This window comes from Onthophagus taurus, chromosome 6 (genome assembly GCF_036711975.1).
Source record: "Onthophagus taurus isolate NC chromosome 6, IU_Otau_3.0, whole genome shotgun sequence".
Classification (NCBI taxonomy): domain Eukaryota; kingdom Metazoa; phylum Arthropoda; class Insecta; order Coleoptera; family Scarabaeidae; genus Onthophagus; species Onthophagus taurus.
Window position 1 is genome coordinate 19,245,063 of NC_091971.1, and position 122,967 is coordinate 19,368,029.

At 33.1% G+C, this 122,967-nt stretch overlaps 9 protein-coding genes and 1 long non-coding RNA gene across 16 annotated transcripts; 6 read left to right on the forward strand and 4 right to left on the reverse strand.

The window, feature by feature from the left end:
- Positions 1–33,763: 33,763 nt before the first annotated feature.
- LOC111417203 (uncharacterized) lies at positions 33,764–39,225 on the reverse strand. Its single transcript, XR_002706666.2, has 3 exons — positions 39,127–39,225; positions 34,090–34,708; positions 33,764–34,007 (listed from the first exon to the last, which is right to left on the reverse strand). It is a non-coding gene; the product is annotated as an uncharacterized lncRNA (long non-coding RNA).
- On the forward strand, positions 38,110–39,106 carry LOC111417202 (transcription factor HES-2-like). Its single transcript, XM_023049423.2, has one exon. It carries the CDS (start codon positions 38,152–38,154, stop codon positions 38,926–38,928), a length of 777 nt encoding a protein of 258 aa, XP_022905191.1. The 5' UTR covers positions 38,110–38,151; the 3' UTR covers positions 38,929–39,106.
- Positions 39,226–39,723: 498 nt separating the features above from the next.
- LOC111417201 (10 kDa heat shock protein, mitochondrial) lies at positions 39,724–40,712 on the forward strand. Of its 2 annotated transcripts, none has more exons than XM_023049422.2 (2): positions 39,724–39,887; positions 40,146–40,712. In XM_023049422.2, exons 1-2 carry the CDS (start codon positions 39,885–39,887, stop codon positions 40,452–40,454), a joined length of 312 nt encoding a protein of 103 aa, XP_022905190.1. In that variant the 5' UTR covers positions 39,724–39,884; the 3' UTR covers positions 40,455–40,712. The 2 variants fall into 2 exon arrangements, with proteins under 2 accessions (XP_022905190.1, XP_022905189.1); XM_023049421.2 differs by lacking the exon at positions 39,724–39,887 and adding an exon at positions 39,942–40,049.
- Positions 40,700–41,407, reverse strand: LOC111417200 (mitochondrial ribosomal protein L20). Its single transcript, XM_023049420.2, has 3 exons — positions 41,236–41,407; positions 41,071–41,181; positions 40,700–41,013 (listed from the first exon to the last, which is right to left on the reverse strand). Exons 1-3 carry the CDS (start codon positions 41,320–41,322, stop codon positions 40,765–40,767), a joined length of 447 nt encoding a protein of 148 aa, XP_022905188.1. The 5' UTR covers positions 41,323–41,407; the 3' UTR covers positions 40,700–40,764.
- Positions 41,408–41,585: 178 nt separating this feature from the next.
- Positions 41,586–71,325, forward strand: LOC111417197 (activated Cdc42 kinase-like). Of its 6 annotated transcripts, none has more exons than XM_023049413.2 (9): positions 41,593–41,849; positions 45,084–45,171; positions 45,239–45,599; positions 45,697–46,505; positions 53,208–54,024; positions 65,494–65,568; positions 65,629–65,773; positions 65,826–66,385; positions 66,462–71,325. In XM_023049413.2, exons 1-9 carry the CDS (start codon positions 41,846–41,848, stop codon positions 66,660–66,662), a joined length of 3,060 nt encoding a protein of 1,019 aa, XP_022905181.1. In that variant the 5' UTR covers positions 41,593–41,845; the 3' UTR covers positions 66,663–71,325. The 6 variants fall into 6 exon arrangements, with proteins under 6 accessions (XP_022905182.1, XP_022905181.1, XP_022905180.1 ...); XM_023049412.2 differs by having other exon boundaries at positions 41,593–41,752; XM_023049417.2 differs by having other exon boundaries at positions 41,593–41,752; positions 66,450–66,530.
- LOC111421772 (uncharacterized) lies at positions 57,646–58,569 on the reverse strand. Its single transcript, XM_071196704.1, has 3 exons — positions 57,936–58,569; positions 57,810–57,875; positions 57,646–57,752 (listed from the first exon to the last, which is right to left on the reverse strand). Exons 1-3 carry the CDS (start codon positions 58,567–58,569, stop codon positions 57,646–57,648), a joined length of 807 nt encoding a protein of 268 aa, XP_071052805.1.
- Positions 71,012–82,133, reverse strand: LOC111415465 (PHD finger protein MBD-R2). The gene is made up of 6 exons (XM_071196703.1): positions 81,232–82,133; positions 80,162–80,435; positions 79,878–80,045; positions 73,353–73,573; positions 72,175–73,279; positions 71,012–72,113 (listed from the first exon to the last, which is right to left on the reverse strand). The coding sequence occupies exons 1-6, from the start codon at positions 82,040–82,042 to the stop codon at positions 71,633–71,635; spliced, it is 3,060 nt and encodes a 1,019-aa protein (XP_071052804.1). The 5' UTR covers positions 82,043–82,133; the 3' UTR covers positions 71,012–71,632.
- Positions 82,134–82,329: 196 nt separating this feature from the next.
- On the forward strand, positions 82,330–83,020 carry LOC111415454 (Ribosomal protein LP1). The gene is made up of 2 exons (XM_023047150.2): positions 82,330–82,542; positions 82,691–83,020. Exons 1-2 carry the CDS (start codon positions 82,471–82,473, stop codon positions 82,952–82,954), a joined length of 336 nt encoding a protein of 111 aa, XP_022902918.1. The 5' UTR covers positions 82,330–82,470; the 3' UTR covers positions 82,955–83,020.
- Positions 83,021–83,714: 694 nt separating this feature from the next.
- LOC111415456 (kinesin associated protein 3) lies at positions 83,715–94,368 on the forward strand. Its single transcript, XM_023047153.2, has 9 exons — positions 83,715–83,983; positions 84,040–84,157; positions 84,211–84,696; positions 84,775–85,474; positions 85,530–85,630; positions 92,920–93,529; positions 93,590–93,856; positions 93,906–93,993; positions 94,057–94,368. The coding sequence occupies exons 1-9, from the start codon at positions 83,856–83,858 to the stop codon at positions 94,088–94,090; spliced, it is 2,532 nt and encodes an 843-aa protein (XP_022902921.2). The 5' UTR covers positions 83,715–83,855; the 3' UTR covers positions 94,091–94,368.
- A 2,649-nt stretch (positions 94,369–97,017) lies between these two features.
- Positions 97,018–119,460, forward strand: LOC111415453 (Suppressor of deltex). The gene is made up of 7 exons (XM_023047149.2): positions 97,018–97,544; positions 97,608–98,357; positions 106,394–106,550; positions 106,606–106,913; positions 112,757–113,024; positions 113,089–113,923; positions 118,913–119,460. The coding sequence occupies exons 1-7, from the start codon at positions 97,496–97,498 to the stop codon at positions 119,180–119,182; spliced, it is 2,637 nt and encodes an 878-aa protein (XP_022902917.1). The 5' UTR covers positions 97,018–97,495; the 3' UTR covers positions 119,183–119,460.
- The last annotated feature ends 3,507 nt before the right edge of the window (positions 119,461–122,967 follow it).

Sequence of the window (122,967 nt, forward strand, 5' to 3'; positions counted from 1 at the left end):
TTTTGATTTTTAATTGTTTAAAAAGTAAGTGTTGAAAACGAAGGGGACATTTTATAAATAATCATCACCGCGTACCGGAAGGGCGAGCTAGATCTATTTTTTGACATTTATAATTTCGTAGCCGACGTCGCGAGCTCCAAGTCTAAATAATCCAGCAGGCGACGGCGGCGTCCGGGTCGTGCAAAAATAACCAAGCGCTCGGTGGCCATCCAACGCCACTTCGATCCACAACTTTTGGCAACATTTCCTTTTTCCACTTCCAGCTTCAACCCTTATGAATCATGCATATTATGCAATTTTCTTGAGAAAAAAATTACATCATCAAAATTATTACAATTACAATTCGAAAATCGTTCAAAAAGTAATAAACCAATTCTAACCTACAAAATTAATTCAAAGATGATTTTGATAATGTCTAAATTGTTGTTGTATTTTGGTTTATTATAGTACATGTTTTATTGATTGGGGGGGGGAGAACTAAATGTTTTAAGTTGTGACTAAATTGATATATTCTTTCAGTTTTTGAGTAGGCAAAAGAAAAATGGATTCAAAACTTGAAATAGTTGATACAGTGAACGTAGTGTAAGAGGCGGCAGGTCGACCCCAGAGTCGTGGCGTAGCCGAGCATCCCTGTTCTCTAGGGTGGGGGGTTATCACCCTAACACCCACAGGCGCCCCCGGCGTCGAAAGCGCGCTCGCCGCTGCCGTTACCGACCCATACCACCCCTTCCGACGAGGACGACGACGGTCTGATTACCGCCTCGCGCGCGCCCCTTTCAACCCTCGCACCCCAACCGACACTCGCCGTCCGGCGCTAATGCCGACCGCGTCCGCTATAATAGCCTGCGGACGACGCCGACGACGCCGCCACCACCCTAACGGATTTCTTCATCTGAACCGGGAGCTAAAAGACTCCCGATGACGAAAGACATACTTCGACCGTGACTTGTGTTTAAGGGGCGTTCACATATGTTTACATCTGTTAAAAAAAATTCTCAAACTTATATCGTTACTTTTGCATCGATCGTATAGGTCACGTGGTTAAAATTGGGGTCATTTGGTCTGTACGTGCTCACACGCGGTTACCCATGAATTATGCAGGTACGTGAAAATGTTCGGGACTGTGAGATTGTTAATAATAGATGTCGTGCGGTGTTAGAAATTACAGAAAATATATCCCAAAAACCTTGACTAACAAACGAAAAACGTTATGTTTATTTTATTATTTTATTTTCGGTCCCATTCGAATTGAGAAACCTCAAAATTTATCCGAAAAACTTCTCAAAACCAGAAAACTTGAACTGAATGACAGCGCAAAATTAAGTTTTCATAGAAAAGTTTTTATTGAACAAACTACTCAATAGCGTATGTTCAATAAAACCAGCACTTCAAAATCTTGTTTTTCAAAGTACCTTTATAAGAAAATAAAAGCGGATGCCCTAATTCATTGAATGAAATTTTTCTATGGATATACAAAAATTTGTTATGTTTGTGATAAAACCTCGATATAACGGATTAATACGAGGAGGGAGTGTCCGTTATACCCAAAAGTCCGTTATATGAATAATTTTAATTCACACTAATTAGGTGATTTCTTTATTTAACCCTTTGTGTCCCGACGGTACTTTAAAGTACCGGTAGTTTTAAACTGTAGTCATCTATTCGGCGCATTTAGAGCTGTCGGTACTTTCTACTATACAAGAAAGAATCTGTATAAAAAATGACACAATCCGCACTGTAGGGTTTTTAGGTATATTTAAACTTATTCGTCTAGATGTGAGGTTAGAAGTTTAGTGAAAAGTAATCTTGTTGAATTTTGTTGTTCAAAAAGATATCTCTTTGATAAATGGTTATTAGGTGTGATTATTACAGATCATTTTAAAAAGAAATCATTGAGCTTTAATTTAAAATAAGTCTCATTCCTTAATTTCAATAAAGGCGGCTTCCAGTAATTTTTAAATTAGCATCTTTTTTGATAGTTTTAGGTTATACGAAAATGTAAGTTTTGTTTCAACATTTTTTTTTCTCAATATTTTTCCAATCCAACCCAACAATTATTATACATCATTGTAAAGAGAAAGCTTTGAGCTTTAATTTAGAATAAGCCTCATTCCTTAATTTCAATAAATACGGCTTCCACGAATTTTTAAATTAGCATCTTTTTTGATACTTTTAGGTTATACGAAAATGTAAGTTTTGTTTCAACATTTTTTCTCAATATTTTTCCAATCCAACCCAACAATTATTATACATCCTTGTAAAGAGAAAGCTTTAAGCTTTAATTTAAAATAAGCCTCACTCCTTAATTTCAATAAATACGGCTTCCACGAATTTTTAAATTAGCATCTTTTTTGACACTTTTAGGTTATAAGAAAATGTAAGTTTTGTTTCAACATTTTTTTTCTCAATATTTTTCCAATCCAACCCAACAATTATTATACATCACTGTAAAGAGAAAGCTTTGAGCTTTAATTTAGAATAAGCCTCATTCCTTAATTTCAATAAATACGGCTTCCACGAATTTTTAAATTAGCATCTTTTTTGATACTTTTAGGTTATCCGAAAATGTAAGTTTTGTTTCAACATTTTTTTCTTAATATTTTTCCAATCCAACCCAACAATTATTATACATCATTGTAAAGAGAAAGCTTTGAGCTTTAATTTAGAATAAGCCTCATTCCTTAATTTCAATAAATACGGCTTCCACGAATTTTTAAATTAGCATCTTTTTTGATACTTTTAGGTTATCCGAAAATGTAAGTTTTGTTTCAACATTTTTTTCTTAATATTTTTCCAATCCAACCCAACAATTATAATACATCATTGTAAAGAGAAAGCTTTGAGCTTTAATTTAGAATAAGCCTCATTCCTTAATTTCAATAAATACGGCTTCCACGAATTTTTAAATTAGCATCTTTTTTGATACTTTTAGGTTATACGAAAATGTAAGTTTTGTTTCAACATTTTTTCTCAATATTTTTACAATCCAACCCAACAATTATTATACATCATTGTAAAGAGAAAGCTTTGAGCTTTAATTTAAAATAAGCCTCAATCCTTAATTTCAATAAATACGGCTTCCACCAATTTTTAAATTAGCATCTTTTTTGTTACTTTTAGGTTATACGAAAATGTAAGTTTTGTTTCAACATTTTTTCTCAATATTTTTCCAATCCAACCCAACAATTATTATACATCATTGTAAAGAGAAAGCTTTGAGCTTTAATTTAAAATAAGCCTCACTCCTTAATTTCAATAAATACGGCTTCCACGAATTTTTAAATTAGCATCTTTTTTGATACTTTTAGGTTATCCGAAAATGTAAGTTTTGTTTCAACATTTTTTTCTTAATATTTTTCCAATCCAACCCAACAATTATTATACATCATTGTAAAGAGAAAGCTTTGAGCTTTAATTTAGAATAAGCCTCATTCCTTAATTTCAATAAATACGGCTTCCACGAATTTTTAAATTAGCATCTTTTTTGATACTTTTAGGTTATCCGAAAATGTAAGTTTTGTTTCAACATTTTTTTCTTAATATTTTTCCAATCCAACCCAACAATTATTATACATCATTGTAAAGAGAAAGCTTTGAGCTTTAATTTAGAATAAGCCTCATTCCTTAATTTCAATAAATACGGCTTCCACGAATTTTTAAATTAGCATCTTTTTTGATACTTTTAGGTTATACGAAAATGTAAGTTTTGTTTTAACATTTTTTCTCAATATTTTTACAATCCAACCCAACAATTATTATACATCATTGTAAAGAGAAAGCTTTGAGCTTTAATTTAAAATAAGCCTCAATCCTTAATTTCAATAAATACGGCTTCCACCAATTTTTAAATTAGCATCTTTTTTGTTACTTTTAGGTTATACGAAAATGTAAGTTTTGTTTCAACATTTTTTCTCAATATTTTTCCAATCCAACCCAACAATTATTATACATCATTGTAAAGAGAAAGCTTTGAGCTTTAATTTAAAATAAGCCTCACTCCTTAATTTCAATAAATACGGCTTCCACGAATTTTTAAATTAGCATCTTTTTTGACATTTTTAGGTTATACGAAAATGTAGGTTTTGTTTCAACATTTTTTTTCCCAATATTTTTGCAATCCAACCCAACAATTATTATATATCATTGTAAAGAGAAATCTTTGAGCATTAATTTAAAATAAATCTCATTTCTTAATTTCAATAATTAATTTCTCCACGAATTTTTAAATTAGCATCTTTTTTCACACTTAGATTATGCGAAAATGTTAGTTTTTGCTCAATATGTTTTTTCTCAATATTCTATCAGATTTTCGTCGTTCTGTAAATACAGGTCTGATAAATAAATATTCAAATTTACTGCGTCCCCGAAAATGTAGTAGCGCAAGTTCAAAAGAAAGAGGAAGTTGTGAAAATTGTTCTGCCAAAGCTAGACCCCACTCAAAATGTACTGCGTGCAATGTTTATTTATGTTGTAATGAAAGAAAGAACTGTTTTTCTGAATGTCATAATGTGATTTAGATAAAGCAAATGTTACTTATTTTCTAACGTAATAAAACATGTATTATTTTTATATTAGCAATAATAGTTGTTGTATACTGAAAATATATTTTACTGCTTGACGGTACTCTTAAGTACCATTATCCCCCTGGGATGGGGGATTGCATATTTTGCTAAAATTGATTCCAAAGGCCTCTACTGAGTGTATTTTGATAGCGTTTTAATTCTGTCACAAAGTTTCAAAATGTTTGACTTCTTGGGACACGAAAGGTTAAAACCTAAAAGGCTATAAACACACTGAAAGAAATAGATTGTACGAATCGTATTATAGAAAAAATATTATACATACAGCAATTCATTGTATTATATTCATTATATTTATTGTACTGAATACAATCTAGGCTCGCTGTCACTTTTCGTAGTAAAGTATTATACCTTATAGTATATTTCTAGTGCATAGTACAATCCATTTCTCTCAGTGCAAGAACTCAACTAATCGCTGAAACATTTTTGGATTTGGAACAGAATGGCCTTCGATGTAGATCATGTATGGATTGTGTTTTCACATTACAGTAAATAATAGAAAAGAGAAGGGACGGTACTGGATTCACGATACTTTAAAAGAACGAAAAGCCGAGGGAGAATACTGGACAATATTTAGACACTTAATTGATGATGACGAAAAATTTTTTCAGTACATTCGAATGTCATGATTCCAATTCAATGAATTGCTGAATAAAATAGAAGATGATATAGCCAGAAAAAACACCAACATTAGAGATAGTATCTTACCTAAAGAAAAGCTTTTTAATTATTATATTTGTGCCATGTTTTGGGACAAATATAACTTAACTAAATGGTTCACTAATCAATATAGCAGATGCTGATTGTACTCGCTTCCTTTTCACCTTTTTGGTTTGACTATGTTTTTGGGTATTGTTTTGGGTTCTATTTTCATCTCCTTTTTGAATCTCAATGCCCATAGTGATTTTTACAAAATATAAGCAACAGTATAGTTAACCCCATTGTTTTGACTTTCAAGTGTTTCATTATCGGCGTGTTCTTCATCATCACTAGTCAGTTGGACGGATTCTAAAGTTTTTCTATGTACGAAAAATGAAACAACAAACGACATCTCGTCTTCGTATTTCCTGCCTGTCCACTTTTGCCTTTCTTTTTATTTATTGCTCTTCTACACGCATCTCTTAGCGTTTGCCATTTTAGTTTACAAGCTGCAACTGTAACATAAAATAATTACATATTGATATTTTATTTGCAAGTACTTAGCAACTGGTGATTCGTTCACAAGTATTACCTTTAGCAATGGTATGCGACTAAGTACTGTGAGACATACCGTGTTAGACGTTTGCGATGATATAATAAAAAACATATTTTGAGAAATTATTCCCAAGCAGAGCAATAAAGATCCTTTAAAGACACACCGCTATAACAACAAACAGTATCTCAGACGAAGACTTGGATTTGATCAACATTAATCAAGTCTGTCATCGCTTTTATTCAATTTGTATATGGATGATCTAATCAAGAAATGGAATGATTAAATTCTAAATGGTATTGGTCCTGAAAACACTACTCTTTGCAGACGATCAAATAATTTTTGCTTCGTCAGAAGATAATCTTCAAAAAGCCGTATACTTGCTTAATAGCATAAGAAGAGATTACAACTGCGAAATTTCTAACACAAAAACAAAAACAGTGGCATTCATAGGAAATGAACCAGTAAGAATTAAGATATACATATTATCAATGCTCGCTTAGAACAGATCAGCCACTTTAAATACCTAGAATGCGACGCTACCTATGAACACGATAAGGACATAATACATCACAAATTGACAATCTTCACAAGAATATGTGGAACTATTAGACGAACTTTGGGTAATAAATGCAGGAAGGATACTCAAATGAAATTTTATAAGACAATGGCAATACCGATCCTGATGTATAGCACCGAAGCATGGGTGACAACAAAAAAGGACCTAAGTAAAATAGAGTCCGTGGAAATGGAGTTTCTAAGATCGACCAGCAGCTGTAACAGATTGAATCATATCAGAAACGGAGACATTAGTGAAGAACTGAAAAATAACGCAGTTAAAGATAAAATCAAAGAATACAAAGAAAAATGGATAAACCACGTGCAGAGAATGCAGGATGACAGAATACTAAAATTGGCACTCCTGTATAAACCAAGATCTCCACACCATTGTATTCAGTCTATGTGGCTTTATATTTATACCAAGGACGGTGGAATCTAAGACCTACATTCCGGGAACAGGTTCACAGCTTCGTGACGTCAACGCCGAATAATAATTAAAACTAAAAGTAACACTAGACCTAGAACTAGAAATATTCGGGTTTAGCCGTGCGTCTAGAATGTAGGTCTCAGTTCAATATCTAGTGCTAGTCACAGCCCGGGGTGAACCTTAGCCTGCTTCACAACTTCGCGCCATCCATCTTGGTCTCCAGTTCTGCCTTTCCAATTTCGCACATCCATACTTCGGCGATCCCTCTCTAGTTCATCCTTATAGCGATTTCGATCGTCTCCCTGTCATGTTAGACTCGAACATTCTTCTTCGTAACCAGTGATTTGCCATTCTCATGACATGTCCAATCCAACATTGGGATCAGACATTGGGCTTTTATGAAGCGTACAATGTTTTCTCTAGGATACCTCTCTAGGTCTAGTGTTGATTCTACTTTTAGTTCAAGAAACGTATACAACAACCTAGCGCTGAATGATAACTAAAAGTAGAACTAACACTAGACCTAGAACTAGAAACATTCGGGTTTAGCCGTGCGTCTTCAGAAAAGTAGCATCAAAACTAGACCTACAAGTAGAAATGTTCGAGTTTAGCCGTCTTATGAGACGAACAGCTAAACCCAAATTCACCCCAAGACCCAAAACTCGAGGTTTACCCCAAGCTATAACGCCGAAGAAAGAAGAAGAAAAGAACAATGGTCAGTGTTCTATTCAATTTTCTGTAAGTTCTGTAAAAGATATACAACAAGAAAAAATATAACTAAAACTAGAACTAACACTAGACCCAGAACTAGAAAGTTCTAGATGCATTTCTAAACCGGAATGTTTCTAGTTTTAGGTATTACATCGGGGCATTTCCGAGGACTCTATCTTTCTTAGGTCCTTTTTCCTTGTTATCCATACTTCGCTGCCATACATCAGGATCGGTATTGCTATTGTCTTATAAAATTTCATTTCAGTATCCTTTCTGTATTTAGTACCCAAAGTTCGTCTAACAGTTCCACACATGTATCTCTTACATTAGTTCTTATTGGTTCATTTCAATGGCTAGTGGATCATTGTGGGACAAATCTGCCGAGTCCATCACAATAGAGTAGTATTTCGCATCATCGTTATTTATACACTAATTAAAACTAAATGGGAATATGGCTCTGTAATTTGGTCGCCACATTATGTGTGTCATAGACTTATATTGGAGAGAATTCAGAGGAGATTTCTCAAATATTTGTCTCTACGCCTGGACGGATCATAACCGGATCGTGGAATGGATTACGCATCCCTGCTGCGGCGTCACAATTTTTCTGCACTAGACGTAAGAAGAGATGACCAGTGCATCAAGTTTTTGCAGAAGTTAGTGCAAGGTGAATTGGATTGTGGTTGGTTGTTGTCGCGGATCATTTTCGCGGTGCCTACGCGTGCAACACGTAGTACAAATCAGTTTTATTTGAGGAATTGCAGATGCAATGTTTTAGCCAACTCCCCGGTGCAGAGGATGTGTAAACTAACTAATAATCAATAATAGTGTAAGAGTGTTTATGTGAATTATATTTGTTTTATGGCATGTGTTATTTCTTATTTTCTTTTTCTTGTAATATTGTCCTGTAATTGATCTTTGTTGGGCAATAAAGTGAATTATTACTAATAATTGTTTTCATCACCTGTTTTCCCATTATCTCTATTATTTGTTCGTAAGTTGTTTTAGATAAGTATGAAGTAGAAGACTTTGGTCGCAGCTCTCGCTGTAGGATATGTTGACGCAGGATTGGATGAACCCATGAAATTACCCTTGTGAGGAGAGCCAAATATTTTCTCGTGACCCCTGAATGCTAAGCCTCTTACATATTTAACTACTGCGATGACTCGTTTTAGGACTTTATGATAATAATTGATTTCTTCTCTTAGTTGTTCTTGCAACTGCTTGTCAATAACATACTAATTTTCCTTACGTGTTATCCATAGTAATGATTTTTTGTGTTCATTAGAGTTTTCGTGACTTTCTAAAGAAACTATATGTTTCCAATCAGAGAATCCAGTTGAATGCTGAGAAGTGGTTGTAAGGTTAGAAAAACCTTACAAACTAGACACAAAACAGTTCCCTTACTAGTAGAGTAACATAAACTTTCTAGTTCTAGGTCTAGTGTTACTAGAACTAAATCAATAAAGATGTTCAATATAGCTATATCTAGTGATAACTAGCACTGCCTAGCACTGTCATTAGAACTAACACTACACCTAGAACTAGAAACATGTGGGTTTAGCTGTGCGTCTTTTAAGACGTCTAAACCCAAATGATTCTAGTTCTAGGTTTAGAATTAATTTTAGAATAAAGAAAAATTTAAGAACAATTTAACGCTGAATAACAATTAAAACAAGAACTACCATCCTTGATTTATACATCGTATAGACAACTCGAGGGATACACCGAGTTTATCTATGAACATAGAATAGAGTAACTTGAGGAATAACCTGAGTTGGATCTTCTATCTATCTATGAGCACTAACATTTATATTTAAATATACTAATGTGTACTTATTAGTTGTTAATTCTGATAGTGACATTTGGACATCCATGTACTTGACAACTTGTCTTTGACAAGTGTCATTTGATAACAAGCGTACCAACTGTTATAAATAAATAAAAGTCATAGTAAATTATAGGCCAGTTTAATTGAGAATTTAATGAAGCGTCATAATTATTTATATTAAAAAAAGTCTTTGTTGACGTCCGACCAACGTCGAGGGCGGTGTTTACCCGGGGCGCGTCGGTCGTAGCCACAGATGGCAATCCGTCACGCGCAAGTGTTTGCCCCCGGGAGGGCCCCGTCGTCGTCGCACCCCCTCCCCGCGCGACCCCCGCCGCGCAATTAACCGTACGCGAACCGAAACGCGTCTTTTTTTTTTTCGTTCGTTCTACACCTCCTCGATCCAACGTCGACGAGCAGCGGGGAATCGATCCGAGCGAGCTTTGTGGCGGTCGGCGACGACATTTGACGCGCGTGCCGCGGGTGGTCGGGAGGGAAGGCGGAAAACGCGTTTATCATAATAGCCACGGCGGCGTGCGGTATTTATAAATGCTGGGACGCGTTTGGAGGCTCCGAGGGGGCCGGGAGGTTGCGGTCGCCGTCGGCTCTCTCTCGCTTGCCGACAAATCGCGGCGTGCCGTGAAAAATGAGTAATCGCGCGAGACGCGACCAGATATCGAGGGCGGCCGTGACGGCTCGGTGCCGCGGATCGCTATTATAGTAGGGGGCAGGACCGAAATCAACTTTTTTTTATATAAAAAAAAAATTATAAACTTAATTAGCTTTAATCAACATTATTTGTGACTCCCAAAACTTTTAGATTACGTGTTACTAAAAAAGAAATTTTTTTGATCAATTTTGACTTCTAGTTCAATTTTGATACAAAACATTACAAATTTAGTTTTCTTTTCTTTTTCTTTATTATTATTTCCTCTTTAAGAATTTTCATGCAGCATTGCTAAGATAAAAAAGTAAAAAATTGGGCGATCTGTCCTCAGTCCAATCCTGGGTAAAGAGGCGACGCGCTCAGCGGTAGCCTCGTTGGCGGCGTTGGCTGGCGAGCGGCCGGGTTTTATTTTATATATCGCGTGCTCGTTACCATCGCAGCGGCCGCGGCTCGCCGAGAGGGCGACGGGGGGTCGAATGGGGGACGGGCGCTAATACTTTAACACTTCTGTTTCGCTCACTCTCCTACTCCGCAATATGTGTTCCATCCTTGTCGGTCGTCAACGCGGCGCGCCCGGATCGGAGTGTGCCGTGCCGTACTTACTGTGCCCGCGGCGCCGTCGGAGCCAACTGCGCTTTAAAGGGGAACTCTCCTTCCGACCGCGAAATTGCCGATAGATCCAAACGAATGCGACAGTACTTTTTGACGTAGTAGAATTTCAGTTCTTTTTTGTTTTTTTTTGTTTCGGTTGTTTTTTTTACGTTTTTTGTTTTGCTTTTGTAGTTTCGTAAAAGATGAAAAATAGTACATTGGTATTTAATGAAGTATTTTTGTAGAAAATGATCAAGTTAAATGAGCGCGGGAAGTTAACCCCCCATTTTTTGATTTTTAAATTTTTTATTGTTGTTCTAGATTGTTCTAGAGTTGTTCTATAATGTTCCAAAGCGGCAATTCGAAAAAATAAGAACTCCGCGAGAAAACCGAAAAAACAGGTTTTTTGGCTAGCCCCCCATTTTTGAAAAAATCAAATTTTCTTTGTTGTTCTGGGTTGTTCTAGTTGTTCTAGTTATTGTTCTAGAAAATCAAAATTATGGGATACAACATTACGAAGTTATAACTAAAAATAGGTTTGGCCGCCGAAATGTCTAGTTGATTGCTGTGACCATAGTTTTTCTATTGTCAATTCCATATTACAAATATATAAAATTTGTTTTTTATTTAAATCAATTGTCATTGCCAAATTTTTATAAAAAAACGGTCCGTACCACCCTAGATACCATGTTCTATGACCACGCTTTATAATATTTTCCACTAAATAATAAGTAAGGTTGTGTATATTCTAAACGAAGTTGTCACTGATTGTCACTTTAAAGACGAAGCCACTAATCTCTCGTCACTTGGCTAATATCTACGTTTTGAAATTAAAACTCGTGAGCAATATATTAAGATAACATAATTAAGTGCTATAATTAAAATTTGAATATTGTTTAAAAATCAGAATTACTGGAAGAATCTGAGTCTTCCGCTAGTTGGATGATGACAGGAAGTAAATCAGTTATTAATGAATTTCCCATTAATGTTGTCCAATCTTTTTTAATTAGTTCTTCACAGTGGCGAACACTATTTGCCCACATCTCCGGAGTGTAATGACCAAGAGCTTTTTGCCAAGTCTCCTTGACACGACAGATCTTTTTCTCCGAGCTGGACTGAACATGTTTATTGTAATAAGTTTTTAAGAACGCCCAACATAGTTCAATGGGATTATATTGGCAATTGTATGGAGGAAGGCGAAGAACAGTATGGCCATGGTCTCTTATTAATTTGTCAATTTCAAAGGATTTTTCAATTTGAGGCTTGTAATAACGGATTATTTCCCATAACGATTTTTTTATTTAAGGTTGGTTCAAACTGTACATTATGTTCAGTTAACCATTTTTTCATATCATTTTTTTTTGTGCAGAAACTTGGAGCTTTCTCGATTTGTTTTGGGTGATATGGAGCATTATCCATTACTACCGCACACTTCGCACCCAAATTATTTAATGCTGGAAGTAATTGATTTTTCACCCATTCCATAAAAATAATTGACGTCATATTTTTATGATAATCTCTGTGCTCCGTGTTGTCACTGAGCAAGAGATCGCAATTTGGCAAAAACCCTGACGAAGTGCCTGCGTGCAAGATTGTTAATCTTTCATTTTCATTTACCCATTGATAAACTTGGGTGCCATTTTCGTAAATCCAAGTTTCGTCAAGAAAAACAAAAGTATACTCTCCGGATTCTAGGTATTGCAAGTATGTCTTTAAAAATGTAATTCTTATTATTCTTTTTATATCTATATCCCATAGATTTTATAATTTTATGTAATTTTGATCTACCATTAGTAAAATCACATTAATTTCTTGCAAAATTAAGTAAATCATTAAGATTAAAATACTGTTTCTTTTCATGCAATTTTTGTATTTGTCTTCCTAACTCTTCTTTAATAAAATATAAATTATTATCCGTTTTGTAGTTCATTTTACAACGCCCTTGTGTTTTTGGTTTTTTTACAGTTTGATATTTTTTGTAGGTTTGAATAATTTTAAAAACCGTCGTGCTGTGAACCTAATACAATTATGTTGAATATAAATTTAATTTTAAAACTCAAGTGCAATACACATACATCAAAAATACGTGAAGCTTTATCACATATACATTTTAAATTCGTGTTTGATGTCTCCGTCTGTACTTCTTCACAATACCTAATTATAGAGTTTTTTTCGCGTTTAGACAGTTGACATCCCGTTCCACCCTTTCTTAACATTTTTATGGTAGATTTAGCAGCAAAAAAATTATATGAAAATTGTTTTTTAATCAATCTTAACAAATTTGATAGACAGTGGTGGCACACAATTAAAGTAAAAGTCACGACATACGCTTTTACTTTCAATACCAACTTGACGACACTTTGACAATTGATTTAAATAAAAACAGATTATACTTATTATAGCTAACGCAATCTGGAACAGCTATTATTTTTACTAGAACAACTCCCTAAAGGGCACTTTACTCTTTGAAAATTAAAGTTTTTGGAAGTTTTAGTCAGTAATTCTTGTGTCAGCGGTTTTATATTACACAATAAGAATTAAAAAACATAGACCAATCTAAAATAACTCAAACTTTGCCGATTCAAATTGTTCTAGATGTGTTTTACGTTTAATACGGACATTAATTTTGCAAAATCACATATTTTTTGTTGTTCTAAATTGTTCTTGTTGTTCTAGGTACTTAAAATGTTTATTTAATCACTGCGGCTTTAGTTCTTTTAAAGTTTCATATTAAAAATTAGTACTTACAACAATTAAAACAATTCAGAAGAGCTGTTATTTTCACTGGAAAAACCTTAAGTTTGAGTTGTTGTGATATCGGACAGGTTTTGTTGAATCAGTGAACCCAACCTTTAATATAATAATAGTTTTAAAAAATTAAAAAATATGGAATAATCTGACCATCTAATTTCCTAAAAATCACCTTTCTCTTTAAACTTATAATAATAAAACATAAGTTGCGATTTAAAGTGTATTTTATTTTGTAAAACAAAGTAATAAATTAATAAATAAACTAAACTAACAAAAGTAGGTTGGGCTGCCAAAATGTCTAGTTGATTGCTGTGACCATAGTTTTTCTATTTTCAGTTCCATATCACAAATATATACTTATTATACCTAAGCAATCTGGAACAGCTAATATTTTCACTAGAACAACTCTACAGGGTCATCCACGACGACCGTCCATTAGAACTTTACAGGGTTCTAGCCAATACAAAAATTTTAAAATTCAGATTTAAGTATTATTAATTGCGTTCTCTTCGACGAAAATATTTTCAGATTTCTAGCACTTCCAGTTATACCGGAAGTCGCCACCTACTTTATTTTTTTAAATGGAACACCCTATATATTTTTACATATTTGGATTTGTCTATTTTCAAGGTTTATGAATAACTTTACTTTTTGCAATTTGATTCAGCCGTTCTCAAGTTATTCGAAGTTTTCTAGAAAAATCTGCTCCAGCAGACATTTGTTAAAAAAATCAGAGAACACTCGATTTTTGGGATATCAATTTAGGATTCAGAATATGCATAAGCAACATGATGGAGTGTGTTTTGGTTCCGAGTACGGCTGTCTAGATCATTTGGTCACTTTACTACGGCACGTTAACTTTTCGAAATTTGGAAATACCATAACTTCATTTTTTTAAATAGCACCCCCCATATTTTATTACTTTGTCGTCTTCGGTGTCTCATTTTACATCTTTTATATCCCATATGTAATATACCTAACATTTATACTTTGGGAGATAATTAGGGTTTTTTGAAAAATGCACACATATCATATCGATATTTAACCTAGTGTGCCATGAATACCTAGTGTGACCTAGTGTATAACCATATGAACTGGCCTTTTGAAAATTTGCAGACTTCTGTGTTTGATGCTAGCTTGCGGTTACACCGGAAGAGGTGACAATTTTCATATTTCAAATGAAACACCCTGTATTTCATTAAATTTTTGAAATTTTTGTTCAATTTTAGGCCCCTGTATGTTGCAGCCGACACGTACGCGCAATTATTTGGTTGCACTCTCCATAAATCATTATCAAATTCAAATAATCCTCATTACTAAATTCCAAACGTGGCATTTCTTGAGAACAGATCACTACAAAAAGTAACCTAGTCATCACACCAACAGAAATAAAACATAGCTTTAGCAAATGTCAAACTGTTTACTCTTTCCTTACTGATCCTCTGATAATACATAAGCACAACAACATTCCCAACACAAAATTTTTTTTCCGGCAGTCAAAGTAGATGATTTATAAATTATAAAAAGTAACGTTGTAGTTGACATTTTTGATTGAAAAATGTTATAAAATTCAGGGTGTTCCATTTAAAATATGAAAATTGTCACCTCTTCCGGTGTAACCACAAGTACCCGGAACCTGAAACTACTTTAATATCGATATTTGTGTGCATTTTTCAATAAACCCTAATTATTTCCCAAACTATAAATGTTAGGTATAGGACATATCGGATATAAAAGATGTAAAATGAGACACCGAAGACGACTAAGTATTAAAATATGGGGGGTGCCATTTAAAGAAATGAAGTTATGGTACTTCCAAGTTTCGAAAAGGTAACGTGCCATACTAAAGTGACCAAACGTTTTAGACAGCCATACTCGGCACCAAAACATACTCCATCATGTTGCTTAAGCATGTTCTGAATCCTAAATTCATACCTCAAAAATCGAGTGTTCTCTGATTTTTTGAACAAATGTCTGCTGGAGCAGATTTTTCTAGAAAAATTTGAATAACTCGAGAACGGCCGAATCAAATTGCAAAAAGTAAAGTCATTCATAAATCTTGAAAACAGACAAATCCAAATATATAAAAACATACAGGGTGTTCCATTTAAAAAAATAAAGTAGGTGGCGACTTCCGGTATAACCGAAAGTGTTAGATATTTGAAAATATTTTAGTCGAAGAGAACGCAATTGATAATACTTAAATCTGAATTTTCAAATTTGTATTTTGGCCAGAACCCTGTAAAGTTCTAATGGACGGTCGTCGTGGATGACCCTGTATAAAGAACACTTTACTTTTTAAAAATTAAAATATTTGGAAGTTTCAGTTAGTAATTCTTTCATAAGTCCATAAGTAAGTTTCATTCAATGAGACAATCAATACATATTCAATTAGACATTCAATGTCTATTTCAATAAAAAATAAAAAATATATTGTTCAAAATACTTGCGGATTCGACAGTATATTTTATAGTTTAGCATTTGCCCGTACACACCATTTAGAAATCATGTTGAGAATGTTTGCACAGATTGCTTTAGTTTCCTAAAATTATTTTTAAAAACCGATTCTAGTAAAGCAACATATTAAAAAAGAGCTGAACTATGAACAGGAATAAATTATTTTGGATACCAGAATATTGCTGGCGTGATAATAGTGAATGCTTCTTCAAATATTGCGTTTCTTTACACACAACTATTTAAAGAAGAATTTAGTTATTGTAGGACTAAAAACTGCAATAATTGTTTAAACGTTACTTTCCATAAAAACATAATTTTACCAATCGACATTGACATCGTAACAATATTTGGCTATGCACAGCTAAAGCAAGTAATAGAAAACTACATGCAAACTCTAAGCAACAATTGCAAAAAATGTGGTGTGTTTATAGAAACAACGAATGGAGAGAACAATAAAACAAAATTGAGTGATTACGCACGCAATTTGTCTTTGAATCTTTGAAATCTTTGAATGATGTAGGACACTACCCGGCATTTGTGCCCAACAATGCCAATTAGATATTATTTAATGACTTACGAAAAAAAACCGTACAAGTTGAAAAAGCTACTGAAATAAATGCACAAATGTGCATATATGTTTATAAATGAGCAAAGTGATGTAACCGTACTATTCCATGATATTAGTTTATTTACATAATTTAGTTTATTTAGTTATAGTTTACCTTAGAATAAGTTATTGTACTGATATAGTAATACTGATCGAATAGTTATTGTTTTATTTGTTAGTTTAGTTTATTTATTAATTTATTACTTAGTTTATACAAAATAAAATACACTTTAAATCGCGTTAGCTATAATAAGTATATACTTGTAATATGGAATTGATAATAGAAAAACTATGGTCACAGCAATCAACTAGACATTTCGGCGGCCAAACCTATTTTTAGTTATAACTTCGTAATGCTGTAACCCATAATTTTGATTTTCTAGAACAAAAACTAGAACAACTAGAACAACCCAGAACAACAAAGAAAATTAGATTTTTCCAAAAATGAGGGGCTAGTCAAAAAACCCGTTTTTTCGGTTTTCTCGCGGAGTTTTTATTTTTTCGATTTGCCGCTTTGGAACAATGTAGAACAACTCTAGAACTATCTAGAACAACAATAAAAAATTTAAAAATCAAAAAATGGGGGGCTAACTTCCCGCACTCAAATTAAATACATTACAAAATATTGCGGGATTGAGTCGAAAACGTCAATCTTTTAATTTTAAACGTCAAAATGTTCTTTGTTCTTCTTTAGATGCCGTCTTCGATTCCAAGGTTGGAAATCATTCTAATTTTTGAAACCACCGATCTGAATAGTTCGTTGCTGGTGTAGAAAAACCACTCCCGAAGGTTTTTCAGCCAGCAGCATTGTACATCATAATGATTTGCAAAAGTTAGTACTTCTTCCCTCGTATGATATGATGTAACCTATCTACAGTGTCCCCGGATAAGTGAAACGACTCTTATAAAATGTAAATTTTTTTCGATATTAACTGTCATGTTTTGGGGTTCAGGCCTGCTTGATTAAAGACTAATTTTGAACATATTTTCAAATTTAAAAAGCAAGTGAGGGTTGACACTGAAGCTAAAACTTCTTGTGTGTCAGGTAAAGTACCTTTTCTGTTTACAGTATGGTAAAATGTTACTAAGAAATTTTATTCAGAATGAAAAGTTATGACCATATGCAAATTTTCATCAGCCTACTTTGATAAAACCCATTACGTCACACATATTAATATATGCTTATCGAGGTCAATCTTTCCAAAATGTTGGTAACACCTTTGCCAAAGATTAAAAATCCTATGACATTTTCAGACCTGCGACCAATTAGTATTTTATCTGTTTTGTCTAAAGTATTAGAAAAAATTATGAATGACCAAATTCGGGGATTTGTCGATAAGCATATTTTGCCTAGGACACAGTCTGGATTTCGTGCTAACTACAGTTGCGATACAGCATTAACGCATATAGTTGATGACATATTGTTTGCAGCGGATCAAAATAGGCTTACTGGATTAGTTTTGCTAGACCACAGTAGGGCCTTTGATACTGTCAATCATAGAATGTTATCAGCTATCTTATCCTTCATTGGGTTCAATGATTCTGCTGTAAGCATGATTGATAGTTAGGTGTCAGACAGACAACAAGCCGTTAAATTGGTTGTTCGGAGATCTGAACTGCGAGGCTTGAAGTCAGGAGTGCCACAGGGTTCTATCTTGGAGCCTCTACTATTTGTATCTACATCTCTAATCTGTCGACAGTTTTGAAATATTCAGATTCCCAAATTTATCTATCGTTCCTGCCTACGGACATGGCCACTGCTCAAGTTAAATTGAGTGAGGACATCAATAATTTGATAGATGTATCCACTAAACACTCGTTACGGGTAAATTCTAATAAATCAGTGGTTATGCTCTTTGGCAGGCGGAGTGCACAAGACTCTATTGCAGAAAATTTTAAAATCAACATTGGTGGTGAATGTATTGGTGTTAAGGAGCGTGCTAGAAATTTAGGATTACAGCTCGATTCGAATCTTAGGTTCGAAAAGCACATCCTGAACAAAACAAAAATCTCATTTGCTGCTTTGAAGCTTATATACAGCATGAGGAATATTTTAAATCGCAGCACAAAGGTTATGCTCTGCGATTCCTTAATGCTGAGCCATTTTAACTTTTGTGATACAGTATATCATAGTTATCTGAACTTAAAAACATCACAAAGGATTCAGCGTGTTCAGAATTCATGTCTCCGAATGATTTTCGGGCTTCGACGAGGGTGCCATGTCTCACACAGGCTGATCGATCTTGGGTGGCTGAATATGTTTAACCGTCGTATATACCATATGGTTTCATTTTTTCATAAGTTACTGTTGCTTAAATGTCCATCTTATTTGTATGATAAGATTAAATTCAGCACCATAGTCCATAGCTTAAATGTTCGAAGCAAGGATATTGTGACACCACCGCTGCCAATCATTGAAAATGTTGAGCTTGCCAGCGTTTAAAGTAAAGATCAAAAAATATTTATAATATGGAGAACAGTGTGATCATATACAGGGCGGGACATATACAGGGTGGAATGCGATGATTTGGTTTTGCTTTTTATGCAATTATATTATTATTTCTACAAATTTTTTTTTCTTTCGTTTATTTTTAATTGGTGCGCTATTATTATTATTAGTTTTTTTGTACCTAGTTTAGTTTTGTTTTCTTTTTGTTTTTTTTTTATTATTGTTATATTTTGCTTATTTTTATGGCAGGGTTGAGTGGAAGAGAAAACGATTGTCTTAACTTCGCCCTTGCCAACCAGTTACATTTATATTGTTATTTTGTGAAATGCCATTCTAGTAAAGTCTATAATTATTATTATTATTATTGTTTATTATTTTCGTGAATAGTACTTTATTACGACTTTTTCTTTTGAGATTCAGATTATTCGGGAGAAATAAACAAACCGTTCTGAAAATGTTCACAAAAAATTAAATGTGTGTTCGCCCACAAAGGACAACAGTTAATCATAGTTAATCAGTTTCATCATATTTTTTTTTCTTAGAGTGAATACTTCCTGCTGTAATAAATCTTTTGATTAAACGCCAACAAGTACTTCTTTTAATTCCAGTATTTGGAAATTTTTCACAAAATGAAGCAATAATCGGTTTTTCCCCGGTTCCATAACACTGAATCACGTAAACTTTTTCCTCTAATGTTAACACTGTATTTAAAAAACACTTTAATTTTACTAAATTACAGTTTGAGAGATTAACAGTGACAAGAAAGCAATTTGGTTTTTCTATGGCAGTCTTTGTTAGAAATAAAATTGTTTGATAAAGATTTTTTCAAAGTAGGCCGATGAATCCGAAAATTTGCATATGCCCATAGTTTTTCATTCTGAACAAAACTTCTTAGTAACACTTTCACGTATTGTAAACAGAAAAGGTACTTTACCTGCCACAAAAAGAGTTTTTCTTTCACTGTCAAGGCTCACTTGTTTTTTAAAAATTGATAATATGTTCAAAATTAGTCGTTAATCAAGCAGGGTTAAACCCCAAAAGATGACAATTAATATCAAAAAAATAAGAGTCGTTTCAATTATCCGGGGACACACTGTATAACACAGATCTACAAAAAAAAATTTTTTGTTGCCCTGGATATCTTCGCAAATTTTTATGTTTTCAAGTGCCCAGATTACTCATGAAAGTATTAGACTTCTGCGCAACTTTTTCGCGCATACAAACATCACGTGATCCCCACTCTCACACCCTTTGCTCCGTAGAACAGCTGAGATCTCAGTTATTTGACAATATTGAAGTACTTACACATGAATCTGGATAAGTTGTCATGTGTTAATATTTTGTTTCAATTACTGAATGACCATTCTAATATATTTGTCTTGTCTTTTAAAACAAGAATTCGTCACGAAGAAAGTGTAAATATAGTAGTGATTTATTTTGTTATATTTGCGGTGTTTATATAACAAAAAAAGAAATATCACAGACTTTGTCGAGGGGACTTATGTTGAATATTTCGGTTTTAAAATGGACAAACTAGATAAATGGGTTCCTCATAAAGTTTGTAAGTCCTATGTTAAGTCTTTTCGGTTGTGGAAAAAAGGAGAACGTTCTGGATTAGACTTCGGTATTCCTATGATCTGGATGGAACCTAAGAATCATTTCGATGATTGTTACTTTTGCGTAGTAGATGCTAAAGGTTTTAATCGAAATCAAACGTGGAGATATCCAGACTTACACTCTACAAAATGTCCTGTTCTACTCATTGTCAGTGAAAATCTCCCTCGGTCTATTTACGTTTCAAAAGTTATTCGCATGCCCTCAGAAACAATGATGTCAAAATCACAAAAATCCGGACAGTCTATCAGTGGAAGTGAATGGAAGAGTGAAACATCTACGCCGAAGTTATTTTCTCAAAATGAACTCAGTGATTTAATACGTGATCTCAATTTATCAAAACAAGGATCAAAACTGTTAGCCTCAAGATTGAAAGAAAAAAATTTATTGGCTCCAACAGTAACAATTACAACATACAGAACGGGAAAATGTGAGTTATTACAATTTTTTAGTGAAAATGAAGGACTGGTGTACTGTAATGATATCGCGAAGCTGCTTCTAGACATGGGTTTAAAAGAATACAAACCTAATGAGTGGCACCATTTTATTGACAGTTGTAAAAGAAGTTTAATGGTCTTACTGCACAATGGAAATAAATTTGCATCAATTCTAATAGCCCATTCAACAAAATTCAAAGAGGAATATGAAAATGTAAAATTAGTTGTAGAAAAAATTAATTACTCGGAGCATCAATGGCCGATTTGAAAATGGTTAATTTTTTACTTGGTCAACAAAGTGGATACACGAAATACCCTTGCTTCATTTGTATGTGGGACAGTAGAGCCAAGCAAATTCATTGGGATCAAGATGTTTGGCCTGTAAGAAATTAATAACTGTAGATAAAGCCAATGTAATAAGGGAGCCGTTGGTGAGCAGAGACAAAATCATACTTCCACCATTACATATTAAATTAGGAATAATAAAGCAATTTGTAAAAGCATTGGACAAGGAAGGAGGTTGTTTTAATTAATTGTAGAAATTATTTGTAGAAAATTTCCGAAGCTTAGTATGGAAAACTTGAAAGGTGGAATATTTGATGGTCCTCAAATACGGCAATTGATGAAAGAAACAGATTTTATTAAACTTATGACTGTTCCAGAAAGAAAAGCTTTGAAGTTTTCTATTGGTAATCGAAAATTTCCTAGGTAACCATAAAGCACCAAATTATGAAGAAATTGTACAAAATATGCTGACAAACTTTCAGACTCTAGGAGCAAATATGAGTATCAAGTTACACTATCTCCCCAATTATCTGGATAATTTAGGAAATTATAGTGAGGAACAGGAAGAGCGGTTTCACCAGGATCTAAAAGTGATGGAGGAAAGGTATGAGGGTCGATGGGATTGCCACATGATGGCAGATTACTGCTGGTCTTTAAAAAGAGATTGTCCCCTAAAATGAACCAAATCATTGATAGTTTCATGAATTGTGAGCATAAATATATCCGTGTAATATCCAGTGTAATAACTTCCTCTGTTTGACCGTTAGTACTACCTCTCTATCCTTCTGCATGCGTCTCATCACCTTCACATTGGTCACTGTCTCTACCCATGGAATCTTTAACATTCGTTGGTATATCCATGCCTCAAATGCCCCCAGTCTTCTCACATCATTCTCCTAAAGTGTCCACGCTTCCACCTAGTAGAACAGTACCTATAGCATATAGCATCATCAATATCATCATTCTCATTTTCAACTCCAGACTCAGATCCCGACAACAAAAAAGCTTCTTCATTCATTAAACGTGGTTCTTGGGAACTGCCAGCTTGATATAATTAATACTTTTATTTTTGAATATTATAAAACATACTGTGCTTTCGTACTCTACTTAAAGAGTATATAGCAAGTTGGGTTGGTCCTTCTCGTAGAGAATAGAAAGGGACTTTGGCCATGCGTCATCCCCCAAAATTGGCCGGATTCGGTATTCCCACGGCGCGACCCGGTATCATCGATAATCGGTGGCGGTGGCTATCCGTGTGGGCGGGTGCCCCACGCTCTCTCGGAAGCCACCGTGCTTTTTCCGGCGGTGGCTGGAGATTAGCCGGCAGTCGCCGGGGCGGAAAGCGGGGGCGAGGCCGTCGGTCGTGGCAGGAAGACCGACGGCGGTAACAGGCGAACGCGGTCCCGGAATTGATTACCCAGACGGAAGCGCCCCCTCACCACCTACTCCCATCCTTTCCTGTCGGAAGGTGAAAAAAATACGTCAAATATAAAGGAAGGAACTTCATTCCGCGTGAAAGATAAGCATATGTTGTTCATTTTGTTTAAGAGAGCATTAATTTATGCAGATATTACAATTTTAGTGAAAAATTTGACGTTAAATGTGAAATTGATTTATGTCTATTATTCGTTCTATGCATCAAATATGAAACAAAAATCAATTACAGGACAATATTACAAGAAAACAAAACTCCTTTCTAGTCCTATTATTGTTCGATAGTTTACACATCCTCTGCACCGGGGAGTTGTCTAAAATATTGAATCTGCAGTTCCTCAGATAAAATTGGTTGATACTATGGGTTGTGCACGTAGGCGCTGCGAAAGTACCTTTGCACCTTGCACTAACTTCTGTAAAAACTTGACACACTTGTCATCTCTTCTCACGTCCAGTGCAAAAAAGTTGTGGCAGGGATGCGTAATCCTTTTTACGATCTTCTCTGAATTCTTTCCAATATAAGTCTATGACATCTTTATTGTGGTGACCAAATTATAGAGCCATATTCCATTTTGGACAATACAAAGGTCAGAAACAGGGACTTGTACTCATTGATGTCTGTCATTGATTCTTGCTGCGGAAGATGCAATATCTTCCAGGTGCGGTACAAAAGAGCAGTCAAAAATAACTTCCATATCCTTGATTGTAGATAGTTTCTCAAGAAAAACACCTTCTATATAATAAGTCGAAGGAAGAGGAGACACCTTGTGTGTAAAACTAACAGCCACGCACTTATTAGTATTAATATTTAGCTGATAACGATTACACCTTTCTACCAAGTCCGACTAAAGGCTGACAACATCGCGGTCTGAAAAAATAGGTTGAAATATTTTCATATCATACGCATATGCTAGTACGCTAGATGAGAATTTGTCTAGAAGGTCATTCAAGAAGATAACAAATAGATAGTAAGAGGCCTAGATTTGAACCTTGAGGAACACCAGACTTTGCAGTAAACTCGATAGACGGATAAGCGTTATAGTACATATAATTTATCCTACTCGACAGGTAAGAGGTAAATAGTTTCATAAGCTTATGAGAAAAGCCAAAAGCAGTAAGTTTATACAAGAAGACGTCATGATGAATCATATCGAATGCCACTTCAGTAACCACCGCAGGATTGGTAATCGTTGAACGACTATTGATAAACCAAATGACTGAACTTGCAGATAAATCATCATGGAAATAATCTTTTCAAACATTTTTGCGAGCGAAATTCGACAATATTGATATCAGTCGATAATCAGTAATGTTGGTACGTTCGCCATGTTTGAACAATGCGTGAGTGCTTCCAAAGTTTAGGAAACGAGCAAGTGCTTAAGGATAAGTTAATTATGAAATGAAGTAATGACGAATAAAAAATGCAGGAAGATCATCATCACCAGCAATAAATTTATTAGGTAACCTTTTTAGGGAATGAAAAACCATTTCCTCAGTGACATTAGCAACAAAGTCGGGTGGAGAAGAGTCCAGAAAACTGTTTTGCAAAAGTATTAACTATTTTATCAGAATTAGTGTAGATGGCTTGAAACTTTGGTAAAAAAATAATATCCAAGGCCTGTTTATGGGACTAATGTCATCCCAAAACTTCAGCATCACAGGCCTTCTTGGTGTATTCTTTTCCAAAGACTATTATACAGGAGTACAACGTTTAAATACTTTACTTTACTGGATAAAGTACTACTTTCAGTTACGCAAATTTATTGAAATTTTATATCTGGCCATATATCATGATTAAAAAAGTTTATACAATATTTGCGTAATTTGTCTCAATTTAAAGTGCAAGGAAAATAAAAAAATTGTGAAAACTAACTTTAGTTAGCAAACGTTCATTATTAGTGTAAGTCGAAAAGCTTCTTGGGTCCATGAGCGGATGGTCAAATCTGGACAACGAAAATCGTGATTAAATACAAGGAAATAAAGTGCAAGTTGATTAATGATGAAAATGTGTTTTCATGAAATTTCTCGAAAGCACTTAATTTAGATGTCTCTTTTTTTGATAAAAATTTGTTTCAAAGATGATGCAAAACTAATGTGGATTTGAGATTATACCTGATTCCAAAATACATGTAGGTATTAAGAGATATTCACCATATTAGACATAAAAGATGGTTACATTATCAGCTTATACAATTTGATGAGATGAAAATTCAAGCTTATGTACATTTGGAACGCCTTTTGGTAGATACTGGTTTCTTAAGTTACCATTTGGAATTTCATCAGAAAAATTTGAAAGTAATTTGGAATTGGAATATACTTTGATGACTTAATCAATTTAGGAGCAACCAAAAAAGATTATGGTAAAATTTAAGGTTAGTATTTATTTGAAGAGAAAAATGTAAAACGTATAGAATAGATTTAGTTGCTTTTGCATCCAGAAGCCGATAACTTGGCATAACTCAAAAATTTCATTTCTGCAAATATGGTCATGACATGAGTTTAACCATAGACCACCTATGTTGTAGTATATGAATGCTGTATATATCACAAACTTTTAAACTATCAATTGACAGTTAGCTATAAACCTGAAGAATACCTATATACTTTCAATACACTATCAATTCACATTCACTCTATCAATTTAATAAAAAACCAATCCTGATCCACAATTACAAATAGCAAACACCGTGAGTAATAGTATTTTTTTAACTGTCATTTTTTCGCAAACAGCTGAATATCGACATAGGGTATGCTACATGAAAAATACTCAGAATATAACTTAGAATCCATAAATGCAACAAAAAATGGGGGTTCCTATTTAAGAATGTCAACTTAGGCATTGTATCTCAATTTTGGGATACGCTGTACATTTCAATTTTATCTCAAAAAATGCGCGTTAAAAATATTACATAGATGTACAAGCATTTTTTTCCGGAAGAATATCCAACGAATTTTTATCGACTTGATTCCATACTTTATGTACACAGTGTATAATATTCCTGTATCAGATTTCTATTCATATATTCCAGATCATCGTAGTGTTGAGCAATAACTATTTGGTCATTTACGAAGCAGGTATTGTCATTTAAGGATATTCTCCCACACTTGCGCTTCCAGTTTCTATTGATGTCTTATTTCACACCTTTACTTTTGTTGTTAAGTTATCGTATAGTGTTTTGACAGCTCTTATTATTCCTATGTCTTTTCCAATGCCATCTAGAGTGTATTATGAGATACACTGTCGTACGCCTCCTTATGGTCCACACACAGGCAATGTGTTTTCTAATTTACTGCCATTTTCTGCTCGATTATTTGTGTTAAGCAGAACAAGTGGTTTATAGTTGATCTATCTGCTGACTGAAGTCCTGCCTATTCTTCGGCTTCCATATCCCTGTATTCATGTTATATTGGTATACTGGTTGCGTTATTTCCCTATCTTACTCTTGGTCAACCAGAAATGCGTCTTCCTCCTGGTTGTCTCAGAAACACTTTCGTTGCAGCACGTGTTTCTGGCATACGTTGTAGAAGTCCCATCCAGCGGAGCCGCATTAATTTGATGTGTCTTGTAAGGGGGATTCATTGTATAGCTCATATAGTTATCATATCCATTATCATTTTTTGGCCCGTAGGTTTTTCTGAGTATCTTCCTCTCAAATCGTGACTCCGAATTGATCAATTGAAACTCCCACTTACAAAAAAGTTAAAGTTGTCAGTACATCCCTAAGTTTTAACCATACAGAACTGTTAACTTGTTATGTGAACGGTGTAGAATCAGTATTAGTTGGAGAACATACGATATATTAGATGTAATGGTTATGCAAAGAAATCACATGGAATATATCCAGTTTGTAGGGCTAAATTGTCTACTTTGTTTGTAAGGAACAGATTAATACTGTAATAATACTCTAATAACATTACTTGTCACCTAGATGCTACTGGTAATGTAGTAAGAAAGCCTATTTATATCAGATAACTGAGTATGTATTATCCAGGCATGATCAAGCAAGCAGCAATAGCATCCTGGGTGCTATTTTTTAAACGCAACAATGTTAGAATTCAATGAAATTAGCACACTTAACACTTTCTCTCTGTAAAAGTGAGCAAACAGAGTCTAGAGCATTACTGTATTTCAGTGAATCGATAGAAAAAAATCTGCAAATGGATGTAAATGAATCAAAGCCAGCCCAGTTTGGCGTAAATGATCATAGAAGTGGCAGTACTTTATATGCATCGTCACCGGGCTTTCTAGTGGTGTAATATTCCGCTATCTTTAAAGGTAACGAAGTTATCGGTAAATAAAGTGGGTGAAAAGACAAGGGTAAAATTTTGTTGTTGAGAGGTTTGTTGCTGTCGTCGCACATCTAATTGGGAGCTAACTTCGCATGAGTGAAACCAACCTAATACAATTTTTACAAAAGCCTGAGCATCATTCTAACAACTAATCCACACTGACTACTAGTTAAATTTGTATCACTCCAAGAAAATATTATAGAAATAACTAAAATATAAGATCCGAAATAAACATGTTCTTTGTTCGTCAAGCAAGTTCTCTCTTTATACAGTTGGGAACCGAAGGGATATCGTACTATCCTCACTGGCATAGCATCGGTGGCGCCGAGCGGCAGGCGGGCGTCGGACGGCGGCGGTAGGCCTCGTCGTTAATCGGCGCGCCTATCCATCTACCCGTATCGCGGGTGGCGCGTGCCCGACGCAACGCCCGCTTTAATTGCCGTCACACTTCGCCATATTCCCCCCTACCCCTTCGCTCTCGACATCGTTGACGGCGGACTCGTGGGGCGCGAAATCTCCGGCGGCGCCGCGACCGAGGGGTATGGGGAGGCGTCGCGACGCTTCCGCCGTCGACATCGTCGTCGCCTCGGGGAGTCGTACGGCGGCTGCCGCGGCCGCCCACGTCCCGTTTACCTCCCCGCCCGCTCGTCGCTCTTTCAACCGTTGCCCCTTTCGGTGGTGGTGCTGGTCCCCGATCCCTCTATCAACCCGTCGTCGGCACGACGCACACAGACCGCAACGCAGTGACTCTCAAAAGTTTTTCGCAAAAAGTACTGTTTCAACAAAATACTACGTTAAATAACTCACCAACTTAACCGCTACACAATATTACATTTGACATTGACAGATATTAAAAAATAACCTAAAAATTTAAATATAAAAATTAATTTTATAGGTTGGTACTCAATTTTGACATTGACAATTCAAAAATGACGTGATATTTAACCTATGTCAATAAATTCATTTGAGGTCTTACCTTATGTACACTGTGTATAATATTCCTGTATCAGATTTCTACTCATATATATTCCAGATCTTCGTAGTTTTGGGCAATAACTATTGGGTCATCTGGGAAGCAGGTGTTGTCATTTAATGATATTCTCCCACTTTTGCTCTTATTATTCCTATTTCCTATGTCTTTTCCAATGCCATCTAGAGTTTATTATGAGATACACTGTCCTACGCCTTCTTATGGCTCACATACAGGCAATGTACTTTTTAATTTACTGCCATTTTCTGCTCGATTATTTGTGGTGAGCAAAACAAGTGGTTTATAGTTGATCTATCTGCAGCCTTCGTCGTTACACAATATTACATTTGACATTGACAGATAACCTAAAAACTTAAATATACTTAAAAGTTAATTTTATAGGTTGGTACTCAATTCTGACATTGACAATTCAAAAGTGACGTTACATTTAACCTATGTCGATAAATACATTTGAGGCCTTTATTAAATATTTATAGATTATTAAGATATAAATTTAAAAAGGGTAAAAAGATAAATTCAATATTTTCTTATAAATAAAAATCTGTCTTATCTTTTGTGCTTGGATAATTTAACCCTCATCCGGATTTTGAGTCAAATTGACACAATTTTCAGCTTTAATTGATAATTCTATTATTTACGCTCGAATCGGCTAGATATTTTACCTCAGTGAACGATTTTTTGCCTATTTTGAATTCTCTTTTTTTGGCTGGTAGGCTTATTTAGTAACCCGTTCATAAAATTTCCCTAATCCTTCTGCATCAGATTACGCAGTGTACATTGATTTAACTGGTTACGTCAGGTGTTAACGTAAAAAGTTGTTATTGAACTTATACCTAATACTTTTACATTTGAGGGCTTTAGACTGGAAGACTTTAAACGAGACAAATTAAATTTCATTGAATTTTCAAAAAAATTATCTTTGGCATTTGCATGCTCCAAATGTTGCATGTTCCAAAAATGGAAATTTCTCACTTTTCTTACTACAAGTCCTTGCAAAACTTGCAAACCATTCACCCTGGAAAAAAGCCTTACATTGAACATTTATTTTCGGGTGATGAACCCAGGCTTCTGTAGAGTGATCTCAGAGATATGCTTTTGAGGATTAATATTGTTTGGAGAATTCTCCACTTCCCGATGTAGTGATCCAAACTTATTGCTAGTCTTACCCAAGTTTTTTTTGAGTATTTTTGACTTCTAGCCTATGGACATCTCAATACTTTCAAGACCTAAATTTTTGAAATCATACAAATTCCAATCCTCCCCTACCGTTTTTACATTGCTATATTCTTATTCAATTCTGGTAAATACTCGATCCGCTCATATGAAATAATGTGCCCTAACTGGGAAATACAATTCAATTTCCTGTAATTATGGAGGTGCTCTTTGTAGGAGCCAAAACATTCTCAAGTCCAATATTCTCCAGATGATTGAGTAATTCTGAACTTATATTGTATTCTTGTTTTACATTTTATCTTTCTCTAATTTTATCGTATTTTTTAGCATTAAGCATATTGAACACACATCAGTTGATACACTGGAAAATCCAATATTTAAAGTATCAAATATTTTTGACATTCACACAACTGTTTCGTCAGCTGTTAATACAAAAAGTTGTTATTGAACTTACACATTTACTAAGTTCATGAGTTGTGGTTCGATCAAGATGGTGACGATTATATTCCAAATGAAAATGAAATTGTAAATGAAGCAAGAGATGAATGTGACAGCCACAATTCTAATGTTGACTTAATTGAACAAGTTTTAGATTCAAATGTGTTGTTGTCGAAAGATAAAACATGATAAAATTCTACAGAATGAATCCCAATTGCTCGTTCAAGTAGTTCTATCTCCTTTGCTTCCATAGAAGGTCCACTTATTTCTGGTTTCCTCAACCAAATTGATGAATTGCTTGTCATATAGGACCAACATCGTTTGCCACCACTAGTTTATAGGACACATATTTTCATTATTTATTGCGCCATTTAAAAATATGGTCGCTGAAATGACGAATTTGTGTTTTGATTCAAAAGATATCAATCGCTGTCTACCATTTGGTAGTCGTACATTCCAGGATATTTGATTTTTGATCAATCCGTTTCGTGGAGGTGCACATACAAGCAGTCCATTCCTTTTATGCCAACCAAATGCAGCATCAAATTATGAATTGCAGATCAATCTACGACAGACAATGCACATAATTTTCGAATGTACGTTACACCACACTCATCGTCAACCATCATCATCGATATGTTCAGAAGAAACGTCGATATGTTGCTGTACTTTCCTGGTATCATTTAACAATTTGCCTAGACTCACAAAAATGTCACACAAAAATAAAACAAGGAAGTGTGTCGATGTGTTGGATGATATGGTTGAATCATATCGATACAAGCTTCAAATAAATCCAACCCAACCCAACCCAACCCAACATCAAACGTTCCTTTATTACCTGAACAAGTCCCATTTCTTCAATTTTAATGGTTTTGGAGAAAACAATGTTTTTCTTTAATCTCATTTTTAACAAACGCTAAATCAAATTGATGTTTTTTGTAAATGTATATAACATAAATAGTTCATCCTATAAATACAAAATTTGATACAACCCAACAGCAAACGTTCCTTTATTACTTGAACGTCTCATTTCTTCAATTTTAATGGTTTTCGAGAAAACAATGTTTTTCTTTAACCTCATTTTTAACAAACGCTAAATCAAATTGATGATTTCTAAAAATGTATATAAAATAAATTGTTCATCCTATAAACTTAAAATTTGGTACAACCCAACATCAAACGTTCCTTTATTACCTGAACAAGTCTCATTTCTTCAATTTTCATAGTTTTGGAGAAAACAATGTTTTTCTTTAACCTCATTTTCAACAAACGTCAAATCAAATTGATGTTTCAAAAATGTATGTGATATAAATTGTTCATCCTATAAACTTTCCTACAAATATTTTTTCTATAATCCTTTCCTTTATTTATCAAATTGAATACCAACTGGAGCATTGCGAAGAAAATTTTTCGTAGAGATTATTTTTGAGCAAAATCTGCCAAGTATTATCTTTTCTTATGGAAATCAACGAAATACCAGACCACGTGATTCAAATACGCTGGCTGTTGTAAATAGCGTACGGAATAGACCAAATGAACCATCAATGTCAGCTTTCGAAGCATATTTTTGGATGAATGGATGGCTATGTTAACAAGCAAAATTGCTGAATATAGAACGAAACCAACCTATACGAGGTTCACCAGGTGGCAATTCATTCGCAAAATTCTTCGAATACGACTTTGTTGAGGCTTTTGTAAAATCGCAGGTCTATACTAATAAGCCATCGCTGAAATTCAGCAGGATCTATGCGGCAAAGTAACTGAACTGTGGACCTTTCGAATCTGTGCCACCGTGCAAAGCCTCGGCGGACATTTGAATGATGTCATATTCCATTCATAATGACATACATGGCCGTTTAAAATAACAAAAAAAATTTGTTAATACCTCACACACAGCTTGTTTTATTCCATTTTAACTTTGGAAAAACAGTTTCCTTTAGCTTAATCTCACAGATATATCTATATTCCAAAAAGTGGTTAAGATATAACGTGCTTTGGTCATTCTTTAAATTGAAAGTAGTTTGAACGATATACCGCTATTATTAATAAAGTGAAGACTGTATTGCAATAAAATTCAGCAACAAATGAATCTACATCTGCGAAAACTGAAATAAAATGTATAGACACGATAAAATGCAGTCTTAGCTTAACTTAACACTAATTTAAGTTTACCAACAACAATGCGGAGGGAGATAATAGAAAAAGCATATGGTACACTTCAAATTTTCAACATGGTCATTAAAGATGTATCAAGTGAAAAAACTGTATCGCTCTCCAAGCCAATCCTTTTTCTCAAAGTTATGTTCAAAAATTGTTTCAACTTCAAAGGAACAACTGCAATTAAGATTCCGCGACTTTGCGGCTCAAGTTAGAATATTAGATCATTAACGGAAAAAATTAGGATTCTATCCAGAAAATAAGTATTCCATGGCAAAAAAACACTTTGTTGCAAAGTTTGCTCACTGTATATTGAAGATTCTGTCACTACTGTAAGAAATGTTTATTCAAGTGTCGCGTCTTCATCAGGGGCTTTCTGATTGTTGATTGATATTAAAGAACAAGCTCAAACTGAAAAGGAGATACAAGTACAAGTTCAACTGCACTTGGAACAAAAGATCTAGTTATCTTTATGGATTTTTGATTAACTTTTCTAAGTAACATTACATAATCAAATTATATCTCATGGACAAGTCACTTAACATTTTTAGCTCTTTCGACTTAACTTGACTCTTTTCAGTGAATCAGAGATACTGGATCTTTTTGAAAAGAAGCATTACTAATAATCTTAAAGTTCCTTTATTACCTTGAACCAGATTTTTCTACCTGATCGTTGTTGTTCTCACTTTCAATATCACGTAATCGCCAACAATTAACAACACCATAGTTTCGGTGTCTTTTGTACACTCTCATAAGCACTCAATACTATCGTTTTAAAAATTTCCCACTAAGGCGAGAAAGCTTCCATTTCTAATTGAATCTAACCGTGAATTTAAAAACTGTTTTCACTTTGAAATCTATGCTCAATAAAGTAACGGTGCTCTACGCAGGATTGCTGATAAATGCGTTTAAAACTTTCTTATTTATCATTGTAAATAAAAAAGTAAAATAACGTGCGTCCATATCATCCAGTTTATATCATCCTTAAGTATTCTTATATCAATCGTCAAATAAATCAACCTTTAGCAAACTCAAAAAAATATTGAAAAGAAATATACCTATATACAATAATATTTAAAATTATCTAATTCCGGTATATTTTATATTTATTGATCTGCACTCCGGAACATGACGTCCTAGGTCTATAGCGCTATTAACCCAAAGGATATGAGACCCTGGTAGTATGCGGTTAACCACATGTAGGTAGAATGTGGTTGAAGTTAGATTCAGATTCGAATTCGTAGTAAAGTCAGATTTGAAATGTGGGTGTTCAAACAAATACTCAAGTACTCCTAGTAACACTCTGTAAAATACAGCCACATGTACATACGTATGTGTGTAAACACGAAAATAACATTTTTATAAACTAGCACTTTAAACAGGGATGGACGAAATATGTTGTGCGAACCTCTATCTCTATAAAATATTCAAATATAAAATTTCAGTGAAATCGTGTAGCCGGAAATGGTATTTTATTTGAATGCACATCTACAATTTTTCATACAAATGCCCTTTAAAATTGATACAACTAATTCAAATATCGTATAATTCCTTACAATTAGGATAAACGATCAAATATTTTCAATCAAAACGTGTCGTTGAACCTCCTTTATTCAAATATTAACTAATTTTTGTCCATTTATATTTTATGTACACGAATTCTTTAATTCAATCACAATCGCGAAATACTTCGGATTCGCGAAAGAATTTGGTTTGATTTATGAAATATTACAAGCACACATTTCAGATTTTGAAACTTGAGGTCTCTTAAAAAGCCTTATTATCAATCTCTGATTATCAATGTCTCTTTTACGACATGGTTCTCATTAATTAACAAATATTATTCCAAATTCTGGAATAATTCAATTATAAAGGTGGGTTATTAATAAACTTAAGTTAAGCGAAGGGTTAAAGTATGTTGCGTTACTGAGTACCACGAGGTTCCACATTTTAAATTCATTGTATCTCTTGAGGATTTCAACATCACGAATCGACTTGAACGGTATCTATGTATAATGAACCTTTTATCCCCATCTTGCCACCATATTATCTCTAGCCATAACTCGGTTAGCTGGATACTATGCTCTACTTAATGCTATACTTTATTGTAACTAATACAGATAATCATGTTATGAATTTATTTGTTACTGAAGTACATATATTTCTCATCATTATATGCTTTCCGTCTCTTTGCCGTTTAAATCAAAAATTCATCAACCTGAATAACATTGCTTGCAGTGACTTTGAGCGCTTTAGACTGGAAAACTTTAAACGAGATATAAATTAATTTTCGTTGAATTTTCAAATAACTTCTCTTTTGCAGCTTTTCGTATTGCAAGTCCTTGCAAAAGTTGCAAACCATTCACCCTGAAAGAAAGACTTACATTATGTAATCACTTATTTTTGGGTAATGAACTCAAGCTTCTGTATAGTGAGCTCAGAGATATACTTTTGAGTATCAATATCATTTGGAGAATTCTCCGCTTCCCGACGTGTAGACTGTCTTAATCAAACTTCCAATCGTCCAATAATCAAGAGTTCCATAAGCACTCGGTGATGCAAAGATCAGCTTATTGCTGGTGTTGTCAAAGGTTTTTGAGTATTTTTGACATCTAACCTATGAATATCTCAATACTTTCAGAGTGCTGCCCGATTATCCATCACGGTTTCATCAAAAGTACAACTGCACAATATCTCTCTTAAGTATCACCGATGATATTTTACATGATATTGATAAAAAGTTTAACAGCCACGATTTTTGTTGCAAACATTGACGGTTATTCTCAGATTTTTTAAAATATATACGCCTTATAATTTGTATTCCTAAACTTTTGAAATCATACAAATTCCAATCGTATCCTAACGTCTTTACATTGCTATGTTCTTATTCAATACTGCAAAATACTCGATCCGCTGGTAAGAAACAATGTCTCCTAACTGGAAAATACAATCCTATTTTCTGTAATGATGGTGGTGTTCTTTGTAGGAACAAAAACATCAAGCTTTGAAGTACATGTTGATTCTTGTTTTGCTCCCCACAGCCATCACAAAACAAACTGTTTAATATGCTATAGGTCAAACAAAACAATGTTAACATTTTAGGTAGATCTCTTTTAAGTAATTTATAAAATGTGTTCGTCTTTAATTTATATACCCTATGTTGTATTCTTGTTATTTCATTTCATCTTTTTCTGATTTTATCTATTTTTTTTTGGCATTAAGCATGTTGAACACACATCAGTTGATGGAATAGAAAATTCATCAACTGATCATATAAATACGAAGGCTTTCACAGTCGGTCTTAATTGAACTAAAACTGAACCTACAACTAGATACATTCAGGTTTAGCAGTCATTCTAGTTCTAGGTCTAGTGTTAGTTCTGGTGCTAAGGTTAGATCTAGTTTTAGTTATTAGTCATCGTTAGATTGTTGTGTATTTTTATTGAACAAAAACTAGACCTATAAACATTCGCGTTTAGCCGCCTTAAAAGATGCACTACTAAACCCGAATGTTTCAAATTCTAGTGTTAGTTCCGGTTCAAGTGTTAATTAGAGGTAGAGAGGTTCGCGTGGTTTTAACATTGGGTTGAGAGTTGAGTTGTTGAACAACTTGCAGTTAATAATGAAGGACTGTGATTCAATCATGTGTACAAATTTGTTTCTTGCAACATATTCAAACACAACTTTAACTGTTGAGTAATACTCAGTGTGATGAGATCCTAATTAAGTAATATTTAAAATGATGAAAGTTTACATATTGACTCTATGAAGTTGTCGTTTATATCAAATTTAAAAAAAAAATGTGAAGGATGAAATAGAGGCCTTATTGAGTCTAATCATAGGGGCGCTATATTGGTATAAGAATGCGACCCAAAAAGTCTAGAAGATTACCTCCCTAATTCCTATTAACCTTGTTCAGAGTAAAGTTACACCTTATTTGATAGATTTATTTCACACTATACTCTGTGTGAGACTAGTTTTTTCATAATTACAGGAGGAGGCTTGATCCATATCGACCAGTTGTTATATAATAAAAATTACAATAAAAATCTAATACTTTTTCTGGTCATTATCTATTTAATATCTTTCCAGTTTCCCAGTTAGATTACGACAACGAATGATGGCCTTACTAGTAAAGTATGAAGATGACGCACGCATTGCTTGAAAGCCTTTCTTTTCAAATATACAGGAATATCGCTTATGAAGATGTATCATCCTTCTGTTTAGTTCGCTTGTTTGATTATTATCTCTCGATACACGAACCTCATGGCCAAGATATATGGCTGCGATGCGAACCAACTGAAATCAGTACTTTAAGAATAATAGTGGAAAAGACAAAAAGAGATAGAGTTAGGAACAAAATTGTAAGAGAATTTTGTGGATCCAGAGATGTCATGAGATTTGCTAGGGGAAAAATAAAAAAATTTAATGAATACTTCCAAAGAATGGAAGAAACCTGGCTGATTAAGACAGCAAGAGACCAAAGATTAGCTAGAAAGAGATCGCGGGAGACTAGGAAGTTGGATTTCCAGCTCTAATGAAGCACCATGAATGATGCGTAAAAAACAGGTTACAACCTGAATAAAAGAAGAAGAATAATAAGATCTTAAACGAACTACTTAATTTTCAATTGGAAATCAACAATCTCATGGATCTTGGATTTGATGGAAGTGCAATATGACTAGAAAAGAATCAAACAACAAGAATTAATGAAGCACAAAAACTGAATTTAGTCATTAATATTAGACTTATACTCAATTCAGAATATTGAAAGTTGTTTTTCGAGCATTAAAGAAATCGTTAAATATTTTCGAAGAGTATTACGTAAACGAGAATGGTCGGTAGTGAAAACATAAACTTTCCCGAAATATATGTACATTTTAAAGCTAATAACACCAGGAATGTGTTTAAATTTGTTGGACAGTTAAGACAAAGGCACAAATCGCACACAACTCTATACTGAGATGGAACATGAAAAATAATAAATATGTGATAGTGAAATGAATGACATTTGGAAAAATTATTTCCAAAACCTATTAAGCATAGAAACTGATTTGGAAATAGACAGCAGTCCGTCACACCAAAGAAAGGATAGTGTCATGGAACCTATATCAATCAGTGAAGTTCAAAACGCAATCACTGCGTCAAAACATAGAAAGGCATCAGGGATTAATGACATACCATCGAAAGTATTCAAAATAGAAGTATTCATTATCACCAATATTGATGTTAGAGCTTCGAACAAGATTTGTCCTAAATTTTGTTGATATTTAGCCCGACTCTTGCACACGCCTCCTGTATACGTTCAGCATCAGTTTCATCTCTCCAAGACTATCCGAAATAAGAACTATATCGTCCGCATCAATGTTTATACCTTTTTGGGTCCAATCCAGTTGTTCTGTCTCCAGGACTGTGATGAACAATTTGGGTTCAACATTATATCGCCTTGTCTTACCCCACGCCCAATGGGTATTCAGACAGTACTTTCATGCAATTTTACCGTCCTTTTGCCCCGGAATTTGCCCTTGAAAATGAATACCCGGGTATTTAACAACACTGGATATGATGGGTGTGCGACTAAGACAAGTACCAGGCCTCCTGAGAATCTGGATGAACTTCGACACCAGCTAGAGGTTGCATGGAACGAGATACCCCAGGAGGACATCGACCACTTAATAAAGAGCATGGATAGAAGAATTAATGCATACATAGCTGCGCGTGGGGATGCAACCCACTACTAGCTTTTTCTTGAAAAATGTTAATTTTTGTTTTGTTTCTTTCAACTAAACTTTCATCGTTTCTTAGTTAATAATAAAGCATTATTTTACCAAAATTTCAAAGTTGCAGTCTAATTCTCAATGGGTGGTGTATTTCATGTGAAAGTGAGTGTAATTTAAAGTAACTATTGAAACAAACATCCTTGTGTCGTGGTGCATATTCCAACTAACCAATTATGAAAAAATCTTGTTTAAAACGTACTTAGAGAGAAACCTGTGTTAGTCGGAGCCTTTCAAGATGTTTACCTGTTCTTTCCTACCTATTTTCGCATAATAAGCGTAGTCATAGCGTTTTAGTAACATCTAACAACATGATTTTGTAACCATATAATTTGATTTCTGGTCGAACATATACGCATTTAAACCAATATGTTAAAAATATAATTGTTCTGTTACAATTTTTAAATTGTTGCGATCACGTTTCTTTGTCAAAGAGTTAAATGTCAATCAATTTTTTATTACCAACTTTTTTTTTAATAAAAACCATCCAAATAAAATTCAAAAACTTTTTTTTTGGATTCTAATTATTCTTCGTCTAGACTTGACCCGTCGACACAAAAAGATCTATTTAAACAACTTGGCGTCCCCGCCGTTCTGGTATCGCTGTCTTTGACGGGCGCGTGCCGACGCCGTCGGCGTTTCCCCTCCTCTCGACGGCGGCTTTCGCACACGCGGTGGCACTCGCACACGCGCCGCCGCCGTCGCCGGGCGCGCCTCGTCGCGATGAGCCAGTGATGACCGCGAAGAGCAAGCGAGCGCCAGCGGAGCCCCGCAGAGCCAACAAGCCCCTCATGGAGAAGAGACGGCGCGCGCGCATCAACCAGAGCTTGGCCGCTCTCAAGGCCCTCATTCTCGATACTGCAAAACAAGACAACGCCAAACACTCAAAACTTGAAAAAGCGGACATCCTAGAGTTGACCGTTCGCCACTTCCAAAGACATCGAAGTCTCGATCAACCAGGAGTTCATCGTTACAGAGCCGGTTACGCAGATTGCGTGAAAGAAGTTCAAAGATACTTGGAAACTCCGGATGCTCACACGATGACCGTTGTGGATGCGGGTGTTCGCCAAAGGTTGCTGAGGCATTTAGATAATTGTATATCCGAAGTTGATACTGACATAAGAACACCTTCATTACCACCACCGGCTTCTTCAGTCGAAGAACGACTTCAACCTCCAGATTCTTCTTCTTCCTCTCTAGAAGAAGTTAATAACAATGCTGATTCCAAATTTCCCCCAGGAAAAATGGTGAAAAACTACGACGGAAACTTCGTATTCGTACTTCCTTCACATTATCTTCAACTTGCGACTGCGTTGGGGATTAATCTTCGGCCTCCAGAAACAACGGTTCCACCTATAATTACTGTTAAAGAAGAGAAAGTTGAGCTTGAGGATCATCCTCAACACCATTTGGTAATGCGACCAGATTTGGTTGTGGAACCGAAATGCGAGAGGCCATTGGACTACAGCAGGAACAACGATGGGTGTGACAACATGTGGAGGCCGTGGTAAGAAGATGTTGGGAAGGGGTCAGTGCGCCTTTAACGGACGCTATGTTGTGAAGAAATTTCTAGTCGTTCCTTCTGCACTTTCGCTGCGGTCGGAATCTGTACATGGTTGTATATAATTGTAGATCTTAATATGTATGGAGATGTGTATATCGATCAATAAAATAAATGTTGTAAAAGAATTTTGACTATTTTTACTCACCCCATTTTTTTCCAAAATAAATTTTAAAAAATTAATAAAATGTTATTAGAATAATTTGCAATAAGAAAAAAATTAACAATAAAATAATTTGACGTTTGATTGACGTTTAATATGTCACAATTAAAATAAAAAATGTCACTAAATAAAACCGTCTTTTTTAAACACCTTGTTTAAAATCTTTTGTTGTTTAAAATAAAGTTATTTTTTTTGTTCTTTATAATAACCGCAAAATAAATGTTTAAAAAAAATAACTTATTTATTTTTTCGGAAAAAAGTAAACAATTATTTTATCGCCATCTATCATGTGTGTTTGAAACTACTAAAACGCCTAATATTAATCTCAGCTTTACCACAACATTCTTCGAAAATTCGACAACAGATGACGGTTAAAAATGATATATTTTATTCTATAAAAGTGATATATAATAGCTATTTATTGTGTTTAATTCATTTTAAACATTAAATACAACATTAAACAAAATTTCGTAAATAACTTTATAATATTAAATATAATTGTATAAAACTCCGAAGATTTCTGCTTTATCATTGCGCAATAGTCGACTTCTGTACCTATATCGATCTCTTTCTTGCTACTGTATTTAGGTATTTACGAAACAAGGATGGATTAATTCTGGGTGTTATCAGCACGAGGTCTAGAAAGTTCCTCCATTGCGGCATTTTCACATCGTGTCAAACCGGCATCTAATCTCCTTTAAATCTTCTTTTTGTAAATCAACTCAAACTTTATTTAAAAGAAAATGGTAAGTTGAATAATTTTCGTTTAATCAAAATCAAGTTGGTTTACGTTAAATCGATAAAAAAAACAATTGTTATTGACATCATCGTCTGCCATTTCGCACGTTTTTACACCGCTTTACCCACGTTTTTTTACGGTTTTTACATCCGAGATGTTAGCTGAACTGGTAAATTTCATTTCTTACGTTTTCTACGAACATTTTTATTATATTGATTATTTCGCCGAATTTGTTAATAAAATATCTTAACCTAACTTTTTGTAGGCTGGTGCTGCGGCGAAAAAATTCTTCCCAATGATGGATAGGGTTCTCGTGAAAAAATTCGAAGCGATGACCAAAACTAAGGGAGGAATTGTTATTCCCGAAAAGGCGACTGCTAAAGTCTTGAAGGCTACCGTGGTTGCTGTGGGACAAGGTTCTCGGAATCAACAAGGCGAATTCGTTCCTTTGACAGTTAAAGTTGGAGACAACGTTTTGTTACCGGAGTATGGTGGTACCAAAGTCGAAATAGATGAGAATACCGAATATCATTTGTATAGGGAATCAGAAATTTTGGCTAAATTTGAATCGTAATCAATGTACGGGAGTGTTTTTTTGAACTGATCTTTTTTAATGTGCTAGTTAAATGTTTGCGCGTCCTCAATTTAATTATATTGGATCTGTTTGATGCGCAAATAATAAAACACCTTCTGCCTCTCCCTTGAAGTTGAGGTTTTGTCAAAATTATAACTTTAAGGGAGTTATTTGGATGACAACAGCATTTGTTGTATGATTTTTTTTAGTTATAAATTAGTTGTTACATTTGTATGAAATAAACATTTTTACTACAAAGTTTTTGCTTTTATTCATTAAATCTACTAAATTATCCAAACAACCTACATAATTATCTACCCTTTTTGTTTGTAATAACATCTAAAGGTAATCTTAAAGCTTTAATTTCTCCCAATTCATCTTCTTTACACTTAGCATTGGCTACATTTGTTAATGCTTTAAAAGTGTACGGTTCCCAACATGCCAAATCAGCCAAAGTTTTTCTATTTAAAAGAATGTTACTTCTTGCTAATCCTTCTCTAAAATTGTTATAACTAATTCCGTGTTGTTCACACCCCGCAACAATTCTAGTATCCCAAAGCTATAACATTCAAAAAAATTAAAATATAATTTTGAATGGATTTGGAGGTTATGTTACATTTGCCATGTCTTGTTTCTTTAATTGTCGTCCTTTCGTTGCGTATACTAAAGCTCGATGTACATATCTAATTGCTATGCTGTAACAATTACGCTTTCTTCCTTGGAAATGCTAAAAAAAGTTGAAATTAATTTAGAGGTTATGATTGATGAGAGAATTTTTTACGGCTGCTAATTTAAAGATTTTGCGTTTACGCCAGAATTCATCTGGACCTCGACTTCTAATTAGATTTACAACGGTAGTAAATACCATGATGAATTTATAAATAATTTCTTTTTTCCGGTATTTTTTTAGGTTAGTTATTTAGTACCAACGTGAGTTTTTTGTAAAGAACGAAATCCCTAAGTTAAAATAAATAAGTACGTTATGAATAATTAATTCGTAATACATATGAATCATTGACGTTAAAAAATTCTTTAAACAATCTTACAATTGTTTGTTTAATTAGATATTGGCGGTTTTATCAGTAAAAATGATTTAATGTAGGGAATTTTATTGGGTGTGAATTGTGGAATGCGAGTTTTGTTGTCAAATATGGCGTCGTCGTTTGACAGCTTTGACAGTTACTAAATATAAATACACACAAATGTTTATCGAGCGCAATCGTATCGGGCCCGCGGTAGACGCTAATGTAATCAGATAAACATATACGACAGTGAGTCACAAATGGAAGTGCTTCCAGGTATTTAGTTTAGACCGTGAAAACGGTCGTAGATCCCGATCTGTGTGTCTCTCTCTCTGTGTGTATTATTCCTCGTTTTTCCTCTTATTAGATATGGGTATGAAACTTTCTATTTAGATATATTTGTAGATCTATCATGATAGATAAAATTTTTGAATGAATTTATCTTTGTTATACTCTATTTTTTTAATTCGGAAGAGTAAAATGAAAAGTCGCGTTTACACTGTGTAATTTTTCAAAGCTATTTTTTGGTGGGACTTTTAAAATTCAGAGAGGTTTTTAAATAAACTGTAGCACTAGTTAGCATAAATTATCACTATGTTGCATATTTTTATTAAACTAACACTAGAACTAGAAAGTATTGGGTTTAGCTAAACTCGTTATTTTCTAGTTCTAGGTCTAGTGTTAGTTCTAGTTTTACACTAGCATTATCACTAGAACTAACACAAGACCTAGAACTAGAATTATTTGGGTTTAGCCGTCTTGAGAGACGTGCGTCTAAACCAGAATGTTTCTAGTTCTAGGTGTAGTGTTAGTTATAGTTTTGCATTAGCACTATCACTAAAATTAAGACAAGACCTAGAACTAGAAAAATTCGGGTTTAGCCACACGTCTCTCAAGACGGCTAAACCCAAATGATTCTAGTTCTAGGTCTTGTGTTAGTTCTAGTGGCAGTGGTAGGTAGTGCTAGTTAGCATAAAATATCATTTTGTTATCATTAAAAATTATCAATATCATTTATTGAATTAAAACTAGAACTAACACTAGAACTAGAAAGTATTGGTTCGATATTTTCTAGTTCTAGGTCTAGTGTTAGTGCTAATGGCAGTGGTAGGTAGTGCTAGTTAGCATAAGATATTACTATGTTATATATTTTTATTGAACTAAAACTAGAACTAACACTAGACCTAGAAAGTTTCGGGTTTAGACGTGCGTCTGAAGACTAAGAATTATTAGTCTGAAGACGCACGGCTAAACCCGAAACTTTTTAGGTCTAGTGTTAGTTCTAGTTTTACACTATCACTAGAACTAACACAAGACCTAGAACTAGAAACATTCGGGATTAGCCGCACGTCTCAAGACGGCTAAAACCGAATGATTCTAGTTCTAGGTCTTGTGTTAGTTCTAGTGGCAGTAGTAGGTAGTGCTAGTTAGCATAAAATATCGCTTTGTTGCATATTTTTATTGAACTAACACTAGAACTAGAATGTATTGGTTCGATATTTTCTAGTTCTAGGTCTAGTGTTAGTTCTAGTTTTATACTAGCACTATCACAAGAACTAACACAAGACCTAGAACTAGAAACATTCGGGTTTAGCCGCACGTCTCTCAAGACGGCTAAACCCGAATGATTCTAGTTCTAGGTCTTGTGTTAGTTCTAGTGGCAGTAGTAGGTAGTGCTAGTTAGCATAAGATATTACTATGTTGTGTATTTTTATTGAACTAAAACTAGAACTAATACTACACCTAGAACTAGAAAGTATTGGTTCGATATTTTCTAGTTCTAGGTCTAGTGTGTGTTAGTTGTAGTTTAACACTAGCACAAAGAATTTAATTTCGTAAATGTTTGGAAATGCCTAATTCAGTAATAAATGAGTGACCAGAGTTGTAGAAAATTTAATGCGAGTTAAAGATCTAAAAACTTCAAAAAATCACACTGCATTTATTTTTAAGAGTTATATAATGAGTTATGTGACAAATTGAACATCAAACCTTCTATTTTAAGATGGTACATGGTATATAAGATGTTTGATTAAGAAAATTTTTAGAAAAAAGTGTTGAAATTAGGTTAAGTTTGAAATTGTGCAAAAAGTAAAAATTTTGTAAAATCACTTCGAGCTTATTTTTAAGAGTTAGAAAACGATTTATATCTCAAACTGAAGATTAAAGCTTCTATTATAATATGGTATATGATACATACTGTGTTTGATAAAAAACATTTTTAGAAAAAAGTATTTGAAGAAATGTTGATATTAGGTTAATTTTGAAAAAAGTAAAAAGTTCATAAAATCACGCCAAGCTTATTTTTAAGAGTTAAGTAATAATTTATATCTCAAATTGAACATCAAACCTTCTATTTTAAGATGGTACATGGTATATAAGATGTTTGATTAAGAACATTTTTAGGAAAAAGTGTTGTACACAAACAAGAACTAGTGATAGTGCTAGTGTAAAACTAGAACTAACACTAGACCTAGAACTAGAATCATTCTGGTTTAGCCGTCTTGAGAGACGTGCAGCTAAACCCGAAATTTTCTAGTTCTAGGTCTAGTGTTAGTTCTAGTTTTGATTCAATAAAATTATACAATATAGTAATATCTTATACTAACTGGCACCTATGATTAGCCGAATGATTCTATTTCTAGATCTTGTGTTAATTGTAGCGGCAATAGTAGATAGTGCTAGTTAGTTAGTATAAGATATTACTATGGTGTATAATTATATTGAATCAAAACTAGAACTAACACTAGACCTAGAACTAGAATCATTCGTGTTTAGCCGTCTTGAGAGACGTGTGGCTAAACCCGATTGTTTCTAGTTCTCAGTCTAGTGTTAGTTTTACACCAGCACTATTACTAAAACCAACACAAGTCCTAGAACTAGAATCATTCGGGTTTAGCTGGCTTGAGAGACGTGCAGTTAAATCCGAATGTTTCTAGTTCTTGGTATAGTATTAGTTTTAGTGGCAGTGGTAAGTATCGCTGGTTAGCATAAGATATTACTATGTTGTATATTTATATTGAACTAAAACTAGAACTGACACAAGACCTAGAACTAGAATCATTCGGGTTTAGCCGTCTTGAGAGACGTGCGGCTAAACCCGAATGTTTCTAATCCTCGGTCTAGTGTTGGTTCTAATTTTACACTAGCACTAACACTAGACCTAGAACTAGAATCATTCTGATTTAGCCGTCTTAAGAGGCGTGTGGCTAAACCCGAAACTTTCTAGTTCTAGGTCTAGTGTTAGTTCTAGTTTTACACTATCACTAGAACTAACACAAGACCTAGAACTAGAATCATTCGGGTTTAGCCGTTTTGAGATACGTGTGGCTAAACCCGAATGTCAACAGGCAACATCTAGAATTTTCTTGTGTAATTTTTGCTTAAAATTTTTTGGCGGTTCAATTTGAAAACACTCTTCCGAATTAAAAAATAGAGTATAGTGCATGTATTAAGCTTTCTTAAATTGTAATTTTTGTAATCACCAATAATATAAATTCCTGATGATAGTTTTTTTAAGAAACCGAAACCAGTAGAAATAAATTTTTCTTAACCTCGATTATTTTTGTCACTTAGTTACCAGTTTTTTTCGTTTCTGTTTCTTTTATAGAGGGCATTAGCGCCCCTATTAAAAAGGGGCCCGGGCTTTACGAGTTTTTAGTCGAAGCCGAATTGCAACAGTACTTTAATAGTTTTAGGTAGGTCTCAAAATTGTTTCTATCGCGCCATTTTCACCCCATTCTTATTTTTGTTAATTCTTTTCAGGAATGATTTAAAGATTACGCACCCATCCCAATTAAAATTCACCACCGAAACTGATTTGATCGAACTCGGGATGTCTAAACCGGAGATGCGGCGACTAAAGAAATTTTACGACAAACATTTTCCCAATAATTATTTATCGAAAATTAAAAAACTTATTAAGACCGCACGAAATCATGATACAACAACGCACGAATTTACACACCCGTTAAATAGCGACAATGTTCCTGTTTCTAAGGCCCCAAGGGTTCCCAGTAAACATATTATTCCCGCCGCTAATATTACAGTTAATAAGGAATTGGGAATGGGTGAATTTGGGGTTGTGCAACAAGGTGTTTGGTGTAATGAAGGGGAACGAATTCAGGTAATAAAATAAATCGGAATTGTGCCAATATTGATTTCTAAATATCCAAAATAGTTTTGATTTTCATAACAATTGCATTATTTTACGTTTATTTTAGGTTGCAATTAAATGTTTAGCAAGAGATCGAATGCAAACGAATACAATAGAATTTTTAAAAGAAGCGGCTATAATGCATTCGATTGATCACGAACATATCGTACGTTTGTATGGAGTCGTTTTAGACACAGTAAGCCTAATGTTAGTCACCGAGTTGGCACCTTTACGTTCTTTATTAGAATGCTTAAAAGAACCCAGTTTACGGTCGAGTTTTCCTGTACTTACACTATGTGATTTTGCCGTGCAAATATGCCACGGGATGCAGTATTTAGAAGCGAAACGATTAATACACCGAGATTTAGCGGCACGAAATATTTTAGTCTTTTCGAAAAATAAAGTTAAAATTTCCGATTTTGGTTTGAGCAGAGCTTTGGGGCAAGGAAAAGATTACTATCAAACCAATTTTAATGTTAATCTCAAACTGCCGATCGCGTGGTGCGCCCCCGAATGTATTAGTTATTTAAGATTTACATCAGCGAGTGACGTTTGGGCGTTTGCTGTGACGCTGTGGGAAATGTTTTCGTATGGTTTTCAACCTTGGGCCGCTTTAACTGGGCAACAAATTTTAGAAGCGATTGATGAACCAAATTATCAAAGGTTAGAACAACCTGATTGTTGTCCATTGGATCATTACCAATTGATGTTGGATTGTTGGAGACATGATGCTTCTACTAGACCTAGATTTGCGGATGTTGCTACTAAATTAGTTGATTGTCGACCAGAACAAGTTCAAGCTAAAGTTTCTTCGTCTGATGGGCCTCATTTATTACCCTTCCGAGTTGGGGATGTTGTTACAGTCCTTGATAAAATGTAAGATTAAATTTTTTTTTAATACATTTTTAAGTGGTCGGCCACTTAAGAAATATTTCAAATTCAAAAGCCAATAAAAAATAGAACTAAAGGCATAATAAATTGATCTTTTTAAATTAAGATAGGTAAAACATTTCTTTTTGGAAATCTACAATTGATTCATGCTAGAACAAAATAAAATTATCCTAAAATAGGTTCAAAAAGACCTAATGTGCCAGTAGTCGACCATTTTCTGCATAGTGTCGACCAGTATAAGTCCTCCATATTTATTTTTTATTATTTGTATTTAAATTCGCGTAAATTCGTCAAGAAAAAAATTATAATTTTTCAGTAAATTGATTGATAACAATCAGGGTTCGACTGATTTAAATCATGATTGAAATCAAATTACTTATTTATAAAACGATAAATTAAACTAGAGGTGTTGTTACATAAAAGGTTTAAAAAAGACCACTTTTTCCTTTGTAAATGTTCTATATTAAACGGTTAGAGACGTTTCAGGATTACCTCTCATCTTCAGTCAACAACTTTGTTACTCTTAATCACAATCATATCTACAAAAAACCACAACAAAAATCATGAAAAACACAAACTATACATAAAACACAAAAGAATAACCGATGTCGAATGTTAAAAGATTTATCTCAAATCCTGATATGATGTTTTAAAAATCTTTTTCAAATTACTATACATACATGGACACACATATGTACGTGCGTCCAAAATGTGCGACTATCTTGAAATAACAATGTATGAAATTTCAAGGTTAGTTTTCATTAAGATATTCCCGTAATGCGCTCCAATCTTCCAAACATCAGTTTTGAAATTGATGATTGATATTTTTTGTTATATAAATTGATTCTAAATTTTTTCTTGTTATGGTATTATTATTTGTAGTGAGTATTTTGGGGTTTTCAAATGAGTACTTTTTTAATAATGCTTGGTATAGAATTATAAATTCTCTAGATAATGATAAACAAGATAATACAACTACCAACATATCGAGACCCATACAACAATGTAATAGATAATATTTTTTGAGAAGTAAACAACAGAAAAAATAGAAGGCCAATCTATATTAATTACACAATATTTCGATAAACATAATCAGAATAATGAGATTGAACAAGATAATAGAAATATAAATGATGAGACAAGTAAAGTAACAAATTTGAACAAGTTTTGTAAGATTAAATACATACCGTCATTAACGAATAAAATAACTTCAGTATTCAGAGATTTGCAAAATACAATGACAATAAAATTAGCACATTGATTTCAAATATGAAGGACGTAATTAAAACGATAGATAAAATCGATACCGTTTACAAGTTAAATTGTACCAATTGTGATAAAGTGTATATTGGGGAATCAAAACAACACCTAAAAAAACGAATTCAACAACATCAATACGATTCAAAATAGATTAAAATAAATAATAAAACAGCATTGTGTCATGCTGTATTATTAAACCATAAGTTTGACTTTGAAAATCCTAAAATACTCATTACAAATAATAATACTATAACAAGAAAAAAATTAGAAACAATTTGTATAACAAAAAATATCAATCATGCAGTCTATTTCAAAACTGATTTTGGGAAGATTGAGCGCATTACGCGAATAGCTTAGATAAATTAAATATATAAAGTGAGAGATAAAGAAGATTGGGTGTTGAAAGTAAGAACCATTTCCAATTTTGGAGAGCAACGAAAACTAACCTTAAAATTTCATACATTGTTATTTCAAGATACACGCACATTTTGGACACACATACGTATGTATAGTAATTTGAAAAAGTTTTTTAAAACATCATATCAGGATTTGAGGTAAATCTTTTAACATTTGACATGCATTTGACACCGGTTTTGCTTTTGTGTTTTATGTATAGTTTGAGTTTTTCATGGTTTTTGTTGTGGTTTTTTGTAGATATGATTGTGATTAAGAGTAACAAAGTTGGGAGGTGATCCCGAAACGTCTCTAATCGTTTAATATAGAACATTTACAGGTCTTTTTTAAAACTTTTATGACTTATTTATTTTAATCAATGATTTAAATTAAAAACAAAACTGAAAATAAAACTGCACTTTATTACAAAATTAACAAAACATTTAATACAAAAATTAACATTCATTATAATTTTTATATAAGAAAACAAGTTTTCTTGCCTTTTCAACATCTAAGTTGTTGCAAAAGTAGAGTGAACAAGCCCAAATGTTGAAAATATTCTCTCAACAGAAGCTGATGAACAAACCTCTCTACCTTCTCTACTTCAGCAATGCGTTTTTGTGACACACCCACCATTGTAAAGCACCATTACTTAAGACTTCCTCAAAACATTACTTATGAAAATGGTTCAATTTTTGCTTGTAGTTTTATAGTTAGTGGCAGTAAACCGGTAAGCATATAAAATATACGCTATGTAATGGTTAGACGTAAGTGCCTGCTTATACCGTTTATCAAAAACTTTCATTTGTACTGCTGATAATTTTTCTTCAAGTAATATATTTAATTCTTTCCAAACTTCCACTGCGTCAGAGAGGAAAGCATTCTTTTTTTGTAATTTGTCAAGTGCTGCAGTTATAGGTTTTAAGATATTCGTTTATTATTATTATTTGAAGCTTTTTTATATATTGTCGAGTCTATTTCCTTCTTATTCTCGCCACACACTTTTAATAGCTTCTCCCATTGGCTTACATATACCTCCAAACAATCTGCCATACTATTGCACCTCACATCACTTGACAGCGCTAATTCTTTCCATCAAGTTATCTGTATTTGGCCCTAGCTAATTGGTTATTTCTAAAATATTCTATAATTTGTGTAACGTGCTCTTTACTTCTAAATCTTCGCAAAGTATGTTTAGAAGGTGAGCTAAACACCCATAAGTCACTGAAACGCTGGGTTCAATTTCTCTGGTATGGTTCTTCTGATTAGTGTCATATTAGCAGCATTATCTGTTACAAGTCACGTTAGTTGTATTTTGATTTACACGAGGAAATTATATTGCAATATCAATTAAATAGTCACTTGTATGGGATCCGGCTGTATCTATAGTTTCATATAAAAAAGATATTCATATGAAAAAGACCAACTATCAATAGATATGTCTACTCCACACCCAAAAAGACTTCCACAACATTTAGTTTTCTCTTCTTCATAAATTTATTCCAAAAGTATCGTAGAAATTGTTTTTCCAGAAGGGGGATTATAACTAGGTCTTAACAATTCAATTGCCTTCTTCACTTGCGGGTAGTCCATACATCTAAAGCTGCTGTGTGTTGCAAATATAGCTCTTGCAATTTGTTTATCTATTTCTTGTTTTTTATCAATATGCGTCCGTACAATAAAGTTTTCCAAATTTGTGTTAATATTCCTTTTCTGTTTTGTTTTGGATATAACAACCGAATCATTGTCAGCAAATGTCATCGACAAACTTGTATATGAGGAAGCGCTTGCTGGTCGTTTTTGAGAGGTGTTATAATCATCGCTAATAATCTCTTCATCACATTCAGAGTATTTTATGGCTTTTCTGGATTTTTTGTTAATTCCTTCCTTTTCTTCATACCACATACCATTTTCTTTTTCTTTAATAGATTCTTTTTTTTCTCACCCCTTTTTTCCATTTTTCTGTTCTCTTTTTTTGTTTTATTTATTTTTTAAATATTTCCTATATGCTACTGAAAAAATAGCTGACGGTAACTTTTCTTTATGTTTTCTGTTAGTACAAATAGCTGCACGCCAGTATAAGTGACTTTCAAAGTTGGTCAAATTTTGTAAAGGCATTGGCTGATTCGAAGTTTAATCAGCCTGATTATCGTTAATTTTATCGATATTCGAATTTTCGTTGATATATTTGAGGAAGAATCGGATTCGGTTCTGATTGTGGATATTCAGTCATTTCATCAGCAAGAATATCTTCTTTAAATTCGACATTTACTACAGCACGTTGGTTTAAAACTTCTTCAGAAATTAAATTATATGACGCCACCCTAAAAAATTATTCTGACTCGTTACACGAACTCTCCTCATTTAGTTTTTCGTCTCCATGGACACTTTTTTGACTTTCTTGAGTAAAAGGTATTGCAACTTTTGATGGAAGAAGAAGATGGATGGTTTCTTTGGAGAACGGTTTTGTTGATTTTCTTTGCAATGGACGTATACTTGTAAACGGAGGGTCAGAGGTCAACAGTAATTTATGTATAACATCTCTATTACACACCTCTCGGGAAAATTTTCTTGCGAATCCCTGTCTTTATGTATGAAAGTGTGTATTTCTATCTTCAGCAGCCTCCTCTGATACTTGCCCGATCGGCAACAATGCATGCAAAATAATTTCAGCACCATGCACTAAAATTTTGTGCATGTTGGTGTCATCGGATACCAGCTGTATAAATTAATATATAACTGAACTGTTTTGTATGCATATATTTCAAATTTAGCAACTTTATTTAAATTTATATTGCTTCCAATGTAATCTTCAATCTGTAAATATTAAGGTTTCGTCAACATCAATAATTTCCCTTATGAATTTAGGGTGTTGGAAAAATCTTCTAGCCAAATTTCCGTCATTAGTATTTCCAAAACCAGCTGTTGGAATATCTACTAAGAGACTCATCTCCTGCCTGAATTTCTCTTGAATTAGTTTTTTTTGTCTCGGCTATAATCTTTTTATCTTCTCCCGATCTTGCTTGCCACTTTCCAATTGGAAGCTTGTATGATAAGTGAAAAATTTGTTCACACAACCGTATTTTTGCATGAAGGACGGATATTCCCAATGATAGTGATTCTGGGTTCACAACTTTCTTCTGTGATGTATCATTAAACCTTTTTGAAGTCAGCCCACTCAAGTAGCACCGCATTGTAGATGCTGTGTTAGTTGCGGCATTGCATATTTTCCCATTAATCATAGTAAATAGTACTTTGTGTTCAACTTCAAGAATGGGTCCTCTTTTACTTCTTTATAGATCTTGTACTTGATTTTCTACATATATGATTTCATCTTTGGCAACATGCTTCGTTTCATGAATAAACCTGATTCTTATGGGAATTTGTGATTCCCACAAACTGTCTAAGACAGTACTAATTTTACCTGCATCGATATTTTTCGGTTTCAATGCCTCTCTAAAATGAGAAGGAACCTTTTTTGTGGTATTTAATGCTTCCATGGTAATCGAACCGATCTACGGCATTCGGATCTAGCGGAGAAAGACTATATCGCTTAAAGCCATTTCTAATATTTTTTCAATTTTGTTAATGTTTTGTTTAGATTATCATTTTTAGTTTGCCATTCACGAACAGTCGCCTTCCAATCAGCTTTTTAAGGCTTAAATACACTAACATCAGCTGGTTGTATGATATAGATTGTATTTGGAGACAAAGCATACATAGTTATATTATGTTCATCACACCATTTGCTTAGGTGATACGATAAATAAGGTGGGCGTGACACATCATTTTCCTTCAACGACGTATCGACACCATTAACCACATATTCGTAAAAAATATCACTTTTCATCCAGCCACTAGTAGATTTACCAATAAACCATTGGTCGGGAATCGACTTCACTAGAGCAGCTGGAGGCCGAATATGTGGAAAAATTATCATTGGATATAATGTTTGACCATTTGCAGAAAAAGCTAGTAGTACAGTTATATTCTCCTTTTCATTGCGGTTTTTTATTTGATATACATTTTTGGTGCCAAAACCTTCCCGGATTTTGGACACACGAAAAACCCGGTTACATCACCATTCAATACCCGACGAGGGGCTTCAAAAATGTCTTTGCAATTACTTTCGTTTAAGAAGTGGTTTATTTAACTCTCTGGACCATTTTCGTATTGCTTCCTCTGTAATTATTGCGCGTGATTTTGACAGAGCATCGGGCTCCCGAAAGACAATATTTTGTCGTCTATAAAATGCCTTAAACCACTTCTCCCCAGGTTTGCCGTCTTTAAACGGTGTTCGTTTTTTGTCTGTATTTACAATATGTTGAACCGATTTCAAGAATTCTTTCTTCTTCAAGAGGAATCCTGTCATGAATAAATGTTTCAACTACAAAGATAATCTTTGTTCCTCTTCTTGACCGAGAATGGTAGATAATCTAAGGTCTCATTTTTATTCTGCCTTTAAAACCTGTCTATCAGGCTAGTTTTGGGAATCTGAAAATTTCGAGCTGCTTCTCTTATTCCCATACCATTATGAATAGCGTCAATATCGCTATCTGTGGAACACTTTTTTGTTTGATTATGACATTTTCCTGAAAAAGCGTACATATCTTTATTAGTCGAATTAAGCAGAATCGACTAGATTTAAGTAGACGATTAGGAAACGTTTCGTACACTAATACTCCAGTATGTAGTCCTCCACTGAGGTCGATTTTAATTGTAAAACCTATGTTCGACCAAACGAAAATAAAACATTTACTATGTTTTTACCAACTTTATTTAAAAAAATAGTAAAACTGGTCTATCTAAAATTGTGTCTATGTTCAGATTGAAGTAAAACAAGATTACAATACTTTCTATGCTTATTTATGAAACACGTCATGCTAAATAAAAGTCTCCTTTTTTACTTATCTCAAACTTTCAACTCGGTATGCACTTTTCTCAACTGACAAATTAGGGCAGTGTTACCACCAGTATTTACGCATTACTAATGTGTAACCTAATTTGATTTTGTTTTTTATTTTTGGTGTTTAGATCACATAGACCATTATGGAAGGGTGTTACTCTTTCTGGAAAAACAGGACTTTTTGATCCAAGCAACGTTGTAGCTTACCTTGGAAGTGATTTACCTACTTCTTCGTTTCTTCGTACTGATTCAACCCGAACTTCCGCAAGGAGAAAATTAAAAAGCGAAATGATTAGCGCACCACAAGGTGATTTAAAACATACGGGTCATGTTGGTTTGGATGGGGCTTATTTCGGGGATTTAAGCTTTTTGGGAGGTGCTAAATCAGATTATAGCGGTATTCCAACTCAAGTTGTTCCACCGTTTCGTCCCCACGAAGATTTAGAAGCAGCCCCGTTATTAGACGACCACATTGCGTTACCCCCTGCTCCTTCATCAACAATCGATCATCATGAGTATCATGAAATAAGTGATGACGAAGCCGCAAATAGTCCTCCATTAGATTTAGGTCCTTCATTACTTGATGAAATGCAAAGAGTTTTTGGAACGTTAAATCATCCACCACCGCCGAGTCCTGCCGAACATGAATCGTCGAATAAAAATAACGAATTAAGGGAGATTTTGGCGTCATCGTCGTCGTCGAAACAACCCAGAAAACAAGCCACTGTTAAACCAATTAGTGCTCATGACCAAAAAACTTTAGAAACAGCAATAGCTTTGGCTCATGAATACAGTTCAAGGTCAATGAGTGCCCCTATGCCTACTACTCCTGTATCACCAAATAAAAGAAAATTTAGTTTTCGATTTCCGTCGGTTACGGATCATGAGAAACCAGTTGAGAGGAGAAATTTTTCAGAGGAAGCTCAATCTACACCGGATTTACAGGTTAGTATGTTGTTTATTTAATCACAAAATTTTAATTCACATTTTTGGATTAAAATTTGTGCGTTTTATTACTTACTTAATCTAGTCACTACTAACATATTGATTTTATTTTTTTTCCTTTTATTATTTTTTTGTTCAATTTTTATTTGTTTATACTTATATATATATTTTTTTAAATTAATCATTAACCACGAAATAACACAGCATAGACTACGGTGTTCTCTAACATCCTTGGACGAATACTCGATACGCTTACCCCTTTGGGACAAAGCATCTGCCGAATTTTGCTTTGCGAGATCCCGCGAACTTCTAACCAAGCCGTTCCCATCTCCTAAACAACCCCCACAAAATTTTAAGTTACGCGATGAATACGCGCATAGACAACGTTCGTTCGAAAAAAAATTTCAAGATATGTCATTATTAAACGGTCCTCATCATTATTATTACCGCGATCGTAATATAACCAAATCTGAAAATATGGTTCGAAAAACCTATAATTCCGATCGTTTCGATTCGTTTCTTCACGATGTGCGTCCTCCACCCCCGTCTCCATTCAACGTTAGGAACGGAGAAATTTGCGATGATCGACAAACAACTTTTCATGATTACGAGAAATCTTATACCCCTGTAGAAGCGTATGATAACGTTTTCGTTTACGATAATCATACTTACGTTAACGAACCGGTAGATAGTATTAATAGGCCTAGAGCGTTGAGTTTTTCCGATTCTCAAGAAACGGTTCCGAAAAAATCCTCAGGACGAAGTATTCGCGATCGAAATCGTCGTCGTCAATCGTATAATCCGAGAGCTTATTGCGATTCTAGCTCTTCCGATTCAGCGGATTGTGCTAGTTTGGGGTCAGTCGATCATGATTGGAGACGGAAGAGACGGTTAAATCGGTTGTCCACGAGCAATTCGAGTATTCGATCGGAAATGGTAACGGTTAGTAATAGGGCGAGAGTTTCGAGGTTTTTAAAACCGGATTGTTGTTCTGCGAAGATATTGGGGAAATCGCCACCGCCAAGTAATAGTATTTTAAGCGGATTATCGCCGACTTCCGTATCTAGAGTTCATCCCCACAAAGATGACTTGTGTTCATCAAGTGATTCTAGTCTTTAAAAATCTTTAAACAATTCAATCACGTTTATTTTATCTTTTTATTAAGAAATTAAGCTTAATTATATTCATTTAAAAATATTTACGTTAGGGGATCGTTGCCTACTTTAGAAGCTAAATTATAAAGATTATTATTTTAAAAGTATTCAATATTTTTTAGGGTGAAATTTTTTTTTTGATGACCATAAAATCAAAAAAGTTTGTATAAACCAGATTATTTAGAAAAATGCTTTCTAATCATTCGGAATATAACACTATTATAATAATTTTCGATTATACTAATAATGTTCATATAATTTGATGTCTGTATAGATTATTTTTTTAATCAGTTGTCGATGCTATTAAATAAGGTATTAAAAGAACAACTGTATACTACCCTAACACCTATGTTTATGGATGGTGTAATAATTTCATCTAATTATAATTATAGAAAACATCAAGACTGGTAAAGATTATTCTCATTCTCATCACTACTAATATAAGAAACCTTGAAAACTATGTTAACCCATATATGTCTAGTCTGTTATATGTGGTACTAGTTTAAATAATGTGCTAACTTACACTTTCTGACCCTAAGCATACATATTAATTGGGCTACGCATTTCGATAGTAAATGGTATTCTTTTAAAATTATTATTGTTAAACAAATCCCTCTGTTACCTTATGGGCGTAAGGGTTACATTTAATTAAATTACAATTCATATTTAAAACACTTATTTTACTTTCTTCGGCGTTACAGCTCGGGATGAACCTTAACCTGCTTCACGACTTCGTGCCATCCATCTCAGTCTGCAGTTCTGCCATTCAAATTTCACACTTCCATACTTTGAAGATCCCCCTCCAGTACATCCTTGTAGCGGTTTCGAGGTATATTGTGTGCTAGTTGAATTGCTCATCAAGTTCCCTTTAATTAATGATAAGTATGTCATATGTCTAACTTTAATAGTTTTCCTGATATTTAGAATTTAAAGAAAAATATGTAATAAAATGTCGTTATTGTACTTAAAAAAGTGATAGAATGTAATGTATTCTGTCCTTTTTTTTGTTTTTTTTTGTTTGTTTGTCTGTCATTTGTAAATCAGTAATATTAAAATACAATTTAAAAAAAAAGTTTAATAATTAAATAACCAAAACGTGATAAAAATACAATTAAATGGCAGAACAATAAATCCCTTTTTTAATTACTAAATTATTTGAAGGAAAAGCAGCAACAAACTATAAACAATTACTAAACGTTGCTCAATAAGCAGGTGTTAATTTAATTAATAAAGAAGATTAGAAGTTGTTGATGCCGCCCATTTTCTCTTCTACAAGCATATTTTCTCTAAAATCGTAAATTAAGTAGCAGAACAATTGCATATTTTATTACTTACATCTTTTTAAATCTCATAGAGTACCAAGCATTAAATTCTGGAATATGGCAGCAAACTTATTTTACATTATAAAATATTAATCAAATAATACAAGGAAGAACAAAAAAAACTGATAAACATAGACAGAATATAATATTAAGTACAATAACGCATATTTTGTTACACATTATTCTTTAAATTCTAAATATCAGGAAAACTACTAAAGTTAGATATATGACATACTTATCATTAACTAACGGTAACTTGATGGGCAATTCAACCAGCACACAATATACAGAGTGTTCCATTTAAAAAACTTATGAAAAAGCCATTTGAAAAACATCAAAAGTAACTAAGCTTTATAAACACGCTGTATAGCGTATCTAATATCTTTGGATACTATCATTTACCTACTAGCTTTGACTATTATCTGCCATAGTTTCAAGGCAAAATTGGAAAAAATATCGTTTTTACAACATTTTGGAAAAACAATTGAATATCTCAAGAAGTATGAATGCTATGAATTAGTAACATATACGGCTGTATCAACAAATTTAATTCTATTTATAATAGATAAAATATACAGGCTGTTCCATTTAAAAAATCTACATACTCTCCGTTACGCCTAAATGGAACACCCTGTACAAGTGAAAATAATTTTACGTACGCTGTGTCTAGGTACACGCTAACGTGTACGCAAATTAAAAAATTATATACACGCGAAACGTCATCACAGCTATGACGTCACGTTTAGCGTGCGTATACTGAATATTATTCGGTACACGTTAATAACTTGGAAGTTTTAACCTTATATATGTATTGTCGATTTCTTCTTACTAACTTAAGGTGATAATTTAATCATTTACTTTCAACAAAAGAGTATATTACATCGCACCCCGGCGAGAATAGTCGCACTATCAAAAAAATTATAAAAATTCATTCTTTGTTAATTTACAGTTTTTACGCATAACTCATAAAATAAATACTTTTGAGTTGTTCACCGCTTTTCCTATATGTAATAATAAAATTTCTGTCATATTTCTGCATCAGCAACAATAAATAGGTATAATTTTGTCGTAATAAATTATAAATAATGTAAATAATACACATTTTATTCCAGTTTTTTTAGAATAATTTATTACTTTTTCGTTTATTATTTTTTTTTGTTTCTTTTCCGCTTTAAACCCATAACTGTTTGATCGCCACCTTTAGGTCTTCCCCGTACTTTAATTTTTGCTGGTAATGCTATATTACTTATCACTAAAAAACATTAGATTAAGTTATGATTATAAATGCATATACTTGAAATATTACTACAATCTATCTTTTGTTCATTTTTATCAGCAAGTTCATCTCCATTGCTATTTGCTCCTTCATGTACATCTAAAACATATTAAAATTGTTAATTATGATGGTATGTTGTAGCAGTTAAAGCACACAAACCAAGTGTGTTTGAGGTTGTTACATCTTTTAGCATAATTAATTCATTATTGACGTTAGATACCTCAGTCAAGTTGCATTGTTCAACATTTTTACTGCAATGAATTGTATTTTCATCAATAAAATTGTCGCCATCAATTAATTTAATAGCTACTTCTTTGCCTTCCCTCCAAGCCGTGTCTATTTCACCCAGTATTTTCATTTTATAGTTGAAAGAACTGCCACAAGATAAGCTAGCTAAGTTTACTAGAGAATTTGTCACAAAAAGAGCTTCTTTTCTCTTCTGATTTACAGTCTGTATCTTTGGAACACTACCAAGTGTTACAGAAACCGGTTCCGTACAAATATTATTGACTCTCCCTTTTGTAACTCTTTGATGTTTTAAATAAAACTCTTTGGACCATCTTTCGCATAAAGTTTTATCAAATAACTCCATTTTTTCCAATTTTCTAACAGCAAAAATGTGTTTACAGGGTAGGAACATTGATGTAAAGTTGATGCAAGTACATCGAATTGTTGAAACGTCATAATTATTTCCATTTAATTCCACTCCATATATATGTATCTTGCAAGCTTTCAAAGTCACTTTTACTTCTTTTGAGGCTACAATTTCAAACTGGACATATCTGGCTGGCATAAGGTGTTAAATATTCTTCATACTTAAATTCGCAACTATCTTTACTAAACACCGTAATAGGCCTTGTTAATATTAAACGAGCTGTTCGGTTGTTTCTTTCACGTTCGTGAGAATACAAAACAATAAAAAAATCTTTCACAAATTGCAAGAAGCTGCTGTTTTTCTTTACTACTTGCTTTATTTTGGCATTCATTGATTCCAACCTGTTGTTTGTTCTATTTAACAAATTACCGTGGCACACACTATAAACAGTCCATTCATGTCTTATATTATGCCAGTTTTTGTTGTAGTAGTTAATTAATGATTGTGAAGCGACCTCCTGCAGTAATTGATACATTTTCTCGAATTCTTCTTCACTGTGGCTGTAAGCAAGACTCTCCAATAGTTTGAGAGCGTCAATTCTTTCCTGATTTGTGATATGCATTTTTTCTTTAGATACTTCTCTCTTCATTGTCTTTAAAGTACGGAACAAACAAATATATACTTGGGCTTGAGGAAATATTTCTTTTATCACATTTCTTTGTAGTAGATCCTTATCACCCATGAAGCATTTTATTTGATTTTCACAATCAGAATTCTCTTCTTTAAAGGTGTTCAACAACCAAGAAAATGTTTCTTTGTCCTCGTGCGCTGTTATAACAACTGCTACTATTTCACTTTGACCATTTGAATCCTCTACAATCATTATAAATACTGTAAATCCTATATTTAATAACTTGTAAGTACTATCTATTGACACAAATTCTGGCCATGATTTCATTGCTCTTCTCATGGACTCAGTTGAAAAGTAGAGGGCTTTAAAATGATTTTCAGAATCATGTAAGATGTATATGTTACATTCTGCAAAAAAAATGGTTTATAACCAAGTTTTATACATACCTTGTTTTACGTAAACCTCTTCCACGACTCCTTACCATACCACCATGAACGCAACCGTATTGAACCTCATAATATTTAAGGTTTTGGTTTAATTTACGCTTTAATATTTTTTGTGCTGCCTCAATCGTTCTGCTGCCTTTAATAACATATTTTTGTTTTTATCTACTTCATATTGTCTCAAACTTTTAATGAAGTCATTAAAAGAATGAAATAGTTGGCCACACTTCATTTTTAATAATTTTTTCAACTAAATATGTATCGTTGTTCGAAACGGACACATCACTTTATTAACTGAAGTGACATTACCTTGTGCTTTCCCGAGAAAATTCGACAATACCAACCTCAAAATTATGAAGTTCTAACGTGCACCGAAAAATATTCCGTATGTGCACGCTAAACATGACGTCATCGCTGTGATGACGTTTAGCGTGTACGTAATTTTTTGATTTACGTACACGTTAGCGTGTACCTAGACACTTCCTTTTACGTAATAGAAAGTGGTGAGTTAAACAACTTTTGTAGAAAACATTTTTTTCTTTCTCAAACGGTTTAGCAACTATAGTCCGTCGGGATATTAATAACTCACTCTGTATATGGTCCGAATATTCGTCTGATTATTTTTCTTTCAAAAACAAGAAATTTCTTTGTATCGCTAGCTGTCAGACTCCACGTTTCTGATCCATATGTGGCATCCGGCTTAATCAGAGTTTTGTATATCTTGATTTTGGTTGTTCTGGGGATGATCTAGACCTGATCTAGACCTGATCAACTTTTTGTTAGCGTAGTAGATTCTATAGGCAGCAAGTATTCTCCTGTGTATATCGGGGCCAATCCGGTTTGTGTTGTTTATTTCGGCTCCCAGATACACGAAATTTTCGACATTTTCGAAGGTTGCATCCTCGATGTCATGTCTATTTCACCCACGTTCCGTTGGTGACAGGTTTAAGTATTTTGTTTTTTTACGTTTACCTCTATTCCCACCTTTTGGCGTCCTTTTGTAGCTCGTTGTAAGTTTTCCTGAGTTGGTTTTCGTTCCTGGCAATAATGACGATGTCATCCGCATAAGCAAGGATCATCTTGGACTTGTAGATAATTGTTCCACTATCCACTATGTTTGTTAGTGCCGCTTGAAGTGCCAGGTTGAATAATGGGGTTGAGGGGGCGTCACCTTGTCTTACCCTTCTACTCACTACGAACTCTCTGCTACAGCGTCTATCCACAGAAACTCTTGCCTTAGCATTCTGTAGCGTAGCTCTTGTCAATTTGACAAGTTTTTTTGGTATGCCACTTCGCTCCATGAAAAGACATAACTTTTCCTTGAGTATGCTGTCAAAGGCCCTGCGGAAATCCACAAACATGGCGTAGAGGTCAGTGGTGTGCTCGTAACATTTTTCAAATATCTGCCTGGTAACAAAAATCTAGTCATCATTGGCCTGGTCAAATCATTGGACGAACGATACTCCAATGATTTCTTCCGTGTAGGGTGTTAGTTTTGACAGTAGGATATTTGAGAACACCTTATAAGCAATATTCAGCAACGTAATTCTCCTATAATTATTACATTCGAGTTTGTCTCCTTTTTTGTATATTGGGATGATGGTGTCTGTTTCCCATGTATCAGGAATGATCTCACTTTCCCAAATGTCTTCGATTATCTTGTGCAGCTCTTTTGCGACTTCCTTCCGTCTATTCGGCCTAAATGCAAGAGACTGTGGACCAAATACTATAGAGTGGTTAGGAGAAGAGTAGGTAGTGTTAAGAAATACTTTGATTGATTCTGTAGGGGCGATACTGATGAAATGATGGAAACTTTGAAATAACAATTAAATATCCATAATTCTTTTTATTAATTTAAGCCACGCCTATTTCCGCTCCTAAAGTAGTGGGGAGAGTTCCACAAACTCTTTCTTGTCCATTGCTTTCAGCATAGTTGCATTCCTGATAGTAAGGGGCATTCGTTGCTGAACGCAAAATTCTGGTTTTGAACCATTTCAATTTCTTCACATTATTGTGGCTTCTTAGAAAACGGTAATCGTGGTAATAAGGATTTTATTATCCTTATTTTAGTTTGAAAATTGTTTCCCATTCCTTTGACCCCAAGGTATACATTTTTCCTCTTTATTTCTATACGCTTTAGGATATTCGTTTCAGTTTTGACATATTCATCTGGGGAATTTCTCTTCAGTTTGTCCACTATTCTATCACTTGCTAACTGAGGCAATTATGCTTTAGTTTTTACTATCGTCGATAAGAAATTATCTAAGAATATATTATATAGCAGAGATGTATAATAGTCACTGGGCGCACAACTGTTCTCATTGTCTCTTTGGTTCATTATTTTTAAAGCAGATATGGTATCCTTATACTTGTAGAAACTAACAATTGGATTACAAAGAGAATTAGAAACTACTAATTGAGTATAATGTCGGTGATCTGACAAGCCTGACGATCATCAACATAAATATTTTTTAACCAGGAGCTTCATTGAAGACGAATTTTGGAGATGGAGAACCATCTTGTACCCGAAACCATTGTCGAGATAAAGCAGGAGTGTAGTCATCTCTACATTCCTAATTTTACCAGCCTATCTTAGAATTTTTGTTACTGTGAAAGTTTCATCTTCTGAGCTAAATAGCAAGTCGGGATCACTTTCTATAGTCGGCATAAGAACAAATAAGTTACAATCTTGATGTTAATGATGATATGGAAGAAATGTGTATTTGCTCAAAAAAAAAATTACAAATCAGCGGCGATTCACTGATGGCAGCTTTGTTCGAGTTTAGTTCGCGCTTAGTTCGAGAAATACATTCGGTTGTATTTATACAGTCGCGTAGCGCGTGCATAATGTGCTGGTGTTCCATCGTGCAATCTTCTCTGTAAGCTCATTTTATAAGCATCTTCTGTCAATCTCTTTGGATGAAAAAATGGACCTAATAACTGATCGCCTATAACCCCAGCCCATACATTAACACTGAATCGCCACTGATGATGAATTTCTAGTATTGCATGGGAATTTTCATCACTCCAAACGTGCGCATTATGAATATTAAAAATTCCGCTTTGAGTAAATGTTGCTTCATCCCTAAATACAATGTTTATGGGAAAGTCGACGTTTACTACCTCTTCTTGTATGGCCTACCTACAAAAAATTTGTCTTTTTTCGCCATCATTTTCTGTTAGAGCTTGAACGGTGTTGTAATGATAAGGATAAAGCAACTACTGCTTCCTTAAAATGCGGTGAACGGTTGTTTTCTTAATGTTGTCTTGTGCAGAAATTCTTCTTCGTTATCATAGTAACCACTTAATTATTATAAAAACAAATTAAAATTCATGATGTTGACAATATCAACTTATGAAACTAAATCTATGAATATCTTGAAAATGGTCCATTTTTGGACCTATGTTTGTAGGCTTTTTTTGTTTATTTTCGATCAGAGAATACGCTGATGCAGTATTGTAGAATCGTTGCGGGACGCTCTGTATAGAAAATCAAAACTGCAGTTCTCACGAGTTAATTCGGCGGTTACTACAGTATGACTAATTACCGGTGTGGCATTAAATACGTGTATTTTTCTATTCATCAGTTAGTTTTGGGCATCAATTTCAATTCTCCTGATGTGTTATCCTGAAAATATCCGGAATAAATGTGATTCCATATTGCCCGGTTAATAATATGTTTCCTATCCAAACTAAGTTATGGATATTGCTATGGGTTGGGTTGGGTTTCTAATTTTAGAACCCCAAGCTTTTATTTTTTAGCTAAAGGTTCCACTTTTAGATCATCTTTTTTACCTACTAAAAAACAATTATTTATTCCAAAAGCCTTATCTTTATTACAAATTTTTCAATAATTTACCTGTTCATATACAGGGTGTATCTGAATGACGTTCCCAAACTTCAGGGGGCGATTCTTTAGAAAGTTTTAAGGTTGGCGTTTATTATTGTGTTACTAATCTTGGTTAACTTGGCTGTAGAATCCTTACTCCTACATTTTTTTGGAAATATTATGCACTATTTTGCTATACAGGATGAGAGACAGTGGAATGCCTTGTGATAATCCCTCTGCTGCTACTCTTTTGGTGGATAGCTCTTCTTTTATCATTACTCGGAAGTTTCTATCTTATAGGAAGGATGTAGTCATCTAATGCAGATATGCCGGAGATCCTATTACCGCCAGCTTATGAAGGTGAGTACTCCTCCATGTTCACTAGGACTGTGTATAAGTTTCTTAGTACTTTTCAACTTCATGTTCATATTTGTAGCACCTCGTCTTTTTCGAGCATCTGCAGCTTATGTGTCCAAATTCACGGAAACGGAATTTTTCTTTTGGTTTCGACTCATACTCTCATGACAATTACCTTTTCCACGTCAAACATACTCTCTCCTTCGGGCGTTTTTATTGTTCTTTTTGCCGCTATTTGCTATCTTTTAATTTCCTCTTTTTCACTTCTGAGTTGGCAGTTGTGGTGTTCTATGTCTTCTAAGTCTAATTTGACTTTAAGGTTTCTGAATTCCTTGACTTCTTTCTTTTGCAAATATTTTGAGCTCGTTCTGGCTCATCTTACCTTTAAATCTCACCCTTCTTTTTTTTGCTACTTTTGGTATTCTATTTGCTTCTGGCATTTCTTCGTCTTCGTGATTCCTTCATTTGTCGTCGATTTTGTTTTCAAACGCCTGATACGGATTTGACATATATATTTTATCGTGTCTCGTTTTTCAGATTTAGCCACATTCTTCATAATTTTTTCCTCGATCTAGTTTTTTCTCACATTTACTTTCTAGTCTAGATTTCTGTCAGCTCTTAGATGAGTCTGTGGAGAGCAACTACAAATTCAACGACCATGTTTTCTTTGAGTCTTTACTCAGATTTATTTTGAATGTCGTACTATTCCTTAGGACGTATTGCTATTTTCTTGTGTTGTATTTTTTCTCTGGATGAGTCATCGTGTCTTTTATACTAGTTTGTTTGTCGCAAATATACAGGAAGTATATTTCAGATATACAGTAGCCCCCCATCCCTTCCGTCCTCCAGTAAACAAAAAAAAATCGAAGAACTGAAATTTGTTTACTAAAATAGGTGTTTATAAATGAGACAGATTAAAGCACGTTCTCGCTTATCCAGAAAGAAACGTTGCCAGATCGTTGTCTTTTACTATGCTATACCAACTTTGACAGCTGATTAAACAAAAATGATATATACAGCAATAATACATTACCCCCATGATAAAAAGTGATGACTTCTAGTTATCAAGTGATTTTAGTCTTTAAGATGAAAACATAAGATCTTGATGATAAAAAAACTCCAATTATTAACAATTAAGCAATAATACAACAAAACATAACCTTGACATTATACAGTTTAAGATAAATTTAAGATACTTGAACCAACAACAATCATAAATACTCGCATGTTAAGGTAGTTTATTAGATCTTTAGGACCCCGTTAGTGTAATAAAGGGGATTTGCTGCTATATTCATATCCTGCGTGTGATCATCTCCGCCCGTTTATATCATTAGCCTTTAAATCTTCCTCAGACGGGGTGGAAGAAATGTACTGAAACAGATTAACTTAAATTTAATAGTTTTCAGACATTTCTATCACCCTATATGCAGAGTTAATCACTCTGTGTGTTAAGATTTTGTGATCACTGTCTTAAAGTTATTATTATAGATAACTTTTAGATTTTGAGTCATAAATTTTTGGGAAAGGTGGGTCTAAAATCGGTCTCTTGTTATGTGATATTTTATAATTCATCTACAAGATAAAACTTGTGCGCGAATGGAATCAATTGACGTCGAACGTATACCGCATTTGTACTTTGTAACTAAACTCATTTTAAAGGGTTGTCGTATTCTGGTTTATATCATTCCTTGGAAACATTTTGGAGAACACCGTTTAATATTAAAAAAAAATTAACAAAGTGATATCGTTTTTTATTACAATCTAAATTAATTCTTAATTCCAATATTATTTATTGATTTAATTTCTCTTAATTTTTTTAATTTATTTATTTTTTTCGCATTTTTTTTTTCTTTTTGATTTAGTCCAAGGTAACTCAAGAAGCGGAATTAGCTTATCAAAGTTTAGTCGAGAATCGATCTCCAACAGATTTAGCCCCCGTAAGATACTCAAGTTACAAAAACAAACAAAAAATCATACTTTTTCCTATTTTTTTGTAGTTTATGCCTGTTGGTAATCCTTTGAGAATGTTACGATCCGGTTTTCCCGTAGTTAAACCAAGAACTAAAATGAATACGTTACCCCACGCTAAATCAGCTACAGATCGAAGGTCAGCAACTGAAAGTTTAGATGGAAATAAATCTGGTAATAAAAAAAAATGAGTTGTAATAGGTTAATTTAACTATTTATATTTAAGATTCCAATTTAGAACTTTCAAGACCTCAACAACAAGAAATTCAATCGATTCCTATCGAAACAAACTCAGATACACCCGATAGTCCTCGCCCGATTGAATTACAAAAACAGGATGAAAATCCGATTCCTTTACCACCTAGAGACCGAAAGAAACCTCTGTTAACAGCGAAACCTCGCCACACGCGAAAACACCCTTTAATAATCCCGCCTTTAAGTTTACAAGGAACTTTAAATAAATTTACAGTTCCGACTCCTCCTGCAACAGTTTCCGATCCGTTTCAATCTCCTTCGCCTAATAACGGTAGAGGAGATGGTAATTTTGATTTTGACGCACAAATCGAATCGAATATTTCTGCTTTGGATGATATCGCATCAGATGGGCAAGATTGCGTCGATGCGCCAATTAGTCCTAAATCGAATAACGATTTGCCGGAAAAGATTCAAAGTCACCATGTGAGTTGTGAGGATTTGCTGGAATTTGCCGATGCAAAACCGAGTTCGAGAACGCGTGGAAACGATTCGGATCAAGTTCGAATATTGATTAAAGTGTTCCGGAACGATGTAAGTATATAAAAATGAAATATATCTTTGCCTTTTGATCCCGATTTCGGTGGTTAATGTAAAGTAAATTCGTAAGATTTCAACGGAGCAGTGTTTAGAAGCGCTTAATCATACCGATTGGGAGGTACTAAAAGCAATTAAGGTGATTAAATTGCAAAAAGTCGTCCCGGGCGCTCCGCTCGGTACCTATACCTTAGCATTGGACCATTGTTCTTGGGACATAACGAAAGCCGCGCACTGGATTTTGCAACAGGACGGGGAAGTTGCCCAAGTGTAATTTTTATTTTATTTTCAGTTACCTGTTGCGATTTTTATTTTGTTTTTTTTAATGATGCAATCTTTTTTAATAATTTTTTTGAGGTGTTTTTTAAGTGTGCCTATGACTTGTAGAGTCAATTCTAAAACAAACTTAATTTATAAATTAAAAATAATTTTTATTAAAAAAATATATTCAACCATATATTATATTTTTATGAAAATAAAAATGAATCTATTTTAAAGAGTTAATAAGTAGATCTACTTAAATGTATGGAGGAAAAAGACATTCTATCACTAAAAAAATCTCAAAATTAGATTATTAATCTAGAAAGTGTAAAATAAAATGTAAAATGTACTTATTTATTCATTGTCTTCATTTCCTTATTCGTTAGGGAAGTTGCTCAGTTATTGACACGCTAAATAATAAATTGGGTGTGATCATAATGAATTTTTTATGAAGGTATTATTAGAAAGGTATCATTGAACTAATGTATTAAGAAATAACTTCAAATTTAACCAGGTACAAGCAGTTAGCAGCACATAGGGGGAATTGGGGCAGATTGATGCTGAAAAATAAAGAAACAAATATCATTAGAAAAACGTAATAAATTTATTTTATTTTATTTTTAACTCGGCGTATAACTAAATATACAAATATTATAATGTAAAGAGAAAAACTGTTTAAGTTGTGAAAAAAAAAGGAAAATTAGGTGTTTTGTAACAAACGGATTTTAAATCATTCTGCCCTACCAAAGGGGCACTTAGAAACATCAATTGGGGCACTTTAATACAGTGGAAATTCTTTGAAATAAGTTTAAATTAGAACACTCATGAATATTGTACTTTTATTGTGAAGAGATCATAATCAGTCTTATATTTTATCGTAAATAAGCCGTTTATTTTGAAAGTGATTTGAAATATTTAATGTTTTGCGTTTTTACAAAATTAAAAATATAAGTAAGGTTGACTCGCAATGCTAAATGGTATTTAAGGGAGTTAATTTTATAATTCTTATTAAAAAATCGGTATTATTAAGTGTATAATACGTCCTTGCTTACCTTGAAAGGATTTAGGTCACTTTCAAAATAAAAATTTGTTGTTATAAAATGTGAAAGAGCTTAACTCTGTAACATATAGCTTAAAAAATTTAAAAAAAAAACATTTTATTTACGTTATATTTTTAGAAGAAAAAAATTAAATTTAATAACAAGTTATTCCTTAACATTCTCAGTATGCGGAAGGGATTTAAAGTAGTTATGGTGTTCCGGAGGTATATACACATAAGAACCGACACAGAGTAGGGACATGTAGAGGACAATAAATTAAGATGATTTAACGCAACTTATCTCTATACCAAGTTGTATCTCTGAGAAGTTATAGGCTTTCAAAGTTGGGTCTTAAATTTTTGAAACATTGAATATCTTCGTAATACATTAAGCTAGAAAAACCAAATTTGGTATACGTTATGAGTGTACCGAGGGTAGTTGAGACCAATTGAGGCATTTCAAAGGGTTGATTAAGGGTGATGGTTCCCTAAATTTTGGCAGATTTTTTTAACCTTTTTGTGGATTTAATACATTATTACCTCATTTCACGTGGAATTTAATTCTAAAACTTTTTTTACTCTTACTATTTTTTAAAAAACATTGTCGTTTTCATAAAAAACTCAAAAAACTAAAGACGCGTATCTTGTTAATGCTACTTAAAATCATCGATAATAGTAGTAGTCGGCCGTGAAATTGTACGTAATTTGAGAAATAAACTGTTTATTATGAGTTAAAAAGACATCATCCATAAACCAATTTAGTTTAGGCATAATAATTTTTTAGTGATAAAGAGAAAATCCCCAAAATGTCAAAATTAAGTACTTTTGGTTTTAAAATCGATCATAACTCAAGAATGAAAGGTGATAACGAAAAGTTTTTTAGGAATAAATTGTTTATTATGAACTAAAAAGATATTATTGATAAACAGATATTGTTTAGATGTAATGATTTTCTTGTGATAAAGAGAAAATCCCCAAAATGTCAAAATTGAGTACTTTTGGTATTAAAATAGATCATAACTCAAAAATTAAAGGTGATGGAGAAAAGGTTATTTGAAATAAATTGTTTATTATTAACTAAAAGGACATTACTCATAAACAGATTTGGTTTAGTTATAATGATTTTTTAATGATAAAAAGAGAAAATTATCGAAATATCAAAATTGAGTACTTTTGATATTAAAATTGATCATAACTCAAGGCGGAAAGGTGATGGACAAAAGTTTTTTAGGAATAAGTTGTTTATTGTCAACTAAGAAGACATCATCCATAAACAAATTTAGTTTAGATGTAATGATTTTCAGGTGATAAAGAGAAAATCCCCAAAATGTCAAAATTGGGTACTTTTGGTGTTAAAATCGATCATAACTCAAGAATGAAAGGTGATGGAGAAAACCTTGTCGTGAAATAACTTTATACCCTATTTGTCAAGTTTGACGTACAATTTCATAGCCGACTACTAAATTTTCTCTTATTTTAAGTAACATTACGAAATACGTGTCTTTAGTTATTTAAGTTTTTTATGAAAACGACAATGTTTTTTAAAAAATAATACGAGTAAGAAAAGTTTTAGAATTAAATTCCACATGAAATGAAGTAGTAATGTATTAAATCCGCCAAAAGGTTAAAAAAATTTGTCAAAATTTAGGGTACCATCACCGTTAATCAACCCTATGAAATGCCTCAATTGAGTTCAATTTGCTACCAATTAATACCCTTGGTACACTCATAACGTATACCAAATTTGGTTTTTCTAGCTTAATGTATTACGAAGATATTGAACTTTTTAAAAATTTAAGAGCCAACTTTGAAGGCCTATAACTCCTCAGGTGTACAACTTAGTATAGAGGTAAGTTACGTTAAATCATCTTAATTTGTCCTCTGTGTCGGTTCTTATGTGAATCACCCTATATATCGCAGTAACTCGATATTTTAGTGATGTGATGCTTCTTATACTTTTGTATAATGATGGCAATATAATATTTCCAAATTTTTTAGGTCTACCCTGACATGGCATTAAATCAAGAATTTTAAACTCTGCATTATCATCCATGGGTGTTTTATATAAAATTTTATATGATTCATTTCTTAAAAATCGCATCCAGCATATTTGCAATTTGACAGACCAGAATTTGAAAGTGGTGAAACGTTGAGATGTGGAATAACATTCGCAAATGCAGCAATATCTAATTGATTGTCTAAATTGTCTGCTTGCGTCTCATCTCTATCACCGCTTTCATCAATAACTTCATCATTTTGACATTTTTCCAGGTCCACAAAATCTACTTCCTGTTTCTCTAATTTCCAAGTTTATTGAATGGCCAAATTCCTAGTATGTGATATATTTGGGTGTAAAAGATTCCAAGAGGGCAGATTTTGATAGTTCAGCAATTTTATATAGAGATGCCAATATTTTGAATGTGCCAAACATTAAATTTTCAGTTTGTCTTTAAACGGGTCAAAAACACTGACATCCAGCGATTGTAATTTGTGTGACTTGTATGGTGATCAAGAAAGATAGATAATCCCATTGTCACGATAGTAGTTAACAGCTTCAATAGAAATATGTGCCTCGTGATTATCACAAATAATTAGAATTTGTTATCTTTAGTGTATGAAGTTTGAAGATGAATGTGTTGAAGATCTTGAATATACAATTCAGCTGTCATCTAGCCGCTCCTATTTTCCAAACCAAGACTGCCTTCGGGTGTGCCATTTAGATTTAAACCCATTTTAATCACCTCGCGTTTGCTGTTACTGTTTCATAAAATATTACTAATTCCCCATATTAAGCTGAAACAATTTGTTCTATTTGCCTATGCGTCTTTTCAGCCAAAACTATAGGCGTTGGTGTGAATTTAAATGCAAAGCTTCTTGCTGCACTTGTATTTTCAGGCTTTCTGATTTCTGTTCCTAAATCCTGCCGCCCAATCTTTTCCGACACGTTTATGTTTTTTTCATGATAAGCCAATGTCAAAAGTTGTTGCTAGGATAACCCATAATGCATCTTACTACAAGTCAGCAAATATTCAGAAAAGACTTTCTCTAGCCGAGCTGTGACCCTTCAGTCTTCCTAGAAGCTTTTCCAAACTTTTCAATATGATGTTGCTGAGTTCCAGGTTTGATACCATACTTGTCAGCGGCTTTTCGTATAGATAATACTTTCGAAGTAACTTCAAATACAGCGGTCTTGATCTTCTCTTCATCTATATTACACCTTTCAGTCTTTGGCTTATACATCCGCACCATTTTTTAATGATAACAAAATAATTGGGGTACCTTAATTAGTAGTTAATACTTCAAAGTACCACAAAATTATTAAAAAAAAAAAACACGAAATCCTTCATACTTGATGCCCTAACTTACCTTTGGTATATATAAATCATTACAAGATGGCACAAAAGATAGCTAAAACACTTTTACACTTAAAGGCACGTTTTAAAGATGTCACAAATCGAATCAATTTAGTCTTGATTGCGCCCCACCTCCCCCTATAGACAGTATTGCCAATAATTGGGTACTTTACCTTATATGTATTCTATAGACCTAATTCTATAGATTAATTATAAAATTAAATTCTTACTTAACACGTTATACGGTGCTTTATAATCAAAAAAAAAATTAATCTAAATAGAGATAATAATAAAAGGTGTTATTTTTATTAATTGACTCTACAAGTCATTAAAATATAAATAATTTATTATCAGCAGTGATAAAAGTCCTATTTATTGTTTGAAAGTTAAACACCTTGTGTCAAGTACGGTTGTCGAATTCATGTTATTTATTTTATAACAAAAAAAAAATTTTATGCCAACAAATAAATTTTTTATAACTTCAAAAACATTCTTTATTTAACCTTTATCTTAAATATTCCTTTTATTCGCAAACTTAGCCGCAAAGAATACAGGTAACTATAATACAAACAAAGATTATTCAAAAATAAACTAAAACGTGTTCATTTGAGAAAGTTCTTTCAGAACGTTCAAATCTCGCATTAACATTTGAGTGGTTTGTCGAACTTTTGGGTCGAAATCGATGTCGTTTTCGTCCATATCCAAAAACGTGTCCAATTTGTCAATTTGGTCTTCAAATTCCATTAATCTCTCTTCAACCAAGGATTGACTGTGTGAGATATGTTCCAATAAGTTTAATCGACAATCAGCTGAATCAATCGCCGCTTCTGGTTGTGGTATTCTTGGCGTTTGTAATTGTATATTCTCCAAATTGTTTCCCATAAAAGTGTTTAAATCTAATTTTGGGAATTCGGTTGATTCTGATGAGCTTTGACTGTCTTTATTTTTTAATAAAGTTAATAACATGGAATCATCCGGTTTTATGTTAGATGCTTCTTCTTCAGTTTTTTCGGGTAATGGGAGTTTCTCCCATGGTTTTGACCATAAATATAATTTCGGATGGTTTTTAGCTCTAAAAATAAAAAAATGTTACAAAATTTCTTTTTTTAACAATATTACAACATCTAACTTACTCAGCAATTTTAATTTTAACTTTCAAAGTATGTAAATAATCCTTTAATTCCAATAATCCCCCACTTAAATCGTGAGTTTTCTTTAATTTTTCAAATCTCTCTTTCAATATTGATTCATCTTTACAATGAAAAAATCCAACTGGTAAAGTGCCATGTTTTAACCAATCTTGATCGTGAAAATATTTTTTTGAACTTCTCTGTCTAATGGGATTTTGGCAAATATAACAAATATATTTATCAGGAACTTGACTCTCTCTTTGTATGTTGTTGCAATAAGCGTGTTGCCAACATAAACATAATTCGCATTGAATCATCAAACCATCCTCTTCAGTAATCCCACAAGTACAATTTATAATTTCCTCTCGTTTCATTTGAACAATTTTTATTACTTCGCCGCCTTCAATGATAACGTTATTTATGGGGGGTTGGGTTGGGGGTAAATCGATTGCGGGATCTAAAACTTCTTGTTTAATTTCTTGTTTTATTTCAATTGATTCGGATGCGATTCGCTTTCTTTTTTGGTTGTGTTTATTTGAACTACTTTTTGGGGAATCAGTATCAATTTCTTCTTTAATTTTTAAGCTCGGTCTTTGAGTGCTTGAAATTAAAGCTTTCATATTGATATCATCCCGTTTTGGGATCGCTTCTGATTTAGTTAATAAATCTTTTAATTTTATATCAGGATACATGCTTGGGGGCAAACCAGATGGCAAAATCGGCGAAGTTGGTTCATCTTTTTTGTTACTATCCGATTTTGAACTTAATAACTTTATTATTTCAGAATGGCTCGCTTCTAAGACGGAATTTGGTTCTTTTTGAGTTATTTTTGGAGTTAGTTTTGAGGTTGATTTAGTATTTGTTGATAATCTTTGTTGTTTTTCTGGGCCTGGAGATCTGTCTAAAGATTCGCCAACCGTTCTTGCGTAGGCCAAATCGGCTACATTTGGCGTTGAATCTAAATACTTTGTGTATTCTGGATGATAATGTTTAACGTGCATTTGAGCTAAATTTTCGCGCCGAAAATTTTTCCCACACCCCTCTATGGGACATTTATAAGAATTATCAATTAGAGGGATTTTTAAACTGTTTAAATTATCTTGAGTGGCTGTAAAATTATGGTTAAAATTTGTAAATCAATTTGAAATAATTTGTCAAAGTCATAATAATTGATAACTTACGTTCTTCTTCAACGTTTGTAGTGGTCTCTGCGGGTTCTTGAACTACGACGGGTTCACTAGTTACGCGAGATGTTGTGGAGCGCCTGGATTCGTTTCTTGAACGTTTCGTTGGACGTCTTGAAATCGAAAAATCGAACATTTTTTCTTTTAGATTTAATTCGGGATGTTCTTCGATGTAATTTTTTATTTCGCTGCGAAGACGAAATCTTCGACCTTCAGGACTTAACAAAAAAAATAGATAATCATTTCAAAAATGTGTAATAACCATGAAGTTATAATAAGGATTATTTACAAACATTAAATCAATTACTGCTGGTACCCACCCTGCTTAACCTGAGATATGAAAAACTGAAAAATAATACTAAAACAGTCAGGCTCAAAATCAACACGGAAAAAACAAGAATATCAAAATAGCAATATCAATACCACAGCAATGAACAACATAGAAGCAGCCACTTTTTGCATACCTTGAGATGCAATTATTAAGACTGGGTGCATAAAAAGTTAGGAGACCCATTCTGGCCAATAAAGCACATTTCGCATTGACCACTACATTTCCAATAGTAGAGCCAGTGCAAAAAAATAATATATGGAGATCAAGATACAGCTATGAATTGTATCGTGTTTATAAGGACCCGTCATTCTTATCTGGAGTTCATCAGATTCCAGTGTTTATGATGGGTTGGTCATGTGATTAGAATAGAAGAAGAGAGAATACCTAAGCAAGTAATGGGTAGAAGGATGCAAGAAGTAAGACCGAGAGAGTGGACGAGAATGAGATAGAAGGCTGCAGTCGAACGGGACATTAAGAGATAATTGGGGGCAGAAACTTGAAGAGAGAGGTCAGAAACAGGGAAAATTGGAGGCAAAGATTGAGGGATTGTTCATTTATTAATACATTACAAGTTATACAAATCGAAACGACTCTATAATGTATTTAGAAGTACTACGATATGAAGGAGTTAGATCCAGCGAGTTTGAATTAATATCGACTGTTAACACGTTAATCGCCACGTCAGTCTATACATATATGTTCGACAGACTTGTAGAAAGCTATATCAGTCACATATGTTCGACGCCAAGTACAAAATGCCATAAATTGTTAAAATGGATCTAAAAGATTCATCACAATATTGAAGTCGAATATTCGCACGATTACAATACTTTCTGTTTTATATATTTAGTATATTCGAGAAAGTAAGAATTGCCCAACTGTGTGGGGAAAAAAATAAATAAAATAGAGTTGGTTATATAATGGTATATTGTTACAAAAAAAGATCACAAATCGTAACAATTTGATGAAAGCAAAAGAAGGGCTCTTGTTTGTTGTCGGAACAATATGTTGAAACTTCTTTCGACCTTCTGTTTCAATTATTTGGGTATAACATCCAACATACATTCATCTTATTCTCTTCGTTTCATCATTGTACACCGTTTTTAATGTATGAGTTAAATTTGTCAGGTTATATCTCTCCATCAATACCTTCACTTTAACTCCTCTGTGGTCTTTCTTCCCTTCTTTCTTTAGTAGTGGGTCTTAGCACATTTTTTACACATGACTGTACCAACTAAATTGGCACTTTTCCAGCTGCTGTGTTTTTTCTATCTTATCGTTTATAGGCCACACGTCACAGCTTTAAGTTTTTTTTGTTTATTTTTTTTTGTTATACATTGTTTTATATGTTCATGCTTTCCTACCCTGCAGATTTCTTTCGGCTATCGCATTCTCAGGTATCCCTTCAATATTTCTACGCCCAGATGATTGTATGAACTGCTTTTTTTTGGTTGCACAGTTTTTTTTTGTCCAAGATAGACAGATGTAGACTGACAGCTTTTTGCAAGTTAACATCTCAGCCCCATTTATCATACTCTTCAATTTTTCTACTTTCGTTCTTGTTGTGATAAACTAGAATTTATGTAAAAGTAAAAACTTTTTTGAGAAATATTAAAATGTTTTAATTCTATTTAAGTAGACATGTTTCGAAAACTACACTATCACTTGTTGTGATATTCTACCATTTCTTGTATTTCTTTTTTGGTTATAGTTGACTCTATTTCCTTTGGTATTCTGTTACAAACACTTTTGTCTGACTTGTCTCTATTCTCCGATCATCTCTCTACACTTCTCTTCTACACTTGTTGTTCACGTATCCACAGAGGTGAAAATGGGCATCGAGTTGATTGTATTAAAACAAAATCGTCCATTTCGATCTGCATAAGGGAACACCTTCAGCGACGGCGATATTCTCACTCGAACAATAGGTTCAAAACCTTTCAAGGCGACTCAACTGTTGCCGGGAATTATATAACGTACACGTTTTAACCTAAGTGCACGCTGTACTAAACAAAAATGACTCTAGTCGTAGAAGTTTATAAAATATAAAATTAAAAGAATATTCCAACAGAAATTATGGGCTCATAGCGTTGGGTTGGGTTAAATAGTCGCTGACTAATATGGGGAGAGCTCAAAAACACCTGTTTTTCTTTTTTTGATAATCAACATTCAGACACATGCGATGTCAGTACCGTCTATGTTGAAATTTAAGACTACAGCATAGATCTATAGTAGTCGATAGTCCAAGCACAAATCTCATGGCAACTTATCAATCAAAGCAGTGACCTATCACCCTACTTTAGCACTTTCTATCAACTCTCCTCCAACAAATCGACATTGGGCGTCTGCATACATCTCTTACATTGGCTATCTGTGCCTCTTATTAGTTTACGAGATGCTCATTGTGTTTGACTGTATATTCATAGAATTGATGGAGTTAATACCATACATGTAATACAATTCCGTTATTTTAATCCATTTTGTCACTATTTACCAATAACTGTTGATATCCATGTTGCAAGTTCCGTTTAAATATTAAAATAATAAACAAATAAATATAACTTCTTATCTTACAAAATTCAATTTATTTAAATAATAAAATAAATAATAAATAAATTACACTTTAAAATACAATATATAAACAATTAAACTGTAAAAAGACAAAAACTACACAAGTTCCTATACAAACGATATATAAAATAACACTGTGTAATTTCATATTTTTAAAATGTTTTTTATATGTCTGCTCTTTGTGATGTTGATTTTATTTTATTGACCATTCGGCTGAAGATGACTAAGTAAAACTAGTCGAAACCGGTTCCGTTAAAATAAATTGAAATTGAATGCAAGATAAGAAGTTATATTTATTTGTTTATTATTTTAATATTTACCAATAAGCCATTAATTAAATGTTTACAGTAACTATAAATTTGTTATAAGTATTATCATGTCCACTAGACAAGAATTTTATTAATTAAATGAGTAACATCAATAGCGTTAAGAATCGTTAAGGCTTGAACTCAACTAATTTCAAACAATTCAAATACGTAAGATGATCTCTTACGTATTTGAATTGTTGTTGACATTCTTTCTGATTCTCAACAATCGTCTTTGCCTCATATTGACTACGTTCTTAACAACGCTTGAATTTATATGTCCAATCGGTTCTATATCCTCCTGAATTAGTTTACTCTATTCTGCTTTATTTCCTTCATGTTTAGCCCTTTGCGGTCCGCGCTACATTCGCAGTTTCATACTAGCCGGTCCACGCTAGATTTGCAAGTTCGTACCAGCCGGTCCGCACAGAGTTCACCAGTCGCTTATTTGCTTGGTAGCGTTTACTTTGGAAAACATTCAAAACGGTAAGATTTTTTATTGTTTACAGCTTATAATACCGTTTAAAGCATTCTCCGACATGCAATCCCGGTTTTCTGTCACAAGTTTCACGAAGTCTCTTTTCTACTACCTGGAATTTTTCGGTTAGAACAAACTGCACAATCCTTGTGTTTATACTGGAGATGCAGTGTAATTATATGTAACATTCCAGTCGTTGTTCCTTGTCGCTGGATGATGACAAGATCAAGCAATAGTGTTCCTCTGAATTGTTTGTGAGAAATGTTTTTATTGGTATTAATAGGAGATGCTCCACCATTTTAGGGTTTTACGAAGGAAGCAGTAGCTTGCAGTATGTTGGTCTGCTAAATCGACGCTGCCCATACTTTTATTATATTGTACTTGGCTTGAAAACTGGTTGCGTTCCCCACGTTGACAGCAACGACATGTTTATCACGCCATGAAAGCAACAATATTCCATGTTTGCGATAAGCAATTGTTTCCCCTATCCTTAATTTCGGTGATTTCATCCAGAAAGGTGTTCCTTTTCTTTTCGTCATAACCGTTCCCGTTAAATGACATTGTAAATTACTACTAAGTAATTTTTTGGCAAGTATGATGCTAGTATAGAGTCTATCGGTAAAATATGGTATTCTATAGCTTCGAATATTGACTGTTGTAGATTATTATACAGGTGTAAAACAATCCGGCTTGTGACTGGTAAATCGGGGTAAATTAGTGCGTTTGTCGTTTATTGTCCAAAATATGGTAATGTGTATAAATATCCATTAAATGTTTGGTTTTTTGGAATTGTACGTTTTGATTGAAATTCTTCCTTTGAATCCAACAATGGATTTATCTACCGATTTTCTATGCTGGTACAAAATCTTGTCTGAATTTTTTGTCCAAATAGTTAAGAAAATAGGCAACTTTATCTAGAAAAATTCTTTCTTTATCGTCCGTTTGCGGCATGGTTTCTAAATGCATTGTCCAAAGTATTTGTAGAAATCGTTTACGTTTAAAAATTTTATTATAAAATTGAATGTATAAGTGGAATCTTTTGCTCCAATAATCTTTGATATCATGCAGAGGCATCAATCCCATGTTGATAATTATCACAAGGAATACTTTTAATTCAGTAACATTATATCAATTATGCCATAATGAGTGCACAGAGACTTCATAGCTGCTAATTATTTTTTGAACATATAAATTTGTTTCTGTCGCTATTTTACTAACAAGCTCATTCAACTTGCAGCCTTTGCACCTTGTCTCCCATACAAAATTCGATGGAACTGGAATAGGTGTCTCTTTCAGTGACATTCTGCCAATCGCTGTTCTGGTCCGTTTCATTATTACTTTCAGATGTATGACTAATTATGTTAATTATGTCTTCTGATTCTTCACCACTTTCGATTTCAGATGCGCACATTTTCTAAAATTGTTCTTCTATGTCCTCCAAACAATCACTATCATCACTTTCAAATTCATTGTCACGCACTGTTGTACGTCAACTCTGTAGTCTAGCCATATTAATAAGACTGTAGTCCAGACATAATTAATAATTTTATTCTATTTCGCAAAGTGAACTGTGTAATATCTTTATTGACTACTCTATGATAACGTCTCAGTTACAGTTTAAAATTATTATCATAATATTAGTATCTACCCAACCCAACCATTATTTTCGTCCTCTTATTATTGTTTTGCTATGTATAGAGCCGTTACCCTCAATTGAATAGAAAAACCGTCTTTCAAAAAATCGATAAACTATATCAAAATAGAATTGGTAACAATTTCAGATCCTAAAATTGTTTAATTTTTGCAATAATTAATATTAAAATTCAAAATCCCCTCTATAAAAACTTTGGTGGCGTTTACGAAGTTCTCGCGTAAGATCAAGAAGATACAAACGTGCATCGTTCTGATCTCTTTAGCGCGTAAGATTCTTGTGGCATCTTGTTCATGCATCTTTTATTGATTTTTATTTCAACCAACCGTGTACGAAACGACGGTGACGTCTCCAAAGTTTTTCAAACTTTCATTATTTTTTTTTTTGAAAAACTAAAGCCCAGTTTGAAAAATAAAAAATGGTAGAAGTCTACAATTTTGCTAAACTATCGAATAAGCCAATGAAAAAAATTGTAACTGCCCCATTTTGAGTGGATTTTTCACTGAGCATGTTCTGCATCGGTTATTTAATTGGGAGGCTCTCGCGGAAACAAATCCTCTAGATGGCACACAATGTGTCGTGAATTCTCCAATTGAAGCTACAATATTAGTTATCAATAACGTTCTTGCATCAAGCATAGTATTCTAGATGTTCTTAACAAGCCATTTATCTACCTCTCCTAACTGCCCATCATTTTCACTGACATTACTTTCAAAATCAGTCAATTATTTTATTGCCAAAGAAACAGCATAAAGAAAATCAGTAAATTTAGTAAATGAATAAGTCGTTATCTTATCCATCAATTCTTAACCCACATCAGGATGTAGAGAGTTATCCATCTATGTATTAGTGTACCATTCTTGACATTTCCATATAATAGGTGTTGTCTTAACATATAGATCGTTTATAGTCAAACCCATAAAAATAGCATGAAAGTATAACTCATAACTTGCTGAATGTATTTAATTTCATGTATTAAATTAAAAAAAATTGTTTCAATAATTTTAGCAAATTTGAAGCTAAAACTGAATAGATACCACTGCAAACAGATTTTTAACCAAAAATACCCAAACATAATTTATTTCAAATAATAAACAATATACATACTTGTTTTTTAAGATTAGAACAATCTATTTTTTAGATATTGTATTTCTTACAAGATAATAATAAAAAATCTTTTACTTACTTTAAGATTACTGTATCCCATTTTCCAGCTGAAGCCCCATGAAGCCTTTGAGCAAGATGTTTAACCCAATTTGATGGTAAACGCGGATCGGGAACGATTACCGATTTTTTTGTACCATCACTAGTTTCAATACACGAATCTTTTCCGACTGGTTTTCCATTTTCCCATCTAAATAAATTTCAGAAAAAATAATCACACTCAACTCAACATATTAACAAATTTAATCCAAGTTTGAGTACACTTTAAGTTAAAAAAAACAAAATAAAATTAAACTTTTTAATTACTTTGGTATCCAAGATTCAATCGTTGCATTATCGTCAACACTCAAATCCGTGGAACTAGCGTTATTTTTGTCTTCTTGGCTTCCAGCTCGCGCCGTCCTTTTCCCGAATAAAGCTGCAACGTTAATTTTTCGTTTCCTGTCGCGACGTTCCTGCTTCGAACCTTTGGCTGGATCGAATAACGGTGATGATTGAACATTTTTTCCCGACGCTTTAGCCATTCGATGAGATTTCAATACTTTTACAAAACCATCGTCAAATTGAACCTCGTAGGTATCTTTAAATTAAAATACAACTTCAATTTTTTTTTGTTGATTTCCATTATCAGAAACTTAATAATGTTTTATCTGTTAGTATTGGTGTTTTATCGCAAAGTCACGATTAGTTTAAGGACTGTATTTTCACGTTATCTACGTTTTTCGATTTGTGTTTGGAAACTTGTCGCTTGGTATGCGGTTTGTACTTTTTTTAAGTCTTTACAAACTGCATTCTTTCTTAATGAGGTTATGTTCTATGTAATTGATAAAAAAAGTAAATGAATAAAACCGAATAATTTAAACAATTTATGATGAAATTAAAAAAGAATAATTAAAATACATTAAAAACATTTTTGTTATAATTTTATAACATAACCTCAATTAACTGTCAAATTTTTAAAACTAACCTCAAAATTTTTATAATATGTTCTATATAAATGAAATAAAAATGTAAATAAATAAAACCGAGTAATTTAAACAATTTATGATGAAATTAAAAAAGAATAATTAAAATACATTAAAAAAAATTTTTTTTTTTTTAAATAATTTTGTAACATAACCTCAATTAACTGTCAAATTTTTAAAACTAACCACAAAATTTTTATAATATGTTCTATGTAATTGAAATAAAAATTTTAATAAATAAAACCGGGTAATTTAAACAATTTATGATGAAATTAAAAAAGAATGATTAAAATAAAAAAAAATTTTTTTTTTAAATAAATAATTTTATAACATAACCTCAATTAACTGTCAAATTTTTAAAACTATCCTCAAAATTTTTGCATAACCACAATTTATGTTAAATTTACTTGCCTTTATCAATAATTTTTGAAACTGTAGCGGGAAATTTTCTAGCATCATTCCAAGAAGCCATACAACGTTCACCAACGTCAAACCCATCAGAGGATGTTTTTTTTTCATCCAAATTAGACACAGCACGTAAACCTGAACTACTCATACAAATCCATTCATCGTATTTATTTGAATATTTATCAAAATGCACCAGCACTTCATTTTCTTGATAATCAACTTCGAGAATTACAGCTGGACACCAAGTTTGATTAAAATCTAAAGCTTCAATTTTAGTGTTTGGTGTAAAAGTTAATGGGCCAGTTGCTGTATCGATAGTTTTAACTTTTTGCTCAATAGTGGTTGATTGATTTGTAGAATTTCCTTCCCTCTTCAAGTTCATTTTAGATGGACTTCTTACTTTAATTGTACTTTGAATTGTTTCTATAATGGTATTTTCACTGTTTGACTCCTCGTCTTTTTGATTTTGTGATATTACAAGTTCCGATTCGCCCTCCTCAAGTTTCACTTCAGGTTCAATCGATTGATTTGGTTCCGATTTGATTTTAACACTACTCCAAGGGAATACACTCGGTAGTACACCCTGTTTCAACATATACTTCTTCCCTTTAAAATTACAGAAATCAGCACTAAGGAAATGCCTCGAACAGATATAGATCACTTTCATTAGCTTCTTGTCTTCCGGAATTTTACAGAGTGACATCCATTTGGGGCGAATGTCCGGGTGCATTGGGATCTTGTGAAACGTAACACCGCGGTCTTTTTCGCAGGTTGAATCTGACATGCATACCGATATTGCACATTTCCTACCCATTTTTAATGTGATAAAACGAATTCAAGATCATTAAATGAATTAATTGAGATTTCTTCTAGAAAACCGGCAACGACGCAATAGAAACTGTCAAAACACTACAAAACAAAGTGAAGTTGGATATTAATATTTTTCTTGTTTAATTAAATTATTAATTATTAGATATATTTAAATATTACCAAATATTTATCATTAATTTGTGCTAAATAATTTATAATAAATATTTTTAATTATTTATTTATTATTAATTATCTACATAGTAACTAGAGTTAAGTTGGTGATGCTGTTTTCACTAGATTTAAAGGAACGCACTTCACACCGAACGAAATTATTTCTTTCCTCCACAAACACCAACACGTGTGCTTGTTCTCAACTGAGCTAAGGTCCATTTAGGCGACTTGCACAAACAAGTTAATAAATAAAAGTAAGAAATGGCCAGCAACAACGAATTAGCTTGTGTTTACGCCTCTTTAATTTTGGCTGACGACGATGTAGCAATTACGGTAAGTAAAATAACAACCTAACCTCAAAACCGTTTACAAATCTCTTCATATTTTTTTAATCCTGCTTTATAAATCCATTCTAATCAAATTTCTTAGATCCTTCAAAACTTATTTATCAACTAAAATAATTATTTTTATTCGAATTTAGGGTGAGAAGATCCAAACCATCCTTAAAGCCGCCAATGTTGACATTGAGCCATATTGGCCCGGGCTTTTTGCCAAAGCTCTTGAGGGTGTTAATATTAAAGATATGATCACTAACATTGGCTCAGGAGTTGGCTCTGGACCAGCTGCTTCAGCCCCAGCTGCAGCCGCTGCCGCTCCAGCTGCTGCTGCTCCTGTTGAAGAAAAGAAGAAGGAAGAGGAACCCGAAGAGTCAGATGATGACATGGGTCTTGGTCTTTTCGACTAGTTTGATTAAGTTTAAGACTTAAGTTATAAGAGTTTTGACTTAAAATACATTTTATATAAAGATAAATGAGTTGTCTTTTTATTCCCTCCTCTAAATTAATTAAATAGATTAAGTAATGTTAATATGAAGGTTTTTTCTTTGTTGTAATGCTATGTTGCTGTTATTTTCATTAAATTAACATATTTGTTGATAAAACTCCTTTCCATGTGACTCTTAAGATGGCTGAACCTAAATTTTAATGTTTTTAGTATCTCTTAATTATTGTTCAACGCTAAATTGTTAGATTGATTGTTACTTTTAGTGTTAGCTCCAGTTTTAGTTGTTCTTCCACGTTAGATAGCTATATATTACATTGAACTGAAGGTAGAACTAACACTAGATAGATCTAGAACTAATTTTTAGACACATTTGGGTTGGGTTCCTATACCTGAACGTTTCTAGGTCCAGTCTTAGTTCTTTTAAGTATTTTTAATTGTTATTCAGCGCTAAATTGTTGTATACTAAGCTTAATATGTATATTAAGCACTAGACTCTATATAGAGCACTACAGTGTGACATCACAGAACAGTAGTATAGTGTGACATGTTGTGATGTATGGGTCCGATAGTGACGTCATTTTCCGAATTATAAAAGAACAAATATGTAGCATTTCTTGTAGATTCTACCATTTCTGATTAAAACATTAATTCTTATTAAAAATATTAAGATTTAAATTAAAAATGAGGTTATAACAGGTTTATTGATTATATTCATAGCGGTCGATAAAAAAGGTGACCGACCTGTCACTTAATCACAAATGTCAATAAATCGACCAAACCAAACAACAAAATGTTGGAAAACGTCTCGAATTCGAAATAAATAGTAAAAAAAAGGAAACGATGTGGTGTACAGATAACGTTGCATGTTATTGGTAATAATCAATGTACTAACTGTGGTATTAAGTATTATTTTAGTGGTAGCCTACATTATTTATATTAGCATTAAACTGTTACAAAGGATGGATCCTGAAGACGCAAAGTTTATGAGAACGTATTGTTATATCCCCCTTAAGTTAACTTTTTTGGTTAATTTTTAACTATTTTTAGTGATCGCAAACCCGGAACTTTAGATGTACACCCTACATTAAACGCCCTCATATTGAATTATGATTTGGAAGTGCAGATTTTAGGAAACAATGAAAGTGTTTTGTATGGAGAAAAAATGGTATTAAAATTTAACGTCTTTTTGAAACCTTTTTGTTTAATTTAAACTTTTAGGCCATGAAAAAAATTATTGAACTCCCTTTATTGAATTCAAGAACAGATTGCACAGCCTTGGCTAAAGAAGTACTCTCTCAATGCGACCTTTTACACCCTTCAAGGCTTGTGGAAGTTGAACAAACCATCTATTATTTAAAAAAACGCAAAGGATCATCTTCTGGAAATACAAAAGATGCTGACATTGCAAATAAAAACATGGCTAATATCGATGAAAACGCAAATATTAATTGTTTAAATGAATATGTGGAGTTACTTTATGAGGGTATCTCAGATAAGGTTAGGGCTTCACATCTAATACTTATATTGGCTCGAGACCCTGAAAATTTAGAATCTCTATCGCGAAATGAAACATTCCTAAGTGCTTTAGCTAGAGTTTTACGTGAAGATTGGAAAAAGAGTATTGTCTTAAGCACAAATTTAATTTTTATTTTTTTTTGTTTTTCAACTTACTCAACATTCCATCATGTTGTATTACATTACAAGGTATGAATAAAAAAATACCTCAATTTGTAAGAAAAAGAATCCCTTTTTAGGTTATAAAAAATAATTTTATATTTTTAGATTGGCTCTTTGTGTATGGACATTATAGATTTCGAATTAGGTCGTTACGACGACTGGAAATCTGAATTAGATGGCGGACAAAAACCTCAAATTGACTCTCCAAACGTAAAACGTAGCTGCCCCAATAGTGCAAGTATGACTGAAATACCCCGCAGTCGAATTCCAGAACCAGTTCGACCAAAATCTGGTAATTTTACTGAAGTTAATGTAAAAACAACAACGGTCGTTATGGATGGAAGCGTTTATGAGGATTTATCAAATTCCACTGAAAGCATAATCGATAAAAAACAACTCTCAGAAGCAGAAAAAATTAAACGATATAGAACATTAATAAGAAAACAAGAACAATTACTTCGAGTCGCGTTTTATTTATTATTAAATATAGCTGAAGATGAAAATGTTGAAGAGAAAATGACAAGAAAAAATATTGTTGGGTTATTAGCGAAAGCTTTGGATCGAGAACATGAGGAATTATTGATTATTGTCGTTTCGTTTTTGAAGAAGTTGTCAATTATGCAAGCGAATAAGGACGTAATGGCCGATTTGAACGTTATTGAGAAATTACCGCGACATTTACAATCGAATAACGCTGATTTAGTACATTTATCGTTAAAATTGCTTTTTAATTTAAGTTTTGATGGGGATTTGAGATCAAAAATGATTAAAATTGGGTTGTTACCTAAATTGGTCAGTTTATTAAGTAAGATTTTATTACATTTTTATATCATTAAAATTAACATCCTTTTCTTTCACAGCTGATGATCGACATCAAACAATTGTTTTAAAACTTCTTTATCATTTAAGTTATGATGAAGATGTTAAAGTACAATTTACCTACACAGACTGTATATCATTGGTAAGAATTATTGTTATTATGTTTCTTTGACACTTCTTAAGTTATTTAAATGAAACGAAGTTGAAAACGTCTTCAGGTAACATGTCAAAGATTAAAAAATGAAAATGTTGAAACACAACATTATGATGTATAACAATCACAACAAATTAAAAATTAAATTAGTATATTAAAAAACAAGTTTCATAAGACACGCTTGAAGTGCACGAATTTAAATTGAAAAACGAGTGGCGAAGCCACGAGTTTTTTAATGAATGAGTGTTTTAAGTCTTATGAAACGTGTTTTTATGCTATTTTTTGTAATTCGCGGTTTTATCCTTTTTTTTTCAAAAAAATAGTATAAATTTTGACAATGTAGGGAAATAGGTATGTAGCAGTTGGTAACACCGTAACACTTGAAAATAGAAATTTGAATTGACAATTAGAAACTGTCAAAACACAAAATATATTCACCTGACAAAAATGTTTCATGTACACCTTCCAAAATAAGAGAAATTGCTCAGAGTTCAATGTCCTCATCATTGTGGACCTTGTATTTGATGCTAAGAACGTGTTTAAACATCCATAGACAAACATTGTCACATTGACAACTAAAAAAATTAATGACCCAATGTCACCAACTTGAACTGGTTCCATAAAATGTTACTAAAATCTCATTACAGCATCGGATGCTGTAAGGAGTCTCATTACAGCACCCGTTTGAGTACTGTTATAGCTTCCATTACCATAGCGAATTACAAAAAATTATTAACAATACACAAACTCATGAACTCAGGTGTCTTTGAATTTATAGATAAAGCCAAATGATTCTAGGTCTAGTGTTAGTTCTAACGCTTAATATACATATTAAGCTTATTGTTCCACTATCTAGCCCTGAATTGCGATTAAAACTAGACCTAACACTAGATCTAGAACTAAAAACATTCGGGTTTAGCCGCCTTGAGAGACGCACAGCTAAAGCTGAATATTTCTAGTTCTAGATCTAATGTTCGTTCTAGTGACAGTGCTAGGCAGCGCTAGTTAGCACTACATATCGCTATCTTGTTTATTTTTATTGAACTAAAACCAGAACTAACAGATTTAGCCGTCTTTAAAGACGCACAACTAAACCGGAATGGTTCTAGTTCTAGGTCTAACGTTAGTTCTAATGCTAATGTTAGATCTACAGCCGGTAGTTTATTTGTTGAGCCAAATTTCCCAGAAGACCACTATGTCAGATTCTTAGAATTCGTAACATTCACATCCGCAAGTTATTGGCGGAGGTACAATTTACGGAATTTACGTAAAGGTACGTTTTCCTCCATGGTCGCCGGTCGTTGACGACTGCGACTAATTGTAAGTAGCGGCGACTATTTCGCAAGTATATATGCAACGTTTTTTAAATCTGTATGTTTTCCTCACGACGAATTAGGCGCTTTTCGCCTGGCGACTAGTAGCCTATCTGCTTCAGGAGCATACAAGCGAATTGTTCGCTGCGAATTTAGGTAGACTTTATAAAACAGTAGGTATTTTTAACTCAGTTCATCAATACGTTAAAAGTATGGAAGATTTTTCTAGTACCGATGATGAACAACTTATTCTTTTAATTTCGAATTATCCGGAGATTTATGATCCGAAAAACGAAAGATATAAATTTCAGATGGAAAAAGAATCTGTTTGGAAAAGAATTGCGGAAGATTGAAATAAAAGTGGTATGTTTTTAAGAACTTTAATTTATTTTTTTGTTAGTAAATTAACGAATAGTACAAGAAAATAGGCTATTGTTAAACTTTGTTTTCTTGCCAGATTATGGCACCTTCGTTTGCAAAATAATCTGCAAATCTGCTACGTACTTGAAAACCTTCGGCGCAAGCAAATCCGCCTGTTTCTTTAATAGGAATCATATTTTCAGGAGGAAGTGGAAAAAGGTTTTCCTCTAAATTCATTTGTCTCGGATTGTTAAGTGTGCATTCGTTACGCACCATATTATGTATACAACAGCAAGCAAGAATAATTAGATCAAGTGCTAGATTTTACATTATTAGGAGAAAAAAAAAATTGGAAATACATGGCAAAGTATACCAAAAGCGTTTTCTGTTACTCTTCTAGTCCGAGACATTCTGTAATTAAAAACTGCTTTCTTTTTGTGATCTAAAACTTGCTTTTTTGGGTAAGATTTAATGACATATTTGTCAATTGGATCCTTCATACGGTTGTACGGTTTTGTTACAAGATCATCTTGGATGAGTTCCAATATATAATGAAATTGATGGCGTGCGATTCGAAAAAACTCTTTAAATCTTGTTTCATTGTCTTTTAAATACTGGTTTACTAATATTGATTGAAATCCTTCCAATTTTCTCCGCTGAAATATGGATGATATTTTTTTCCTTCACTTTCCAAAACTAAAGAAAGAAGTAAATTTTCCCCTTCTTCTTGATAATTTAACAACATTAAAATCAAATTTCTTTGGCGTACGTTCATCTTTATAAGTGTTGTCTCGAGTCTGGGAAAATACACAATATACAGAGTGATTCTCAACCTATACGCATAAACTTAGGGATTTATTCCTCATGACTAATAATGGCTAATAGATGAAAAAGATTGTAGTAAACGTTTTTTTTTTCCTAAATATCATATACAGGGTGGTTCAGTTTTTAATCGGGAAACTTTACTAGGATGTAGTACTTGCCAAAATAACACAAATTTTTTATATAAACATAGGGTCGCAATTCTTTTGTTTTCGAGCTATGAGCGATCAAACTTGAGAAAAAAATTTACATTTTGTTTTGTATTTCGGCTGCAAGTAAACCGTAGAATTTGAAACTTTGTACGTATGTACTACTGGTTAAGAACTTATTTTCAACCATACCTTAAACTTCCCCAGCGCCCTCTTAGGGGATGAAATTCACTACCCCCTTGTTTTTTTTATAACAACTTTTTAACGCTATGGAATATGAACATAAAAAAATATGGGTTGTAAAGCTCACTCTTTAGTTTTACTTTTTTGTCTCTTTAGTATTTTCCTTAAAGTTAATAGTTTCCGTGTAAAAAAATAAAATATCGTGCCATGCACTGCTATGTGCCGCCATGTTTAGCCAAAATTATTCTAAAAGTTTGCTCTGAGAACTTGTAAGTTTCATTTACAGTGAATCCTCATAATTATTGCTGGTTATTAATAATTTTTGACGGTTATTAAGCCAGAGTATCAATTTTTTAATATTGTTTAAAACAACGCAATTTGTTCAGACAGACATTAATCTTATTTATGGTTTTTCTTATGAAAATCACAATTAATTGGTGTTATTTAGTTAGTACTAGATCCTAGTAAGTGCACAACTTCCATAGCCACCTATAAAGAAAATTTTTTTTTAATAATAGCAACGCTTTACAGTACAATGTAGCATATTTTATTTTTTTACGTTAAAACTATTATTTTTAAGGAAAAATCTAAAGAGAGAAAAAAGTACTAGTAATGAATAAGCTTTACAACCCATATTTTTCTTTGTTAATATTCCATGGCGTTAAGAAGTTGTTATAAAAAAATCAAAGGAGCTGTGAATTTCATCTCCTTAGAGGGCGCTAGGGAAGTTTAAGGTATGGTTGAAAATAAGATATTAACCAGTAGTACATACATACCAAATTTCAAATTCTATGGTTTACTCATACCCGAAATAAAAGATAAAATGTAAATTTTTGGCTCAACTTTGACAGCTCATAGCTCGAAAACAGAAGAGTTGCGACCCTATGTTTATATAAAAAACTTGTTTATTTTGGCAGGTACTACGTCCTAGTAAAGTTTCCCGATTAAAAACTGAACCACCCTGTATATGCGGCGACATCTAGGTAAGGTGTCTGGCCATCTCAATCGCCCGACCTCAATCCTCTTGATTTTTATTTTTGGGTTCAATTTGGGTTTACTGAGCAAGGATTGCAAAATTAGATACAAACTGCTGCCGAAATAATCCGCCAATACCCTGGTTTAGACCGCGCTATCATATCATCTCCAAAGCGTACAGTCTTTGCTTCCAGAAATCATCTTACACAGCAAGACCAAACTATCTCATCTGTTTAGAACAGATACCACCATACTTATTTCATCTTCTGCAAAAAAATGTTTATACACATTTGAGTGTGTCGTTTGCTCACGTCTTTCTGATTGCAAGAGTTGCCTACACAAATTTTATCAGACAGCCTTTCTCTGTTTCGTTGTTCTAACTAAAACGTTCGACAAAGTAAGGATAAAAGAGTTAGAACAGGGTAAACATTACAAAGTATGTAATGTAAACTGTGGTTACACTATGAATGATTACAAAATCAAGATTGTGCTATGGAGATCATGCCGTCCTCTTGGCTGATACTGAGGGTGGCATACAGTGGTTAACACAGGCATTTAACATTGCATCCGAGGAAGTGAATACTGAGGAACTTAATACTGAGCAAAGATTGCGAAATCAGATACAAACTGTTGCCGAGGCAATCCGATAACACTCTGATTCAGGTCGCGCTAGTGGGACATCGTGGATTCAGTGAGCCCAACTTGGAACACTTGCTTTAATGTCATTATAAAATCTTATAAGTATTCTTGATTTGAAAGTAAATTTCATGGATATCTAGGAAACTAAAAAAACTTTTGCTACAATTTTCTTTACCCATCACTCATTATGTGTCATGAGGAATAAATCCCCAAGTTTATGCGTATAGGTTGAGAATCGCCCTGTACACTGTATACTTGCGAACTAAACGTCGACGACTGACGACCATGGAGGAAACCGTACCTTATAAAAAATTCGTCAGCGAATCAGTCGTCGCTACTCAGTCGCAGTCGTCGGCGACCATGGAAGAAAACGTACCTTAAAGAACTCTTCGAGAAAAACTCTTCGAAGCATATTTGAACCAGGATTTTTTGAACTGTACACAGAAAAAGCGTTTATGGCAGCTATGTTCAATACACGATAAAAAATTATCATAGACCACCTTCTTGTGTTTCTGGCACAGTTATAGTTGGAACATAATTGTGTCAACACCACCCTTCGTTTTATTGTACAACATAATTATTTCAGGTTTTTTTTTTATAATTTCCTCTACGCTATCATCGTCATGCATAGTGGATACGAGCAGAGCATATTTTCCTTTTTTTTTGGAATGTACGACACTAATGTACAATTTTCTGCAAATCCAAACATACTTATACCTGCTGGTCTTACACCAATTATAAACTTACGTGGTAGTTCTCACTTGTTCTTTTTTATGGTGCTCAACAACTGCTTTTCCGCTCAACTAAAGCAAATGTTTTGATGCCGTATCTCTCAGGTTTACTAGGAATATACTGCCGAAAATTACATTTTTCATGAAAACTCGGGACCATTTCGTCGACAGTAGTGTAGGTACTCTGATGGCGAATCATTTTTTTGCAGTTAGAAATAAACAATTCGGACAAATCTCGTATGGCTGCTAATTTAATCAATTATTATCCTTCCAGATCGAGTATTTTTATTATCAAACCTCAAATGTTTTAAGAAAAATCGAAATCTTTCTAACAACATCATAGCCTAAACATTTCTATAGATGTGCCGTTAGTTTTCCATAAATCTTCTACGTTTAATTGATAAAAGGAGTCCGACCAATGACCCCTTTTATTTCAATTCTTTCGGTAGTAGTTGCTGTTCTATATCCACTAGACTACTGATGTTGATTTATGGATAAGTTAGTACATTCAACAAGAAGATTTATAATCTCATTGGTAAAAAAGCATGGCCAAATATCCAAAATATTTATGCTTGTTCCATTTTTTTAGGCTGTCTTTTGGGATAAAGAAAGGTTCCATCAATTTTACTTTTTTGTTAACAGTCGGACAAATATAAGAAGTGTTGTTGTGCAATTCTGATTGAAGTTCTTGCTCCGACTCGGAATCTTCTTCGCGCTCCTCAACATTATTTGCCTTCCTAGCATCATCTTGATCATTTTGAACACTATTTTCATTTTCCTCCTCTTCTAATTGTTCCGAAATTCTCCTCAATCGTTCCTAATCTTTTTCATAACTCTAACAAACTATAATTTACTATTATTTCGTAAACGTTTTATCAAAATTATCAAAAAGGGGTAAATATTAAATTACGACTGACTTATTTACTTCTTTGGCTTCCTTTTTATAGCCGCTCCTCGTCGAAACTAGTTTTTAGCGGGTTTTTATACTTTTAAGGCTATTCTTTTTTGTTTAAGTGTTACACATCGTAAATCAAGAAAATTAATTGGTAATTAAGTAAAATTAAGATACCTAGACGTGCGTTTAATACCAATACCGGATTCGTCATTATTCTGGTATAGTAGGTATAGTAGTTAAGAGTAAAGAATAGACGTGTTTGAACTACTCTCTCAAACACTTTCCAAAACCTTGGTAAAATAAACATGCTGCGGTAATTGGATATAACACCACGATCCTCAGATTTAAAAATGGGAAGAATACAAGCTCGCTTCTCTCTACAATGAAGAAAAGACACCAATTATCAATGAGGCATTAAATAAAATAGTTAAACGAAGCGGCAGAGAATGAACATTCTTTGATTAAAATTGATGGAATATCATCAGTACCAATACTGTCAGTAACCGTGATACGCATCAAAGCCTCCTCAACCTTAATCTTGTCAAATTGCATCTTATCCAAAGGAAGGGTATCTGCTTCCACACAATCTACTTTCTGCTAGAAAATGGAAGAAATCAGTGTACAATGAGCAAACCCCAACAACAGTTCTACTTCATGACGTAGAAGTAATGACAGTCACACGCTTCTTAGACTTAATAAAAGCCCAAAACACCTTTAGGTCAGATTGGATATTGCTGTCAGCAGTAGATACTTTTATGGATCACAAATTATTTTAAACGAAATAAAAACTTGACTTAGAGCATAATAAACATTTTTTTCAAAAAAGATCAACGTTGCTACAGATCAGTTGATTATTTTCTGAGATATTCATCAAAACGTGCAAAAAATATTCCCAGAATGGAAAATTTAAAAGTACGCCACTGCTTGCAAATATCAAGCAGTAAACAACTGTTGCTTTCAAAGCATTATTTTTTTCATTTCTGTGAATCTTGACTCAGCAAATATCGTACCGACTGTAGTTTTAGTTGTTAGATTTTCGCCTGAGTTTCATTTTCATTCTTTGACACCTTCCCTGACGATGTTTTATTAAAACGAAACGATCGTAACATTTATTTGACTTTGTTTCATTTAAATAGTAATATTTTATGATGAACATCTAAAAAATCGTTGCAAACTTTTTAACCTAATTCTAAGAATCTCGATTTTTTAGATTACTGATATGCTTCTATTAAGTGCCGGAGATGACGCAGATCAAATAATAGTCGCTCTTTTAATAAATTTAGCTACAAACCCAAGTAACGCCCAACAAATGGCTGATAGTAGCCGTTTACACTCCTTAATGACCCGTGCTTTCGCTTACCAAGATTCACTTTTAATGAAGATGATCCATAATATTTCGGAACACGACCAAATCCGGTCGAGTTTTATCGAATTCGTCGGGGATCTCGCAAAAGCAGCGGTCGAATCGAAAAAAGACGAATTCATTTTAGAATCGTTGGGGGTACTCTCGAATTTACACCTTCCCGATTTGGATTGGGCGGAAATTTTTAAACATTTTGATATGGTCGATTGGGTTAAAAATATTTTAACGTCCAATGCGATGGAACCGGATATGATTTTACAGGTTATTATTTTATTAGGAACGGCGGTACACGACGAGGGATGTTCCTTGTTGCTTTGCAAAGCTGAATTGCCTTTGATTCTTATCGATTTATTGAAAACTCATCAAGAAGATGACGAAATTGTTTTACAAATCGTTTATATATTTATGATTATGTTATCACATGGAGATACGGTTGATTATATTATAAATAAAACAGGTGAAATTAAAATTTTAAATATTATGTTAACATTAATAAATAATTTTTATTAATTTATAGAAGCTCCAGCGTATTTAATAGATTTACTTCAAGACAATAATAAAGCGATACGTCGCGTGTGTAACACGTGTTTGAATGCGATTGCGGAATGTAACGCAACATGGGCTGATCGTATACGGATTGAAAAATTCCGTAATCACAATGCCCAATGGTTACAAATGGTAGATTCGCATCAATTAGAACCAGAAGTTGATGAAGACGATAATGAACTCCCTCCTTATTTAAATACAGAGTATCTTAGTACAGCTGTTGTACCACCTTTAGAAGGTAACTTTTATTTTTTGAGTATTTTTGGTTTATTTATTGAAATTTTTAGATTTAGCAAACGTCCATGGCATACAAGATCCCGAAATTTTAATGGTTAAAGAGATGGATTATGATTATTTTGAAAAATCCGATGAAGAGTAATGTTTTTATCCTCAATGTTGGTTATTGTTCATTTTTTATGGTAAATTTTTTTGTTTTAGAGGACTCGAAAATTACGGGATTGAATCCACGTAATCCCTTTAAGGTTTAGTAACGCACAAATATGCTATTTTAGAAAACGAAAGTAATTTTAACTTTTACCTTTATTATTATTGTAAAAAAAATAAATATACCTATTATTATTCTTATTATTTAAAATTGTATTACAGTATTTCAGGTAAATTGTAATTTCTAGTCTACACGTGCTGTTATTAACATTTATTAATAAGCATTATATTTATTCAGTTATTAACTTATACTCCATCCTCAAACTTATGAGAGAATATATTTAAATAAAGTATTTAATGAAGAAATTGTAATCTTTATTAACCCCAAGGACTAAAATATAAAAGGACTGCTACATTCTTTATTCTTTTAGTAGAACATGACTTCTGCTGAGCACATTTTTGGATTCTCCAGATAAAAAAGATTTCGCAAAAACGTTAAAATAAGGGATATTTTCATTCTGAAGCCTATATCTTTTATAAAACTGAATATTTTCGAATTTCGAGTACATTTTTGAATTCTTTAGATTATTTGACGTAAAAAAACATTTTTAATTAAAAGTTGTATCACAAACCGTTTTTATGATATCAACGATTTTGTAGTAAAAATACAAAAATTTAAGACATCGTATTTGTACACTCCATAACATCTAAACCACGGACTCAATATTAATTTTGAGTACATTTTTGTATTCTTTGAAGTGTTTTAATTAAAAAAGGTACCCTTTGTTAAAAGCTGTATCATTAGCCGTTCTTGAGATAATAAAGATTTTATGTTAACAAATAGTAAAAGTCGTTCTAATGGGAATATTTTCATTCCGAAGCCTATATCTTTTATAAAACTGTATATTTTCGAATTTCGAGTACATTTTTGAATTCCTCGTTGAATTTTGCGTAAAAAAGCACTGTTCATCAAAAGTTGTAGCACAAACCGTTTTTGTGATATCAACGATTTTGTAGTAAAAATACAAAAATTGGAGATATCGTAACTCTACACTCCATAACATCTAAACCACGGACTCAATATTAATTTTGAGTACATTTTTGTATTCTTTGAAGTGTTTTAATTAAAAAAGGTACCCTTTGTTAAAAGCTGTATCATTAGCCGTTCTTGAGATTATAAAGATTTTATGTTAACAAATAGTAAAAGTCGTTCTAATGGGAATATTTTCATTCCGAAGCCTATATCTTTTATAAAACTGTATATTTTCGAATTTCGAGTACATTTTTGAATTCCTCGTTGAATTTTGCGTAAAAAAGCACTGTTCATCAAAAGTTGTAGCACAAACCGTTTTTGTGATATCAACGATTTTGTAGTAAAAATACAAAAATTGAAGATATCATAATTCTACACTTCATAACATCTAAACCACGGGTTCAATTTTAATATTGAGTACATTTTTGAATTTTTTGAATTGTTTTAAATAAAAAAGAGTTCTCTTTGTAAAAAGCTGTATTATTAACCGTTCTTGAGATAACAAAAATTTTGTGTTAATTAATAGTAAAAATCGTTCAAACGGGAATATTTTCATTCTGGAGCTTATATCTTGTATAAAACCTTATATTTTCGAATTTCGAGTACATTTTTAAATTCCTCGGTGAATTTTACGTAAAAAAGCACTGTTCATCAAAAGTTGTAGCACGAACTGCTTTTGTGATATCAACGATTTTGTAGTAAAAATACAAAAATTGAAGATATCGTAATTTGACACTGCATAACATCTAAACCATTGAATCAATTATAATTTTGAGTACATTTTTGAATTCTTTGAAGTGTTTTAAATAAAAAAGGTACTCTTTGTTAAAAGATGTATCATTAACCGTTCTTGAGATAAAAAAGATTTTGTCTTAACAAATACTAAAAACCGTTAAAATGGGAAAATACAGACTATCTTTTATAAAACTGTATATTTTCAAATTTCGAGTACATTTTTGAATTCCTCGGATAATTTTACGTAAAAAAGCACCGTGAATTAAAAGTTGTATCACAAGCCGTTTCTATGATATCAACGATTTTGTAGTAAAAATATAAAAATTGAAGATATCGTAATTCTAGACTCCATAACATCTAAAGCACGGACTCAATTTTAATTTTGAGTACATTTTTGAATTCTTTGAACTGTTTTACATAAAAAAGGTACTCTATCTTAAAAACTGTATCTTTAACCCTTCTTGAGATAAAAAAGATTTTGTCTTAACAAATAGTAAAAATCGTTCAAATGGGAATATTTTCATTCTGGAGCCTATATCTTTTATAAAACTGTATATTTTCGAATTTCTAGTACATTTTTGAATTCGTAGGAAAATTTTACGTAAAAACGCACTGTTCATCAAAAGTTGTAGCACAAACCGTTTTTGTGATATCAACGATTTTGTAGTAAAAATACAAAAATTGAATATATCGTAATTTGACACTGCATAATATCTAAACCATTGAATCAATTATAATTATGAGTGCATTTTTGAATTCTTTGAAGTGTTTTAAATAAAAAAGGTACTCTTTATTAAAAGTTGTATCATTAACCGTTCTTGAGATAAAAAAGATTTTGTGAAAGTCGTTAAAATAGGGTCGTTTTAACTCTGGAGGCTGTATCTTTTATACAACTGAATGTAATAGAATTCCAAGTATATATTTAAATTCCTCGGAGTATTTTGAGTAAAAAAGATACTACCCCTTCTACCTTTTACCGTCCAAATATCAAACTTAAAATTTAACATTGTTTGAATTTACCGCTTTTCATTTCTCAAAACATCTTACGATAAAACAAAATAACCCTAGATTTTATATTTGTTCTTTTACACTTAATGTTTCTATTTAAATATAATCTTATCACCCACAAGTTAGTTATAAATCACTTAAGTTATAACATATTAAAACTTATGTTGAAATGTATTATTTGCTTAATGACAAACAAAATCTTTATGTGGGGTAAAATATATTTTTAGATTGGTTATACTGAGTGTCACCAGCGATGCCTTTGAAGGCTGCTGTCAAGGTGTAAATAAAAGTCCAATTTTAACATCGGACCTATAACAGCAGCAAAAATATGATTTTTCGAATCAGTCTCGATACTAAAACACCAAGTTTCACGTGCAGACATAAATACGCTGATGAACATCGCGCAAACGAGACGCCGGCGTTGTCATTATAATTCTACGGAATCGTCTGACGTCAGTGGTAATTTGTTAAGCAGCAGTATTTTGTGATAAAACGTGATAAAAATTAATCGTCGCTAAATTCCCGTGGCCCGTTTTTTTTTGCATACGTACGATCATCACCCGTTCTTTACTTTAATTATGTAACGCAACAACAGAAGAAATAGAGATACAACGAAAAAAATTAAAAATAAACTGTGCTGTGAGGGTGATTAATTTTTAGTTTCAGGTTACGTTTCGATTGTTCCTTTTGTGTGTTTAGGTTAAATGATTACTTATCATGTCTGAGGTGACGGATCCACCTGGTTTGCACCAGTTACGCATCGCTGGTACGTTTATACCTCATTAAATCAAAATTGGAAACCTTAAAGAACGTTTTTTCTATTTTTTAGTTGAATGCGCTCATTTGAGACAAACTGGCTTTATGAAACCAAGTCCTTATGTTGAAGTATCTATAGATGATCACAGTCCGAGAAGAACAGAAATTGTCAAAACAACTTCTCAACCCAAATGGAACGAAACATTTACTGTTCTTGTTACTCCCCAATCGAAAATAAATTTCAGTGTACTTGATCACAACAATTTCAGAAAAGACACTGTACTTGGTGAGAAAAAGGTCGATCTCCAACAACTTCTCACTATTCATCATGGAAGATGTGAAAATTTGGAGCTAACTATAGATCTGACCAATGAAAGCAAGCAAAGCGATTCCCCATCAAAAACAGGGGAGTTAATTTGCGTTTTTAGTGGTTTAAGAGTGGATATGACAAATCCAAGACGTGCCAATACTTCAACAACATCTGTCCGAGATCCAGAATTTGATAATGTTCGAAGCGTTTTGAACGGGGTTAAAGCTAAAGAAAGGGTTCCCGGGGCGGATATTTCTGCTACTCAATCTCAAAATGGGGAAAGAAGATCAAATTCTTTTATTAGACCAGCTCCTCCGCCACCGCCCGCGGTTGTGCAGACATCCTTTTTAGAGCCAGCACAGCAAACCAGTTTGCAATCACAACACTCCATTTTACAGCCACAGCAACCTGTTTTACAACCGCAGCAACCAAAGCCTCCTCAACAACCACCAATGGTTGCAAGTGGAGCGGCGCCTGCTTTTACATCAACAAGTTCAAATAGTGTTCCTTATGGTGAGTCACATCTTTTGTTATTTGCGTCCTGATTTCTCTTATCTTTTAAGACGTCGCTGATAACATTTTTTATTGGAGTGTTTTTGTTGGAAATGTAATTAATTAATAATAGGTCCTTGAAAGGTTTATTTTAATAATAGTGGATTTGATCGATAACTTTTTTTTACTAAATAAATTTTTTTTTCAACAAGGTTATACAGGGTCGCTATGGAAACAGTTGGTTATCTCCTAAAGTAAGATAGCTAGCAAAAAATTAAGATACAAAAGTTTTAGTGTCTTAAAATCTATTACAATAAAGACAAATTAAGTATACAGGGTCAGTCAAAAAGTTATGACGAAACAAAGTTACGTTTTCTTTAATGGAACACCCTGTAAATGATTTCATATTTCGGTTCATCTCGAAATTCTAAACAAAATTCATGTAGCACATCATAAACCTAAACTTAACCGTTTTTGAGATATTGAACTTTTTTTTTAAATTTCAGCTTTTATTGGATCAACATTTTTATATGTTATACACAATATTTATAATATTTAATATTAATGTTTTATTTCTTTGTACTGTATGAGGTTAATCAGTTGTCTCCTCTTCACTACTTATGTGATTGGTGACTAAATCTTGTGGCAGTTTTCTTTTAAGTCGAATGTGGATGTTTTTCTGTCCAAGGTTATAATATGTTGCTCCTTCACAGTTTTTTAAATTTTTAATGAACTTTTCTCTAAGATTTTTGATAAAATCAGTTATTTATGGAATGTTAAGTTCCTTATGAAGTTGGTCGTTTCTAATATACCATGGTGCATTTGTTGCTATTCTTAAAATTTTATTTTGAAACGTTTGTAAGTAGTTTATGGAGATTAGTTTTTGAGATATTTGATCATACACAACTGGCATAAGTTAACAATGATCTTAGTAGTGACTTATAGAGTAAAAGTGAGCACTCTATTTTGAATTGTGACATTCGGTTTATTAGAGGATATAGTTGGTTTAATCGCACATTAGCTTCATTAAGTTTTTGATTAATGTGAAACCCCCAGTGAAGTCTGGTATCGAGATATACTCCAAGATATTTAACAGCTCCATTTGACCATTTCACAGCTTGGTTATTTGTTAATATCGCTGGAAGTTCTCGGAATCTTCGTAGTGAGAACATCTTTAATTGTGTTTTAGCTGGGTTTACTGCAATTCCACATTTATTAGCCCATTTGCATACGATATCTATATCATTTTGTAGTGACTTGGTTGTATTAGTAATATTGTTGTTCTGGCTAATTCTGGCGATGTCGTCTGCAAACATTGATAGCATTCCTGAGACAGTTGAAATATCGTGAACGTATATATTGAATAGCAATGGTGCTAATACGCTACCCTGAGGTACTCCAGCTTTTATGGTTTTAATTCTTGATAGTTGGTTGTTTATTTTAATTCGTAACGTTCGTATTTCAAGGAAGGAGAATAATATAGCTGTTAGGTATGGATTTAGCTTTAGACGTAGCAGTTTGTATTTTAAGCGTTTCAGCCAGACTTTATCGAACGCTTGGGCAAAGTCCAGGAAAACTATTGCTGTATACTGTTTCCTTTCAAATCCCCTTGTGATGACTTCAGTAACTCTTTGCAGTTGATAACACATTGAGTGTTTAGCTTTGAATCCAAATTGATATGGCGGGATAGTCTTTTCTGACAATAATTCTGTTTTCAGTCGGTTTTGAATGACTTTTTCCAAGATTTTAGATAAACTCACTAGCAAACCAATCGGGCGATAACCATCTACTTGTTTGTGGTTTTTTCCAAGTTTTGGAAAAACCACGATTTGGGCATGCTTCTATTTATCTGGAAAATACCAATTTCTTAGACAGCCTTTGAAAAGTGTTGTTAAAAGTACTATATTTTATTACTGAGTTGCTTTAAAATTTCATTTGTGATCAAATCATACCCCGGACATTTCTTTTTAGGAAGTTGTTTGATAAGTTCCTTAATTTCATCGGGTGATGTTGGTTCTATTTCATTAGCGACTGTATTTTTAATTGTTGTAGAAGGGCAAAAAACCGTTTCTAAGTATAGTAGACGTCACGAGAGCTGGCAGTAAATCATCGTTTTCCGCTCTTACAAATGCCATACGTAGTTCATAAACCGCTAGAGAGTAATGTGTGTTAGAAAGAGATAGCGTTAGTTCAATATGTCTGCTGTACAATTCAAATGGCCACGTCGAAAAAGTAAGTTTGTTCTTCTAAGGGATGTAACTCTATAATTATAACCTCAAATCGAAACGTCTTGTGAGCGTTGTCATGAATCTGTTAGTGTTTTCACAAGCCGAAAATGTTTTCTTTGAAAGGAAAATCATTAAATAATATCTTTGACAATGTTTGACATATAACCACCATTACTAACATAACCTACATTTAAATGTATGTGGTGAAATAATCTAAGTCATACGTCCATATCTTGATTCATACCATTTTTAAGCGATCTGTCACTGCCAGCTCTCGTGGTTTCTACTATAATCGCCAAATAGATTGCTTTTTTCAGTATCTGAATAAAGTGTATTTTGTCCATCTTTGATAGGGCCTATATTCTGCTTGTGTTGTATTAGTTTTTTTGTTGTTTTCCACATACCGGGATCATTTTTGTCATGTGTTCTTATTTGTTGTTGATAACATTCAAAGCGAAATAAATCGAGTTCTTTTTTAATGCGATGTGTCAAATTGTTTATCATGTTTTTGGTTTCACGGCTCCTCGTTTGTTACCATTCTCGTGTCAGTCTGTTTTTTTGTTTTATTAGTTCTAATATTGCAGCTGCTGTCACTATTTGAAAAGATTTACAATTTCGTTTTCTATAGAGAATTGTTGATGATTTTACACTTTCACATATATTATTTGTGTAATTGGAATTTGCTTGGTCTATTCCTTCTTTACAATCGACATTAATTGGGATTTTATCTATACGATCCAGAGTTTCACGAAAAATTTCGCAGTTTAGTTTATCAGTTATCAATGTAGGTGGTGGTTCATAGCTTCTTGAAATACTCTGGAATGGTATGATTGCTGGTACGTGATCTGAGCTTGAGTACGTGTTGAACTATTGATTTGTTGAAGTTCTTTTGAATGATAATGTCAATTATGTCTGGTAGTCGATCTCGTGGATAGAGATAATAAGTGTATTCTTCAGGTGATATTATTTGTAATGCATTTACTGCCACGATTTGTTCTAATTTAATTTCATTTGGGTTATTAGTACGACATCCCCATATTTTATTTTTACAATTTCAGTCGCCTATCACAAGAGTCGGAGTATTAGAGTTAAATATACATATTATGTCGTTTTGTATCAATGATTTGTTTGGTTGCTTGTAAACAGAAACTAAATTCAAGTTGATACCATCTATCGTTTTTATTTGAACGCCAACTGTTTCTAGATGTTGAATACCCTTTAATTCTAGTTCTTCATGCTGTATTCCTTTTTTAACTAAAATAGCAGCTCCACTGGCTGCTGTTGTAGAATTCCGGTCCTTTCTGTATAGGTTGTATCCTGCTATGTTGCATCTTTCACTTTGTTTTAAATGTGTTTCAGTAATGCAAGCTATTTGGATGTTATGACAATAGAGAAATTCAATGACTTCCGTACGTTGATTCTTTATTCCGTTTGCGTTCCAGTTCATACCGATGATATCTATCCGTTCATGATTCGGCTGTTATTATCCATTGATAAGGTTAGGAAGTAGGGAATTTGCGATGAATTATTTAATTTGTGTTATTACTGGTGTAAGGAAGGTCTTAGAAACTTGATAATGGTATCTGTAATTGTGGATGTGAGGGGTGAGGATATAGGACTATGGTTAGAACTAGATGTGGGACTAGTGTTTATGTTTTGTTGTTTTAAAATTTGTGAGTAGCTTTTTACGGTGATGTGTTCGTTGTTTGCTTGAAGATTCATATTAGCGTTCTGAGTAAGGGTGGTTTTCGTCTTTCGGCGTTGTTGTAAGTTTTGGTGAACCGTACAACCTCTATAATTTGCCGGGTGATTACCGCCGCAATTAGCACATGTTAGTGGGGCTTTTTTTATCCTTTACGCAGTTCTTGGTTCTCTTCGGCTGTTTGAAACAGTAATTTCTGGTATGCTCAAATTCTTGACATCGATGACATTGTGGTATGTTTCCTGGTTTTTCTTCGCGCTTCAACGCTAATTTTGCATTGAAAAATTGAATTAATACTGTGTATATCTTTGGCGTTTTCATCTGGTTTCAATTCGTTAAGTAATCTAGTAACTTTAATAATAGGTAGTTTATGGCTTTGTAGTTCATTGGATATCTCTTCTTCAGTTAGTGATATGGGTAAATGTCTTATAATCACAGACATAATATATGTTTTGAATTAGGGTCTTAAAAGGAGTGATATTCAAGGCCTTCTTCGGCGTAAAATTTTGTTAATTTGCGGTAGTCGTCGATATCATTTAAATTTATTTTTAGTTTATTATTAGTATATTTAGTTGTAAATTCTTTGGTTACGTTTGTTTTAATATCTTTTAATACTTGTTAATGGATAATATTTGTTGTTTTGTAATAGGATTTTAGGATCCCATGAGTAACGCTTTTGCGGTGACAATTCATCTCTTTTTCTTTTGTTGTTATCTAATTGTTTTGTTGCAGTATTATTTTCAGGATAGTCCATTCCTAGCTAGCAGCCTTTCGATAAACTAAATAAAAATATTTATAGAAATAAATTAAACGAAATATATTACCCATCTTGGAAAGGAAAAGAATCACAACGACATAATTTTTACTATCACATTCCTATTCTATATATCATTATCTAATTTTTACTCCTTCTGATAGTCAAGGTGTCAAGTTATCAAGGCGAATGCATTGTGTGGGCTCCTATAGGATTGTTTCTATGTAGTATTTTGGTTTCAATTCATGTTTCAAATTGATTGTGTTTCGTCGAATTTTGATTACTTGAGATTATTTGTAGCTTAATTCACCCAAAATGATTAAGTGATGACTTTGTAAAAATAACAAAGGCTTATTGATGTACCGACTAAGGTGAAATAATTTTAGAATGATAAACATATATATGTAGATAAATGAAAGGTTTATATTTTATAAACAATTTTTTTTGTGCCGTCCATTCAATTTTACGTTTGATATTGATGGATTAATTTTTTAAGTTTCTTGGTTTACTTTTAGGTACTACAGGATTTTGTTTTCTGTTTGTTCAACATCTTCTTCCAAATTTCATTTTAAAATAAACTTCCAAAATATCGTCATCATTTTGATTTCCATAGACTTTTAACCCTACGTCAAGCGTATTTCGCTTGACAGGCATAGCTAGAATGGTTACAATCAATACCACCTCTTCCATATTGGATAACCTGAAGATCAATCATGTCGACTTTGCAACGACGAATTAGAAACTGCTGAACATATACTGTGTGAATGCGTCGCCAGAGGCCGTCTAAGACACAAAATTTTCGGTAAAGTTCGCCTGACACCTACCGACAAAAAGGAACAAGACCTTAGGGCAATACTAAGGTTCATAAAGGACCTACATTTGCCCTAAACTTTTGGAGGGCTTAAGTTACAATAGATCTTATAGATCGCGGTAACGAGAGGGGCTGTACAAATTTCGGCTGTACTTACATCTAAACAACAACGACATAACACATTTTGCTCTTGTTTATGCCATGACGATTTATACAGTAAACTGCTTGTGTGAAACTGCTTTTTCTGTCAGCAATAAACCATGTGAGATAGTAAAAAGAATGGCTAACCTCTTCTTTGGATCCTGTCATAATATTGCAGCAGATAATTGGTTTATCTATATGGCTCTAATCGATAATTTAAAAAAGAAAAAAATGTCTTATGTTGAAACTGTGAGAAAAATAAAGCAGTTATTCCCAGAATTTCTTTACAATATGAAAACATTGTAGCCAAATCCTTGGTTGATGGGAAAACTTTAGTGTCTTATATACCATGATGAAGAAGAACTTGATTTGATACTCGTATTCTCGTTTCATGTCAATGGGCGCCATCAACCCTGAACTTGGAGACAAAAGAAGCCAAAAGTAATAAAAACATTTTTTAATGTATAAGACTCTCTCTTCTCAAAAGATAATAAAACTCATCCAGGAGCATTTATTACTCTTGTAGTTCACTGGAAGTGTCTTAATATTTTTATATCCGGTCGGGTGATTTTTGCCTACTTATGAACTAGTTTTTAGGGCGTAATTTAGTATATTGCAGCTCAAGGCTGTAAAAGTTTTTACCGCCCGGTCTTCTTTGGTTATTGTCACTTCTCTTTCTTGGATATAGTTTGTTTCATATGTATTTGCTGCCTCTCCTACATTTTGGTTAAAGAGGCTTTCTAAGTGTTATGCTCATCTGTTCAATACATCCTCCTTATTACTAGTAATGTTTTTGTAATCTATGCACATTGGTGTTCTTTCGATGCTTACATTTTGGTAAAATCTTCAGTGTTCATGTTACTTGTTAATTTTTTCTTTCATTTCTGTATCTGTTTTTCTTGTTTTGATAATTTTATGGTGTTTTGCATTCATGTATTACTAAATACATACAATGTCTTCTTCTAGATGTAGTACCTCTCATTGATGATATGATGTGCATTTGACAATAATAGTTATTTATATACCAAGACAGCGGGGTTATAACTTTGTGCCGAGGTCGCTTGCCGCCGAGGCTGAAGTGTGATAATGTTTTCTCTTAGGCCTAAATCTTTCATTAATGATTTGATATACAGGGTGGAACAAAGGTATGGAATATAGCTAGTAAATACGTCATTTGTGATTTAAATGAAAAATGTTTCAAATTCAAAATTCTATCGCCGTATCATTAAAATTAAGGGATAATTATTGCTTGAAATATGTAGGTGAAATCGTGAACTATGCTTCTCTTATTGGAATGGAGCTATAATAGTCAAAATCACTTGAAGAAACATTCCCGGTTATTAAGTTCCTTCTCCTGCTATATATCTCTCATAAAATTCTTTCTAGATCCAATAGTCTTCTACAAACCTGGCAATCAAAGAACATTCTTTAGAAATACCTTACATTAGGAAAATCTAATCGGTTGAGAAGGCTCTTTATCAATTCTGTTTTACAAAACATAACTCTTTAAACGAATTATCTTGCCAGAAGGATCACCACTCTATTATTTTCTTTTTCTTCCATTATGATGTTTACATATTGTTGTTACTTAATTAACTAATAAGTCGTTGATACATCTTTCTTAGTATCCTCAGCTTTTCGCTCTTGTCCATGTAGTTTGGTATAACTTTATGCCTCGCATTGTTGATGAATCTATATGATATTGACATCAAAGTTCCGTATGTTATTGGCATCTATCTTTATAAGTAACAACTCATTATAAAATAATACATGCACGGACATTTCTTATTAAGATCTGCTATATCGACACTATTTAACTTGGATGAATCTGCTACAAGAGTCTACCCAGTATCATTTTATATAACAAATTTATTTGATTACATCGAAAATTCGAACATCCCATTACATCGAATGACTTGATTTTACCCCTGTCTGAAGGGCTATCAAAGGTTATCTGTGAAATCTACGTAAACTGTTTCCCAAGAAAGTTGAATCGCAATAACTTCAATCGTATTTAATTATTATTCGTTTTTTAATTTGCATAATAGAAGCAATAAAAATAATAACAACGTCCCAATTTATCCTTACAAATCTCACATTACTAATACAAATGAGCTAATTTCATAATACACGTTGCTTTGGCGCGTTACGTAAACGTGTTACGGTCGGCTGCTGTCATAGTTTAGTGTGGTAAAAGAAAGCGTGCTCCTCATCCTGTCACGGAATATTTTTTACCTCCTCTCCTCTTTCAAACGAACAGTGTTTTTCGTTTTTAACGTTCGTTACATTTTAATGCTAAAATTTATTTGATACATTAATGGGTGATGGGTAATTGGAGACGAAGAGTAATTTTTTTACGCCGTAATCTTATTTTTTTTATTTAACCTTCTTTTTAATTTAAAATTTTTTTTACATTTTTAGGTACAATTGGTCCACCTATAACTCCGGTGCCAAATGGAAATGCTGTTCAAGTTAATCCGGAGGTAACTCAAAACGGAGCTGAAGAACCTTTACCGCCAGGATGGGAAATGCGCGTTGATTCGTACGGAAGAAGATATTACGTTGATCATAACACCAGGTTTTTTCTTTCTATTCAATCTTATAAACAAAATTAATGTGTATTATTGTTTTAGATCTACTTCTTGGGAGAAACCCCAACCACTTCCACCGGGTTGGGAAATGCGACGCGATTCGCGGGGAAGAATTTATTACGTCGATCATAATACCCGAACAACCACATGGCAACGACCCAATTCAGAACGGCTTCAACACTATCAACAATGGCAAGGTCAAAGACAACACATTGTTCAACAAGGCAATCAAAGGTTTTTGTATCCACAACAAGTCGCCGCGGGGCCCTCGACTTCCGCTAATACCGCTGATGATGAGGATCAATTGGGACCATTACCATCTGGATGGGAAAGAAGAGTACAACCAGATGGTAATTTTTTTTCTTAAAACTATTATGTAATGTTACAATTGCAAATATTTTGATAAAAGAAATTTGATTATTTCTAGACTTAGTACGAATTTAATATTTTAAACAGATTCTTTCTGATTTCAATTTTTCTAATCAAGGATACACTATCTTATCTGTTTAAAACTTGAATTCAAACAAATCTAAAGTTAAATTAAAACTTGACCTTTTAATTCGATACTATGACAACTGATGACAATGCTTTGTGTTTTTTGAACAATCCTTTTTTAATCAAATTAACGTTAAGGTTTGTGGTTCTTTAACCTTTCAATACACGCGCGCAGACTATCAGTGCTCTGAAGACTCACTAAACCCGAATGTTTCTAATACCAGCACAAGAACTAACTAGTTCTGTTTTAATTGTTATTCAGAGCTATATCGGTGTATATTTTATTGAACTAAAAGTAGAACCAGAAACATTTGGGGTTGGCCGTCTTAACCCATTAACGCCTAAAGAAAAATTGATGAATAATCTGTTTATTAGTGAACAAAAAAATAAACTATATTAAAAAATATACATTCTTATAAAAAAAAACCCGACCTCATATGAGGACGTGAGGTAGGATTCAAAACAGCCTTTCTCAATGCACATAGTTTCTTTGCAGTTTTTACATGACCAGCTTTCATGTGACACTTCAACTATCTATCAAGTTTTTCTGCAAAATGTGGCTCTCTAATGTCAACGCTGGATTCGGCTTTTATTTTGCGTTGAATCTTTGATACCGATCCATCCCTCAAGTAACTTCTTGCAAAACCCACCACCACTTCTTCCCCTTTACGCTGAACCTATACAACGAAATTTATTACGAATTTGTATGTAGAAAATAATTTTGGCTGAGGAATGTTTTCTTTTGATTTCGTAGCTTTAGACTAACGATTCACGGAATGAAATGGTACAACTGTGTCATAATTGGTCAACATGAACAACACGTTGTTGTCTTTCAATTTGACACACAAAACTTGATTTTGTTGGTCAAAGCTGTAATCTGATGATCCTTTGTCTAATTTTTTCATAGTTTTTAAGTCCATCATTGGACAATTCTGTATTCTATTTTGTTGTACTGTTCTGGTGGCTCTTATACCTTTTCCTTTCAAGTATACCATAAAGGGATACGATGTAAAATAATTATCGAAAAAAATTCGTGATTTCTTGGGTTAGGAATGTATTTTATGAGGTTTGGAACCAAGGAACCACTTCCGCTCCAAGTATTCCCTTAAAATCTTTGATTTCACTATGTTTTTGCCACAGTACACATCAAACCCATACCAGTTTTTGTATCCAAATCTTACAGGTTTACCTCTTATACATAGTTTTGCAGGATTGTGACCAAAATATTTGACCATATTCATCTATTGATATCTGTTTATGGAAGCAACACCACTTGCAAACATTTTCAATAATTTTGTACATGAATGGTCATATTTTATACATACGATCTTGGAAGCTTCTTATTTGGAGATAAGAAATTTAAAATTTTGTATTTGAAGATATCTGTCCCTGGATATAGCATTGTAAACAAAGGAGACTGTCAAGTCTTCATCTATTGACCAATAAAACCGCTCTTGAGGTAATTTGTGATATTCTGTGAACAGCAAAATTGCTATATAAGCTCACATTTCATGCGGTTGTATGACAGACTTGTGGACATTCTTTTGTCTGGAATATGTAACTGTCTCTTCACATACATACGTAATAATTTTGTTCGTTAGAAATGTTTCAAAAATCTGGCAAGGCAATAAATTTTATAAATCGGTGTGTATTTTCCGCAAGTTTTCGTCGTCGCTAGTAATATTTGCGTAATTGGGATAGGACTTTACCCATTTCGGTCTTTAAAATTCAGCATACTTTTTTGCTAAATGACCTACAGGTTCTTCAACTTGGTCATCTGCATCAATTTCATTGACAATTTCAACGGCACCAGGAATATCTTTCGGGGTAAAATTTGTATCACTCATATAACATCATCATCGCAATCTTCGATTCCCGATTGTTTCTAGTTCTAGGTCTAGTGTTAGTGTTACTTCTAGTTTTAGTTGTTTACAATCTAAATCAGTAAAATCTCGATATAACGGACTAATATGGGAAAGGAAGTGTTGGGTATAGCCAAAAGTCTGTTATATAAATATATTTAGTTCCTTTTTGTTTAAATCCTGTGTGTTGATTCATTTATATGTATGTTAAATGCCTCTAAAATTAGTTCCAAATTATTATTAATATAAAGATATGTACCTGAATCGTCTATAAATGTTATTATATCATTGAGATGCCATCTGATGGTTGATAATTTTACCTTTGGCCTTGTTTTATCTTTCTCGCTTCATCTCACCTTGCGATCCAATATTATTTTGTACAGCAGTACAAAAATCAGGAGCTTCTAATCCATCTAAATCAATATCTGTATCTTAATTAACAAATAAATAAATAGCCGCGAAATTAAAAATCGTGGATATTAAGTGGTAATTTTACAAAATTGTCAATGTGCGTTGTCCTCTTGTATCTTCTACCTCATCATTTTCTTATTTTTCTCGGTATCCTCCAATACCACCATTACTTGATCTAAAAATTGTTTTCGATATATTCGTTTATTATCTAAAATTATTCCCTGGTCCACAGTCATGAATCAGGGAATGTCCATAGGCTGAATTGTTGATGTGTTTTTGGGCAAAAACATGCAAATAAATTTGCCATCTTCTCAACGTAAAATCTTTTCAATGGGTGGACAGGAGAGTTGAGGTGATACACATCTGATGGTATTTCAAGCTTCTCTTGAAATTTCCTGACTTCACTGACACTTCACGAATACCTATTCCTACCGCGACTGATCAAATCACCGTTCATTAATACAACCAATATATTATATATTTTAAAAGAAAAATAATGTAATGATACTTTGGTGATAATTTATTAATTTATCGTCTAGACCTGGTTTCGAGCCCTGCCCTTCATCAATAGATTAGACCCTACAATGTACAAAAATATAAGATAGTAACATTAGAAAAAATTAAGGTTAAAGTAGTATTGAAAATAATGTATATAAAAAACTTAAAAACTAAACTCACGTCAACATTAAAACTTTGCAAAACATATACAATATCCACTTTAATATATCAGCAAACAAAGGTTCTTAACTAGTTAATTGGAATGAACTTGATATTATTAAAAGAAAACTGTTGTTAAACATTGAATTTATAAATCAAGTTTCGATATTAGAGGTTAAATTCAAGTTCACAGTGCTAAGATGAATTGTGGGTAAAGTAGATAACTATTGCTATAGTTAGAAACACAGTATAAATTTGAATTTAAATGAACAAGACAAAAAGTAATTAGTAATAAAATCCAAAAATTATAGAAGTCAAAATGAATGAGGCTGCACACCAGAATTAATTTTACAGTGGAAACTGAAATCGAAAACAAGATCAATTTTCTCGATTTCACACTTGAACGTTGTCAAAATAAAATAAAATTTGATATATATACTGAAAACCTACCCAAACCAGTACTATCAAACACAACCAAAAATTTGCAGCTTTTAGATCGTACATACATAGTCTTCACCTCGAATCTAGAACAACAAGAAATACAACAGGAATTCCAAATTATCCAACAAATTGTTACCGAAAATGGTTTTCCACACCAACAAATTCAAAGACTTATAAAATACAAAGGAAACTTGACTTAGAAAAAACAACTCTTCACGACAACACAAAAAACGCAGAAACTACTTACAGATCGATTATCTTCCCGGGAAACCTTTCCTACAAAATCAAAAGAATATTTCACAATAACAATATAATAATATCTTTGAAGAACAAGAACACCATTAGAAACTTGTTGGTTAACAACAAAGACAGAACACCTCTATTATCCAAGAGTGGAGTTTATATGTTGCAATGTGATACATGTTCAGCAACATATATAGATGAAACTGGGAGAAGTCTGCAAACCAGAATTAAAGAACATAAAGTCAGCCCAAAATCCAACTTTGGTAGACATTTAACCTTCAATAACCATGTGTTTCAAGAAGATAAAAATATTAAACTTCTACACCAATTATTCTTACGAAATTAATAGCTTTATCACGAACAATCAAAATATTATCAGTTTGAACGAACAAATTATTCCCAATACCAAACCGCTATACTCATGCCTGAAGAATCCATTTCCTAAACTAAATAAATACAATTCAATTAAAAATTAATAATATGTGCAAGTGGACGAGAGAAATGAGCTTGGTGGCGTCCCATTTTCTGCACCACTTGCACCCCACGCCCCAACGTCCCTTAAACTAAACTTATTTTTAATATTTGATGATTTTTAGTTTTGAATTCGTGATTTTCACTTCTATAATTTTTGGATTTTATTACTAATCACTTTTTGTCTAACAATAAGTTTTTGTTTTGTTCGTTTAAATTCAAATTTATACTGTGTTTCTAACAGTAACAATAGTTATCTACTTTACCCATAGTTCATCTTGTCACTGTGAACTTGAATTTAACGTCTAATACATAGATAAGATATAATATATTTGTTATATAGATGGGCAACTATAAACGTTTGATTGAAATGCGCAGTTAGTTTTGGATACTGTCACCTACAGCGCTGAAATCATTGGCAGGCGGGAAATATAAATTAAATTTGTTATTTGAAAGGTTTATCGTTTTTTACGAAAACATTGCTTGGCGACAAAACTTTACAAACTGTGCAAAACTTTAAACAGATTAAATTTTGTAGTTTACAATGTTTTACAAAAAAACATCAAAAAAACATGACTAGGTATTAAATTATCATTTGGTACAGGGTTTATTAAAAAACCTTTAAATGAATAACAAAGACTTTATTCTATAATTTTTTTATTATTATTTTTACCACATCGTTTCCTTTTAATTTTATTGCATTTATCCAATGCTGCTTCCGCATCAATCGAAGTGTACTTATTATAAAGCAACAACAACAAATCGCTTTGTCTTCAAATCGCTAGCAACTTTTCCACTGTACACAATACAACGCAATAAAAACATTACTATGTCAAACCTGGTCAAACCAGTCAAACTGACAACTCAAAAAATTGCCAAAATGGGTTCTGTAATCGAAAGCAACTCCATAAGTGACAGTATCCAGAATTAAACGTATGTTCCCAATTTCATTAATACGAGTGACTGGTGCATGGTCTAATATCGAAACTTGATTTATAAATTCAATGTTTAACAACAGTTTTCTTTTAATAATATCAAGTTCATTCCAATTAACTAGTTAAGAACCTTTCTTTGCTGATATCTTAATGCGAATATTGTATATGTTTTGCAAAGTTTTAATGTTGACGTGAGTTTGGTTTTTAAGTTTTTTATATACATTATTTTCAATGCTACTTTAACCTTAATTTTTTCTAATGTTACTATCTTATATTTTTGTACATTGTAGGGTCTAATCTACTGATGAAGGGCAGGGCCCGAAACCAGGTCTAGACGATAAATTAATAAATTATCACCAAAGTATCATAACATAACTTTTCTTTTAAAATATTAACACAGTGAAAAAGGATATATCCTATTACAATATATTATATATAATACTATAAGTAAATAATAGTTAATTTGATGTAATAAAAACATAGTTCCTTTTAATCACAAGTATATAATGTACAGTTTATTCGTTTTCGTCGCATTTTTTACAAATAGATTTCTGGAACATTGAGGGTAATGTTGCTCACCTGCAATAGACAATTTTCCCGACTTTGATATAAATAATTATTTATTAAATTACTAATTAATTTAGTTTTATTTTGATTTAATTTTTTTAATGATTTTAGGTCGTGTTTATTACGTTAATCATAAGAATCGAACAACACAATGGGAAGATCCAAGAACTCAAGGTCAAGAAGATTTGGATAATGTACCTTTACCGCCTGGTTGGGAGATTAGATTCACGGAAGACAATAAACAATACTTTGTCGATCACAACACGAAAAGTACAACATTTGATGATCCAAGACCAGGAGCTCCGAAAGGTCCAAAAGGAGTTTATGGCGTTCCAAGAACATACGAACGATCATTTAGATGGAAAATTGGACAATTTAGGTATTTTAAAATATTATAATAATTATTTAAATCTTTTCTTAATGACATATTTTCTTTCTTTTAGGTATTTATGTCAGAGTAACGCGTTGCCAAGTCATATAAAGATATCAGTAACGAGACAAACATTATTTGAGGATTCGTACCATGCCATAATGCGTTTACCTGCTTATGAACTGCGTCGAAGACTTTACATAATTTTTAAAGGTGAAGAAGGTTTAGATTACGGCGGTATAAGTCGCGAATGGTTCTTTTTGTTATCACACGAAGTCCTCAATCCAATGTATTGTCTTTTTGAATATGCCAATAAAAACAATTACAGCTTACAAATAAATCCAGCTTCATACGTGAACCCGGATCATTTGCTCTACTTCAAATTCATCGGCCGATTTATCGCAATGGCTTTATATCACGGCCGGTTTATTTATTCCGGCTTTACAATGCCCTTCTATAAACGCATGTTAAACAAAAAACTAATGATGAAAGATATCGAAAGCATCGATCCCGAATTTTATAATTCATTAGTATGGATTAAGGATAATAACATCGATGATTGCGGGCTTGAAATGTATTATAGCGTTGATTTCGAAGTGTTGGGTCAAATTGTACATCATGAATTAAAAAAAGGTGGCGATAAAGAGCGTGTCACCGAAGAAAATAAAGAGGAATATATCACAATGATGACCGAGTGGAGAATGACCAGGGGTATTGAGACTCAAACGAAAGCTTTTCTAGACGGTTTTAACGAAGTTGTTCCATTGGAGTGGTTAAAATATTTCGATGAAAGGGAATTGGAATTATTATTGTGTGGAATGCAAGAAATTGATGTTGAAGATTGGCAAAGGCATACTATTTATCGACATTATACAAGAAATAGTAAACAAGTTTTATGGTTTTGGCAGGTTAGTAACTATTTTATAATAAAACCTTGATAGGGAGTTCTAATACTAGTGTTAGTTCTAGTTTTAGCTGTTATTCAGCATTAGTTTGTTGTATATTTTTCATTGAAGTAAAACTAGAACTAACACTTTTGTGACTACAACTAGAAATATTTCTGGACCTCAGAGCCAAACTGTATTAAGTAAAATTTTTTGAATTTTATTGACTTAATACTGTTTGGTTCTAGCAATGGACTTAATATCTTGTGATTTAACACTGTTTAGCTCCTACTAATTTATAGATACATGGGACTTGACACTTAATTATTATTAAAAAGCCATGGTAGAACAATGCAAATTTGTAGAATTGCAATTTTGTAGAACAAAAACTAATTCATAAAAAACACTAAAAATATGAAATATTTAATGAGAGATCACAGCAAAATGTTGTAACTGAAAACTATCAATCTTAAAGTTCAAATAACACACAAATAATTAAAATAAAAATCATTAAACTTTTGGTCGTCTTCCTTGAGGTTACCATAGAAGATTTTTAAAGTATTCATGGAATCTTTTAGATACTCATGTTAGTAACTTTTGAAAATCATTATACTTTTTAGTTGAAATAGGTTTTAGTGTCTCTCTTATTGGTTTCAGCAGCAATAGTTAGCATTGGGAATAACTTCCTTAGAATTAACAGTACTTTTCTCTTTGCGTGTTCGTCTTTTAGTGGCTGTATTAAAATCAACTTGTTCCAAATTTCCTTGATTTAAATCTGTTTTAAAATATAATACTCCAGGTGTTTCTCTTAAAAATTTCATAAGAACCATTTTAGATATGAACAAGTTTTGATTATTTATAGTGTTTTTATTATTGTAAGATCCGGATTTTCAGACAAGAGATTAAAATTCTTAAAGTCCATGGTTTCCATTTCAATTTTATTACCACAAAGTCTGAAAAGCTGTTGCGAATTCCATGTAGTTATTAGAGAAAATTGTTTTATTTCTCTATTAGTGCATAAATTGTATCCGCTTCCATGTGGGTATATCCTCTTAAAAGGTATTTATGTTCTATGCATTTTATGGATAATCATCTGATAATTTCTATTTTGTGATGGACAGTTATCCCTCCAGATAACAATTTTTCCCATAGACTCTTTTACATTTAAATTAATGTATATCAGAATACATGAAGCAATACATTTCATTTCCAGGTGAAGCAATATCCTATCTCCTCTGTTGCATCATAAACTGTATAATAGAAAATCCATAGTTTTAAAGAATAGAAACTCTTAGCATTCATTAATAGAGGAGTGAGTATGCATTTTTGTAAATCCACCGACAGTATTTTGATGTTCGTCTCGGTTTTGTAAGCCTCTTTATCCTGTCGCTTTAATTTATACCGATTATCTGCATCAAGAAGATGTGCGTAGTAGTTAGTTTGTAATAAACGACGTTCTTCCAGGAACGCAGATTCTTTGTGTTTGATAACATAACCATCACAAGTGTCACATGTATCATTCCCTGGTTTTTTGAAAGATAAATTAAATTACGAATTGAAAATTGCTTGGGAATATCTTGTTTAGGAATTTGGTTTCTTAATAAAAATGTTGGGATGGATGCCTAATTACTTTCTTTGAGGTTTATTTCTAGAATAGTGTGATTCTATACACGGGAACTTCTGTATGTGCTTTCTGATCTTATTTCTTACATGTAAGGAAATTTTGTTTGAGGGTTCATGTTTACCCCTTTGATCAGGTATTAAGATCACCAACTTGTCGTTTCGATAATGCGTTACATACAGAGGTTTGGGATATATTTCAGGTGTTAAGAAAATAAGTACGACACACACTAAACTTCTTACCATTTACACAAAAAGATACTTCAACGACGTTGTTCTTTTTCCAGCAGGAACACAGTTAACTGGAACTTCTTCAATACAGCTAACTATAAATTGTCTTTTCTAATCAAGTTCGATGCTACAATCCCAAAATTGTGAGTGAATTAGCGCACGACTCTCAACTGGTATGTTCTGTTTGCGCTGCTTTTTGTATTCATCACGACAATAAGCTCATTTCATTGGTGATTGACAGATATTCTTCGCCAGCAGCTCCCCTTTGCGTTCTAATGTTTTTCTTCCAATTGACAGAATTTCCTTTAGTTTCTCGAATTTCTACAGCTTCTTCCTCTTGTTCTTCTTCCAGTTCACTTGTATCACTGCATCTCTCAGGTAGATAAGGTGGGCCCTTGAATTGACTGCCTAAGTCTGACGTCACTGAGCTGGGCGGAGCTTATACCGACTCCAAACAATTTCGTTGCTAACGATAAACCGCCATAAAAATGTCATTTGAAATATCATTTAAAAAGTTACTTAGTTTATTTTATTTTAACACTAATTGAAAAATGCATATGGTGATTTACCGTTAGCAACACAGTTAGCAACGAAAATGTTTGGAGTCGGTATAAGCTCCGCCCATCTCTGTGACGTCAAGGCTTAGGTTGTCTATTATTTGCGTCTACTTCATTTGCTTTATATTGAAGTCCACCCTGTCATTATTTTGAATAATAATATTTTCAAGAATATTATTTCGCTATTTTTATCTTCATTTACATTGTTTACAACAAAATGCTCTGATGAGCTTTCTGATATCTGAGACTCGTTTGTATTATTTCTGATAATTTCAGAGATGGTATTGTACAGGGTGGTTCAAATTCGATGTCCAAATAAGCTATCTTGGAAACTATAAGAGTCAGAAAAAAAAATAGCTTACATGTCTCGATTTCTTCTTTTAAATAAAAATCGAATGTCGAAAACCTCAAAGCGCTATCGTCTTTTGTTTTTCCCTTAGAGGCCAAAATTAAAAATATCGTAAAACTAGCAAGTTATCTTGGTTATTATTATAGGTGGAGTATTATAACTGAGACATTATATGGACACCTTTTTAATAGAATTTGATGACGTAGTCAAAAAAATGTTTTCCGTTTTAGATTTTGAGATATTATGACAATTTTCGTTTTTTTAAATGAAAACAACCACTGATTATTCGCTTATTAAATTCGTTATTTTTTTCTGATTACAAAAATATAGTTCGGCTGTTCGACAGGTCTATTTCTTATTGTTTTAGAAGAAATCTAAAAATATACTTTTTTTTATAAAATTTCTTAACGCCGCCGAAATCTAGTGTCGAAGAAATGATATTTACAGTTTCCTGTAAATTACAGGGCGATATTTAAATTACGAGGTATTATTTTTCTGGTATTTAAAAACAAATACGACGTTTTATAAAAGTGACATTTAATTTTGACAAATTGTTGTGACGTTGGTTACAGTTACTAACATTGAATTTGTGTCACGTTGACGTTTAAACTTTATTCAAAAATTTATTTAAAAATAAATTTATGGAATCAATTTCAATAATCGTGGACAAAGTATAGTATTCCACTCACATATAATAAGCTATTATTCACTCAGGTTAATTATGCCACTCGCTACGCTCGTGACATAAACTTAACCTTAGTGAATAATAGCCCTCATTATATGCTCATATAATAATATACTATTATTACACCAACTGTTAATACGGAAATATTTAATGGATTGCGTTGTTTTGGACTGGAGAAATATGTTTTTTTAATTTTTAGCTATAGTACTGTAATTTACAGGAAACTGTAAATTTAATTTCTTCGACGACACTAAAAAAAAGTTTATTTTTAGCTTTATTCTAAAACAATAAGAAATAGACCTCTCGAACCCTATATTTTTGTAATCAGAAAAAAATAACGAATTTAATAAGCGAATAATCAGTGGTTGTTTCTATTTAAAAAAACGAAAATTGTGATAATATCTCAAAATCTAAAACCGGAAATTTTTTTTTAACTTCGTCATCAAATTCTCTGTAAAAAAGTATCCATATAATGTCTTAGTTATAATACTCCACCTATAATAATAACCAAGATAATTACATTTGCTGGTTTTACGATATTTTCAATTTTGGCCTCTAGGGGAAAAACCAAAGACGATAGCGCTTTGAGGTTTTCGACATTGGAATTTATTTCGAAAAAGAGATCGAGACATGTAAGCTATTTTTTTTTCTAACTCTTATAGTTTCCGAGATAGCTTATTCGGACATCGAATTTGAACCATCCTGTACATACTGTTATTCAAAAAATTACATCTCCTGTAGAATTGCCACATCCGGTTGCAATAATTTACACATTTTCATGATCTCAGCATCAGCTGTAATATTATCTTGCGTGTTATCTGTCACAAAAGCTAAAAGGTAAACGGTAATTTTTTAATTACCGTTCTTCTCCGTCAAAAGTGAGATTATAACAGGTTTTTCAGATATTTCGTTGCACTTGGCTTGTACTAACGTCAGTTGTAATACTTGTTTACCTCTTGATGTCATTATGTTGATCCTACTAGTCACTTATTAAATATTAAAGCAATGTAAAAATACAATATAATACAATGTTAAAATAATAATAATATTATAACAACTGATGTACAGTAAAACAAAATAGTATTAAGTCCGGACGTACTACCTAAATATTGGATATCTTTTAGAGCCAAAGAGAATTAAAAACAATTAATACTATTTGGTTCTGTTTAATAGAGGACTTCATATCAATAATTGATATGAAGTCTTGACTTAATACTCGTCTCCATAGGAAAGAGTGCAAAAAAATACTTAAGGGACAATCAAAACCTCAAAAATTGAAAAAAAATGACTTAATACTGCTTAGCTCTGAAGCCCAGATTTGAGTTTAGCCTAATGCTAAACCGAATGTTTCTAGTTATAGATCCAGTGTTAATTCAAATGCTAGTGTTAATTCTAGATTTAGTTGTTATTCAGCATTAGATTATTGTATATTTTCCATTAAAGTAAAACTAGACCTAGAACTAAAAACTTTCGGATTTAGCTGTGTAGCCAAAGATTATATCAAGGTTATCTTGTTGTGCTTCACTATGATATATACTTTAAATATTACTAATTTTGTTGTATATTTTTAGTTTGTAAAACAAGCTGATAATGAAAAACGAACTCGCCTTTTACAATTTGTAACCGGAACATGTCGAGTACCAGTTGGTGGTTTTGGCGAATTAATGGGTTCGAATGGTCCGCAACGTTTTTGCATTGAAAAAGTGGGCAAAGACACGTGGTTGCCTCGTTCACACACGTGTTTCAACAGGTTGGATTTGCCGCCGTACAAAAGTTACGATCAGTTGGTTGAAAAATTGAATTACGCCATAGAAGAGACGGATGGTTTCGGGCAAGAATAAGATACGGTGCCCGCAACGATGCGTAGGACGTACCTGAGAATTTTAGAGTTTCTAAACGGGCCTATTACGTTATTACAACACTACTAGATGAGATTGATGAAAATAGGAGGTGGGGAAGGAGTTTTGAAAATTAATGAAGGAATAGGGGGATTGATAAAACGGAGACTGATTTATAAAACAAATTAAAGAATAAATTCCCCCTTTATTAATTAAATAAAGAAAACCCACCCCGCGTTTAATCGAGTGTTTAATGCAAATACAGTGTTTATCTAATTCAATTGTGGTTGATGATTTATTATTATTTTTATTATATTAGCTCGGCTTTTTTGTTTAATTTTATTTTCTTTTGTTGTGATATAATCTATATAATTTTTTGAGCTTAGTATTTTTTCCTTTTGAATTTATTCGCATTTATGGAGGAGGCTTCTTATTTCTTTGTGTACATAAAAACTCTAACTATTATGTATCTATCATGGTATAGTTAAAAGCTGTATATTTTTAGCTTAAACAATATTTATACGTATATAATTATTATTATAGCATTGTACATCCGTTTTCTTATTATTTCGTTTTTTTGTTTTTGTTTCATTGCAATGATAAGAAGGAACGGTAATAACGTGTGTAATAACATTCCAAGAAAATAGGGCGCACGAGAACGATAACAATCTTCACCTTTTTCTTTCTTATGTAATAAGTAGAATTTTGAGGCAAATTAAGTCGCAGTGTTTCTCCTTTTTTTCATTTAATTGTAAATACAGTTTTAAATAAATATCTATTAAACTATTAGTATTTTTAATTTATTATTTAGATAATATACTTCCAATCATCTACACAAAATAAATTTATTCCAAATTATATATAGAGGAAACAACATTGTATATTCATGTGTTATCTATATTTTTGGTAATAGTGTAAGTAATAGCTATTGTTATTCTTCCCAGAAAAATGTCTAGAAGTAAGCAAGGTAAAACAAGGCCTGCAATAGATGTTGTCTCATTGGAAAGAGTTGTGAAGGAGATTACAGATAATAATGTAAAAGTGTGAATCGCAGCTAAAATGTTTGGAATTTCCAAAACTATTCTTTTTCGTCATATCTCCTTACACCGGTCACAAATTGAGAATAATGCACAGGGAAATCCAAATAATACAGGCTACGTTTATACATCAAAAAATGATACCCATAAAGTGTTTTCTGTTACAAAAAGAGAAGCAATGAAACTCGCGTTTGAATTTGCTCATGAAAACCACATTAAAAAACCAAATAGTTGGAAAGAGAAAATGTGGTTAAGAGATTTAAGAAAATTGCATACAAATTTGATTTTACGAGTTATTCCTGTGCTTTAGTTCCACCAGCTTTAATCGGCAGACTTTCTTCAATAATTTACAAGATAAAATAACAATTCCACAGTTCACACACCACCTAAAATTTATCATCAAAATGTGTTAAGCAAATAGGAAGTGTTACATCTAGTGAAAGAGGAATTATTATGATTGTTATGGTTAATGTAATTATGTGACACCCATGTTAATTCTTTCCAGAGTACATTTCAAGTCCCACATGCTTATTGGTACTCCAAAAAAATCCATTGGCGGCGAAAATCCATCTGTGTGGTCTAATGAAAGGCTTTTTGCTATTAATTCTTGATCACAAATCGCACATTTTGATTCCAGCGATTAACTTAGCAAACGAAAATAGCGTTGTAATGCTAAGTCATCCCACTTTACATAAGCTTCAATCGTGCAGTGTTTGGTCCTTTCAAATCGTCTTATAATGTTACCTTAAAGAGCTGGGCTACTAGAACATGCTGGAAAATTAATTAGCTTATGATATTGCTGGAGTACAGAAAAAGCATTTAGTAAATCTTTTACTAAGGAGAATATGGAAAAAGGATTTTAGGTGACGAGCATTCATTTCTTCAATGACCAAGTTTTTCGATTCGATGAATTTCTATCCTCATTTGTCACTAACCGAGAATTTAGACATGACACTTCAGGATGTGATATCAATTCCTCCAATCCCCACTGCAGCAGTGCAGGTACGATACTATCAGCACCAGGAGCTTTGAAAAGTGAAAAGCTGTTTGTTGCCCACCTCATTTTATCATGTGTGCAGATCTTCTCAGCTAACAGCCAGTTTTCTGCAGTCGGTGTGTGGTTGGTGTCTCCATGAGCTACTATAGAGTCCACCGAACCTACGAAAAAAATGCACATTCATTAGAAGGTGTAAGCTTTGTAGAAGGTTGTCGATAAAGCAACCGTCATCCTTTTGCAATAAACCTATTCGCCGATCCGGGTCTGAGGCCAGAACCCTTTTAAGACGAGAAAGTTCGTTTCCAGTTTCTCTTCTTTCGACGAACACTTTTTTTAAACTTCGATAATTTGCCTTTATAGCAGTTCCAATCAGAATGTAATCTCGAGCTTTTGGCTTTATTGAAGGCTGCTCTGACCTCCCTCTTAAGGTCGCTGAGCTCAGTGCACCACCACAGAGTGGCACGTCTTGAATCAGCTTCCAGATGGAGTGGGCAAACCTTTTTATACGCAATTGTCAGGGAATCTGTCAAGTCCAAAGATTGTTCCTCAATATCCCTGCTCAAATTGGGCCGGATTAACCTTATATCGCTCAAACACCCTGATAATACCGACTTAAACTTGTTCACGTCAGTATTCCTGGGTCTTTTTTCTACCTAGATCAAAAGTGATCCACCTGCGGTGCTGACATTGAAACCAAGTCAGAGACTTTCCAGTTAATTCCACCAAGATATCAAGATCCAACTGTATCGAAGCCACGTCTTCAGCATAGGCCAAAACACCAGACTTAAATGTGTTTATTAAGTCGGTAATAAATATTACAAAATGTAAAACGTTTCTCCGCAGTAGAAAAGAAATTGAACCTAAAACTCCATTACAGCTTCTTACCTTTATAATCTTGTACGAAGATGTTTTTCCAAACTTGAGAATCGCGATTCAAATACTCCTTACTATTTCAGTATTAATTGCTAGCTGTGAACATTCGTTTCAGAACAAAAGTTGTAGCAAATTTTATTCTTAACAACATTGCTCTCTTGCACTTTTGCTCTTTGATGCGTCAATATCAAGAAAAACGTGAAAACATGAAAATTGAATGAATTTGTTGCATTTTCAAGTTGTTAATGGTGATACTCGAGGAATGGAGCATATTCCAAAAAAACTTTTGGAACAATAGTTAGAGCAAATTTTATTCTTAACAATACTGCCTTCTTGCGATTTTTTCCTTAAATCCGTCAATATCAAGAAAAATACGACAATATGAAAATTTGGTGTTGTTGAATTTTCCAGGTCTTAATGGTAACACTCGGGAAACGGGGCATTTTCAAAAAAAAACTTTTAGAACAAAAGTTGTAGCAAATTTTATTCTTAACAACATTGTTCTCTTGCACTTTTGCTCTTTGATGCGTCAATAACAAGAAAAATACGAAAATATGATAATTGGATGAATTTGTCGAATTTTCAAATTGGTAATGGTTACACTTGGGAAACGAAGTATGTTGCAAACAAACTTTTGGAACAATAGTTATAGCAAATTTTATTCTTAACAATATTGCTCTCGTACACTTTTACTGTTAGATGCGTCAATAACAAAAAAAGTACGAAAATATGAAAATTGGATGAATTTGTTGAATTTTTAAGTTCTTAATGGTAACACTCAAGAAACGGGGCATTTTCAAAAAAACACTTTTAAAACAAAAGTTGTAGCAAATTTTATTCTTAACAACATTGTTCTCTTGCACTTTTGCTCTTTGATGCGT

Bases quoted from the DNA above. Each gene is read 5' to 3' on its own strand.
- LOC111417202 (XM_023049423.2), top strand. From the start codon at position 38,152: ATGACCGCGAAGAGCAAGCGAGCGCCAGCGGAGCCCCGCAGAGCCAAC.
- LOC111417200 (XM_023049420.2), bottom strand. From the start codon at position 41,322: ATGGTATTTACTACCGTTGTAAATCTAATTAGAAGTCGAGGTCCAGAT. The intron at 41,182-41,235 runs GTAAAAAATTCT...AACTTTTTTTAG, and splicing joins AAATCTTTAAATTAGCAGCC to CATTTCCAAGGAAGAAAGCG. The intron at 41,014-41,070 runs GTAACATAACCT...TGAATGTTATAG, and splicing joins AGAAACAAGACATGGCAAAT to CTTTGGGATACTAGAATTGT.
- LOC111417197 (XM_023049412.2), top strand. The intron at 46,506-53,207 runs GTAAGATTAAAT...TTTGGTGTTTAG, and splicing joins GTTACAGTCCTTGATAAAAT to ATCACATAGACCATTATGGA. The intron at 54,025-65,493 runs GTTAGTATGTTG...TTTTTGATTTAG, and splicing joins AATCTACACCGGATTTACAG to TCCAAGGTAACTCAAGAAGC.
- LOC111421772 (XM_071196704.1), bottom strand. From the start codon at position 58,569: ATGCCAGCCAGATATGTCCAGTTTGAAATTGTAGCCTCAAAAGAAGTA. The intron at 57,876-57,935 runs GTTTGTGTGCTT...AATATGTTTTAG, and splicing joins AACAACCTCAAACACACTTG to ATGTACATGAAGGAGCAAAT. The intron at 57,753-57,809 runs GTAGTAATATTT...AATGTTTTTTAG, and splicing joins AAATGAACAAAAGATAGATT to TGATAAGTAATATAGCATTA.
- LOC111415465 (XM_071196703.1), bottom strand. From the start codon at position 82,042: ATGGGTAGGAAATGTGCAATATCGGTATGCATGTCAGATTCAACCTGC. The intron at 73,280-73,352 runs GTAAGTTATCAA...ATAATTTTACAG, and splicing joins TACAAACGTTGAAGAAGAAC to CCACTCAAGATAATTTAAAC. The intron at 72,114-72,174 runs GTAAGTTAGATG...TTTTATTTTTAG, and splicing joins GTTAAAATTAAAATTGCTGA to AGCTAAAAACCATCCGAAAT.
- LOC111415454 (XM_023047150.2), top strand. From the start codon at position 82,471: ATGGCCAGCAACAACGAATTAGCTTGTGTTTACGCCTCTTTAATTTTG. The intron at 82,543-82,690 runs GTAAGTAAAATA...ATTCGAATTTAG, and splicing joins ACGACGATGTAGCAATTACG to GGTGAGAAGATCCAAACCAT.
- LOC111415456 (XM_023047153.2), top strand. From the start codon at position 83,856: ATGTTATTGGTAATAATCAATGTACTAACTGTGGTATTAAGTATTATT. The intron at 93,530-93,589 runs GTGAAATTAAAA...ATTAATTTATAG, and splicing joins TTATATTATAAATAAAACAG to AAGCTCCAGCGTATTTAATA. The intron at 93,994-94,056 runs GTAATGTTTTTA...TTTTTGTTTTAG, and splicing joins TTTGAAAAATCCGATGAAGA to AGGACTCGAAAATTACGGGA.
- LOC111415453 (XM_023047149.2), top strand. From the start codon at position 97,496: ATGTCTGAGGTGACGGATCCACCTGGTTTGCACCAGTTACGCATCGCT. The intron at 97,545-97,607 runs GTACGTTTATAC...TCTATTTTTTAG, and splicing joins GCACCAGTTACGCATCGCTG to TTGAATGCGCTCATTTGAGA. The intron at 113,025-113,088 runs GTATTTTAAAAT...TCTTTCTTTTAG, and splicing joins TGGAAAATTGGACAATTTAG to GTATTTATGTCAGAGTAACG.